The sequence below is a fragment of the Ostrinia nubilalis genome, chromosome 13 (assembly GCF_963855985.1).
Source record: "Ostrinia nubilalis chromosome 13, ilOstNubi1.1, whole genome shotgun sequence".
Lineage (NCBI taxonomy): Eukaryota > Metazoa > Arthropoda > Insecta > Lepidoptera > Crambidae > Ostrinia > Ostrinia nubilalis.
In genome coordinates, this window is record NC_087100.1 from 14,876,154 (window position 1) to 15,020,332 (window position 144,179).

Here is a 144,179-nt window from a genome sequence, read left to right on the forward strand (position 1 = left end):
TAAAGCAATATTATTTTAGGACCTCAGCGCCGCAGTCGTTAATAAAAGACCATAGTGTTGTAGTAAAATCTTCCCATCATTTTAATGAAATGGAAATTAATTATGATGAAAATGTATAAATTCGTTTTAGTTTATGTAGATTTAAATACAGAAAGATAAGTACAACGTTATGAATTAAACAGACGAATTATTTAAATTGTAATACGATATAAATTTTAAGTAAACGATGATAGAAAAACGCAAAGATTTGGAAACTTGCACAACACTAGCAGTGCGGAGTATTCAACGTTTTCTTAACATGCTCCAGCGCCGGAGTCGGGAATACACGACCGCTTATGACGTCATAGACGCACGGAAGTTTTAAATAGTGAGGGTAAGTTGATAATTTTATCGTATGATGAATATTAACTTACAAGTGGGTAGTTCGTGACTAATTGCTAGTGCAAAATAACGCAAAATAACAAACCGATACTTTGTAGAATAACTAATATTATTATCAAAGTACTTAATAAAAAAAATAACTGACTTCAGAAATACTGAATTTTTTTTCTGATAGTTTGCAAATAAATGTCCATCCATGCAAAACTGAAACGGGCTGATAATAAATAAATAAAATCAAAATCTTACTTACCTACTCGGTTACGTTCTACGTATGAGCATACAAAATGCAGGTAGCGAATAAAATCGTAAAGTACTTTTAGCCGCATTTGATTATTTCGTGTCCATGAACTTCTTAAATAGTTATAAAACATTAGTTAAATAATAAAGAAAAAATTACTATTTTAAAGCTAATTCTATTAATTAAATCAATAAATAAATTATGCAGTGGTTGGAATTTATTCGTTAAAATTCATCAATTTATCGACATCCATTTGATCGAGTTACCTCGTCACTAAAACTAATAAAAATAACGCGTCTTACTGCGCCGGGGTCGTCTATACGCGACGTACTGCTTTGTCAAGGTTAAATAGGGATTGAAAATATCGATATTCTGCTGAATTTAAAAAAAAAGTTTCGTTTTTTCTCAACCTGTTTTTTATTGATTAAGCAATGAAATAATTCTCTATTTATTGAAACTATTCTTTTTTTATATTTATTTTACAAATATACAAATAAATACATACATATTACACGTTTTTTTACACCAAAACGCATCTTGAAATAAAACTATCGCAAAGCAGATTCCCCATCACTAACGTCAAAGAGTTGAAAAAGAGTTGCGGCGCCAGTGGCACGTTTTGATAACAGTGGGCCCGGCGGCTAAAAGGTTAAATATAGTCACTTCACTGCTAGTACATATTGCTACTGATGGTAGTTTTTGGTCAGTATACTCCCAATAGAAGTGTTACATTCCTATACATACATTGTGGCAACAGTAACATGTGCAATTCATGTAATAAATATTGATAGAGGTATTATAATGTTGAGTATCATTTGATTTTCGCTCTCCCCTGTGTGTGTTAGATGATTTTATGTGCCTAAACATTCCTGTGATCAGATTAGTGTGTAGATCAAATTCCTATTGGAAAAGATTAAAAGACCCTAAGACCTATTAGGTCAACTTCCATGGTCTTCATATTTGAGACCCACACAATTTTTGAATTTAGATTTTTTAATAGTCATCAGGTTAATAATTTAGATTCTAAAATTTTAGAATAAAACCCTACCTCATGTGCCATTATGTTTTTATTTGGCCCATTTGGTTAGTTACAAACTCCCAACAAGATTTCAGGATGAAAATATTTTAATCGGACATTGGATGGGAGTCATGGAAACTAGAGTAGACATTGAAAAACAAAAATATATTTTAACACTTTACTCCTACATAAATACATGATAAACTGAACTTATTACTGATTCCGACTCCTCGACAAGACACAATTCAACTATCATGCAAATAGCTGGATCACATTGTATTTTAGTAAGTTGTCAAGCCAAGGCGCAAGTTGAAAGTTTAGTGGGACGACGCTGGTTGGTCAGGGTCAACGTAGCCAGGCTGCTCCTCGGGGTTGTGGGGCCAGAAGGTCGGCCTGTTGACCGGGTCCAGAGCTTGTTCGGGGAAGGCATCGTTGTAGTCTTCCATTGTCATCTGGTCGTACGGGAGGAGAGCCTTGGTGGCAGCGATTTCCTTCTCATACCTACACAAAAAGAAATTAAATTTTTATAATAATATTAACTGGATTAATGATTTGATGATATCAATCTCAATTCCAATGATGTTTGTCTTAGCTTTTTTTAGAATTTGACATTTTATTTACATTGTATTTTGCAGTAATAGGAACATGTTACAATGTCATTGGAAAAACATGGGATTAATCTTGAAATAAAGATAAACTTACGAAGCAATGCTAGCGTTGGATTCTTGGACGAAGGCCTGGATGGCTTTCTTGACTTCAGCCCACTGGGCTTCCACTAAGGCGGTCTGTGTGTCCGCTGGGTACGGGATCTTCAGAGCTTCGTATTGCTTCTGGAAAGTGTCTACCATACCAGCAACGGGAATGGTCTGTTTGTACATAGCCCAGTTGATCTTGGGCGGCTCCGGGGGGTTAGCCAATACCCTGTAAATATATTTCAGATAACCACAAACGCACCAACAAAAATTATGTAACATGAACATGAAAAACTAACCTTCGCAGGTATCCATCGGATCTAACTTTGAATGTCGCCAAGTTTCCCCTCTGCTCAGCCGGGACTCTCTCGGCTAAAGCAGCCCAATTTACAGAGCTCTGTGAAATCCTTTTTGCCATTTTTTAAGATTTCCTTCGGAAATTAACTTGACCAAGAACTGTCACTCTGAAATCCGTCGATGGCTAACCCACAGATTAGAGCATAGAGAAAAGTAATACATAGGAAATAGAGAACCCTCTCTGTCAAATTTTTGAGCCTACTAATTGACAGCCTGGTGTTAAATTCTTTGTACTTAACCTACGTACGTAACGCTCACATACATACACAGTACACGCACACATACATACATAAAGTCCACGCACACATACACACAGTTCACGCACACATAGGCCCTCATAACCTTCAAAGAATTATTATTTTTATGATGTACAATGTAGAATATTTTCAAATCCATTATTTTGAAAATATTTATCTTTATGGTGTACGTATTGTATTATTTTCAAAACAATGGATTTGGAAAAATTCTACATTGCACATGGAAATGCAAATAAGTAAACAAAAACTTTTGAATTTAATAATTTTACTTTATTTATGAACACACATAATATTATACACCAAAAGCGTCTTTTCGCAAAGTTTTCAACAACACTAAAAAAGCATTTGCACATTGAGAAAACTCAGATCACTTGTGAACATAACAGAAAGTTTCTTTGCGATTCACGAAGGAACGAACAAAACTCCGATGAACCAGAACAGCAGCAGGTACGAAGGAATGAACTTGAATTTGACTCGACGACTCTTCAATACTTTAATAGGGCCACAGAAAACTTAAATGATGGCTAAGAAAACAAGAATGCATTTAACATAACAAAAACAACACCGGCCATTTTGGAGGAAAAACAAAGTTGCCATATGTTAAATAGTAATTTCTACTACTCTATTATGTAAATTATAACAAAAATGTCAATGTTCAGTTTTAAATTAAAACAAATTAATTTCATTTAAAAAAAGTCTTCACATTGTAATTAACAATATTCTCAAATATATTTTAATTAAGAAAAAAATGAAAATATGAAGGAAACAGGAGCAGCGACATCTAGAGCGTTTTAGGGTAGTTAAAAAGTATTTGAATTTATTCACCGATGTCGCTGTTTGGAAGCAAGTTTCACTTCGATGACCGTTGTATGGAAGTTTCCACACCCTGGATTAGAGAGTAGCTAACCAAAGACAAGTTAGAGTAGAGTCCACAGATTATGCAGATCATTCGCAATTTCAATTCACGCATTATTTATAACTTTTTTATGCGAAGGTTATTATTTATAGCCCGACCAGGAACATAAAAACCCTCGCCATGTTGCGGAAAACTAATGGTACTAATTTCTTTTAATGGCAACAGTAAGAGTATATAACTGAAAACTTCATTGACATGTCACCTTGCATGTCAGTCTATTGCTGTCAAAGTGTAAACAAACTTTATTTTAAATGTGCGCAATTGATTTTGTGGATTAAATTGCCAAAATCTTTTTATAGTCGTGAAAGAAAAGTGGTTCACAATGTGTTAAAGTATTTGTCGAAAAGAAATACTAAGGGTTCGGACAATATTTTCATTGAATAATGTTTCCGACAAAGGTTGTCAAATTGACTGACATGTTTATCGTATTGTACACTACAGTCCACTATGAAAATTAGCTGTGGTTTGTTTCAAATACCTATTTTAAAGTTTTTTGTCACTTTGTAAGTGTTGAATTTTATGGAATTGGGAAAGAAGTAGGTACCGTGTTTGAAGCGTTCATGAGCAGACATTGTAGTTGAATATTCAAGTTCTGAATTTTATTATTGATGAATAATAAAATAAATCCTACTAGCTCGATTGATGGTTTCATTTAATTTATTTAAACCAGGTTACCTATATTATTATAATTTTTCAAATTTTAATCTTTCAAATTCAAATTGTTTATTGTTCATTAATTTATGAAAATATCAAATTAGCCCGTAATCCTGAATCCTGATACATAAAGTTAGCCTATTAATTTAACACAGGTACGACTGTACTCAGTGTTGCACTATCAAATGCAATTCACGCGCCTCTATGCCAGGGTTTTTATGTTCCTGGTCAGGCTATATTAACCGTATTCTTCTCTATTTAATCCGTTTCCGCGTTGTAACTTGGAAATGGCAAAGCACAAGTCGTGTACCAAGCATAAATAAAAAATAGTGAATATCTGCATAGCTTTTATTGGGTAGTTAAATTACATGAGGCGGCTCCTATTCTTGGACAATATCGATTCTTTAGGCTCTGGTGGACACCGTCGGGTTTTAGTGGGTAGGTAGGTCCCGCCTTTAGTGAGCAGGCGGGGTGAGTCCCACTTGTATTGGCCGTCACCATCAACATAGGATTTCCCGACGTAAAAAAAGTCTTGTCTATGCTTACACTATTCACAAAATCTCAAAATATTTGAAAAACTGCGCCCGCGCAAAATATCCAGACTGATTCAATGCGATCGACAGTTTGATTAGGTACCTACTTAGTGTTATTAGTGATTTGTGAATAATTTTACGATTACCTACTGGAGAAAATATTTTAAGGTAAAAAATAATAATTGAATTTTATACATTTATAATGATCCGGTTTGAATACCTACCACCTGAGGTCAATGGATTCGAACTTATTAGAACATTCAATAGTCAATTTTCATTTATTACTACACATAGTGAGTACTATCGTACTATTATTAAGTTTTTGAATAATTTTTAAGCGCGATTTTTTTTCAGGTACACGGTATTTACTTGCGCCTGAGTACCTACCTATGCACTGTGCGTACCTTAACAGAACTGGAGGGACAACTTAATGGAAATTTAAAGTAAGTACTACCTGCTCCTATAAAGTTTAGCTTCTTGAATGTTAGAATTTACCTTCTTAATTTATTTTTAATTTTCGTCATCAGCCATTATTAAAAAAGCAGGAAGGGAGGGTAGGCAGTAAAAAAGTATGAAATAAAACGTTGACTTTCAATTATATTAAAAACGTTTATTTTACCTTTGGTTCTCCATAAAATATTACTTAATTTAAGCCCAAATTAGGTATACATATTATAACAAAACAATTTCTAATTAACTTATAACTAGTAGAAATTGGTAAATATATTAATACACTTATTACACTTTTCTTTATGAAAAATTGGGTTTATACAGGGTGTACTAAAACCAGAGCAGCCCTTGTAACTATGTAGGTAATTCCTTATAATATCAAATTCAAAATTACATGTATGCCGAGTCTTGGTTTGATGAAAATTAAGCGCTAGATAATATTGTGGCAGATATGAGACACAATATTCAAGCTGTAGCCTTCATAAAAAATTTAGCCTTCATCAAAAACTAACTACTCAAACACAACACTGACCCTAAAATCAAAATCTTTTTTTTTCTAATAATTGTTCTTATTTTCATTGATTTTTTTTTTACGAAGGTAAATAACTAATTTGTTTTGCGTGTAGGTAAACAAGACCGACATTTTTGAGAATTGCGTCGTTATTATTATCAATTTCCACTATGATACATTAATCCTAATTGACTTTTTCCAAATCAGTCTTTGTAATAATAAAATAAGAATAAACATTATAAATATGATTGATAGTGGATAGCTTCTATGTATGTTAGCTTAAAAATATTAATATTTTACGCTTTGGTAAAATAGATTTGTGTTCCGGAGATTCAAAACCATCCGATAAATAATTACCTATCTGATTTGTCTAACTCGGTCTTCTCATATTTTTTTATTTAACGTAGGTAGATAACTAAGCTATCCTAAGATTTAAAATGGCCTGCCGAACATTTATTTTGATAGAAAAATCTCAAGTGGGGGCATCTGGGAATACTTAATTCCCATTTACCACACTTATGAAAACAAAAAAATTAAAATGTGCAAAAATAGTTGGAGTTACAATTTTGTCTGATCATCCTTTTATGAATTATTTATATTTTTTAATTGTGATGTCAACAAATGATTAAGGAAAACTTTTTACTCTTTTCTTACAATAATTTGTTTAACACTAAAGTATATTTTTTAGATTATTTTAGCCACTGATAAACACTGACTATCGGTAGGTTTAATTACTAAAGGAATGCAATGCTTATTTATGAATAACATCCGTAATGTTCATGACACTATTATGCTAATGATATTAAATATAAATTATTCTTACTCTTATTATTTATTGATAAAATTATCAACTTTGGTTATTCATATACATATTAATAAGTAGCTTTCATTTACTTACTTAAATATAAAAACTTATTTTGTATGTACAGTATTGACATTATTTACATAAATTTTACATTCTACTACAGGAAGTAGAAATGTTTTGATTTAACTGCACACAACTGGGGGACGGAATAATTCAACAAGAGTAAATGATTAATGTGTTCAAATTAACTTTGCCAAAGTCAAAAAGAAGGAATATTAATCAAATGTTGAAGGTTTAAACCATCTTTTGATCATGTGCAATTAAATTCGTGAGTATCATTAGAACAACATTTTGTTTTGCAACGAATATCTAAAAATAGCCGGCTCAATGAGTAACGTTACATATTAAATTACAACCACTATAGCTAGATTATAATCTTGTTCACACACCAAAGACATTTTTTGTAACTACATCTTAGGCCAAGACGTACAAAAATACTTCTTTTAAAAGCTTCTGAGAATATAATTTGATCTTAAGAGTGATATTTGAGTCAAATCAAATTGACATACTAGCAAAAGATACATTTTCTGGACATTCGTAGAGGTAAATTCATAACTTTGTCGGATTATCTTTCAAGGGATTTCTTTTTTCGACATAATTTGGTGAGTTCGACGATTGCCCCACCGTTCTGCTTCCCCACGTTGTTCTTTTGGCCACAGGATTATTCTTGCAAAACTTAAGGAGATTAGCGTAGGCTGCTCTGTACTGTCTGTTCGTTGCAGCGTAGATGAGTGGATTGATAACGCTGGAGGCCCAAGCTAAAATGGACGCTATTATGTGGAGCCAAGGGTAGGTAATCCCATCGTCGGCAACGTTCATGATCATGAGTGGCAGGAAGCAAGCCAGGAAACAGAGGAAGATGGTGAGCATGAGGGTTGTGAGGCGAGAGTCCTCTTCTTTCTCCTTCGCTGTTTGACCGCTGAGTTTGCTGCGGAAAAAACGTAAGGTTTAAAATAACAGTGAGAGTTGCGACATTTTTTTGTGTGGGACTTAGCAAGGGAGCTGAATTCTCCCTCGTACTTTCACAATTTCTACTTGAATGAAAGTAGAGTCAAACAAAGTTCTTATAGAAATATAAGAAAATGTATTGTCATTTCCAAGAATTAAGTTACCTAATTTTAAGGACGTAAAAATAAGTTTCCCTGTTTAAAAATACATTCACATACGAACCTCATGATTTATTAAAGAGGGAATTAAATAATGAAATCTCACGATGTCAATTATCTTATTTTGTTGCATAGAAAATTACGATTACACAGTGCAAAAATGTTAAGTGCAACCTACACTTAACTAACCAAACCCCCACCAAGTTAGCACTCGAAAATACCAGTCGATTCTCACCCACATACACACCTTCGTCCCTCCAGCTTTCTCTTGCTCTCTCGCACTCTCCAATATATGCAAGAGTAGGACACAATGATGACGAGGCATGGTAGCGCGAATCCGAAGACGAATAGGTACTTCTTTGGTGACATACAGTGTTTGGGCAGGATCGTGCAGCTGAACGTTTTAGGGTTGAAGCCTAATTGGCCCCATATTCCTAAAAGTGGTGGCACCTGAAATAAATAGAAAAAAATATTAAATATTCAAAATTTGAACACAAAGTAAAATAAATAAATAGTTCATGGACACTGGACAGCCATCAATGTTGTGAGTCCTTGTATTTAATAATTCCATTATCTGTATTCAATATGCTATCATTCCTATCAGGTTCTGCAAATATTTTTATTCGGCTACCAATGATATTATTAACACAGGCAAGTAGGTGCAATCAAAACAAAAATTTAATAGCTCGTGCCGCAACGCAATGTGGCAAGAAACGCAGTATAAATACAAAGGATCATAAAACAACACTCCGTTGATGGCACTGCATTTGACGCATCACTGCAATTGGACGAAACTGTTTCCATCATTTGAACTGTAATGGACTAAAATGGCCTATTTACGGTTTCGAGTTGGAAGAAATTAATGGAGCCTATTATTCTTTGGTAGAAGTTAAAAGCTGTAGCGATAGCGGGAAGAAGAAATTTAAAAAATATTTTTTATCTGTGCTCAAAACTAAGTGGGGACAAATGGGAAAAATGTTTTCGTCATTTATGAATAGGCATTGGAATGATTTAGAAAATAAATTCAGCTGGCTTTCACATTTCTTCCCAGCTCTTACGTGTTATCTTTAAGGAAATGCTGCCCTATATCCTAGCTATTTCTCAAGTCAAAGTACCTTACGTGTCTCATCAAAGTTTTATCTTGTTTGCATTTAGTATATTTATAGGTAGGTCCTTTAACATTATCAGCTTCACTTACAACATTCAGGATGCTTTCATTCGTGACAATTAACTGGCTCATGAATAGGTGCAATGAACTAATTCCGACGAATTCCAGCTTCCTCTAAATTATAACCGTTTATTTGTTTAATGGACCCGCCTATGGATACAGTTTTAATTCGTATGAATGGCGTTATGTGTGGTCCCTTCCTAGTAGCGAGATATTATTTATGTGAATAAAGCAACATACATTGTGTAAACAGTAAAATTCAACATCTGTACTGTGTCAGATTAGATATTTTTGTGATATTAAAATACGCTATGACTTACATAAATTTTAACGCGTGTTTGATGAATGTATGTAAAAGGAAGTACCTGGTAGCTGAATGCCCTGATTGGGCTGAATCCAATTAATCGCATTTGCCACATTGAAATATGATTATTTTGTAAGTCACGAGATAAAGGGGGAAAATGGCACTCACCATGAATCCGAAGGAGACCAGCCATATCAGCAGCAGCTGGATCCAGATCTTGGTGGTCGTGTAGATCTGCGAGTACATATCGTAGTACGCTATAAGCGTGTGTCTGAAATAAAAGACGATAACTTAAGTATAATATAATATTAAGATTGCAATAGTAAATTATTATTTATTTCTTAAAACTTTCTTTTTATTGATACACGCAATGCTATAAAATAAGTCTGTACCTGTAGATATAAAATAATGTAGCTATTTCTGCAAGCTTTGATCAGGCACATTAATTGTTCTTTTTTTTAGAAAATCTTGTCAAATTCTATATTGGTACCTAAAGAGCTGTTAATCGTAGGTAGGTAATCATTACTTAGTGCCTAAGCGTGGGAAGTCGAGAAAGCTTCCTAGGTAAAGCTACTGCTTTAATAATCTCTGGGCACAAAAACATGCACTCATCCACTCCACGCGTCGTTTTGATCTCACTTTCATGAAATCTGGAGTGTTTTATGTTTTATCGGCCGTTAAAAGGCACTCAGCGCTATCGGGCGTGGGAACGCGAAGCTAGTGTTTGAGGATGATAAACTTGCATCCGCACCTTGAAGCAACAGTAACTTACTAAGACGTCAAACTGTTCTAGGTAGCAATAAAAATTGAATAATCAAAGTTACCTGTGACATTAATGGCAACTCACATTTATTTTAATACTTAACAAAATATTTTTTTTAATCCACAACGAGGAAGCTCTTGGCCTGTATCTAATACGAGTATTGCAGACGGAACGACATTAGGTACCTAGTAGTCGTCTCTGTTCGTCACTATTCATTAGGCATAGGTAGTTTTTATTTGACGTACCAGACACAAGTTTATCCTAAGGTATCACCAACAGTCATACATGTGGCTGTGGCTAACAACTTAGTCACTGATAAATGCTTTAATATTCGCTTCAAAAACATTCAAAATATCTTACCCATGTTGAAGTGGGGTATAATTTTTTTGATAATTTCGAATAGGTTAAAAGCTATGGTTAAAAGGCAAATAAAAACAACTGTTTCTGAATCATACGACGCATTTCGCTAAAAGGGCATAACGAATCTGTAGGTTGCGGACATAGTAATAAAGTCCTAAATATGGTTATGTTCCTTGAACATTGAGATTAAATTACTAAATTAAGAGAAGGGCAAGGCCTCGGTATAAAATCGTGTGTGTCCACTTTTTTGGCCTACTTTAAAGATATAACATAATATTAGGTTACTGGCTAACAATAGAATTTTATTGACCAAAGTCTAACATTGTTAAAAGTTTCACTTATTACATGGTTGCTACTATGGGAGCATCGAATATGCCATAGCCTGAGAGTTAAAAATTAAATATCCTTTTACATAATTGTATCGCACATAAAGCATTGAATTATCTTACCTCACAATAGAATAGTTGCAAATTAGTCACATTAGTTTACAATATTACATCTGTACCCCCAGTGAAAAGGGATCTAACTCGACTTAGATCAAAATCGACTTTATAACATAATGTGAATCTCTGAAAAATTAGCTATTTTTGTATCTAATCGGTATGTTTCTACGACGTATGGAAAAGAAAATAATTTTGTGCCAAATGATACAAGTAAGGCTTTGTGAACTTTTCTTTCGTGTATATTGATACATGTCTACTTTTAACAAAGTGTACCGGAGGCTTCTTTCACTTTTTTATTGTGTCAAGAGGTATGACTCGTGTTACTACTTTTTACACGATTGAAATTGTTCAGATTGAATTTGTGATTAACAATATAAGATGACGTGTAAAATGTTATAAGTTACTTAGATCAAAAACATTTGAAAATCGCAACTAATAATTTGGTTAATTATTTGGTGTAAAATGATACAATTTAGCCCAAACGTCAGTTTAAAGGAAAAAATAATGTCGTAGTTTATAAATCAAACAACTTTAGTTAATAGTTTTAATAAATCTACTAGTAAAACATATAATTGAATTCATAGTGCCTAACGTTGTCAATAAAAGTACTTAATAAGTGCATTATCGAATTTACAAGAGCTCCAACTACCAGTAATCTTTATAAACAAAACTCATCACCTTTGACAACAAATTGAACTGGGCGAGTCATGTCGAGAACAAAATAAAAATGGCCTGTATAGCATTCCATCAGTGCAAGAGACTCATTGTATGGCCCTCTTACACATATTATTATGGATCACTTGTGTGGTGGCACAGAACACAACTATCCACAGCAAGATTAAAACTCCAAAGCCTGCAACGCCTAGTAAGCATAGCGGGCACTAGTTGTATGAGAACCACTCCATCGACATCACTTGAGTACCTTCTGAATCTTAGATCTTTAAACCTCTTCATTCAGGAGGAAGCGCAAGCAGCCGCCCTAAGACTTAAAGGTAAGAACGGCATATAAAAGCAAAACAAGGAGACAGGACATTCCACGATCCTGCACAAAACCCTAATAAAAGAAATACCTCTCACCGAGGCACCCATCGACAGAATTCCCTGTGTTCACATCTTCGACTGGAGATATAATACCCAGCTTACAACGGAAACGCAAGATTGCTCTGGAATCAATGAAGTTAGGATATACACTGACGGCTCCAAAACCCAAAAAGGTACGGGAGCTGGTGTCTTCTCGAATTGCCTAAATATACTAAGAATATCTACAACACTAGATACACACAATACAATTTTCCAAGCAGAATGCAATCAGAGCAGCACAGGCGATTGCAACCATAGACATCCGAGGTCTAAATATAAAAATAATCTCAGATAGTGCAAGCAATACAAAGCAACTTAATATACTACATTATAATACTTATATTGGAATGCCATGACGCGCTCCTAAGTCATTGCAGACGCAAATGGCGTTACCCTGCACTCCTGAAGTGGATCAAAGGGCACAGTAAATCCTTGAGCAACGACGCAGCAGATGAACTGGCCAGAAGGGGATCGTACACGACGGTATTTGGTCCGGAACAATTATAATGCCGATACCATAAGCACAGATCAAGACCTGGCTGCGCTCCAAAATAGAAAAATAACACCACACAGAATGGAAAGATTGTGAAAGATGCAGGCAAACAAAAGATGCAGTTGTGGATATATCGAAAAAGTTTTCCCGCAGCCTCATAAGACTAAACATGGACAACATCCGCAAGGTCCTAAGTGTAATAACAGGTATGTTAAACAAACACCTACACAATATAGCTGTTACAGGCAGCCTACTGTGCAGAAGATGCATGGAGGCAGAAGAAAAACCGCAGCACGTGCACAAGGAGTGCACAAGCGTAGCAATCAACAGGCTCAAATTCTCCAATCACCAGGGTCGCTGCAGAAGGCCTGTATGTCTTGTTAATTCATGTCTCTATTGATTTAAGAAGATTCCCGCCGTAGGCAGTTCGATATTATCAAGTTATTTGTGATTTAAGAATAGGCTGACAAGGGTGGCTCAATTTCTTGCGCTGCTTCTTCTCAGCACTGGCCCATTTATGTCCCAAAATAATTGTAGGGTTCAAGTAATACTAGGACGTGTTAAAGGGCTTTTTAAAAGCCTCTTTGTTGAAAACAAATGCATTTTATGACTTTACTTTTATATTATCCTTCTGTAGCCAAAAGGCAATCAATATAGCTTGACATCACCATCTCTGGTCCAGGGTTTGATTCTTATTAGGGTAATTGTAGAAAACAAACTTTTCTCTGTCTCCTGTCTAATTAGTTGATGTGAAACCATTGTTGTTTCTGGTCTTTACTACACAATTGCTTCAGCTATACTTACTTTAAAATAGGAGATAATGTATGTGATTTAGGCCGATGTCATTCATGGTATATGGTGTAATAATTAATAAAATAGTAGTTTCAGATCAGAATAAACATTTAAGGAGTAAATAATTAGAATTCAGTCTCCAATTCTAGCCTTATTCCTTTACAGTCGCCACTTATATCACTTTACACAAAATTATTAGGATACTTAGATCGCTATTATGTAAGTTAGATCAGTTTACACATTTTTTTTCTCACCACAAAATTGGTGTATATTGATATAAGTAAATTTTTTTGGACTATTTACCCTAAATGACCTGAAATAATGGTTCCTCATAGTGTAATTACTTATGTTTGTTTTACAACTTTTTCTAAAATTGAAGAAACAAAAAAATATCAACAGAAATGGCGTAAAATGTATCACTTTACACTTGTTAGCGGGTGGTCAATTCAGTGTGGTGTAAAATGATTTATGTCCCATTATATCACTTTACACGAATGTAAAGTTGTCGTGCATGGTGATATAACTAGGTTTTTATTTAATTACGAAAAAACCACATGCTGTATTTCCCAAACTGGCACACTGCCTAATCATATCTAATATTACCTTTCACCTAAAAAATATTTCATCCAGTTATCTCTAATAGCGACGAAGCAGGATTTTTTTTAACTTCAAATGCGATTTCCCAAAAATCACCATTTTCGACTTAGATCCCTTTTCACTGGGGGTACAGACATAACATACGACAGTGTATTATGCAATTTTGTATGGCAAATAAACAAGGAAATCTTTTGCTATGTTTCGATTTCTACATAGCGGCCTATAACACCATTACAGTTTGATTTGGTAAGAACATTAATGTTATTACAACCGAACAGCTGGTCAATTGGATTACAACCGATCTTTGTATCGAGGATACTGACCCAGCAGCGTCAATGGTTTATTTTTATACCCGCTGCAGCATGGGGTTTCGCAATGGTTCAATGATTTGTGCTGAGAGGATTGATGCATCTGACTTATAATAGAATCAATCATTTTGATATCAAAGAACAATAAAGTCACTTACAAGAAGTTGTAGTATACAGGGTGTTAGGTAAATGGGTATATGAGCCGACACTAGCCCATGTTAACATGGTCATATAATGGTATGGTGAAGTCAGAAATTTGATATCATTATTTTATTTTTTTTAATTTTCATACAAAATAAATTTTATAAAATCCGATTTGTATGAAAATTAAAATAATTGCTGTTGATGATGATAAATTTCTATACAGGGTGTTCCCTGTATAGAAATTTATCATCATCAACAGCCCTTTACAGTCCACTGCTGGACTATGAGCCTCCTCCACTATAGTGGAGGGTTTTGCCATAATCTCCACGCTTGGCAGGCGGGTTGGAGATCGCAGTTTAAAAGATTGATGTTTTTCAGAGAGCGCTGCTGCCCATTCTCTGTTTGATGTGTAGTCCCTAAGTCGCCTCTTACGACACCCGCGGGAAGAGTAGGGGTTGGTGACAAATGTATTCTACTCTGCCGTCACCACACGGCTAGAAATTTATACAAAAAAAAATCTTTCCCATTTGCCCCCTTTTACAACTCTAGGGGCCTGATGGGAATTTTAGGAAAATCTTAATTAACTTTTTTGCCCGCGATTACCTAGTGCATCCTAATGTATAATCCTGGGCTTTTAATCAGAGATCCCGCTTGAGTAACTTTCGTTATTGCCAATAGGTGTAGCATGTAATGTGTCCCAAAAAAAAAATTAATGTCTAAGTATAGCTTCTCCCTTCCCCCTGATTGCATTTTGGTTGACCGTTATTACTACTTACCTCTTTGCATTTTGATACAAATCTGCATATTGGTAACAGTAACTCCGTTATCAATCAAGTTTTTAACTGCTTTATCTATTCATTCTGTGACTTGAGCTCGTTAGTATCTGTCAGTTTGTTGTGTATTTCTATTTACTCATACTTTCGAGAGCACTCGCATGACTAATCCAAATAATAAGCGCCCATAACGTGTAACATTCTTGAAACGTTATGTTCTAGCAGGCCTGGCTCACTCCGCGCGGTACATCCGATAATTACCTACAGCGAAGCGCCCCGCCGGCGGGTATTATATCAGTCGAGTGTCACGCGCGTGCCCGTCAGGACGCGCTGGCGTGAGTTGTAGTAACTAATTCTATGATCGAAGTATTATTTAAAAATGGACATAAAGAGAAAGAAATATTGTGCGGCGTTCGGGTGTTTAAATTCGAAAAGAAATCTACCGGATTTATCTTTTTTTTCGCTTCCCAAAGAATGATGATGAAAGGTATGTAATTCTTAGGATAGTATAGGATTCTTCTTTTTTTCTGTAATAGTATGTTTAATTTATTCGTCTTGTGTTAAAATAGGTATCAATGAAGACATTGTAATAAAATAAGTTTTTTTTAATCCTAAGTAGGTATATTTGAAATGTTATTTTTACAAAGGTAAAATAACAGTAATACTTACCTACGTACGTACCTCATTACAAACAAGTAGATTAATTATTTTTTCACTAGACAGCAACCCTAACAGCGTAAGAAAAGTTCAGAGGCACGCGATAGAAAGAGACAAAACTTGTAGGTGAATAAAATTGTAGGTACGTAGTGCTGTGCAAGCTGAATTCCACTGTATCGCGTCGTAGCAAGACTCGCATTTATTTAAATCGTCTTGCGGAGTAATCCTTCTGTACCTGTACTATTACTTATTCTGTGGTTCTAGCCATGATCGTGCTCGGACGAAAGTCGCTGATATGTAATTAACTGTAATAACTTCATTGTTATTAGCAAAATGCTTCAGCAAATAATTGCTTAGCGTTATTTTAAGAATTCAAATAAAAATATTTTGCGGAAAATCTACCTACTTATTTCAGCGAGAAGCGTTTGATTGATATAATGTAGTTTCCATTCTTGACCAACGTTAGCTAAAGTTAAATAATCCTGTTTTCAACAGCAGTTTTGTTGTGTTTAAGTCTTTAAAGTAAACCAAATAAGTTTTCTTGCTGTTTTATTAAGGGTTTAAAATATGAATTATTCAATTTTGAACTTGATTGTCGTGTTTCCCCTGCTACAGCCAGGAAAGTAACAGTTATTATCGCAATCAGAGAACAATAGGCCCCTGTCATCTCAAATTGAATTGTTACTAAAATAAGCTTTGAATAAGTCGACACGTCCCACGCATAGACGGGCCTTTTAATTTATGTTTCACGCATCATCGAGGGTTTCGCTTGGGGAGATGAGTAAAATGCTCTTTTCTGATTTCTTATAACTCCATTTAGCTTTACAATAATCGGTCATAAATATTTAGGTTGCTTGGAAAGAATAACCAGTTTAATCTATGTATTTTTTTATACAACAAGAGTTATGGGTCACTGGGTCAAATCTTTTTTACATAGAATATTTTTCCCATCCCTTGGTTTGGTTTATTTCCTCTCAGACCTCCCGCTTCCTCCATTCCATTCCTTTGGGATTCCTAAACAATATAGTTAATCCTTATTCATATTCTGATTGCGGACTTCCATTAATATTAATGCAGTTGCTTCAACATGCTTCTTCAATGAACGGATAGGCCAATGAACCGCATAACACTAATAAGATTTAGTAATTAAATAACATGAGTAAAAAAAGACAATAGGTTTAATAATTAATTAACTTCATTAACTAATTGAAAACGCAATGGCAGTTAGGCACATTGCGTTTTCTATTTATTTTAAGTAAGTATAATTAATTTATTAGTTATTCTATCGTTTACAAGCTGCCGCTTACATAACTTTCTGAATACACCCTTAATTTATTACTAACTTTCGCGTTGCATTATTTAAATAACTAATTAACGGGAATTATGAACGCAATTCTTTTGATTGATGTACGGTTGCAACTTGCACCGGCCTTGGTCATATTTATGAATTTCGGCTGAGTAAAAGAGTCATGATATTAAAAAATGAATATAGGTAATGTTTTGCAAAATAACACGTGTGTAGCCTTCAATCAAAAATACTCGAGGGCCATTCGAACATTGCACGGTTTGTAAAAAATATTTTTGTTTTACAACTTAATGCGTGAGCGAGCTGACGTAATAAATCAAACAACGCTTTTACAGACGCCGGAGATTTCCCGCCGTTTTATTTTTATGACACGCGCAATGAAGTGGTTAGATTTACTAGTTTTATACGACAGACAGTTTATTAGAAGTAGACCTTAAAAATTCTGCAATTATAAGCGGGGCAAATGGGAACACTAACACTATTTGAAGAACTGAATAATTCATGCAACGCGAAAGTGGGACAAACGGGAAAATTAACACTAACAATTAAAATGACATTAACTTGATAAATTGTTTGATGTAATGTAAGTAATGACTTGATTTTACTCTCCCAATTAGCGCAAAAGAAAATAAGAAATTGAAAACATGAAATTATTTATTGAACATAGATTTTTTTTTGAGTTGCTAAACGGAGATGATGATCTCTGTTAATTTTATTACTGCTCTGATAAAACATGGTTTCTAGCTGTAACAAGTTAACTGTTATTAAATCGTTTTATGGGCGTACTCTACCGTTCCGTGTTGCATTAACTGCACTTAATGCAGGTCACTTTTTAGGGTTCCGTGGGAGGAAATGGAATACATTAAGGATATCTGCACTATTTCGTTTTTTCAACTCTATATTACGTGTTTGTGTAGTGTTAGATTTTGTGTTATGTTTTAAAATAAGTTACTTAATTTTAATTAAGCAGTTTCTTCTTCCAGTGACTTTGATTTAGTTAATTGCCCTGCTGTATAATTTATTAATATTGTCTTTAAGTAAATAACGATTTAATAAGATTAGTTACATGAGCACGTCATTACTTTGTTAAGCAGACAATGCAGTTGGCTGTTTGTTATGTTTAATAGACAGTACGGAACCGTAACACTAATAAAAGCTTCTGTAATGCACTTGGCCTATTTTTATAATCGTTGCGTTAACACTTTACGCCAGCACGCGGCCTTACACGGCTGCGCCCACCTTGACCATCGCCAGATGAATGAGTCATGGGACACTAGGAAAACACATGGTTTTGTTAACTATAATACTATGTTTTTACACATTAAAGTTTTACTTAGTGCTGGATTCGTGGATTTATGTTTTTAAGCTGTCTAGTCTCTGGTCTTTGACCATTAGCTGATAATTGAGTGAGTGAAGTAAACTTTGGAGGGTACCTATGTGAAACAGCTCATCAAAAGCCCCCCCCTCTTTTATAGTTACTTGTGTCTCCAGTAACAATCAAGCATGATGACTCTACTTTTCATAACACTTGCGTGTACCTACGAGTTCGTTCGTTCGTTCGTTTCAGCCGAATGACGGCCACTGCTGGACAAAGGCCTCCTCCAAGGTTTTCCACAATGAACGGTCCTGGAGTGCCCGCATCCAGGCTCTTCCCGCGACCTTCACCTACGAGTACGTTGAAATTAAAATCAAGAAGTAGAACCAATTATACTATTTATCTCACCTATTAATAGTAATAGCGACCATAGACAGCAGCGACACGGCTTCATTCCCATAGAAAACAAACGCGAACATCTGGCACATGGTCTCCCCAAGCGCCCACTCCTCGCGGATGAACCGGTTTGCCGTCAGAGGCAGGTTGATCCCGCAGAACAGGAGGTCTGACACGCAGAGGGAGAGCACGAATTTAGTGGTCACGTGTCCCCGCAGTTTCGGGTGCATGAGGAGGGCAATGGTCGTGATGAGGTTACCTGGAACAAAAAATTATAAGATTATACTTTAACAATAATTTGATCGTCGTTTGGTGAAGTTGAAAGTTCCCTGTACCTTGTGGTCGAATAGGTAACCGTGATTTGTTTTTTAAAAAAAAAACAAGTGCCACAGATGTTTTTTCGTGCTTGGGGCTCTGAGTGCGAAAAATAGATTTGCGATCAAATAAACTTTGCCACTTGTATTGGAAAAAGCTCGTTTAAAATGCTTAATGAACAAACACAAGGTTGAAATAGTTACCTTTATTAATATTTCCTTAATCTTCGAATAATCTAATCTTAATGGTCGAGAATGCTTTAGTGCATTAAGTTCGCCTTATGTACAAATTTATTTTGGCATTAAAGTTTAAATAAATAAATAAATAAAATCTTAATCTAAAATTACCTACATTCAAATTTTTTTTTAATGTAATTCCCATTTCCCTCCGATAAATAATTGTGGTGGCAAATGGGAAAAAGTAATGACGGTTGTACATTTTGGTGTAGATGGACATGCTGCATTTAACCGCATACCATATAACGTCTAATGCAAGTTATTTTTAACACACCATAATAATATTTCCCAATAGTCAAAGAAAGTTCCCGTTAAAAGCTATTAAAGATTTCGTTGACAGATGGACCAAAATCGTTTCTATTTCTCATAGTAAATGCGTAACTTTTATCTTATTCTATTTGGTATCCTTTATTACAAAGTGGTTAAGACCTTACTTCCATGCTGGTACTTTACTTAGAATATAATGACTGGACGTGGACATCGAATCAATTAAATGACTCGTAGTTAACACACGTCTTGTTATAAGGTTGTGTTGTCATCTTTTTGGCCACTTTGAGTGTCACGAACTACCTATTTTATGCTGATTGTACTTTATTTAAATAATATAAATAAATAATAAATCTTTGGACAATTTCACACAGCGCCTGCTAGCCCCAAAGCACAAGTAAACTCATGTATGTACCTTGCTTTGCATACCTCTCTCGCTCGCACGCTCGGCCGTCGCGCTAGGGTTGTCTTGTCATGTGTTGCGTTTATTTCGTTGTGATAGAAAAATGTTACTCTTAATACTATGCAAGAAAGACAATAACAGATATCCACGTATACTTATTTATATACAGTGTGAGTCACGTTAAAGTGTACATATGAAAATATGTGAAACTAGACCTATTTTTATCGACTAAAAAGAGGTCAAAAAAATTTTGAGATTTTTTTTTTATTTTTTATAGAATTTTTTTTCTTCCAATTACTTCTCGTAAAGAAAACGTAATAACTTTTAAACTAAGAGGTATATCCTGATAAAATAAAAACAGTAATAATGCTAAATAACAGGCAATACTAAAAAAATACATAAAATACCCAGAAAATGCCAAAAAATAATAAAAAATTACTCTTTTTGAAAAAAAATTGCTTAAAAATTCATATTTTTTTGGTTATTTGATAATTTTCTCAAAAAAATGCCCCTATGATAGGTGGTTTTTATTACTTTGTATTATTTTCTATCGTATTATCTTTGTAAAACCAAAAATTGCATGTCTCTATCCCTATCACACCATTTGCTATGATCGTTTGAACAAAGGCCTGCCACAACATTATTCTCCGCTACAGGTAGAGACAATTTTAATTTTAACTAAAATGCTTATTTTACTTCGAATTCTTTGGTTTTTATTTGAAATCTAACTTGTCTTTATCAAAATTACAAATCTAGAGCCATTTTCATTTTCGTTGTTAACGAAGCGTTGAATGGCGCGCCCGGAGAGGCTTAGTTCAAACGATCATTGCAAACGTTGTGATAGGGATAGAGACATGCGATTTTTGGTTTTACGAAGGTAATACGATAGAGAATAATACAAAGCAATAAAAACCACCGGTTATGGGGGCATTTTTTTGGAGAAATTTATCAAATAAACAAAAAAACACGAATTTAAAAGCAGATTTTTTTCAAAAAGTATCATTTTTTATTATTTGTTGGCCTTTTTTGTGTAGTTTATGTATTTTTTTAGTATCGCCTGTTATTTAGCATTATTACTGTTTTTATTTTATCAGGATATACCGCTTGGTTTAAAAGTTATTACGTTTTCTTTACAATAAGTAATTTGAAGAAAAAAAATTATATAAAAAAATAAAAAAAAATCTCAAAAAAATTTTGACCTCTTTTTTGTCGATAAAAATAGGTCTTGTTTCATCTATTTTCATATGTACACTTTAACGTGACTCACACTGTATAGTACGTTATTATAGTAATAGTTTGCAAACAAATACACGAGAAGGAAGTAGTATTTAGTTGAGTGGTTGACACTATTATCCAACTAATATTATAAATGCGAAAGTTTGGATGTCTGGATGTTTGTTGCTCTTTCACGCAAAAACTACTGAACGGATTTTGATGTAACTTTACAGTATTATTGTTTATAACCCTGAATAACATATAGGCTATAATTTATGACGATCTGTGACAAACTAAATTTCACGCGGGTGAAGCCGCGGGCAAAAGCTAAAAACTAATTAAAGGGCGCGCTAGTTATCCAATAATTCCTAAAACCTCTCTAAAACAATTCGATATTCCTAATAATTGAGTTGGCTTTCAATTTCAATTGAAATTCAAATAAATAACTTACTTACCTCCCCGAATCAACTGGTAATTTAAAAAATAAAAATTCGGTATTTAATTATGAGTTTAAGCAACCAAATACCGAACAATTATAATACGACTTTTTCTGTTCACTCATTTTCGTCAATTTCGCAAAACAAAATAATATCACAGGCGGTTGACCGGCGCGTGACTCAAGCGAACCACAGCGAACGTGTGGCGAACGTCTGTCGCGCCACGTCGCGCTCGCATTCGTCCAAGACAGTCTTGCTAGAGCGGTGTCTATGTGTGCGTGGCTCGAGCGCGTTTAGTATGGAGTTTGTCTTCTGTTATATTTTGTGCCCAAAGTAAGCAACTCAATGCTTGTGTTATGGGTGCTAGCTTATCGGATATACTACTTATACTTATACTTTTTTTTTTTATAATACATACATATTATACACTAGCTGTGCCCGCGACTTCGTCCGCGTGGAATAATGACTTTGGGTAGGCACTTTTAATAATTTAGTCTAATTATTTTACAAATAGCTTTCGCCCGCGACTTCGTCCGCGGAGAAGTCGAAAACGTTCTCATACGATTTTTAAATGTTTTTAACGTTATTATCTAAATGTTTGAATACTTATAAAATATAAAAATCTTAAAGGTTAAATAAACATGAAAATAAATTTTTCTTATATTTTATGAATATGCAGCTCGGCCTTTGATCGGTGGTATTATCTTTTTACAACGAAATCGAAAACTACACCTACCGCAGTATTATTGGTAAACTTTTTTTTTCCTACGGGTGCTAGAATCACCAAGCTTCTAGCATGCCACTGGCCGTGGGAGAAGGAGCTTTTCCTCAAGACTACTCCCACTACTACTCACTCAAGGGCCTCCGCCAAGCAGGTGCCCGCGGCATGACCGTCATGCATTACTATGCATTGTTAGGCGAGCGCACGCAGCGGGCACCCACTCCGAGGTTAAGTGGAGGCCCCTAGAGTATGGTAGTCTTTAACATGACATGATTGTAAAAAAAATGCACTAATGAGTAATTAATATCAACTTTGAAGCAAATCACCACTAAAATAACTTTCTACCCCTTTTTAACATAGTTAGGGGGTGCATTTCACTAAAATACGAAACACATCTTCCATTAATTCTGTTATAGAATGCTTATGCGAAATTTGAAGTAGATTGAACGAAGGAATCTCGTTATCCCATACAAACTTTGCCCCCCCTTTTTACCTCCTTAGGGGTAGAATTTTGGAAAATCCTTTCTTATCAGATGCTTAAGTCTTACAAAGAACACACCGCCCAAGTTTCAGGTCTCTACGATCAGCGGTTTAGGCTGTGCATTGATCCATCAGTGGCGCGCGCAGTAGGTACTTGATAATTATTTTGCTGCGATGATATTTTAAAACTGCGATATCTCCTAAGATATTTATTGAAATTGAATGGTGTAAAGGCCAAGTATGTTTAAAATTAAATACTTGTGATGAATAACTTATTTATTTAGATAAGGATTAATATCATGTTTATGAAAAAACCTCCGCAAATAATGCATTAATATAAAACAGATTTCTTTTTGCATAAAAAGGGTTACTATGAGCCAACCTTAAAAGATAGACATATACTATCGCGGACTTTTTTTTAGAACTTTTAAAGGGGAACAATCCTGTCATACATGATTTTTGCGAAACTTTAACCGTTTACGCAGCGTCAGCTCTCAAAAGGAAAAAATCACTGATTTGAAACATTCTTCATTGGTGCTCCGCTCCTATTGGTCTTAGCGTGATGATATATAGCCTAAAGCCTTCAAGAACTAACGGGCTATCCAACACAAAAATAATTTTTCAAATCGGTCCAGTAGTTCCTGAGATTAGCGCGTTCAACCAACCAAACAAACAAACAAACTCTTCAGCTTTATAATATTAGTATAGATATTTACACCCAGACCCGTCACAGAAATTATAATTCATCATTTCAATTTCTGCCCGGCCGGGAATCGAACCCGGGACCTCTCGGCATAGTAGTCCGTTCTGAACCACTACACCAAACGGCCGACAAGTTTAAATAAATAAAATATCTTTGGACAATTTCACACAGCGCTATCTAGCCCCAAAGTAAGCAATAAAATGCTTGTGTTATGGGTGCTTGCTTAACGCATATACTACATACTTTTTTTTAAATACATACTTATTATACATAGTAAGACGCGTCACAGTAATTGAAATTCATCATTTCAATTTCTACCCGGCCGGGAATCGAACCCTGGACCTCTCGGCATAGTACCCAGTCCGTTTTAGAACCACTACCTAAACCAAACGGTCGACTATGTAATACATACCTAGTCTAAAACGGACTATGTACCTACGTACTTTTACCTACCTAAACCTTAAAGAATCCGGTTTATATCCGGATCAGGTTAATTACGTCATCGATGGATTGTGGACTCAAAACCATGCAAACAGTAGGTGCTATAAACTACGGTGTTTGCGGGCTATGGGAGTACACACAACTACCTACGGAACTGAGCCTAATCGGTATTGAACTCCATTTTCATTTTTGGCATGCCCTTCCCTACCCAAGGGAAGCCAGTTTTCTTCTTTCTGAAAAATAACTTTCCCTTTTTCCTATTAGAAAGAACAGTTTTTTCAAAAGTATTTCTTGTCTGTGGCAACTGGCAAGCGCGCGCGATTTTATATTTAAAATTCGAACTGTCAAAAAACTAGTGATGCCGATCAGTTACAGATAGTATCGAATATCGATAGTAGTAAATAAAACAATTATGACAAAATCAAAATTGTTATTGTAAAAAAAAGTTCTCACAGAGGAGGATGAGGATTGTAGAAATGTATTACTCCCATAGACAGACATTGATAGCAGTATTTAATTTACTATTAGATAGTTCATAGATTGGCCATCAAAGACACTTAACGTATTAGATTGGCGAGGTGCAATTTTAGCTGATAGGGCGAAGCAATCACTTAGTAAAACAATTAAAAGTAGGTGTACACCGATACTATCGAATGTGCAACAGTGATCAACATAAAAGGGTCTTGTTAGATAAAGGATTATTTTTATCGATAGTAGGTATAATTTAGAGGCGGTTAGAGGAAAATTGATTTCATTTTAATTTGTGGGTTATGTTTTTACTTTTTATTTAGTAAATACATAATTAATATTATTATTATTAACTTCAATGCAATTTTAATTTAGTTATCGTAGTTTGACTGTGACGTAATGATGAGTTATTAATGTAGATTTAAATAAAGTATTAACATTGTCATGCAACAATAATTTCATTAAGTAGTCAAAAGGCTAATGTTTTTACTACCTATTTATTTAACATACTGGCAATAAAGAACCTAGTATTTTCTGAAACTTTTACATTCTAGCATCTTTTTAGCAAAAGAAAACTTTGATGCTGTTTCAGCTAATAACAAACTACCTATAGGACCTCGTTTTTTATAATTATGCAGGTGTAATTTTTACATCTAGCATTCTTATAATAAGAAAACAATAGTAAAATACTTTATTGAATTAAAATATTATACAGGGTGGAAACGATAAGTGATCTCACTGGATTATTTCTAAACTATACAAGATATCAAAAAACTAGTTACTGATCCTGAAAGTGCTTCATGAGCTCTATCAAACGGTACCAATAATAGGTTAAAGAATAAACTGGATCTATCCGAAAATTCAATGTTTCCAGCTTCCATACATTTGGTACAGCCTCATAATATTAAAAACTACAAAAGATATCGTAAAACTGGTTACTGATCCTAAAAGTGCTTCACGAGCTATCCAATGGTATCAATATTAAGTTACAGAATAAACTGTATCTATCTAAAAATTCAATGTTTCCATCTTCCATACATTTAGTACTATCACAGATAATGGTACTCATCTTTTGATAATATTATAGCAAATTTTATAGCAAGTAAAGCCTAAAACTAATGTTTTCCATAAATAATTTTAAATAAGAATGCAATTTACGAGTTTATTTAAAGTTTTAAAAAAATTACACTTCTAATATTGAGTGGTTGGCATACATTTAGTATGGAAGCTGGAAACATTGAATTTTCGGATAGATCCCGATTATTCTGTAACCTGTTATTGGTACCGTTTGAAAGAGCTCGTGAAGCACTTTCAGGATCAGTAATCAGTTTTTCGATATCTTGTATAGTTTAGAAATAATCGAGTGAGATCACTTATCGTTTCCACCCTGTATAGATTAGAAAGAATATTTTCTTAACATTCATCAACAAACTAATGATTAAAATAAATTGTAGTTATTTGGCGTGGCTAGATGGCTGCACGAAATCGATCAACGGAATTTGGAATCCGGATCCATCCGAATAGTTGTAAGTAAAAGAAACTGCAATTTCTAAAGCAAGTAGTTAATAGTTACATTACTCGTTAAAAGGATGTTTTAATCAAAGTGGCTTATTTTTCTCGAGTTCAATCGCCGGAAGCATGAATCATGGTTGTTTTACATATAAAAACTCAATAAGTTCATAAGATTTATGCACTTGTACCACTCCATTTTGTTCGTGTTATGTTTCTGTGATTTACGATGACAGTCTGCTTTCTGTCAACTCGTAAGGTCTTGTATTGACCTTTGCTGGTTTTTATTTTAAACGCCAGTAAAAGTGTTTTGATGTATTCATGGATGTTAGTTTATAATAACATATTTTTTACACAATTTGAAAATACTATCAACTCATTTTATTATATTGACTAACAGGAAATGGAGATGAGAAACAGAAAATACTGATAGGTAGCTTCAGGATTGAAGAAAATGACCTTTCAAAAACCTGAACTAAAAACAGAGTTCGGGAAAAATAGAGTTTCATTACAAAGCCCAACCCAATATTTAAGCGTTCCAAGGTCATATAAAACTGCACATGTTGCACTGCGCATTGAATGTGACATGACACGTCCCATAGGATGCCCCATGCCCCCGATGGACCTTATCCGATAAGCTGACAGTTTGATTGATTTGACCATAAACAGCCCCTAGTGGGGCGATAAAGCTGTAAATGAGTGAGGAGTCACAATTCCCGTGTTAATAACTCATACATTTTGAAAATTCTGAGATAAGGTTGATTTTGCAATCATGAAACTAAAATTTATTTAATTTATTGTGGCAGGCATGCGTTTAATATCTATAGATAGATACAAAGGAAACGGCACCGAATTAAAAAATAAATGGAAAATAACAATTAGTGATGTGAAAACATTTAACATGTAACAAAAAATTATCGATAAAATATGTTATGTAAATTGTGTACTATGAGTATTTACGAATATTAAGTGTAAATTATTATGCCTAATCTGACAGTCATAATAATGACTGTTAATTTGTGAGTAAGAACAATGTTACCTCAATAAAAATTCATAATTGAATCATCACTTTTCATATTGATAAAGCCCGCACGCATGCAAACAAACCACTTAAATTAATGTGTCTACCATCGTCCATCACATTGCAATTTGCATTTATTTTGCAACATAAAAGCGAGTCGTCCATTGCGTTCGCAGAGCTTCCAGACAGTTTTTTAATAAATAAACGAACTTAATTGGTCACTGCGCTAAATGATACGACGATTGGCTGTGTTGTTTACCAAAACACTTTGTTTACACGACTCCCATAGCGCGATTAATTGCTTCGATGGAGGCACACGTGATGCCGTCGTTAGCCGCCATGTTGTATGGGGTTGGTATACTAACATCACAGCAAGAAAAAGTCAGAAATCTCATCATAACCACCAACTTATTGGTTTGTAAGGTCTCTAAATCGGGTTGCCTAGCCCTAGCTACTCGTTCTTCTCAGCGTCACCTTATTCCAATTTCGTTAGCACTTTCTAGGTAAAAAAATACTTCATTTTAATTTAAGACTCAAGATTTAATCAACTTTATCCTAAATCATAATAATATTATGGAGATTCGGGGTCTACCACCTACATAGAGCAATCGTAAATAGGTACTCGCTCTTCTAACTGTGGGATCTAGGATTTTTTAAATTATGTAGGTACCTAACTACTTATCTTGTGATCGTTTATTACTCATCTACGTGACTATTTTTGAAAAGTCATCTTCTTTCAAAGCTTTATTTGTGGTGATTCTTAGAGACTAGCCGAATTTTACAGTTGTGTGTGGGCTTTTATTTTTGGTCTATGGTTACGTTGTTGCAATTAGTGCATCGTTTACGGGGTTTATGCATGTTTGTCTACGAGTTGCTGGCGCGTGCACGAGTATTAGCCTCATGGTTTGTTTATTATGTTACCAAGAACTGAGCTAATAGGGAATCCTGAAACCAATAAAACAGGCGACATAACTATGTTTACAATTGGATTTGGAATGAGAGCAGATGATCAAACAAACTACGTATTTTAAGATTCAGCTAGACGTTTCTTCTAGATAATGAGATTCCTTCCTTTAAGACAATTTTCCTCCTGTTGTAACAGGATTATAAATACCCCAGGTCCATAAAGCCCGAAGAATTGCCCTTAATTCCAAGACACGCAGCATTAATACCCCAAGGGCCAGCCTGAAAGGGCTCTTTATACAAAGGGCATCACCCCCGATTAGCAATAAACACTTTTATATCCCCTCCACATAAGCAATGAAATTAACACACAACAGACATCTTTGATGGCCTCGAAATTAATAGGCCATGCTTGATTCATTTGCTTGCTCGTAAAACTTTGGCACTGTGCTGTGGGGAGCCAATTTATTGCAAAAAGAAATCGAGATAAATACACTTTATAACTCAAAGCTAAAGGTAGTGTAAGGTAATGTAAGTATTACGATTTTTTTTATCTCCAACGAGGAAGCTCTAGGCCTGCATCTCACCTAATGGAAAGTGATGATAACTGAAGGTGGAAGCGAGCTTCCTTCACCCCTTCATCATAATAACAATTTTGAATTCAAACATACCTACTAGGATACTAAGTAGTATTTAAATTTAAAGAAGTCGGTATTATTATGTAAAGTCACAGACAAACACATGTGATCTACATTCGACCTACAACAACAACAGTGCTACCTACATTTTTTTGTTTCTTAAATAGGTATATTTGGCTCAGCAACATCTGTATGTGCTAGATTAATTGCCTCCACTGAAGTTAACAGAAAACGAACGTGTGTGTGCTATTAAAGTATTGTTTTAGTGGGAATATTATAATAAAAAGTTAAAGCCAAAATTATTACAATTACGTGTTTACACGCGGCCATTTTTGTTAATTTATTGTATTAATTAGCTCCTGTATTACGATTCAGATAAAGTCACGCTGTTACTTCATTATCAAAAATACCTAAGATCAACGAACCAAGAACAATAAAATAATTTTAATCGTAAGTTCGTGACATTATATCATCGCCTGTCACTGAGCAGAAGATTAATACATACAACTTTTTCTAGAAAACAAAACTTTTTCGAAGTAAACCGCTGCACATAGTCCATGTCATGGATAATGTTTGTTTACCCAGCTGTTCCTAACGTGTCACTGGAGCGTGTCTATTACTAAAGATTCGATACATCTGCTCTATCCGTCTCTTTTATTTTAGTAACATTCGAAAGGGACAGAGAGAGGAACAAAATACTAGAACAATTTTGAAGAATAGGACCTCAAATTACGATTACAGGTTACGAGGATTACGACATCCACTTAACGAGGCACGCGATAGTGTTAAAAACGATTATTGGATGCTTTCTAAATACATACAACCAAACTCAAATGTTTACATAAGTCAACGTAAACTTAGGGAGTTGGGACGTGACTATAATGTTATGTGATCCTGTTTTGCTGACTAATTCTTCTAACAAGCTAAAGCTCGCGATATAGAAAGATCTAGTAGAGAGAATTTACTTAACCTTAAATATTATGGTGTACAAAGTATTCATAAATGTATTTACTTTGTTAAAGTAGACCAATGTTAAAGTATTGTTGATTGAGTAGTACTAGTACGCTACTTGAGCAGTGTATTTACGCATACTTCTAAAGAGAGCAAAATTCCACCCGATACTGCTGTTATGATGCTTCGTTTCATCGAAACGTCACTAATGTAAACATCGTTTCATCGCTTCCCTCGAATAGTGGCACAGTAAGCCTATCAACGAGCGGCTCGATACGATACAGTAAACATAAACACAATATGCGTAAACAAACGCTTTAGTAAACTAATCTGTATTTGTTGTGGGACGTAACCAGACACCTCCCGGTCTTAGGATTCATATTCATTGGTAAATTGTAAAAAAGAGTAGTTATGATGGTCAATATAGTATAGTAATCATGTTCAAGAAGATTTTGAAATAATAACTTACCAACAACCCCGACCACGCTGAATATGCTGGCACATATCGCTGCCAGCACCGTCGCCTCACGAGGGTAGAACGTCACATTTTGCACAACCTGCACTAAACTCGAATTACACTCATCCATTTTTGATAACTCAAATCAACACTATCGATAAAGTTACCACTTCACTAGTTCTTTTTGAATTTGGAACATTTTCTTGACATTTTTCTTTTTAATTCGCGTTGAGTTAGCTGGCCATTGGGTTGCTTTGTGCTTCTTGTTTCTTGACGATGAAATGACTCGTCGTGGCGGCCTGTAACAAAGTGAAAGGGTAGGGTTACATTTTTGTTGGAGCACGCCCAAGTAACATTTTACTCCATTTAAGAGTTCACATTTAGTTCCAATGTGTACTTAAAGCATTAGTACAGTTCACTCGTGATGTATAAGCTGTATTATTGCAATTAATTACACCTATACCTGTCTAAGGGACTTATAGGAGTGTAGACTAGTGTAGAGTTATACTTTTATACGATTGTTGGTGTTATAATACTCTAACAACTATCCTTTAGTCAGCCGTCTGACTAAGAGCATTATAGGAGGGTAGAGATACGGCAACTGCTGTTTAACGGCCTACTTGTACGATGTTATAGAGCTAGCATTTTAATAGAACACACGTGGTCATTTATAAAGCCAAAGGCTGTTATGTTTACTTGTTTTAGACTGTTATACAGCTAGTAGCTGTAGTAGGACTTGTTTGTGTTAATAAAATAACCTTTTTTTACTATCTGTACAAAAGTGTTTCAATGGTTCGCATGTGCACTGTAGGCTGTTAAAAGGACTATATTATGTGTTGTCCATTAACATCAATAGCAGTTTATTTGTCCACAAGTACTACTCTTATTTGCTTTAAGCTGAAAATGAATGTGAATGTGATATTCTATTACACTTTTCCCCAAGCCTGTTTTTAGTTGTATTTATGGTGGTTCTGTACATGATGCAGAGGAAAATATTATGCCTGAACCTGAAAGTTCCCTTCAAAATATACAGATATCAGAGTGTGATGATTGCAGTTCTAGTGATAGTGAATACAATTTTGATTTAGACAATTATTTAACCTTTAGCAAAAAAATAAGAACATGGGCTATTGAAAATCGTATTCCTCATTCCGCTTTGAATAAATTGTCAGGCATAATAAACGAATTTAAACCGGGAACACTACCGTCTGATGCTTTAGGTATTCATACTTGACTATTAGTACCTGGGCTAGGCGATTTAACGGACATTAATAATTTTTATTGCGGATCTCTAAAATTTCAGTATTTGAAAGAATTAAAGATACACAATTGACCTGAACTAGGTACATCTTAAAGCTGTACATAAGTTCACATTAGAATAAAGGACAATGACCAAAAATGTATGGAGTGTGGTCCAAATGTCCACCACTAACGAGACCTATGTAGTAAAATAGTCTACTAAATACTGATTCATTATAACCAAACCGCAATCAAAAATATGCTGTCAGTAAAAAGTTATGACTGAATGAAAAGTCTGTTTTTTACCTTTTCATCCGAAAAATGTTCTTGATATCATTATATCCATTGCACATTTTGGACTAATCTACGCATGTTATGTCATGTCGCATGTGGCGCGGGGTCATAGATGAATTTTATTAAATATTATACTAGCTGTGCCTACGACTTTGTACGCGTGAAAATAGTTTGAATAATATTTCCCATTTTTACAACATTTGTCTTTACTACTCCGCCCCTATTGGTTGTAGGGTGATGTTATTTATCCTAAAACCATCCTTGATAAATGGGCTATCCATAACAAAAATAATTTTTCAAATCGAACCAGTAGTTCCTGAGATTAGCGCGTAAACTACTACAGTTTTTCAAACAGTCATAACTTTTTACTGACAGCTTATTTTTTTTTCGTCCCATACTGAAAGTTAATCTCTATTTAATGGACTATAAGCCAATATAGGTCTCATTAGTGGTGGACATTTGGACCACTTTTGGTCATTGTCCTTTATAGACATTAGCGCTGTAGTGGTACAAATGTGGAACTTAATATAGATAACAGCATTCTAACAGAACACATGTGAACCTAATATACGCTCACCGCATTAAATTGGAGTTATAACAGTTCACATAGCCGTATTTCATTTCCACCATTTTGTTCTACATAACCTAAAATATTTACCAAATAAATCTCCAAAATTAATGCAGATTTATCACAAAATTCGCAGATAGAGCGATTGAGTTTTGGTTTCATGTTATAATTAATTACCGTAGTATAATTATAATGCCAATACAATATCAAAAACTGAAAATTGTAGATTTCCTCTCAGCCAGTTTTAAATATTTTAAAATGAATATCGCGTTTTTACAGAGGCGCGTAAATATTTTAGCTGTAAATATGTATACATTTCACGATAAAGTTGCATTCCCAATGGCATTAACATTATTAAGTATTTAAAACCCGTGTTATTATTTGCATAAATGATTATAGGTATTATCCGCCCGAGTTGTTTCCTCTTGGCACTCACGTACAAATACCAAACTAATATTAAAATGTGGAAATAATTTAGGACACACGTGAACTTTATGTAGCATTGGAGTACTTTTGTCGGACTTTATAACTTTGAAAGCTGTGCATTTAGCCACTTGTTACTCTTTATTGTCTTCACGTACGTTGTATGGTTCACACTGCGTCCCATATAGTGCCGTAAGTCAGCCTTAAGTACGATGTTACTACTTAAACTGCTATTATAATGCTATTATACTGCTAATGTACAGCCATAGTGAACTTAAAGCTGTCTAATTTGTGCCCAAACTGGTTCTATAAAAGCATTATAGCAAGCTATACAGCTCGTATACAGCTGACATACACAGCTTGTGGAGTACATGTGAACGACTATTGAACTCTTAAATGGAGTAAAATGTTACTTGGGCGTGTTCTTAGTCAGATGATTACAAACAGGCACTTTATTACTCATGTTTGTATTCGATGCAAATGATTCAGAGATTAAAGAAAGTAATAAAAGTGTTGTTTCTAACAGACAGGGGATTTGAATAAGTAGGTACTATTTTTCTCTTCAGAACCGATTTGAGTGGTATTTTTAATCATTAATCCCTGAATCCCTGGAAGTTAAAATGATGAAGTAGGTACGTATTAATTCACGTGAATTTCCATTGGTCTTAATAGGTACTTTAGTATCCCAAAAAAATTAAATGGAAGATGAAAATGAACTCCAAAAGGTTTACGACTCGACGACCGAGCAAATTACCGTATCCTGTTCAAACAAGGCAAAAAGGTTGTTTGTTTTCTCTGATTCAGTTTTTTGCGTCATCTTCTGCGATCTGTCCCCGGAGGTTGAAATAGCGCGTGTCGGGATGCCGGTGGCCGGTGCATTAGCATGGATTTGCATGCACGGTGATGCATGGTGCACGCATGGGCGCGCATGCGGACCATGTGAACAAATGAGCGCGATTATGGACGTTGTAATTATCGGTTCATGAAATGTAGGGCTGGCAGTTTAGTATGATCAAAGCGTAACTAAATAGGTAGTCAGTCGAATCGAGCATCATTTTATTGGATTTTCTGGTATGTAGCTTGCTTTTCGCTTCTTCTATACATATAGCTTATAGCAGCTAAGAATACCAACCTTATCCACACCGAACTACGAAGAACCAAAGTGGGAACAATAATAGGTAAGTACGATATAATCTAAAAAAAAGAGTTCCTTCTTACTTTTTTCTGTATTCGACATAAGAGTTCCACGGAATCTACACTACACTATTATTGTGGTCAAATATCCAAACATCGATTTCCATCCTAAGAGTAAATGCGAGTAAGGATAAGTAACTTTCTAAATTATTATCACTCTAACAGAAACTACAAACATCATCGATATAGTAACCCTAAATACATTTTAACTTACTGCTAACGGATTACCGTTACGCAAGTCAGGTGCCTTGGATTTGTTCAAATTGATCTAACTGGGAACACGTCCGGCCAATGCAAGTATAGCAGTGACGAGCTTTTGGTGCCTTGAATATTATTTATCACAGTAACGTACAGTACCAACTTAGATTTTTTTCCATAATTTTATGCTTTAATTCATTAATCATTTAACACATTAAAATGTTGTTTAAAATTGACGATTAGGTACGATCATTCAATTTCATCAGCTTGAATTTTTTATCTAAATTATTTTTAAACTTGACAATCATTTAAGAACTCTCGAGATTGACGATGAATGTTTGCCCGTACATTATCGTCACAAATATTGACTTTTGTTTTTGGAAGATAAGTAGTATTAAGTGGGCACTTATTGGGTTTTTAACACTTTGCCAAAGCTTCCAACATTGTACCTACAATAAATAAGTTTTTTTTTGAAGAAATGAATAATTTTTAAAACATATTTTTGTTATACATAAAATTCTATCTATATTTTTTGTCTACTTTAACTTCACTATTCCCGTAGTTTGAAGAAGAGTTTCATAGCGTCGCAACTCGTGACGCAAAAATTTAGGAGCTGCAACTCTATTCCGCGCAATGTCAACTTTCGATTTTGCTAACTGCGCCTTTGAAAAGGGAGGTTATCTAACGTGATTGTATCGCGATTCGCTCACCCATCGTCCCTCGCAGCGACCGATATTGAATACAAACAGCGCATAATAAACCGTTAATGAGCTAAACGACTGTACGCATCCTTATTAAATGTGCACATCGCTGAATGAGTTTTCAATTGAGGTTTTTTGTTTTCTTCCTTCCAATTTGTTTAATTGGGGAAGTCGTTAAAACCTCGTGGGATACTTCATTAAAAGGGGTAGGTACTAGGCATGTAGTAGCGACGAGAGGTTAGATGACGGTCAAACAGTAGTCATTAGGGCATAGAGTTAAAAGAAATCATTTTCACCGTAGCAAAAATCTTTCCGATTTGAATCAGCAAGAATATTTGGCCAAAAGAACATTTTCACGATCTTTCTACGATCATAATTACCTACAGTTTAACTTGTCCAATTAGGTACAAGTTTAGTTTTAGAAGGTAAGTAGGCCTTAGCGAGAAAGGTTTTCCATAGAAAAGTGATTTAACAGGTTAACTATTCTTAATGAAATTATCCGTAATAGGAAGTTGTCATATCGTCATTTAAAAGCAATCGCATAGCAAGTTCAATAAATCGCGAGCGGCAATGAATATCAATTTATTGGCGACTTTCTAGAGAAACTGCGATCGGAAAAAATGGCGATTACCATCTAACGAGAGACGTCTTCACATCATGTTAAGTGGTTTTTATGATGTGCTGGTGGAAAATGGAGAAACTTAATTTAATTGTAAATAAATATAAAGTGGTTCCCAAAGTTGTCTGGGCTACGACTCATCTAATACAAGTTCCCAAACTCGGCGGGACCCACCTATAGGAAATTTCGCCCACTGCCCAGTGGTTGGATCGGTAGGGTGGTGTGTCGTTCTACAGGCAGGCAGGGCCCACTCAATATTCGCTCGCGACCCACAGTTTGGGAAACCCTGCGCAATAATATGGTACTAAAAAGATGTAGGTATATCTTATTTATTTATTTAAACTTTAATGCCAAAATAAATTTGTACATAAGGCGAACTTAATGCACTAAAGCATTCTCGACCAGTTTACCTATCTTCGGGGATTAAAAGGTAGGTATACCTCCTCACCATTTATATTAGTACCCACAGCTTTGCTTAGTTTGGGACCAGAGGCGTATTTAGTGTAAAATGTCCAATGCTTATTTATTTATTTCCCCAACCCGTGTTGCCAGCATGGGGAGTGTAGAGCCAAATTCTCTGGTCAATTTTATTAGAGAAGAGGTCTTCCAGGTGTGGAGACTAAATTTTAATGACCTGATGATGTCGATGGTTATGTTTTTCGGGAAGTAGACCACTGAGACATCATCAGTGATCAACAAAATCCAGCTGAATAGCAGTTAAGAAGTTCCTCGAAGTTACATTAGTAAACGTGGAAAGCATATTGCCAAACGGGAGAAGAATAAGATGATTCTGATTAACTTCGTTACGGGTCCAATGACATTTTAACTTTCCCCCGGAACAAACTTGACCTTCACTGGTTGGGTTTTAATTGGCGGTCAAGCTGTAGATCCTGGCTACACAAGAGTTGCAGTGGTGGTAAAGAGAGGTGGAAATACTTATTCCCGATAAAAAAAAGAATAAGAAGTACGTAGCTATTTGCACTCTGATTTAAAGTGAATGCTGAAGAATTAGGTACTGCTAAAACTCAGTCAGTCCATTTTCGTGCAATGCCACTATTTCCACCACCTCGAAACTTGTAGTAAGTAGTACGAATGATTTAATAATAAAGTTGATACGGTGATATTTACGATACAGTGTCAACAGCGGTAAATAACTGCAGCAGCTTTATAAACTACCGGCAATAAAGTACCAGCGATATCTAGATAAGCCACAGTGCAGCGAAATAAGCAGTAGGTTCAAATAATAATCAAAGGATTAATAACTAGTGAGTTCGACTTCGAGCCTTTGAGCACGTCCTTCTAAAACCTATTTAAACCTCTTTTAAAAAAATCCAAGCTAGATAGATTAGTGTAAGTATGTAGATACATGATCGAATTAGAACCTAGATAGGTGTGGTAAAAGCAGCTGGTTATCCTAAAAATGCATTTAACATTGAAGATAAATTAACATTATAACTCAATGCTTCTTTACAACAGCTTACTGAAGAATGTAGTGAGCCTACTTCAAACATTTTTGTTGTGTTAAGTTGGACAATAGAGATAGAAGAGTGCTGATATCCGTAGACAATTCAATTATAGACAAGAAAATTAACTATCTGAAGGTAGATATACAATTTGCTAACAAAGAACGTGAAATGTAACGGATAGGTGACAAGCATCGCTTGATGGGAAAGAAAGTATTGTGTGTAGCAGCTGTAAGTAGGTGATTAGGATGGTAGTGATGGTTTTCCTTGGGAGCAAAAATTAATTTATTTGAGAGTCTACACAAATAAATACTTATCACAATTCTTACAATCGTTTGGAGAGTTACGGAGTCGGTACTCGTATACTTAGGAAGTGAGTGCTGAAAAAGGAAAACCAGAAGCACTTGCGTCTATAAATACTTAACGCATGCAAAATTATTTTTACATGAAAACAAAGCACGTACGTCTATAAATATCGCATGCAAAATTATTTTTACATCAAAACATTCAGTCCATCTTTACAAATTACATTATGGTCAGAGAGTAATAATAGAGTAAATATCTACAGTACTTATTTGGTTCAAAACATCAGATCCTGAATCAGTAGTGTTTGAAAGTTTTTGAGTCACTGAAAAAAGGTTAGCTTGAAACAGGATATTCATTTAATTCATACTCATCATCTTTTGCGTAATAATAATTGACTAGAGTACATACAAGCATTAGGACTGTAAACAATCACTTAATGGCCGTCAATGCCCCACTAGATAAGTAAAAGTAAATGGCCAACATACGTCATCATCTCCAACTGATAGACCATCTACGTCCTCAGGACTTATTCGGGCAGTGACGTCACGGACGTAAGACTCTTAGGCACTTCAATTATATACTTAGTATGGAATGGAGCAACAAACTAAAAAGCGTTGTACTAATTAATGGTTCTGTCCTGAACAGCCACAACACAACCAAGCAGAAGACCTATTTTCTCAATCGCAGGGACTTTTGCCTATTCTTTAGGAGCTGAGACCTAGTGGTGGCTATACTAGTACTAGACTATTGGTTGTCAGAACTAACTGAACAGAAGTTTTGCTGGTCAATGAACGTCATACAGGCGCAAGGATATAGAGCGCAAGATATACATACGAAAAAAGGGGTTAAGATTATTTTTGCATCCACACCGATGAGATAGTAGTTGAACCACAAGTGAAAAGCGATTTATAAAGTAATTTGAACACTTGATAGGACATTTACTTACAATAAAGACTCAAAAATCTTCTGACCAAGCAGAAAATATGGATATCAAAAGCCAAAACCTTACCGACTAACGCCCGATTCCCATAGCTGTCCAATCAGAAAACCATTCCCTCACGAGAAATGAGTGCGACCTAACTGTAGCAAAGGCACATTTCACGTTTGTTATGATATCGAAATTGATCGGTGACGTCAGCTAACGCGTCGATTGTCACTAATTAGCTAATATCAGCTTTATTTGCGGGGCAATCAAGATATTGGGCCGCGGCCGTTGCCGCTGTGTGAACGTTGTCATGATCGGGAGGGCAGATGCGGGTGATCTATGTTTTTTAATCTCTAGTTCATTTTTTCCAGAGTATTCTCTTATGTATTGTGTTTTTTTTCACTTACTGTGATGTAACGTGCTGTGCCTGTAGTTATGACCAGCGACCGCCCGCGACTTCGTACGCGTGGATCTCGTTTTACTCCTTTAGGGGTGGAGTTTCGTAAAATTCTTTCTTAGCGGATGCCTACGTCATAATATCATCTACCTGCATTGGGCTGTGCGTTGACAGATCACTAATCACTATGTCAGTCAGTCACCTTTGAGTTATAATATTTAGATATGTGTGTTTATAACGCCTTTGTGGTCTAGTATTCGTCATCATCAGGTCATATTTAAGTAGGCTCTACTGCAGGAGAACGACCCTCTCAAACTTACCAGAGGCCAATGGAGGATCTATGTTTGCCAGCTCTCTATCTACTATCGTTCACGTTCTAAGGATGTGAAGGGCATTTCTACAGGGACGAGCGATCGACCTACTGGGGCGAAAAAAGTACCTTTAAAATTGAAGTACGGACTTGAAAAAAATCACACGTATTTATAGGACTCTTGACTTGATGGAGAGCATATTTAGAAGACCGCCAGGTTTTACATCTCGCCTTGAAAAAATCCGAAAGTTCAAAAACGGGCGAAATTTGGCCTAAAATGGAGTGTCCGGTTTCCAGAATTAACTCGTTTTTGCTTCATAACTTTTGAAATAATAACTTCCCCATTATGAAACCCACATTCACAGAACAAGGGATAGTTAATAAAGCTGTATAAATGAGTTTCTTTATTGCAAGTCCTTGGGTTTTAATACAGTAACACATTTAAATTTTGTCCGACGTGTGTGCCTCAATTCCGTGATTTTTACTTTTGTGCTCCTATATCACTAACAACGCACAATACGAACAACCACGCCTGATTCCCATAAACTAGCAGTTGCACTCGAGTGGTCGAGCAGTATAAAAGAGGGATCAGTCGCTTTGAGGAGCATTTTTCAGAGGTTTGAAATCACTCAGAATTTTTGGTCACTGGTCATTTCTCAAACCGGTGTGCGACATTAATAATGTTCATGAATTATTTAATGAGATTACTGCTGAATTAATTAAGTATTTAACTGATATCTGCCATTACGTTTGGTAGAAATCGTTGTAATTTATAATATTTTCGAGTAATTTGATGAAATGTGATTTTTCCTCAATTCCGTGGATCTCAATTCCGCGGAATATGGGGCATCGAATTGAGAAAACACGTACACCGAATTGATATTAAATGAAAATAGATACTTTTATTGTGCTATAAATTGTTTGTGTAACTTAAAATAATTAATGAAATCAATAGAGCATAATAATAGGGTGAACTACCAATCATTGGACCGTACCAGTCATTGGACAGAAGACAATAAAACTAATTTTTTGAGGTTTTATTAAAAAAAATACACTGCTATTGCTATCTTATTAAAATAGTTCTTCCAGGTTCTTCGCTCGACCTTCACCAGATCGTCGGTCTACCTAGTGGGGGCCTGCTCACTGGTCCGTGGTTTCCACTCGACAACTTTTCCGCCCACTGCTACTTGATTTATGCAATTTTACGGGCTATGCCGGTCACTTTGGTTCTCTTGCCGATATTCTCATTTCTGATTCTTATTAGGCTCATAGTAAACGACCAAGTTTCACATCTATACACCATCACTGGCAACACACACTGGTAGAAGACTTTTGTCTTAAGACGCTGCGGTATTTCAGACGTAATAGAGAAGCTTCCCGATCGATGCTTAGCTGAGTTGAATTCAGCGATAGACCTCTTTCTCAAAGTTGGACCTAACTATCTGGACTCTTGTCCCAGGTATACACAATTGTCAACAACTTCGAGTGTAGTCTCCAACCTTCAGAGGAGTGGGTGCAACACGGACATTGGACATGATTTTTGTCTTGTCCATGTTCATTTTGAGACCCACTTGTTGAAAGGCTCTACGGAGGCCAAGACTCCGATATCATCCCCGATATCGCGACTCCTTGGTATTCTGTATAATCTGCCGTAGCGTACCTGTGTGTGTACCATAATACTAAAGCCTTTTCGGAAACAAGCTTGTTCGGAAGACTGGAAGTCGTCGAGTCTGCGAGCGAGATGATTCGTAAGGACTCTCGAAAACAGCTTGTAAACACGCCTCATAAGTGAGATGAGTCACATAAACCTAAAATGAACCATCTAACTAATAGACCAGCAATCAGATATCAAAACGTTTTAAGTATTTATTATATTAATTATTGAAATACATTAGGTATTTCTTCATAATGTCATCAATTCTAAGTTTGCGGCGCGATTTTTATATTTGGAGATTCATTTCTCAATTCCGTGATTCATTTTCTCAATTCGGTGCTCTCTCAATTCGATGCTTAACATTTCTCATAAACCACTTCACAATATTTAGTGACAATGCTATTTTTACATTCAGAATGGAGTAAAATTTATTTTTTTGTATTGAAACTACTTAAAAAACGAAATATAAGTTTTAGCACCGAATTGAGAAAAAATACACCGTACAGTAGAAATGCCCTGAAATAATATCGTTGCATAATTTGGCCTTCAAAATGAGCTCATAATGTTTAAAATTGCCGGTAGTAACAGTTAGATCAAAGATATTTCTAGATGTCTGTCCCGATAAACGATTGTTTAATAATTTAAGAATGTTATAAATTCTTCATAGAATGCAGAGATGAGCCATTTGTTCACCAAATACCTACTTACAGACACGCACGAGGCATGTGAATTGACCGGAAATCGAATACAGGACTTGCATTCAGCTTTTCTGTTTTTAGGGCCGAGGGAAACAATCAAATTGTTTGTATTGAATCCGAAACTAATGGACCGATTTGAAAAAATCTTTCACCATTAGAATCTTACATTATTTCTGATGAACATTATTTCTTGTTATGAATTTCACAAACTTAAATATTGCTGAACTCTTCTCTTTTCCAAAATATCCTTTTGTGATGATAATTTCGCCCCAAAGTCATCCCCTCGTGTCTTGCGCAGGCGATCACTAAGCAAACAAGTCCCGTCTATTTTAGGGAGCATTAACGTCTGCGATATTTGACAGTTATTTGGGGTCGCTATTGGTCTTCGAGACGTGACACATTTCAGATGCCCATAGGTTTGAACTTTGAACTGAATATGGTAAAAGAAAGCTAAAAAGAAATGATTGAACCCCATTAGTTTATTTTCACTATTTTGAAAGATAATAATGAAAATTTAAGGGTCTATGGGAAAAAAAAGTTGTCCTGGCGCCGCAGAGCGAAGAAAGCCGAACCCAAATTATGGGAAAAGGCTAGGACAAAGAAGAAGATGGGTAAAAAGTTGTTTGAAATAAAATTAAGTAAACATGCGGGGAAGTATTAAATAGGTAGGTAGGTACTTTTATTTCGTGTTTGGCTATGATGACTATGGTAGAGTTACGTAATTCATCAACCAAAATACTGATAATCTCTTCCTGCTGCCTGAATTTTCAAATGATTCACGTTTTGACGTCGAAATGGTTTATGAATGGACTGATACATTACCATTCGACATTGATTGACTGTGCTGTAATCATTTTATTGGATGGCGATGTAGCCGATCACTTTTTGTAATCCGTTCGAACCCACTCAAATGGATGACTCGTCGCCAAAGATGGATCAACCAATTAACATAACATAAATAAATAATATGGGTTCCAATGCCAATAACAAATAAAAGGATTTCAATTTTGCTAAAAAAATATTGATTATTAAGTTCATTCGTTTCAGCCAAATGACGTCCACAGCTGGAATTGTCAAAAATGTTCCTCCCCCTAAAATTTCTATAACGACCGGTTCTGCGCTGCTCGCATCCAGGTTCTTCCTCTTCAATAATTTTAAAAGTAGATAGGTACAGGTACTTACTTAGATGTTTATAGTATGTCATTGGGTACTTACTATATTCTTTAAACCCAAGCGAATCCTTAAAGTTGACTGTCCTCTTGTCATATCGAGAAGTCATAGATAGTTCGATGTGTCACGATGATGCATTTCGGAAAATCAACGTGCCGTCCGTGCCTTAGCGGTAATTTTTTTTGAGCTGACTCAGAAATTGGAGTAGGTGGAGGTAACGCGAATTTCGACTGACTTTCAAACTGATTCATGTCTGCAGGTGTGTTCTACACAAGTTCGCCGGTTTCTTAGTGAAATAAATGACGTAGAAGGAAATTTTGTTTGTTTACTTCGTAACGTGTAATGCTAAGGTAATACAATGATGCGGTTTTATATGACTCATTCCGATAGCACAACAAAACGTGTGGAGTTTTATGCGTAGGTAACCTACTTTATTTCATTCATGGACATTAAACGGGACTATTATAATATCTCGTTCTCACCGCTTCAACTCCTGTGTAGCCAGGTAGATCCAGCTACTTATCATACTAGAGCTTATCATACTTCATGGAAACCACATACATACTTCATGGAAACCACATACATACTGCATGGAAACCACATACCTACACTTCATGGAAACCGTTCCAAAATGAAATTAAAATTTTTAGACTATTTACAGAGTTAACCATCCATCTGTACCTACCTACTGCATGAAGCAAACGTAAGTTATCAAAATGTGCATTTTTTTGTACAAATTCAATCTGTGTATTCCAGTCCAGGGTGGATCTGTTTTTCGTACAGCAACCAAAATACAACACTTGAGCGCGCGCCGAGCCGTCTGCGTCTTACGTCAGTGTTTTACAAGAATTTCTTTTCGAATGGTTCAGTTATGACTGTGGGGGAATAAGGTCTTCATGGCGATTGAGTTTAAAAGAACTTTGAAAACCATAGCCCTACAGTTAAGCGCTATATCTTGCATTCGACAGTCTCTCTCATCTCTACAAGTTGATGATCGAAGGGTACCTACTAAGCCTATCCAGGAACAAGCTTACTAGTATAATATGTTAGTAGAGTTGCTAAGTTTAAGAAATAAGGTTGAATTGCTATCCAATTGATCGTCCTTTTGATTCCGATTTATGATGAGAATAATAAATTATTCTGACGCAGAATGTTGGTAACTGACTGCAGGTCAAAAACGGGACTTACTAATAGGACTAGTATTAGGACCGGACGTGGGTCCTATTATACTTCGCTGACTCTTGTTCCCTGCAAAAACAAGGACAGCCATTGGACCCCAATAAAAGATTAGAAGAAATTAGGATGATTTCCAAAAAAATTGGGCATTGATTCCCTCCATAAAGTCCTCGTACCTACGTAACAATATTAGGTAACTTGTTATTTAAGATCTTCAATTAGTTTTTTTCAGGACGTCATTTTGACCTTGTTATCTCAAGGTATTCACAGTTCGCTTGACGTGGGTTTGTCGTAAGGAGTCTGAATCTAGAAGCAAATTAACAACGCGTCGATGGAAACTAAAAATGTGCTAAAAAGCTCTCGACAGGCTCGCGTCTGCGAATATCTAATCAGAGGCAAATATTTACTCCCGGGAAGTTTTATTCCCACGTTTATTTACAGAGTGTAGTAGAGGTAAAACATGGATAGCTTTATAGGTATTTAATTTAGCGGTTATTATGTTTAGGAGTATGAGGGTATCATCATGGCGTCATCTTAGGTAGAGTCTGACTAAGTATTTATCTACTGAAAGTGACACTAGAAATGATCGGTAACTTAAAAAAAAAATAAGTAGGTATGCCAACTATCTGGTATGATTTAGTAGTGGTATAAACTAAAGGATCTTCATCATCCATCCGACGGCGAAGTGACAATACCTCATAACTAACATTGCTGAAAAAAACGATTTTCTTAATACAATAGGCTTAAAATTTAATTTCGCGTGGACTTTTTCCATTCGAAATCTTTCTTCAAACTGATATCTAACCTGTGTGAGTGTGTGGAAATAGCTGCTATATGCTCAAGTAATATTTACGTAGGTATATTTCTCTATCTCCTGAAAACCAAAAAGATAAATGCAGTTAGGAGGTATTGTCACTTCACCGTCGCATCATGCATTTATGAAATTCATCCTTCTACTTATGTCACCCACTCTACGTCATTGTATGTTTCACAGCAAAACCCAAGTTAGCGAACTAGGTCAGGTCATTTAATAAGAACTTGCAAACAACATGTTAGGTTGCCAATAGTCTAATTGTTAGGTGTACGTGATAATTTTGTCATTACTATGCTAGCATCTTTGTATAACTGGCCGCACATCAGCGTATACAATTTTAACGCAAAATCGACTCTATTATCACTTCATAAGATCCCACAGTGTTAAGATGGACGTGCTCTACTTACAATCAGAGGTGATACGGGGATTGAAACTTTAACCTTTGTGATAATATAAACAGTAACTTTACATCCAAGGCGAGATTGATAAATACTGGATAATAGAGCATTTGCTTTGCAACCTAGTTTTAAAGCAGTGATTTGACAAAACTATATTTTTAAATGGAAATCCCTAAAAAGGAAAATCATGGTGATTGACTTAAATTAATTAGGCAGCTACTTACCTACTTATCACCTGAATACCCATAGGATTTATAGGGATCTTTTTCACACATTAAGTAGGAAATAAGTAAGTGTAGATGCAGTCTAAGGCTGGGTTACACCATCTTACTTTAACTTTGACAAACGTCAAAAATCTGTCAAAGTCCATACAAAAACACCGGTTAACGTTATAAGTAGTACGGTCAAAGTAAGGTGGTGCAACTCAGCCAAAGAACTTGCCTAGACAACGAACAACAGGCGCATACGTAAATAAGAAACTAGCTGGTAGATAAAACATTATTAAAGGAAGTGTGTAAGTAAATACTGAATTCGTAATAGATGAATGTAACCGGGGACATAGAAAGTAAATTGTTTAATTCCATTCGCCGGCCATAACATATTTGACTTTAAAATGTGAAGAAAGATACAAATCTGTGGTCATTGTATGCTAATGACGTAATAATTTCGGAATTTGAAATAGGAACGGAGAATAATTGAATGCACATCGTAAATCTGACCGTTATTGCTTGGTTTGCGGGTAGGTCACAGTATTAATACTTTATCATGTGCTACATTGATAACCTAACTTTAATTATGAACCTCGTTTACTGTTTACTTGGATTTTGAAACTAATTCAAAGTAGGTAGTCCTAAGTCCTATTTCAATCTTTGAGAAAAAACAAGTCCCGATGGCGTAGTGTCACCGACGCTAAATTGCTTTGAATCGCGGGCCACACGTTTGATTCTTCGTCAGCTTAATTTATGTAAATTGTTTTTGTGGCTTGTGGCTATGCTCTGATCAATAATAAAAATCTTATTTGCTGATAATATTATCTGTAAACTAATTAAACACTTAGTTAATTTAACTTTTAGCACAAGTGTTCGCCTTGCCATTAGGTCTGGCTGACGCGATAACCTATGAACTCTACAGTCGAAAATACTGTGCGAAATATTAAGCATTTCGTGAAGATAACTAAAGATAAAGCGTATTCATAACTACGTATGTAATAGACATAATAAAGTAGATAGACAAAACTAAAAAAGAGCGGCAAATTGAGTAGGTGTACTACGACTAAAAGTTCTTAAAAAGCTTTGAGCATCGCACGGAAGTAGTTTTCAAGGTTTTTTTTTGTCAAAATAACGGTCTTTTTATAGGGGAATTATCTCGAATGAGTGCTCCAAAATTTAGGACAAAAAAAGTTGATGACAGGTGGGCAACACGCTGCCTAGCACGTGCTATGGAACCTTCTGTTTTTGCTTGTTTTTGCGTACAATTAGAACTGTTTGCTTGTTTGACTCTACCTTGTAGGTTAATATAGTTTTGTATTATTGTTTTTTGTGCGCCTCTACATAGAATTTTGCAGATCATGGTATGATGTATCTTGGCAGTAAGTATTTAAAATTTTTCTTCATAATTTTTATTTACAGGATAGTTAAGTATTTACAAATAAATAATATTGTCCTAAATCGCCGCTGTCCAAACAACTTCAAATTATTTTGTTCATATTATTTTAATTATTTTAGGTAGGTAGTCTTTTTTGGGAAAAGTTTGAACTAAGATTCTATGACTATTCTGAAATACTACAAAGTATTTTTCAGAAATTACGAATTTTATGTAAGTTCAGCGTGATTGTAGTTCTAAAATTATCTAAAATAGTAGGGTGTTCATTGGGTTATGGTTGAGCTTGAGCGTGATCATTTATCAATACAGGGTGTTTTAAATGATTAAAAAAGGTCAATATCATAAAACATTCAAATATTTAGTCGAGATAACTAAATCATATTTGTGTAAATATACCATTGCGTCTTTAGTTTATTTAACTCTATTATTGACTATTTACTTTGCTAAGATGATAGCTTCTGTTTTCTAATTTTAATAGCGTTAATGATGTCGGTGTTTGCCGTTCTAATTATTGCAGGATCAGTTATCGCCGGTTTATGTAATGTGGAGGGTATTGTCTGCCAACACAAAGCTATTTTTACCTTATCTATTATTAGAAACTACATACATATTTCCTATCCGTTTCCTAGGACATGTACTAGCCTAGGTAAATATACCTAGATGTATCTTCAAAAATGTGATATAGGGGAAAAGTCTGGAAATACTGTAAATGTTTATCTGCAAACATAGCAGAATAAAGATCGGTATTTTTTATTCCCTTTAAGTAAATAGCAGTGGCTGAAACTTATGGAAGTCTAGATCATCGTCTCTTACAAGAAGTTGTCTATTTTTGATACAACACCCTGTATGATTCTTTCACATAAATAAAATTGTAAGTTCATGTACCTAAGTTACATATTAATAAGACGTTTGTAGCAGTGTTATAAAGTTTTTTTCTGTGGGACCCGCGTCTTGGGCCGGGTTGCTCATGCGGCGTGACGGACTGACGACCTTGGGGTCGAATGAACTTACGATCTCCCCTTTCTTTGACTGATTCCATTCAAACTTTAAAGGTTTATTTAAGTTTCTATTCTATAGTTCCTTAGCGACAGATGATAATCTTGAAGTTGTAACAATAATATAAATGTTATGCTAATTTACCTAATAAAATTTAGTTTTAGTTACGTTAAATTTATTACTATGTACTCATAACAGAATAATTATAACTACAGACTACATAACAGAATATTTACTCATTAAAATATATTTTTTTTTAGCTTTGGAAGGAAAATGCAAACGTTCCATTTTTATCTTAATAAGTATTATTAAGTTATTAGTAGGTACCTAATCATTAAGAAACAAGTTGTCTTGCATCTAGCAGTAATGTAATCATTTCTATCCGCTAACAAAACAAAAGAACTAAATTCTAATTAATAGTTGTCACTAAACAATAAACAACACAATCTACCCTCAAAACATTTATTATGAGAAAGTTATTACTAATCTTAGCAAAGTTATTGGTTTTATTCCATCCGAATATTATAACGAACAATTAAAAATATTAATAAAAAAACTCACCAGTGTACTAAAACCTTTTTTCTAACACACAGTGTAAGCACGTCACGAAAGTTGAACACAGATTAATAATGTTTAACCCACACGCACACTCCGTACGGGGTCGCTCGCGCAACTGGCTGTTTTCATGTTTTGTTTGACTCAATGTTGTTAGACGCAAGTTACTGGTGTAGAAATTCCCGAGTCAAATAAATGGGAATGGAAGGAAGATCGGTGACTATTAATATAGTAGTCTAGTGGCAGTAACTTGTCTTGATTAGAAATTTGGTAATTAATTAGTGTATTACCTACTTAATGGTCAAATATTATGTGTTACGACTGCATTGCCTAATGACAAAAAAAATTGTTACATAATAATTTTTAGGACATAAACTGTGTTTATTTATTTAACTAAGTAGATATAGTTAAATTCTGATGTTGTACAACGATAAATTGGTTAGGATTTCTAAGCGATTTTGAAACTTAGGACTTAGAACTTTGGCATACTACCGTTACGAGAATGACGACGTAAATTGTTGTTTACGCTACGTACTCGTATTGTAAGTTTTGCTACGTGTAAATTTCGTTCTATCGTTATCAAATCTACTAATGAAAATATTCTGTCACAATCCGAAGCGCCAATGGTCGCAATGCCAAGGGTGCGTGCCATACAGAGCAGATGTACGGCCTATTGTTCCTATTAAAACCTTTATTTTCTCCGAACTAAGGAAAGTCAACCTTATTAGCATGCAATAAGAGTCACAACAACAGCAACGTCACGTGGTAGGATCACCACCTTTTAACGCTACGCTATGAATGAGTTCCGATGCATTTGGGGTCCGATTGTGTACAAGAATTAATTCGTGTCACCTGGTCCTATAAATCCGTAATACTTGCTGTATTACGGTAATAATAGCACAATTAGGTTTCCATTTTGATGGATTGCGCGTGGGCTAATTTATAAAGTATAATGTTCTAATGATCGTGGTGGACACTGGAATTTATGACATAGTTACGTGTAATAACTACTGCCGACTTGCTTCGGCTTTAAACTTCGTAAATTATTCTGCTCCTATTAATAGTATATAATAGGAGCAGAATAACTTACGAAGTTTAAAGTTTTAAGTTAGTATCGAAGTTTATTTATAATACGCTTTTATTCTGCATAGCACGAAAATCAACTGAACTTTACAAATAATATAAGGGTTGAATCTTGTTAGCTTCATTTCAGAATCAAAATTACCAGTTATGGCCTAAAAGTCTGCCTGATTTAGCCTTTTCTCTGTGAATATTAATGAGCAGAAAAAAATGCGGCAAAGCTTATGGAAAATAGTTGAATTGACACAACTAATTAACAGACACCCTGTATATTTTTAGTTTCTCTAACTAAATGAATAAAAGCCGGGTACTTTTAAACTACAGAATCCTAATCTTTTGCGTAAAAACAAAAAAAAAACAAATGTCAATAACAGCTGCCTGGCTGTCTGTCACATTTCTGTCACAAATGTCAAATAAATTTTAAAGCATTGTTTTTCAGCAAAATGCCCGAGGCTTTTTCTGAATTTATAGACGATATTGAGGACCTAATATCCTCCCAAGACATCACTCCGAAGGAGCGATATGCTAGCCGAAAGAATGTGAGCGTTCGGTCCAGGAAAAGGGACGCGAAAAGCGAATCGGAACCAGTTGAAAAGGTTATACTGGAGAGTGTTGTCCCAGGTAACCTAAAATATTCTACCTAAAATAATCTCTGTAGTAACTTATTGATATACTAATAGTTACTTGGTTTGTTATCACCGAAGTATGCTGGTTGTGATGTTTGAGAGGAAAAATGGGGGTAACATTTTGTGTGAAGTTAAGTACATTGTTTACACTGTGATAAAAAAATAGGTAAAATCTTAAATTAATAATGCTTCTTTGTAATTTATAGACATTGTAACAGAAATAGATGATTATTTAGTATGTAATTAAAATTAAAACAGTCAAATGAATACTCAAGAAGAACAATCAAAATACATAAATAGCTTAGCTTTTTTTTTCTCTACATTGGACTCTAACTCTAGCGCTTGTTACTCTGTATTAAACTGTACTACAGTTAGTAGATTTCTCTATTTGCATAAAATTACCTGACACTTCTCCAAGAGAAAATACAAATGAGTAACACTGACAAAATTTAGCGTTGATTAGCGGTGAGTTGCCCCGAATTTTGTCAGTGTGTGTGTGTGCGCGCCTCATACGTATTGGCGCGCGCTCACATACTAACCGCGCTCGGGCGTTTCTATGAAGATGACCTACTCATTTGTATTTACTCTGCTTCTCCCTATCTTAAATTAATAAAATATTCTCCTTACCTATTTTCAAATCTGATAACTGATCATAGTACCCAAAAGTTAACTTTATTTACTGATGCTTCATTCCAGGAACCCAAACAATCTACGTCAAAACATGGGGGTGTGCTCACAACAACTCCGACTCAGAGTATATGGCCGGCTTGCTGGCGGCGCATGGCTACAAGCTTACGGAAGACAAGTGGCAAGCGCAGCTGTGGCTGCTCAACTCTTGTACTGTCAAGAGCCCTTCTGAAGACCATTTCAAGTATGTCTCGTTCAGTAAATATGAAGATTTTTAAATGAAACAAATAAAAACAGTCCTGTAACACTATGGCTAGAAAGCCATAACATTAAAATGTCTCAAGACAAAACAGTGTTTAGGTTAAGTGTTTAATTTATAAAGATTGCATGAAGCTGCTAAATCAATAGAACACAGAATAGTGGCTTTATGGACATCCTGTGGCTGAAGTAACTTGATAATCATGTTTTTAAATCACTACAGAAAAACTACCTGGAAACCTGATGGAAAGTGATGATCAACTCTCGATTCAACCACAGAGAAACTGGCTATCTTACCTTTAACTGTCTAACTGATGACGATAAACATGGGTGTAGTCAGCCATGGGCTCTGTGTGGGGCAGCAACAGCATCCTATCTAAAGGTTGCACCCTGTATTTGTCATAATGACTGACCGCTGCGCGCGCGTGCTTTTTTTGTGTTGACCGTCGTGTGTGAACTTTCTTACAGAGTATTGTGGCTGTTATTACCGTTACAGTATAGGGGCGCTTGCCCACCCTGCCGCACCGTGGCTACGCCCATGATAGTAAACATTGTAGCCTGTTCACAGAAACGAAGTGGAACTAGGCCAGAGTCGTGGAGTACACGTAGTGGTGGCGGGTTGCGTGCCGCAGGGAGCGCCGCGTTCCAGTTACTTAGCCCGTCTCAGCGTGGTTGGCGTGCACCAGATCGACCGCATCGTGGAGATCGTCGAGGAGACGTTAAAAGGTAAGTTGATATGTGGGTTCTTAGTTAAGTGTACATTATGGTACTAGGACTACGTGGTCACAGGTTAGGCTGAGACCAGGCCACCATTATTACCATTATACTGTGATTTATGTTTAGAACACACAAAAGCTTTACTTAGGTGCTGCCCATTCAGTGTAGTTTGCAGTTACTCAGATACCAAGTAAGGAATGCGGACCAATGCTTGACTTAAGCCTGGTCCGTGAGCACGTAGAATTTTGTCCAATGACCCCAAGCTACCCATCCTTATCGCTCGCGCGCAATTATGTTGCTGTCGCGCTCGCACACTCACTGCGGGCGCCTGTCGCACAGTCGCGATAGCAATATAATTACGCGCGAGCGATAAGGATGGGTAGCTTGGGGTCATTGGACAAGGCTTTACATGGCATTGATAAATGATGTCCTGCGTTCTTAACTCATATAAAAACGAAGCTACGCCATCGGGATTACTACGAAAAACGTTATCCGAAGTTTCGAATGTTGCCATCCCTCTCACGCAAAGCGAGATGCCAGCAAGAGCGACGGTGACAGGTAGCCCTGCAGAGCCGCGGAGTACACGTAGTGGTGGCGGGTTGCGTGCCGCAGGGGGCGCCGCGTTCCAGTTACTTAGCCCGTCTCAGCGTGGTGGGCGTGCACCAGATTGACCGGATCGTGGAGATCGTCGAAGAGACCTTGAAGGGTGAGTCACTAAGTTCATTGCTTAAATTAAACTACAAGAACAGGTGCCAGGTTGCCAATATTGCAGCTTTGATACAATGCATTCCACCGAGAACACACTTCCATCATGCCTTGGCTAAGTGAGGCTGCTCAGGGAAGGATGCAAGCAAGGAATGCGGAAAAATGTTAAACAACTATAGCAGCCATTATACTCGGTCAGTATCAAGACTCGTGGCAGGCGGCGTCATAATAAAACAGTGCATATCACGTTTTCTTTCGCACTCACACTGGATATGGATGACGTCACACAGAGACAGGAGTTGTTTATACATAATACGTAATAATTAATAAAATATTGGCGAGTGCATCGCTGTTTCAAAAATTACTTATGGCTCCGCCTGCCACGAGTCTTTGCGTCGAGTATAATAGTGGTGTCCCGCGTTCCTGACCTATAAAACTAGTAGAACTGAGCCAGTAGCATAGCAGGGTTACTACGAAAACGTTATCCAAAGTTTCGAATGTTGCCGTCCCTCTCACGCAAAGCGTGATGCCAGCAAGAGCGACGGTGACAGGTAGCCCTGCAAAGCCGCGGAGTACACGTAGTGGTGGCGGGTTGCGTAGATCAGTGGGGTTACTCCGAAAAACGTTATCCGAAGTATCGAATGTTGCCATCCCTCTCACGCAAGCGAGATGCCAGCAAGAGCGACGGTGACAGGTAGCCCTTCAAAGTCGCGGAGTACACGTGGTAGTGGCAGGTTGCGTGCCGCAGGGGGCGCCGCGCTCCAGTTACTTAGCCCGTCTCAGCGTGGTGGGCGTGCACCAGATCGACCGCATCGTGGAGATCGTCGAGGAGACGCTGAAAGGTGAGTTACTTACTATCAGTTAAAGAAAAAGTTTTTTTTAAAGTACTTAGGGCCCTTTTCCAGGGCGCTTATACACATCCCAAATATAGCTTACCCTACGGCCCTTTTCACATGTCCCGGAATTGCCGGATTAATTACGCCTGAACATGTGAAAGCTACGTACCATGCCCATACACTTCATCACCGGGTACCCGGCGCCGGTTAGCCGGCAACCGGGACATGTGAAAAGGGCCTACTAGCAGGATGAAAACAGGAGGAGGAATGGAAGGAGCTGTAGGATTCCTTTAATTATGTGTTTTAAATAAACAACTTGAAAAAATCGAACTGCCTAAGGCGGGACTCGAACCCACGACCTTCCGCTTGCCTGGCGACTCCTCTTCCAACTGTTTTGTCTTATTATGACATGAAATAAATAATATGGGTGGTCAAAATCTTGTTGGCCGTAGGACCGTATTGGACCAGAGAGGCCTACAGATAAAAATTTAAGGTTTTGGAGGACGTTGCTGCTATTTATTTATTTGTAATAGGTATACAAAAAGTTTACAGTCTGGGCTTCATCGTACTTACCATTCATACACTTTCTTTTAGTAAATATGTTACAGTTAAAACTCATAATCGGTCAAAACCACTTTTGACTGCCAAAATCAGTCAAGTCGTTTTGACTGATGCTCTTGGTCAAAATCACTTTTGACTGGAGAAACATTTAAACAAAAAAAATCCTATTTCAGGCCACACAGTCCGCCTCTTCGGCCAAAGGAAAACAGAGGAAGGTCGCAAAGCGGGCGGCGCCTCGCTCCTCCTACCAAAAGTCCGCAAGAATCCGCTCATAGAGATCATTCCCATCAACACGGGCTGTCTCAATCAGTGCACTTACTGCAAGACCAAGCACGCGAGAGGAGAACTCGGGAGCTACCCTCCTGAAGAGATTGTGGAGAGGGCGCGACAGTCGTTTAAAGAGGGCGTGGTGGAGATATGGCTGACTAGCGAGGATACAGGTACTTCATCATTTCAGCCATAGGACGTCCACTGCTGAACATAGGCCTCCCCCAATGCTTTCCATGTTGATCGATTGGTAGCGGCCTGCGTCCAGCGCTTCCCTGCTACCTTTACGATGTCGTCGGTCCACCTCCGTCCGATACAGGTACTTGAAATCTATTATTTCTGGCCACACAGCCTATTTCTTTAGAAAAAGAGATACGGAGTAGGGTCTCCATCCTTTTATAGGTTGCGCAACGAGAGTTGAGCCCATTAACACAAGCAAAGATTTGCTTCTGTATATGCTGACCAAGTGTTTTTTGCCTCGCTTGCGGATATTATAAAAAGAACGCGGTAGCTGGTGTATTCGACATTGAAACTTGAATGTGTAGTGCGTTGTTTGTGATCTGTATTCCAAAGCGAGTGTAACGTATTCGCCTCAATTTTCTTAGAGCGAGCTATACCCAAAGTCCGCAAGAACCCGCTCATAGAGATCATCCCCATCAATACAGGCTGTCTCAACCAGCGGTGTTACTCCGAAAACCGTTATCCGTAGTTTCGAATATTGCCATCCCTCTCACGCAAAACGAGATGGCAGCATGAGCGATAATGACAGGTAAGGTTCGATGGGTTATCCTGATCAACACGGGTTGCCTCAACCAGTGCACCTACTGCAAGACTAAACACGCGAGGGGGGAGCTTGGGAGCTACCCTCCAGAGGAGATTGTAGAGAGGGCGCGACAGTCTTTTAGGGAGGGAGTTGTGGAGATATGGCTGACGAGCGAGGATACAGGTACTTGAAATCTATTATTTTAGGGCACACAGTCCGCTTCTTCGGAAAAAGAAAGACGGAGTAGGGCCTCTACTCGTTTATAGGTCGCCCAACGAGATTTGATGCCATCTTGATGCTCTTGAGACAAGTGCTTTCTGTCTCGCTTGCGGATATTATAAAAAGAACGCGGTAGCTAGTGTATTCGACATTGAAACTTAAATGTGTAGTGCGTTGTTTGTAGTCTGTATTCCAAAGCGAGTGTAACGTATTGCCTCAACTTTCGTTGAGCGAGCTATACCCAAAGTCCACAAGAACCCGCTCATAGACGCCATCCCCATCAATACAGGCTGTCTCAACCAGCGATGTTACTCCGAAAAACGTTATCCGTAGTTTCGAATGCTGCCATCCCTCTCATGCAAAGCGAGATGCCAGCATGAGCGACAATGACAGATAAAGTTCAATGGGTTATCCCGATCAACACGGGCTGCCTCAACCAGTGCACCTACTGCAAGATTAAACACGCGAGGGGGGAGCTTGGGAGCTACCCTCCAGAGGAGATTGTAGAGTGGGCGCGACAGTCTTTTAAAGAGGGAGTTGTGGAGATATGGCTGACTAGTGAAGATACAGGTATTTGAAATTTATTATTTCAGGCTACCCAGTCCGCTTCTTCGGAAAAAGAAAGACGGAGTAGGGCCTACATTATTTTATAGGTTGCGCAACGAGAGTTGAGCCCATTAACACAAGCAAATATTTGCTTCTGTATATGCTGACCAAGTGTTTTTTGTCTCGCTTGCGGATATTATAAAAAGAACGCGGTAGCTAGTGTATTCGACATTAAAACATTAATGTGTAGTGCGTTGTTTGTGGTCTGTATTCCAAAGCGAGTGTAACGTATTCGCCTCAACTTTCGTTGAGCGAGCTATACCCAAAGTCCGTAAGAACCCGCTCATAGACGTCATCCCCATCAATACAGGCTGTCTCAACCAGCGATGTTACTCCGAAAAACGTTATCCGTAGTTTCGAATGCTGCCATCCCTCTCATGCAAAGCGAGATGCCAGCATGAGCGACAATGACAGATAAAGTTCAATGGGTTATCCCGATCAACACGGGCTGCCTCAACCAGTGCACCTACTGCAAGATTAAACACGCGAGGGGGGAGCTTGGGAGCTACCCTCCAGAGGAGATTGTAGAGTGGGCGCGACAGTCTTTTAAAGAGGGAGTTGTGGAGATATGGCTGACTAGTGAAGATACAGGTATTTGAAATTTATTATTTCAGGCTACCCAGTCCGCTTCTTCGGAAAAAGAAAGACGGAGTAGGGCCTACATTATTTTATAGGTTGCGCAACGAGAGTTGAGCCCATTAACACAAGCAAATATTTGCTTCTGTATATGCTGACCAAGTGTTTTTTGTCTCGCTTGCGGATATTATAAAAAGAACGCGGTAGCTAGTGTATTCGACATTAAAACATTAATGTGTAGTGCGTTGTTTGTGGTCTGTATTCCAAAGCGAGTGTAACGTATTCGCCTCAACTTTCGTTGAGCGAGCTATACCCAAAGTCCGTAAGAACCCGCTCATAGACGTCATCCCCATCAATACAGGCTGTCTCAACCAGCGATGTTACTCCGAAAAACGTTATCCGTAGTTTCGAATGCTGCCATCCCTCTCATGCAAAGCGAGATGCCAGCATGAGCGACAATGACAGATAAAGTTCAATGGGTTATCCCGATCAACACGGGCTGCCTCAACCAGTGCACCTACTGCAAGATTAAACACGCGAGGGGGGAGCTTGGGAGCTACCCTCCAGAGGAGATTGTAGAGTGGGCGCGACAGTCTTTTAAAGAGGGAGTTGTGGAGATATGGCTGACTAGTGAAGATACAGGTATTTGAAATTTATTATTTCAGGCTACCCAGTCCGCTTCTTCGGAAAAAGAAAGACGGAGTAGGGCCTACATTATTTTATAGGTTGCGCAACGAGAGTTGAGCCCATTAACACAAGCAAATATTTGCTTCTGTATATGCTGACCAAGTGTTTTTTGTCTCGCTTGCGGATATTATAAAAAGAACGCGGTAGCTAGTGTATTCGACATTAAAACATTAATGTGTAGTGCGTTGTTTGTGGTCTGTATTCCAAAGCGAGTGTAACGTATTCGCCTCAACTTTCGTTGAGCGAGCTATACCCAAAGTCCGTAAGAACCCGCTCATAGACGTCATCCCCATCAATACAGGCTGTCTCAACCAGCGATGTTACTCCGAAAAACGTTATCCGTAGTTTCGAATGCTGCCATCCCTCTCATGCAAAGCGAGATGCCAGCATGAGCGACAATGACAGATAAAGTTCAATGGGTTATCCCGATCAACACGGGCTGCCTCAACCAGTGCACCTACTGCAAGATTAAACACGCGAGGGGGGAGCTTGGGAGCTACCCTCCAGAGGAGATTGTAGAGTGGGCGCGACAGTCTTTTAAAGAGGGAGTTGTGGAGATATGGCTGACTAGTGAAGATACAGGTATTTGAAATTTATTATTTCAGGCTACCCAGTCCGCTTCTTCGGAAAAAGAAAGACGGAGTAGGGCCTACATTATTTTATAGGTTGCGCAACGAGAGTTGAGCCCATTAACACAAGCAAATATTTGCTTCTGTATATGCTGACCAAGTGTTTTTTGTCTCGCTTGCGGATATTATAAAAAGAACGCGGTAGCTAGTGTATTCGACATTAAAACATTAATGTGTAGTGCGTTGTTTGTGGTCTGTATTCCAAAGCGAGTGTAACGTATTCGCCTCAACTTTCGTTGAGCCAGCTATACCCAAAGTCCGCAAGAACCCGCTCATAGAGATCATCCCCATCAACACGCGCTTCCTCAACCAGCGGTGTTACTCCGAAAACGTTATCCGTAGTTTCGAATGCTGCCATCCCTCTCATGCAAAGCGAGATGCCAGCATGAGCGACAATGACAGGTAAGGTTTGATGGGTTATCATGATCAACACGGGCTGCCTCAACCAGTGCACCTACTGCAAGACCAAGCACGTGAGAGGAGAACTCGGGAGCTACCCTCCAGAGGAGATTGTAGAGAGGGCGCGACAGTCTTTTAAAGAGGGAGTTGTGGAGATATGGCTGACGAGCGAGGATTCAGGTACTTGAAATCTATTATTTTAGGGCACACAGTCCGCTTCTTCGGAAAAAGAAAGATGGAGTTAGGCCTCCACTCGTTTATAGGTCGCGCAACGAGAATTGAGGCCATCAAACGTGTCTGGTACACGCTGTCCGCGCTGACGTCTTGCGTTGTCGTCGAACTGACAAGTGTCTCAACTTTCGTTGAGCGAGCTATATCCAAAGTCCGCAAGAACCCGCTCATAGAGATAATGCTGCTGCCTTTTCCGAGCACTATAATCCGAGTTCCTCAAGACGAGAGTGAATAGGCACTTTAAGGGCGGGTATGTACCATCCTAGACTGCATCTCACTTAACGTCAGGTAATTGCAGTCAAATGCCTGCTTTGTTCTGTATAAAAAAAATGTGAGATCATCGTATCAACACTGGCTGCCTCAAGCAGCGGGGTTACTCCGAAAAACGTTATCCGAAGTTTCGAATGTTGTCAAAATCAACCACACCACAAGCCCTTTGACTTTGGTATGTTTAAACATAATGTTGGAATAATATTTAAATTACGTTAAAATAATTGTTTATTGAATATTGACCTCTATTCCCAGGCACATACGGTCGCGACATCGGCACATCACTCCCCGAGTTGCTGTGGAAGCTAGTGGAAGTGATTCCCGAAGGCTGCCGGCTGCGACTTGGCATGACCAACCCGCCCTATATCCTTGAGCACTTGGCTGAAGTCGCCAAGATTATGCACCACCCGCGGGTTTACAAGTGAGTGTATTATGAACCTTATCCGCACTGCTATAAGGTGGTTAGTGTGATAGCAGTTAACTAGCAAGCAACTTGGCATGACAAACCCGCCTTACATACTTGACCACTTGGCTGAAGTGGCCAAAATTATGCACCATCCGCGTGTTTACAAGTAAGTGTATTGAACCTTATCTTCACGGCCATTAGGTCGTTAGTGTGATAGGAGCTAATCAACCCGTCCTACATACTCGAGCACCTGGCAGTAGTCACCAAGATTATGCACCACCCAAGAGTCTACAAGTAAGTGTATTTAACCTTATCTTCACGACCGTAAGGTCGTTAGTGTGATAGCAGCTAATCGCATGACAAACATGCCAAGATTATGCACCACCCTCGGGTTTACAAGTGAGTGTATTATGAACCTTATCCTCACGGCCGTAAGGTTGTTAGCGTGGTAGCAGCTAACCAATTAGCGACTTGGCATGACAAACCCGCCTTACATACTTGAGCACTTGGCAGAAGTGGCCAAGATCATGCACCACCCAAGAGTCTACAAGTGAGTATATTCTAAACCTTTTTCTGATAGTTGTACGGTCGATAGTGCGATGACATTGTATGTCAGGGTACTAGCCCCCCCTGAAAGAAAAATTTTAGACACGCCAATGGGCAGAAGTGGCCAAAATCATGCACCACCTGAGAGTGTACAAGTGAGTCAGCATTGTGAATCTTATCTTTACAGCTATATGGTCGTTAGTGCGATGACAACATCCTTAAGCACTTCTGTATTGGCCAAGATAATGTACCTCCCGCGGGTCTACAACTGAGTCAGTGCGTTATGAACCTTATTATTAAGGCCGTATAGTCGCTATTCGGCGTTATCAACCCGCGTTACATCCTTGAGAACTTGCCCGTGTTCACACGCCACCCGAAGGTCTAAAAGTTAGTGCGCATTATGAACCTTATGTTTACAGTCATACGGTCGCCAATACGATGATAGCGACTTTGCATAACCAACATCTAAAAGCACATGGCCAAACCTTATTCTCTAGCTCATACGGTTCTTAATTCACAAATAAACTCCTTATTTTCAGATTCCTACACGTCCCAGTGCAGTCCGGCAGTGATCAGGTGCTAGCAGACATGAAGAGAGAATATTCTAGAGCCGACTTTGAGCATGTTGTCGAATTTCTAAGAACACAGTGAGTTGAATTTGTATTATCACCCTTATAGTAAATAATCGCGGGTCCCGTGCACCAAAAAACGAAGCCAATGTAAACCCTATGCCACTAGCAATAAAGCTCAGTTTCCCACAGCGTACCTGGCATGACGAACATCATCTTTCCCATGGAGACAGATCGCAACTTTGACGACTCGTTGCTTTTGATAAATATGCAATAAAGACCAGTTTCCTTTAGCAGCCCTAGCATGCCAAACTGCCAATATAAACACTATGTCACTAGCAATAAAGCTCAGTTTCCCACAGCGTGCCCGGCATGACGATCGCGACAGACATCATCTGTGGCTTCCCGACGGAGACGGAACGCGACTTCGAGGACACTTTCCGGTTGTGCGACAAGTACCGGTTCCCTTCGCTGTTTATTAACCAGTTCTTCCCGAGGCCCGGGACTCCGGCCGCTAAGATGACCCGGGTAAGGAAACTCAAGATGATTGTAACCCTAGACTGTATCTTATTTATCAACAGGTGTGATTGCGGTCAAATGTCTTTTCGTTCGTTCGTTCGTTTCAGCCAAATGACGTCCACTGCTGGACAAAGGCCTCCTCCAAGGTTTTCCAACAATGCACGGTCCTGCGCTGCCCGCATGCAGGCTCTTCCCGCGACCTTTACCAGATCGTCGGTCCACCTAGTAGGAGGCCTGCCCAAATGTCTTTTGTTGCATAAAACATGTAAAGTTTTCCCTTTCGGCAAGGTCATCAAAGATAAAGTGATCGGCATATCTTTATATCTCTTAAGGTACGATTCGACCAAACTTTTATCCGAGATTAACTCCTGGTATAACTGGCACATTGACAGTTTCAGTATGGGAGTTCTGAGATTAATGTTTACTCTTGTTTGGTCGAATCCTCCCTTAATGACAAAAATGTCTGTAAATAAGTTTTAAATAGCTTTTCTGCCCTCATGTGTGGTGGGACTTGAACCTTTTTTATAGAGTTATCAATGTTTAAGTACTTTAGTAGAGTATCAATTTAGAAAATCGCACCTGATGAGGCAGTATTATTTTCAATTAATAATATTTTATCATCAGTTTTCTTTTATACTATGGCTATCTTTCCCAAACAGGTGCCAGGCCAAGAGGTGAAGAAACGCACCAAACAGCTCTCCGAACTGTTCCGCTCCTACGAACCGTACGGCCACAAAGTCGGCGAGACGCAAGAAGTCCTCGTGACCGACGTATCCCACGACAAAAACTACTTCGTGGCCCACAACGAGTTCTATGAACAAGTCCTCGTGCCAAAAGAAGACAAATACATGGGAAAAATGGTCACAGTCAAAATAACGGACGCAACGAAATTCTCTATGATGGGCCAGCCCATAGACAAACCCAAGATGGCGGGCTTGACAGCGCCGCTCAAGAAGGGCGAAGTGTCAGGCGTCTGTCAAAAGAGCGAAACCAATACGTCGATACCGATACCGATTGTGGTTTTGATGTTTGCAGTGTTTTTAAGATTGATCTGGATGTTTTTATAGTTGTACAGAAATATAGTTTATATTTTAAGATAATGTTTGTTTTTCATTCATCTCCATCTTTTCGTACATGAAATAAAAAATATAGATAAGAAAATAACTGCACTTAAAGCTTATTTGTAAACTTGACAGTGGTATTATCGTATTTGTAGATTTGACTTGGGAATTTTGATAACTGATTTAAAAGCAATGTACTGCTGTACTACGGTTTTCTAACGTATGTAATTTCTTTAATATATTGTATTACTCTTCGTATCAAAACAAAGGACCAAATTAAAAGAAAAGGATTCTTTATTACACCTCGACTAACCTACATTAGTGGTACCTGTCGCGCATCCAGTTTGCAACAAAGGACGGCACGGTCCGGTGCGCCCTTTCATAACTCGTTATATAACGTTACGCTGCGCTGTTTGTTTGTCAGTCGCTGTGGGCAGGTGAATAAGGGTCATTGTCAGCGATATTATAAAAAATAAATAATTATTTCTCAAATGCAAGTAATTGGGGAGTGAAAGTTATTACTAAAGCGTCGCGCTTTATTTTCTTCGCCATTTAGTTGTGGTTAAATAATCCTGTAAGTTTATTGAATAGAAGATAACTTTCAACCAACAAAACTTTAAACTAACCAGTTAAAAGTAAATAATTAAACTTCTTGTCATGTTCTTAACATACGAGTATTCTAGCTACTGACTGAACCATACAGAGTATTTGTGGTGTACGCCACACTAAAGATAACCTGTAGGTACGATCTGACTAAAGTTAACCTGAAGGTAAGATCATAAGATGTCAGGCTACAATCAGCCTGGAGCCAAGAGGCAGAAGGTGCGAGAGGCAAGACCGGGAGACAATGTTGACTACTTTCAAGGTGAGTTCTTACTCAAGCCCTTTGTATTATTTTTAGTGGCTCTTATTTGCTTCTTATTTTATGTCTACAATATTATGGCTTAACAGTTTAGAGGTTAAATCATTTTAATAAGACGTAGTCGCACATCCTCTCAATTTTTTCATTGTAACTAGGGTTTCTGCTCGAGCTTTCTCGAACTCGAGAAAACTCGAGAAATTTGGCTTCATTCGAGACGAGAAAAAAATTACCGGAGCTCGAGAATTCTCGAGTTTCGATTTTGAAGCTTTAATATTCTTGAAAGCCGATTTTCTTAGACAAAAGTAAGTTTTTTATTATTTAATAGGTCAACGTTGCTTTTAGACTGGCCTTGTCTTTCCTTTTTTAACTGATTTGATTTGCAAGTCATGATCTCAATCGAAACTAATCTAACTAAGAACTAGTAATAATGTTCACCAACGAGTATGCTATATTTATTATGTACTAGCGGCCGCCCGCGACTTCGTACGCGTGGATCCCATTTTACCCCCTTCATCTTACGCGGTTTAGATTTTTCATACAAAAGGATTTTCCCGCTAATTCCCGTTCCCGTGGGAGTTTCGGAAATTCCTTGTTGTAAGTAAGTTTTAAGTTTATTAAGGTATCCACATGACAAATTTCAAGCGTCTAACTTAAGCGGTTTAGATTTTTCATACAAAAGGATTTTCCCGCTAATTCCTGTTCCTTTGGGAACTCCTAAGTATACTACAACCTGCCCAGGAGTATGAAGAATAATTTTACCAAGTTTCGTTAAAATCCGTCGAGTAGTTTTTGTTTCTATAAGGAACATACAGACGGACAGACAGACAGACAGACAGACAGACAAAAATTTTACTGATTGCATTTTTGGCATCAGTATCGATCACTAATCACCCCCTGTTTATAGTGTAGCCTTAATTAAAAGCTGCCACGACATGTGCATAGATGGCTTGGAAGCGTGGTATCGACTAGTCTAAAAAAATGAAAATTTATTTATTTATTTATCGTAATTTTACTATTTGGACTTGTGTTCTTTAGAAAACAAGTGATTCAATTGTAGCTCCAGATTTTATTATTTATCCTTAAAGTGCACGCGACTTTATGACTTTTGTTATGATTATTAGTAAATATTAATTTTTTGATTTTATTTTTTGTTTATTTTCTTAACAAAATAAGTGGTACTAAATTCTAATATTGATTGTTGTGCATAAAAGTAGGTATATTAGAATAAAAAAACCTGTGTTTTATTAAATTTCAACCGATTTCAGCAGTTTTCATTAAAAGACTCGAGACCCGAGAAAACTCGAGACTTTGGCCTCGAGAATTCTCGAAACTCGAGAAAAAAAATAGGTCGAGAAATCAGAAACCCTAATTGTAACGTAATAAATTATCGTATGTTCAGGCATAGACAAGGTAGAGTACAACAACCTAGCGCCGCCGACGGACGGTAGCGGGTACCGGTACTACTGCAGCGAGCGCGTGCACTCCCGCGCTTTGGACGACTGGCTCAAGCTCAGCGTTTGTCTTTCGGATTTTAGGAACGGTGCGTATGTACCTACATTTTGTTCTTCAACTGTCAAGAAATTAAGAAATCATTTTTTAAATAGTAACCGGAATATTAGTCGTATTTATTGGTGAGATATCACAATTTCTGTTTATTTATTTAAACGGTGAAATAATGAGATTTTGAAGAGCAAACGGGAAGAAAGGTAAAATGTTTATTTTATTTAACCTTATTTTAGTTTAGTTTATCCATGCATATAAATACGATTTGATATTTAAAAGTGCTCCTTTTTTAAATAATTTAAACATAAAACTGTTTAAATGTAAAAGTTACCGAATTCAACTTCATGTTTTCGAACTACCCTCACAAACTTAAAAAACTGAATAACCTTACCGACTGTTTCCATAACATTTTCCCACATCAAGTTTCACTTACCTCATCTTCCAGGGTCAGACAGCCACAAGTCCCCCCACCGGCCGTGGGACGACGGATCCCACACCATAGACAACCACAAGCGCTGCATCAAGGCTCTTTTCGACTTCTGCACCAAACTGGGCATCAAATACTGGACTGCTTTCGACTCGGACCTGGTGCCGTATTGCGATAGCTGGGAAGAAAATAAGCAGCATTGGGATGAAGTGGTGGAGTTTGTGCAGGAGTTGGGACAGAGGAGCCATGTTAAGCTGCTGTGGCTGGCGCCTGATTTGCATTCGCATCCGCGGTAAGATTTTTAATATTTCAGCTTTTTTACAATCCACCGCCGACAGAATCGTTATTTGTTATTTTTTATTTAATAATCCCCACGACTAGATATCGGGATTAAGCTGAGATAAATATGCTGCAAGCAAAAACAAAGAAAAGTTATCCTTCTAATTTACCGGCAAGATACTACTTAATGTCCGTTTTCACCATCAATCTCTATTTTTAAGTGACCTCTATGGTAACACTACAGGAATTTTGTTTTCATAGGGGTGATTAAGAATTATTAGGGATTGATGGTGAAAACGGGCTTAAGTATGCTATTGATCTCGTGCGATTCTGACACTGTGTAACTGGATTGGAAGGCACGAGAATTTAATGAACTAATCCAGATTCTCATTTTAATGCAATGAGTGATTTCAGTGATCCACTTTCGACGTCGTGACTCCTATCTTACCTGTGCCTTTGTGTTATTCATAGATATGCCTCCGGTGCCTTCACGAGCAACGAATCCACGACATACGCCCAGGCCGCGACGCAAATCAAGAAATGCCTCGAAGTGAGTCAGCGCCTCAACGCTGAATGTTTTCTGATCTGGCCACACAGAGAAGGCTGCGACAATATCTTTCAAACTGACGTCACCAGGGAAATCAAATTATTCGCCAAACTTCTCAAAATCACCGCCGAATACAAAGACAGGCTGAATTACAGATGCCAGCTCCTAATGATGCCGTATTACAACTGTAATTCGAGATATTACAACTGTAATTTCGGCAGCTGGCAACACCAGAGTTGGAGGGACGATGTTGTTAATAGATACATGTGGGATGTGACGAGTTGCTTGTACTTTTTGAAGAGCTACAATTTGGAGAGATATTACAAAGTGTGCTCGCCGCCCGGACATCACATGTTTATGGCCAATGTGTAAGTTATTTTTAGTTTATTTTTATGGCTATGCCTCTTGCCAGTGTCGAGTTATTCAATTTAATGGTGCAAGGCAGCAAGTTATTAGGTATATTAGGGTGTTTCATTTTAGACTGTAATTTTCTAAGACTATTTGATTTATTAGAGCCTATGTTACTCGTTAGTAATGTAGCTTTCGAATGGTGAAAGAATTTTTAAAAACGGTCCCGTAGTTATTCATTACAACCAACCAAACAAAGTTTTCCTCTTTATAATATTAGTGTAGATGAGCTGTTTTGAAAATTATACATAGTTATGGGTATTATATTTTGATTATAGGTACAACATGTTGGGCGGTGTGGTCATCACCAATGACGTGGACCACTACAACACCAAGCAATTCACGCTCATGATGAAATGCATCATTGATCAGGTAATAAGATACTTATTTTTGTATTATGGCCAAATAAAATTTCCCTTGATAGTATACTAGCTTTCCGCCCGCGTGGAATTTTGTCTGTCACAGAAAAACTTTATCGCGCGCGTCCCTGTTTCAAAAACCGGGATAAAAATTATCCTATGTCCTTTTACGGGACTCAAACTATCTCTATGCCAAATTTCATCAAAATCGGTTCAGTGGTTTAGGCGTGAAAGAGAGAGACAGACAGAGTTACTTTCGCATTTATAATATTAGTATAGATTAAATTACTCACCTCTCAATTACTTTCTGAGGTGCCATAGTTTAACCAGACATATTCTTCTAATAAGTGGTTGGTGGTTGAATCTTCCTCCCGTGGGTCAAATAAATTATTCATGGTGATTCCCCACGAATCGATTTTGAACTTCAAATCTTTATTATAAGTTTCAAAACCAATTGAGAACAGTCACTAGTGAAGTTTTTCCTACATTATGTCACTAGGTAGTTGTTGTAACAGTCGTTTGTTATGTCCATGATTATTATAATAAGTAGATGATACTGAGTGGGTAACCTCTTTGGCAACATTTCTTTTTTCTCTTTTCTCTTCATTGTCTTTGTACTTTTTTTTTATAATTGTGTTTTTATATTGCCCTTTTTTTTTAAAGTTGTCAAATAAATATTTTTTCTTTCTTTCTTTCTTTCTATTTCCAGAGTAACCCCCTCATAGGGGGCGTCAACCTCAAGCTGTCACCACGCAGAGACAGCGACTTGCGAGAGCTGGTGACGCACTGCGTGAAGTATGTGGACGCGCTCGCTAAAGGTCTCAGATTCGCAGCCGGAATGGTAGCGGAGCAGATGTTCGCTAAGCATTTACAGGTTAGTTTTGGATAGTTGGATTTTTTGTGTAAATGTATAAACGCGAAAGTAACTCTGCCTGTCTGTCTGTCTCTCTTTCACGCCTAAACCACTGAACCGATTTTGATGAAATTTGGCATAGAGATAGTTTGAGTCCCGGAAAAGGACATAGGATAGTTTTTATCGCGGTTTTTGAAACAGGGACGCGCGCGATAGTTTTTCTGTGTCAGACAAAATTCCACGCGGACGAAGCCGCGGGCGGAAAGCTATAGTCTGGTCTGCGAGCACGTAGAATTTTGTCCAATGACCCCAAGCTACCCATCCTTATCGCTCGCGCGTAATTATATTGCTGTCGCTACTGTGCGACTGGCACCCGCAGTGAGTGTGCGAGCGCGATAGCAACAAATTACGCGCGAGCGATAAGGATGGGTAGCTTGGGGTCATTGGACAAAATTCTACGTGCTCACGGACCAGACTATAGTAAATAATAAAGGTCACAGCACACTTATCAAACTGGAAAGGATCAGCACCGTATAGGATTTTCGCGGTTTACCGCGAGGCGAGGCGTTTACGTTACGGTGCGGATAAGTATGCGTTGCAGTACGGAGTATCATACAAAGAATGCTGACCGCCTCAAGTTGATATAGTTACGATCTGTTTCCAGGCTGATTAGTGTGCTTCGTCCTTAAATGGCATTAAATTCAAATTTTGTAGTCTGATATATGAATTTTAAATTAAAAATAATAATTAGGACATATTTATTTACTATACATTTTGTATAGTTAAAGAAATCTATGACATCACTTATTTGCCAACTAAATTGACTATTTACCTATTTCAAATCATAAAAAATTCTCATGTGATGGATACTTGATAACTATCAGATTTTCATGGCTAAAATGTTCTTTTTGTTTCTTCACACTAAGATAATATAAATAACTAAAATAAATATCGGAAACATTCGAATCGATGGTTGTTGTTACAGCAAAGATACGCGTCGTACTACAGCGGGTTCGGTTCCCGGCTGGTCAGCAGCGATGTATCTATGGAAGAGTGCGAGGAATACTACAAGTAAGTCAATTTTATCATCATCATCATCTCAGCCATAGGACGTTCACTGCTGAACATAGGCCTCCCCCAATGATTTCCATGCTTCCCAGTTGGTAGCGGCCTGCGTCCAGCGCCTTCCTGCTAAGTCAATTTAGAACAGGTATATTGCTAGGGCTGGATTAAGTAACTACTTAGAGGGTAGATTGGTATAAAAAACAGTTTTACTATCTATCGAAAACAGTTTTACTTCAACCGCCTCTGCGGTCTAGTGGTAGACCACCGGGAATCGAACCCGGGACCTCTGCGTCTGAAGCATCAGACGCAGAGGTCCCGGGTTCGATTCCCAGTGGGGGCAGACTTTCTGTTCGGTTTGGTTGGTGGTAGGGCTTGTTCTAAGTCCGCCTGGCTAGCTACCACCATCTTACCTAAGTATGTCGCCATAACAACAATGTTAATAGCATTGTTGTTCCGGCAGTTAGAGGTAAGATAGTCAGTTCATCCGTGGTTGAGGATTCCGGGTGAAGCTCGCTTCCACCTTCGGCCTGATCGTCACTTACTATCAGGTGAGATACAGGCCAAGAGCTCCCTCGTTGTGGATAAAAAAAATGTGTGTGACAATTTTTTTTTCTTGTGAAGTGTTCAAAAAGAATAAAATCTTTCCAGAAAGAACCACAGTTCCCACAGTGAAGTGCCGTCAGCAAAATACGAGCATTTCGACTTGACGCTGCAACGCTACCTGGATTCCAGTGAACACGTCTGACCAAGCAACATTGGGTTTTAGTTGTAAGTACTTAAAGTTGTTTTTACCTTATAATAAATATCTTATAAGTCTGGTTAATTTAGTCAACTAAAAACTTTATAAAATAATACATAATTTTAGTTAAATTAGTCCTTGATATTAAGCTCTGGTTTAAATAAAAGTCATATTTGAATAATCTTCTTTTATTTGTATCTTTTTCAGTTTGTTTACTTTTTTTGTATTTTTTTAAATATTCACAGCAACTTACAGCTATACAATTTTGCCTACCGTATTAAATATATTGTACATACATATTGTGCAAAGTAAAATATTATAAAACAGTATATTTTCGAAACTGTGCTTCTACTAGACAACGTAAAGTTTGCTGTCGATTTCGATTCGGTAAAGACGCATACGTCTAAGAAAAAGTATGTTTTTAACGAGAGGTTGTAGTGAACCGATTACTATCGCGAATCGAAATCTATTGTCACATTGTCTACAAATACATATTTGTCACTCATCTCATCCTTTTCTATTTCTTTTTATTTTAAAGTTTGTGGCATGAATCGAAAAGGGCAGAATTATTTTTCTGAGTTTTAGATTTTTGCAACACAGTTACTAATTTGTAATACATTTTTGGTTAATTTTCCAATAATAAAAATGCATAGTAAACACATGAAACTATGACAACTATACTGGGACTAACCAGTATATTGTATCGTTCTTTTAAATACAGTTTTCTGGTTTGTATAAATTACAATTTGGTTCAACCTTTGATTACCATTAATAAATAAGTACATATAATATATACAATATTAAGTATATGTGCACTGAAAATAACAATCTAAACTTTAAAGATTCAAAATGCACTAATGATCTAGCAATAGCAAATAAGATGTGCCTTGATCAGTCGACTAAATAAAACAAAACCTGCCAAGAAAGGTATTAATAAAGAGTGAGAGAACAAATATAAGAAAAAGACAGAGATAGTTAATTTTCTTCCTCGTTTCTAATTACATTACTATTTTTTTCTTTATTGTATTAGGAACTATATTGGGTTTGAAATTTAGTTAAACCTGACTATTATTAAGTAGTTACAACATTATACTAAGTATTTTTGAATGTAATTTTAGGTTTGCTCACACTCCGATATAAATTTTCGATCAATTATAGCTAACTTTTTTTCTTATATTGGACATTTTTTTTCCAGTTCAATGTGCATTAATTTCATGGCAGGTTTATAAATATAACAAGTAATGAGAAAAACAACTTATAAAAAACTTATTGAACTAAATAAATAACTAAAAATGAAAAATTAACCTAAATTAATATCATAACGCTACTCTCAGGCGAGTTTACCCTAAATTTAAATTATTCTCGAAGCCAATTAGCTAATATATACAAAGTATAATTAAGTCGTCGCCACGTTTGGCTTTAACCAGAGTAAATACAAATGAGTAGGTCATCTTCATAGAAACGCACGGGCGCGGTTTGTATGTGAGCGCGCCAATACGTATGCGGCGCGCACGCACACACTGACAAAATTTAGCGTGGATTAGCGGTGAGGTGCCCCGAATTTTGTCAGTGTGTCTATGAAGATGTGTTTTGTCTATGAAGATGACCTACTCATTTGTATTTACTCTGCTTTAACCCCGGGTGTTTAAACAAGTACATTGCAGTCGGATAACATTTATTAGTTGCCATTGATTGACAATGAGTAGTGATTGGATCTAATTTTGGTTTTAAAAACCATTTTCCAATCCCACCACTAAAACCTTGGGCATACTGGGGAACAAAATGTTTCTCAACATTACGCGCGATATTGTTTCTCGCATATTCCATTTAGTAAACGCGCGAGCAGTTCTTATAGGCTTCTTCTTATGCTGCTTTTAAATGGCAATAGAGTTGTTACATCATTCGTTCTTTAAAGACATAAAAGGTGTCACTCGTGTCAATCAATGCAACAACTGTTTTACAAACTAATTTTTAACTAAGCTCAAAAACCAGGGGGTAAATTAAGTAAAACCTAATACTGAAAATACAAGAAGAAAGAGTCAAAATGGCAGCATCGCTTCGGAATGAATACATACATACATACAATCGGTTCTTATTAAACAACTATTTTACTGGAACACTTTGTTGAAGTTCATTTCGTAATGTAAAAGCACCATGGTTAATTTTTACTGGATATCAATTGAAAATTGAGCTCACTGGGGTAGTTAAGGGAACTAAACTTATTTGTTTATTATAATTTGAAAGAATTTTTAGACGATAAGTTTTTGACATGATTTAACATTTTGACATGATTTTACATTTTTGACATTATTTAATTTATACACATATTTATTTATATTTATTTTGAAAATTTCTTGACATTTAAGGATTTTTAGGTTATTATTTATTAATGTTGACCTGAATAATAAATTAGTAGGACCTAACTGCTTACCACTTGATATTTAACATGACATTTCAACACTTGACAATAATTAGCATGACATTTTAACAATATTTTTCCATTTTTAATAATTCATTAATTCTAACTTTATTTTATAATTATCGAAACGTTTAATAATGACATTTCCACCAAACTCAATTTGTACATTAATTTCTTTTGACTAGTAAGATCGTCGTTCTGTCTCCTTCCTAAAGTTGCTGTGCCCTAACTGGGTCCACATTGTATAACTGCCTAAATTGTAAGACCTATAAATGTGAATGCTAATGTGGTTATGCAATAAAAGTATTGAGTATTGAGTATTGAAAACTTTTCATAAAACTTTTTTTTTCTGAAAATAAAAAAAAACAATATAATAATGTTGTAACCCAAAATGTGTGTGTTTTTGACATTATTGTCAACATCTGTCGAACAAAAATGTTTTTCATGTTCAAAATGCTGTCACAGCAGTTTTTTTTGCATTGGATTTATTTATTCAATAACTTAATTGTAATATAAAAAAATATATTATTTTGATGACTTTCCAGTGAGCTTAGTTTTTACATAAATGTAGGCAATGCTATATGGGTAACATGGTACAATAAAAATTATACACTGCATATTTTAGATCGTTCCTGTGATTAATATAATTTATCTTGTTTTATTGTACCATGGCATACATAATAAGTGTAAGGGTACAGTCATAAATAATTTTACTAACATTAGGAAAGCGTATTTACGATATTCGACCTACGCCGCTATGGCAAAGACAAATCGCTATGGAAACGAGTATTTATCTACAAATAAACTTGGATATAAAAATAAGTTACATTTTGCACTATCTTTCTTTGTAAACATAACATGGTCAAATGTTGCTATGAGTGGATTTAAAAAAAGAATTGTTGAGAAAATATTTTATGTCCCTTTTTAAAGATTTAGTACGTGTCTTTTTACTTTCATAATAAACAGAAAGACGTATTTTTTTAGATAAAAGTGACGTTTTTGAAAATAGTATTTGGAAAATAGTAGGGTAGAATTTGAGATTGAGAAAATTATTGATTTGAAATTATTATTACTGACCATATACATGTTAGGAACAAGATTTTCTTTGGCTCCATGATAATCTTTGATATTATGGAACACATTTTAAAATAAATAATTTAGCACTTATAAATTATAACCAATTTTGTTTTCTTCAGTCGTTGTTGTCATGTCTACTTACTTTACGTTAGTGTGGACTAGAGTTTTATAAATATAGCCTTTATATCTATCGTTGGTAAATTAAGATTAAAAGGCCTTACCTAATAAATACAAATTAAATAAAAAACATTGGCATAAAAACAGCTTTTTTAGATCTTATACTGAATAATTATGACTATCCAAAAGAAAATCAATATTGTCATTTACTGGAGTTTATAAACATTAATTTCATTTATTGTAAAATTGATAATACATGTTTTGTGTATCAACCATTCATAAATAATATTCACTGGTAAATTTACTAAAAGTTGAATAAAAAATAATTGTAAAATAAAATATAAATTGTACATACCAAAATAGGTCTAAAAATTCATTGAAATCGCCTTGCGGAAGACCTAAAATAGCCGTAACCGCTTCCATAGCAAGTTGTTTTTGCATAAATAAATAAATAATATCAAATAGGAATACATGTTCAGCCCAATGTTATAAATAAGGCGATAGACACTTGGTAGTTGGATAAAAAAATCATTTTGTTTCAAAAATTTTCAAATTGGTTGAAAATGTGAGCGTTTTAGACAAAAAAATCTTATGTATTTCGATATTTTTTTTCCTAATACAAAAAAACTCATTGGACATGTACTTTTTATTTCATCAAAAACTACCAAATGTAATCCTCCAACAGTACAATATAATAATGACACTACAAAATGCGTATGGCATATTCTACGTTTTTTCTCGAATCCAACGGTATTCTACTAGGTTTTATAATACACCGTTGTATACGAGATAAATGTTGATATACGATGCGATCTTACCAAAGATAATAAATATCACGGTCTACCCTCGTGGATAGTTAGTTTACTTTTGGTGGAAATAAAGAGCTTTGACATAAATCACTAATAAGTACAAACTCATGCTGGTAAAGTCAGATTTACGATTCGTGATCAAAAACGTCACTGTCAATTTGACAGCTGGATTTCATTTTGACAAATAAATAATTTATTCATTGTACTTTGTTTTTAAATACAGTTTGTTTGTAGCGTTTTTTAAATATTGCACAACATAAACACTTTTTTTCTATAGTTTAATAATTTTAATTTAGAATCGAAAGATCTGACTTTAGATTTAAAAAAATCTTACGTGATTTGGGTACGTCATCGTGGCATCCACCGCGATTTTGTCAGTTATATGTATATTGCTTCCATCTGACTGAGTGGCATAAACAAGTGTGACATCTCATCAAATGGCAATGCCAGATTTTGTATGGAAGGTGGCGTCTTTTTTTATTCGCGCGGCCATCGACCAAACTTTGTTTTTTGATTAGAAAATAGTGTAATAAACCAAACTTACTATGAGATGTAAATGTAAACCTCTAAACTTAGTCTGAACTGAGTTACGAGCGTTAGAAGTTTGATGATTTACATACTAGATTTGCTTTTTGCGCGCAAGTTTTGTAAGAAATTGCAACAAAATATTTCGCTATTTTTTTATTGCGCTGATTCTGCTCCACACTGATGTCTGGAGCCTTTAATGGATGGTATTGTTTGTTTACACATACATTGTCACTATTTTGTTGCAATTTCTTACAAAACTTGCGCGCAAAAAGCAAATCTAGTATGTAAATCATCAAACTTCTAACGCTCGTAACTCAGTTCAGACTGAGTTTAGAGGTATACATGTCATAGTAAGTTTGGTTAATTACACTATTTTGTAATCAAAAAACAAAGTTTGGTCGATGGCCGCGCGAAAAAAAAAGACGCTAATTTCCGGCATTGTCTTACTCGAATACGTATTTTCCCCGAGTTCTCGAAATGCCAGAATCATGTTTTGCCACTGAGTAAGATGAGTTAGCATCACAATCTTTTGAGGTAAAGTTGTGACGCAAAATATAGGCACACGACGCCATGTGAAAATCGTCACCGCCCACTTATAGTTTTGGAGATAGTGTTCTTTTTGTAAACATCTTGGCTCCCCACACTACGCCTTAATGATGTTTGCGTATATCCTGCATATCGTTTCTTTGTCACCGCCCACTTGTAGCTTCAGAGATAGTATTATTTTTGTGGACAGTTTGGCTCTAAGACTAGCCTCAACGATGCTATGAATATATCTATCGTTTCGCGTTACAACATACCAGCCGGACTAGTTTGCGCGCCGTGATAAAATCTTATCGATATTTTTGCACGACCAACGTCAGGAAATCGATAAAATGGCACAATAAAAGCTTATCACAACGCGCATTCTAGGCCTACTGTATGCCTTAGATGCGCGCCGTGATAACTTTTATCGACGTCAAAATGTATGGGCAAAATCGATAAAATGGCGTGATAAACGCTTATCACGACGCGCATCCTTGGCCTGGACTTGTTTTTGCCTTCCTCATCGTGCGCCTATAGTTCCGCGTCACAACGTACCTGGTTGGTTTGCTACTCATCGTCGGCGGGCTCGGTGCCGAAGTAGCGGTCGCCGAAGTTGCCTATACCGGGTAACACGTAGAACTTCTCGTTGATCTCCGGGTCTAGAGCTGATGTTACGATTTTTACCTGGAAAAAAATTAGGCTTTTAACACTTTTCGATCTTAAAACAATCCGTTCGCTGACCTTAGGGAAAGCGTAGGCTGTTGAGTAGTCTACACTACGTTTTCTATTTTTCTGTAGTGCCCACACTACTTCTATCGATGAGTGATTGCGTTAAGACAATCTATTCATCAACCTTGGGGAAGACGCCCGCTAGCGATGAGTAGGGCTGTAGCTATTTATTATCATTATCCACTTTACTACCGATTAGTGATTGCGTTAAGACAATGCTTTCACTAACCTTGGAGAACGCGTAGGCGATGGAGTGCACGCCGATCTCTGCCATGAGCATGCGTTTATAAACTTTGGGGAAGACAGCTATAGAATGTTTACTACCGATAAGTGACTGCGTTAAGACAATCCATTTACCAACCTTGGGGAAGGCGTAGGCGATGGAGTGCACACCGATCTCTGCCATGAGCAGCGACACGAGAGAGATGTGGTCCTCGGGCACGTCGTGGTCGACCAAGTACTCTAATGGCCATGACGGTGGCGACAATGCCTTGCTAATTCTCTTGGGGAGTGCGTTTATGGCTGGTTTTAGTGTCACGCGGACTGTCAGTGCGGATCGCTCCGCACAGGCCGATCTGTATGAACTGCTAGGGAGCGGAGCGGTTCCTCCGGACCGCATTACTCTAAAGGGAGCGTCCCTAGAAGTTCATACAGATTGGCCGTGCGGAGCGGGTCCGCACCGGACGGTCCGCGTGACACTAAAACCAGCCTATAGACTTTGGGGAAGACGGCTATAGAATGCTTACCACCGATGAGTGACCGCGTTAAGATAATCTATTTACCAACCTTAGGGAAGGCGTAGGCGATGGAATGCACGCCGATCTCTGCCATGAGCAACGACACGAGGGAGATGTGGTCCTCGGGCACGTCGTGGTCGAGCAGTACTCTAATGGCCATCATGGCGGCGACATTGCTGACCTCTTAGCGTTTACTGACTTTGGGGAAGACGTAACTGTAGTGTATTTTTTTTTATGATAAGGCAGGTATTTGACCACAATCGCACCTGATGTTAAGTGGGATGCAGTCTAGGATGGTACATATCTGCCCTGTAAGTGCCTTTTCGCTCTCGTCTTGAAAAGGCCCGGATTATAGTATACCACCGATGAGTGACCGCGTTAAGATAATCTATTTACCAACCTTGGGGAAGGCGTATGCGATGGAGTGCACGCCGATCTCTGCCATGAGCAGCGACACGAGGGAGATGTGGTCCTCGGGCACGTCGTGGTCAATAGGGCTTGAATACCGGAATTCCGGAATTTCGTAACTCCGGAATTTCGGATACATTTTTTCCGATATTTCAACTCCGGAACTGAAGCCAATATCGTATTCCGATATTGAAATTTTTCATAAATTATTTAAGTTTTCAAAACGTTTAAGAATCAAAATAGGTTCTTAAATAAGGAAGTCCTTGAGATATGTATTCGCAACTTTATTAGTAATAATATTAAAGAGGCAATAGGGCGAAATCAAGCTTATGGTTCTTGGTTCGTCAAAGTTGACTGAAAGGATTGTGAACGCTGATCCTGTAGTAAAAATTATGGACACAGTTATTGAGATGGTTAAGGAAACGAGAAATCTGGGCATCGTTTTTGACGCTGGTTTGCGCTTCGAGAGCCATGTGCTGGGTCTCGTCAGAAGCTGTTTCTATCGACTGAAGATTTTATACAAGGTCCGTAATCTTTTGTCCGAAAAGTCGCGTATCGTACTCTGCGAATCGCTGGTATTGTCACGACTTAATTATGGTGACCTCGTGTACGGGCCACGCCTCTTGAGTAAAACGAAACGCATGATACAACGTGTGCAAAACGCATGTGCCCGTTTTTGCTTTAATATACCTCCACGAACACATGTATCACCGTTTCTAAATAGTGCGTCCATGCTGAATATGGAATCCCGCAGAAGGCTACATATGGCCACCCTTATGTTCGATCTCGTTTCGCTAGAAAGTCCCGAGTACCTGCATGCTAAACTGAGGTTTTCTGATTTCCATAGGCGTTACGGGCCTGGTCTGCCCAGATCTGCCCGTGTACCCCTAGCGATGCACAAGCACAGAACTGAAGGTTTCACAGGCAGTTTCCGCTACCAGGCTACTAAGTGTTGGAACAATATACCACCTCCAATAAGAGCGGCCAAATCAAAGCATGCATTTAAGACTCTGCTTAAATCTGCATTATTGGAGTCGCAAAAACCTGTAACCTGATTGCGCCTTGGTAGTGGTTTCTGATCTGGCCCAGTGGTTTCATGCGTGGTTATTTTGTTGAACCCTGGCATAATTTGCATAATTTTTATTTTTATATTATTTTTATCAGTGTATTTTCTCCTTTCCTCTTTATCATAAATATCTTAATCTATTTAGTTATATTTATGTACTTAAACTCACCACACCCCAACCGTCACGTTGACGTGTTACGCGCGTTCTTTCGTCCTTAGGCTATAGCTGAAAATCAGTGGTTTGCTTTTAAGTAAACCAATTACTGAGCTATTGCCGTTTTGCATTGCTGCGACACACATTTCTGTATAAAGTGTGTACCTATATTGTATGTCATAATGATTTTCTTTTCTTTTTATTTCTGTCTTACCATACCATGTCATATTGTCCTGAGGGTACTATTTTGTCCTACTTTTGGTACTTTCTGTTTGTAATGTGTGTTTCTGTTATGCAAATAAACGTTTTATCTATCTATCTATCTATCTATAAATCAAAGCTCCAAAATGTTCGCTAGAGACAACTCTAATGGGCGAAGCCAGCTGAAGAGAGCGGATGATAGAGTAAAACCTGTTAATAGCTCAGCCACAGTACAGTTCCAACAGCTAAGCTAACTCGACACTATACCGAAGATTAGCCGGACATCAGCCCTTACGTGATTAGGGTGGCTCTCAAACAGCTAAAGAACAACAAGGCACCGGGTGATGACGGAATAACCTCGGAGCTTCTGAACGCGGCAGGTGATAAGCCGATACTGAAAGTCCTTCATAGACTGTAACTCCGTCTTACTCCAGGGAATAATGCCAGAGGCACGGAACAAATGCTTGGTGGTGTTTTTCTTTAAGAAAGGGGTAAAAGCCTTATTAAGGAACTAGCTTTCCGCCCGCGGCTTCGCCCGCGTGGAATTTTGATGACACACGGTTCGGAAACGTGGCCTCTTACTATAAGGCCTTATAATAAGCTCAAAGTTGCACACCATGGTATGGATAGTGCTATGCTCGGTGTTTCTTTTCGAGATCGAACCAGAAATGAGGAGATTCTTAAACGAACTAAAGTTACCTGACATATAGCGATCGGATTACCAAGCTAAAGTGGCAATGGGCAGGGCACATAGTACGTAGAACAGACGGCCGATGGGGCAAGGTTCTAAAGTGGAGGCCACATACGTGTACGTGTTTGTCGGGAGGCGCTTTCTTTTTTTAACCAACTCCGGAACTAGAACCGGAATTCCGGAGTTGAGTGCCCAATATCGGAAATCAGTTCCGGAGTTGAAAACTATCCGATATTGCAAGCCCTAGTGGTCAAGTAGTACTCCATGATGGCGGCGACAATGTATTGCTGACCTCTTGGCGTTTACTGACTTTGGGGAAGACGTAGCTGTAGTGTATACCACCGATGAGTGATAGCGTTAAGACAATCCATTTACCAACCTTGGGGAACGCGTAGGCGATGGAGTGCACACCGATCTCTGCCATGAGCAGCGACTCGAGGGAGATGTAGTCCTCGGGCACATCGTGGTCGACCAGTACTCTAATGGCCATGATGGCGGCGACAATGCCTTGCTAATCTCTTGGGGAGTGCGTTTATAGACTTTGGGGAAGACAGCTATAGAATTCTTACAACCGGTGAGTGATTGCGTTAAAAAAAATTCACATGCTAACTTTGGGGAACGCGTAGGCGATGGAGTGCACGCCAATCTCTGCCATAAGCAGGGACAGAGAGATGTGGCCCTCCCTCGGTACGTTAAGACAATGCATTTTTGCTCTTGGGAAAAGTGTAAACGATGAAACGTTTATTACTATGTCTTCTATCGATGTATGTCTTCCCCGATGTCACTTAAAACAGTCTCGGATGGGAAGACATAGCTATAAAATGTTTACTACCGATGAGTGACCGCGTTAAGATAATCTATTTACCAACCTTGGGGAAGGCGTAGGCGATGGAGTGCACACCGATCTCTGCCATAAGCAGCGACACGAGGGAGATGTGGTCCTCGGGCACGTCGTGGTCGAGCAGCACGCGGATGGCCATGATGGCGGCGGCGCCGGTGGCCACGGTGGCGTCCATGAGGATCACGCGGTAGTCCTTTATGTCTTTGGGCAGCCGGAGGTAGTATAGCTGGGAACAAAGAGCTAAAGTGAAAATCTATGAAGCTTAAAGTCACCCACTCCACTCCAGTTTGTATGAGGAATCGGTCGATATTAAATCGGTGTAATGTGCGCACGAAATACATGACGTTTATAATAATACTGATTAGCCCGGTCCAACTATCGGCCGAATAAACTGACTACTGACTTCTGACGAAATAGCGTTTTAGCAGTACATAATTATTTCAATTGTGACACCTTCTCTATTTTATGGAAATCAAAATTTTATGTAAGTAACAGTAGCCTGACATTCTATGTATAATAAGTATCAACTGGTGAGCGCTGAAGCGGTAGCGGCGGTACTATCGCATTTACACGCACCACTGTCTTTACAGTGGCGAAAACTGGTGAGCGCTAAAACGATAGTCCTCATTGGCAGTAGCTAAGTCTGGTTCACTCCATGAGTGCACAAAAAAGGCTGCAGTGCGGGAGGAATGGCGACGGATTGTGAATTTGTGAGGCCACGACCACTCTGGCGCAAGAGAGATGCCAACTAATGCGCTGAGTTCGAAACTCAGTGTCGCATTAGAAATTCAAACACACAAAGTAGGTAATCAAAATAATGTGCTCATTATGCACTGCGGTATCAGGGGGCCTAGTGTGAGTTTACATCAAACGCATTCGATGTTGACCGCGTAAAAAAGTGACATTAAATGTACAGCGCCTCTAGCGGAAACGTTCAAGAACTAAAATTTTCATACATTTTTTAACGCGCTCACTAGTGAGCGTAAACTCACACTCGGCCTCAGTACTCAACGTTCGAATAATCTTTAATACTCAATATGTTTATTGCTTCCTTAAGTACATTTACATAGTACAACGCAAGCAATGTAAACTGTTTACATTATGACGTCGCTGCTGTCATCGTTGCTTTCACGAGCAATGTGTTCTTTATTTGGGCATATTGCTGCGACACCGGCCCCGCCCCCTTGTCACATCTCCCTTGTTTCTGTGATCTGTGGTAGCGACGAAGAAGTCAAAGCCCGGTCTGTGAGCACGTAGAATTTTGTCCAATGACCCCAAGCTACCCATCCTTATCGCTCGCGCGTAATGAGGGCTATCGTTTTAGCGCTCACCAGTTAGCGCCACTGTAGAGTAAGGTCCTGTCACTTGCTAGTAGCGAAGACAGTGGCGCCAACTAGTGAGCGCTAAAGTGGTACGAGGACTATCGCATTTGCACTCATCAAGATGGCGCCACTGTAGAGTAAGGTCCTGTCAATCGCCAGGGGTGCCAACTGTTAAGTACAAAAATGATAGCCCTCAATGGCAGTCACCAAGTTTGAAAAATTCTATTTCGTTTTTGTTTAAATTTCGTTCCGAGCGAAAACGATATTCATTTCGCTCTTTAACCGAAAAAAAAAACCGGTTAAAGCTCGCGCGGCCGGCGTCTTGCATAAAACGGCTGTGCCCCGATATAACGGTTAATTGTGGTAAAGAACGAAAACGTAACCTAAAACTTGGTTCTGAAAAATAACGTTATGAATACCGGTTTCGTGGAACGTAAACGAAATTATTTCGTTCTCGTGTACTTAAGGCTATAACAGTTTGAAAAATGAACCGGTATCCGAGTCTTGGCAGTATAACCAGGCCTGTTCATCCCCGCGAGTTTACATCGAAAACAAAACACGCACGATGGCCCACCTACAGGATACTATTTGTCAAGGCCTCACATACGAGCGAACATTGACTCACGCACGCGTATTCTTGTGTATGATGGAAGAAAATAAAGAAAATGGTGTACTAAATACTGTGCAGTATTTAACTGCCTAAATAATAATAAAAACATAGAATGTACTTTTTTAAGTTGCCTCAAGACACTGAGAGGCAAATAAGTAGTTAATATTATTCGTGATTATTCATGCTAAATCATGTATTTCCTCCGCCATTTTCCGCAGTTTGGCACCTCACGTCACATCATTTTACCGAAGTCAGCCCTATAGCTTCGGCGCAGTGCCGATCACTGACGTTTGTCAACAAAATGGTGCTTGACTCTTGAGACAGGCTAAATTACACCATATTGTTATTGACATTGAGCATACATTTTTTTAAATACCTTCGCGAACTAAAACTTCTGTACGTAGTATTTATTATTATTCTGTGGTCTTATGCACAGATTAAATACCGCCTTAGTGCCAAAGTCGCCCACTAGATGGCGTTAAGTGTGTAAGAAAAAGTCCATTTTTTTCTATGGAGTCGCCGTTCTTCTCGTCAGAGTAAATATATTCTTTGGTGCCCATAGACAATATTAGTAAGGAGTTTCTCTTATGCGTCCATAAATCCAACATTCTCTTGTACTTAAGGCTAATAACGGTTTGAAAAATGAACCGGTATCCGAGTCTTGGCAGTATAACCACAGAATAATAATAAGTACTACGTACAGAAGTTTTACTTCGCGAAGGTATTTAAAAAAATGTATGCTTAATGTCATTAACAATATGGTGTAATTTAGCTTGTCTCAAGAGTCAAGCAAGTTTGTCAGAAGTTTTGTTGACAAACGTCAGTGATCGGTACTGCGCCGAAGCTATAGGGCTGACTTCGGTAAAATGATGTGACGTGAGGTGCCAATCTGCAGAAAATGGCGGAGGAAATACATGATTTAGCATGAATTATCATGAATAATATTAACTACTTATTTACCTCTCAGTGTCTTCAGGCAACTTAAAAAAGTACATTCTGTGTTTTTATTATTATTTAGGCACTTAAATACTGCACAGTATTTAGTACACCATTTTCTTTATTTTTTTCCATCATACACAAGAATACGCGTGCGCGAGTCAATGTTCGCTCGTATGTGAGGCCTTGTCGAATGGTATCCTGTAGGTGGGCCATCGTGCGTGTTTTGTTTTCGATGTAAACTCGCGGAGATGAACAGGCCTGGTATAACTAAGTGTAGCCTACACTGACCTCCGGCTCGTCAGTCTGCTGGTTGGTCTGTATGAGGATCTTGCCGATGCGGATGTCCTTGCACACGTCGCACACGGCCTGCTCCATAGTCTCGCCGGCACGCAGGATCGACACGCCGCAGATTTTCTCCACGTCGCATTTGCGGCCTTGGGGAGGGAAGATAAGGTTTAGATTAGCTTTCGAACGATATTGGTAATGATTTTTAAGGTTAAGGAGGCTAGCGTTAATTCGCTCGCATCAATTTCAAATTCAGGGTTTAATGAAACGACGTTTTTTATGTTAGCCTTTAAAATTGTTACTAAAAGCATACTCGTAGACTTTATATTCGTTTAATTAACGTTTTACATAAATATATTGACTTGGCCATCGCATGAAAACACGTGTAAATTAAATTATTTAGTGCGATGGCCAAGTCAATAATTTATGTAAAACGTTAAAGATTTCCTGGCCTGGACTTGGTATTACATGGATCTCACAACTTTTTACCGTAGAACAACTGAGTTGCGAGACTTGGTTTTTTTGACAAGTATTGTTTTTGATGGGATCATCATTTCAGAACTGCCACTGCTGAACTTAGACCTCCCCCAATGATTACTAAAAAAGACATTGCTACTGGTCGTGTACGTTAGCTGTTTTGTACTCGATCACTGGTGATGATGAGGCGCATGAGCCGTTTTTTTTATTTTTTTATGTGACGTTTGGAGTTGATGATGATGATGAGCTCACCGCTATAGCTGAAACCCTGCGGCGTGTCCACACTGTGGTCGGAATAAGGCAGCAGGGATAGCGCGAACTCTTCCATAAGGGCTACCTTTTTTTTGTTATTATTTACTATATTTCGTTTTGACGTTCATAACTGCCACTTGTGGTCTAAACTGAATAAATATTATTTTGATTCTATGCGAGCGCATGATGATGGTGGTGATGATGATGATGATGAGCCTTATGGCGCATTTTCATTAGTCGATAACTCGTTCGGTATACATGCGGGGACTCCCCAGATGCGTGATAACGACCAATGAAAGTTGCAAGTCGATACGCGTTAAGTACAACGCCTGCAGGGATTATACCGACCGTGCTATCGACCAATGAAATTCATCAGTCGATATACAGCTTGCTTGCGGGTCTTGAGTCAAATATTTCATATGTGTGCTTGTTGGATTAGAAGGACACTGTTCAAAATGGCTGAACGCATGCGGAACATATCGACTGATGAAAACGGTTCCCCGATTGCGGGCCCTGTGGCTTGCGTTCCAGAAATCTCCCGCACGCCGCATGCGGACCCTATCGATTAACGGGACTATTCCCACCACTGCAACTCCTGTGTAGCCAGGATCTACAGCTTGACCGCCACAAAAACCCAACCAATGAAGGTCAAGTTTGTCCCGGGGGAAAGTTAAACTGTCATTGGACCCGGAACGAAATTAATCAGAAGAACATAGGAGTTCGAAATTAAGGTTCGACTTCCCTCCATTGCAAAGCGGATGACAGGTGACAAACAAAGGTTTAAAACCTTTACCCTATCGACTAGTGAAATTGTGCCATTACCGCTGTAGCTGAAGCCCTGCGGCGTGTCCACACTGTGGTCGGAATAAGGCAGAAGGGACAGCGCGAACTCTATGACGAGCGCATGATGATGATGATGATGATAATGATGATGATGATGATGAAGAGCCTCACCGCTATAACTGAAGCCTTGCGGTGTGTCCACACTGTGGTCGGAATAAGGCAGCAGGGACAGCGCAAACTCTATGACGAGGCGCATGAGCCGTTTGGAGTAGAAGATGAACTCGTCGCGAGGCGTGTCCTTGTTTCTGATGAACGTGTGAAGACCTTGCACCTGGGAACAGGGAACTGGTTAAACGGCTGTTAATTGTGATGTAAAAAGGAACATATTTCGTGTGATTCCGATTGTAAAAAATAGAGATTCTAATGCCCGTTTTCACCATCAATTCCTAATTTTTAAGTGACCCCTATGAAAACAAAATGCCTGTTATGTGTTACCATAGTAGGGCTCACTTCAAAAATTAAGGATTGATGGTGAAAACGGTCATAAGTTCATTATAATAACTACACTGAGCGGCTGATAAAAAACAAAATTCTTTTATTTCCTACAAGTAATTACTTTGTATGTTATGTTGCTGGTATGCTTCAATAAATAAATAAATACAAGAGTGGAAACAAGATAAAGGCACTACCACTTTAGAATATTCAGTCTTAACTTACTTGTCAACGTTTCAAGCACTATTTCTCCATCCCCGATCAATATCCTCGAATTGGTGATGGAGAAAATTATATCTTTAATTGGATAGCAACAATATTCCTGTTACTTACTTGGGGCGTATCTTTCAAGACGAAGAGTGAGTCTGGCACGGGTTGGCCAATGTGGGCGATGGCAAGCTTCTCCCTCACTTTGAATCCGCGCTGGAAAACAGTAATTATTTTTATGATCCAAAATTTTTATTTTATTTTTTTATTTATTTAAAGGCACAACCACAGAATACAATTCAATAAAATTACAATGATAACTTAACTAGGTTTCACATTTAAATTATATTCCTATGAATGTTGCACACAACATTTATATAAGAATAATTAAGATATGGAGCTTGAACAGGTTAAATATCAGTGGCTACGTTTACTTACTTAATGCATAATTCAATTGATTTTTTAAATGAGTAAAAATTTTGAAAATATGTATCTAAATTGGTGGCATTATCATTATAGGTATAATCTGCACATTCGAAATAAAAATAATAATCGTCGTAGTATAATGTTAATGGGCGATTATTTACCTCAGGGGATGATGCATTACGTGCACACATCATGAGGTTATTTAGATTTCAATGCAGGAGCACGATCCTTTTTAATTTACGGTGAATAAGTTAAATAAACACTTTATGCAGTATGTTTACGTTAATACACCTATTTTCTTTTTTTGAGTAACGTATCTTTTAACGTTTTAGTAAAATACGTTACTTTCAGTTAAATTATGTATCCACACTGAACGTTAAAACACGACTGCCAGAGGATATAAACACATGGAACAAAGGAAGTAATCAATCAAGGGAATCCCCCATTTTTCAATCAGAATGGATAGAGAAAACGGGACACCCCCCGCGACCAAAGATAAGTTAATAGTTAATGGAAGTTGTAGCTCTTGGCACGATGATATTTGCGTGCGCCATGCTCGCTAGTGCTCGCTGCGAACGTTCGCGAGAATACTCATTAACTATAACTGTTTATGCACAGTGCACAATGAGCCTGTATGGCGACTTTGTTCTCCTCCCCTCGCGGTACAATGATGACTGCGTGCGCCATGCTCGCTGCGAACGTTCGCGCGAATACTCACCAGCTGCAACTGCTTGTGCACGTGTTGCACGATGAGTTGTATAGCGACTTTATTCTCTCCTCCTCGTGGTACTATAATGTCCGCGTGTGCCATACAGGGAGCGATGTAACTCTGGTAGGCAGGTTTGACATGTACGTCATGTACAATAATGACTTGCGTGCGACATGCTCGCTGCGAACGTTCGCGCGAATACACACCAGCTGTAACTGCTTGTGTACGTGTTGCACGATGAGTTGTATGGCGACCTTGTTCTATCCTCCTCGTCGTAGAATAATGACTTTTTTTTATCCACAACGAGGAAGCTCAAGAGCCTGTATGACCTGTATCTCACCCGATGGGAAGTGACGATCAGGCCGAGCGTGGAAGCGACCTTCACCCGGAATCCTCAACCACAGTGGAACTGACTTACCTCTAACTGCCGGAACACAACAATGCTGTTAACATTGTTGTACGTAACTTGCATGCGCCATGCTCGCTGCGAACGTTCGCGCCAATACTCACCAGCTGTAACTGCTTGTGCACGTGTTGCACGATGAGTTGTATGGCGACTTTGTTCTCTCCTCCTCTTGGTACTATAATGTCCGCGTGCGCCATACAAGGAGCGATGTAACTCTGGTAGGCAGGCTTGACATACGTCATGTACTGCTTCAACACGCCTTCCAATTCGCGCCCGCGCTGCACTATGTCTCTGGAATAGAGAGCTTTCTATATGATATGCACTTAACGCAAACATTTCTAAGTAAAAAGAGAAACACGGGTCTCAACGCCACACTTTTTATACGAGTCACATAATATGTACTCACTGCTTGACGTTTCGGCTATATTTATGTTAAAATCTTATAAATTTTCTTAGTAACAATGGACAAGCTGTCCGGAGCTAAAATAATGCTCACTGTTTTGTGATTGCTATCGTCTATCAGGCGAGGTGTGAGAAGACTAGATGTGCTGCAAGGAATCTCTTATATTCTTGCTATTTTCGCCCGTGTAACGTCGATATTTAGCCTATCAGTCTTTAGGCCCGGTTTCCACCGAGGCGGAGCGGATAAGTGTTTTGAATAACCAATCACATTTTCATTATTTCCACTTCTCTTCTCCGCTCCGCGCCGCGGCTGTTAAATTCTATAGACAAATTTGACGGACCGACACTTCTCCGCTCCGTTTTGGTGAAAACCGGGCCTTAATGAGCAACAGAACTCTTGAATAACTTGGGCCAAAAATAATTTGTATAGTCTGGTCCGGGAGCACGTAGAATTTTGTCCAATGACCCCAAGCTACCCATCCTTATCGCTCGCGCGTAATTATATTGCTGTCGCGACTGTGGGACGTGCTCTCGAACCAGACTATAGTAATATTTGCAAATGGTCTCCGTCACTTGTGTATCTTTGAAATCATTTTGATAATAATTATGACTGTTATGCTAGTCATAATTGTCATTATAAGTGAACATGGAAATGAATGGTATTAGATAGTATGGTTGTTTACCTCCTCAATCTCCTTGCGAGGCGAATATCTGCGTCGGTGTCGACAAACACCTTCATATCCAGCATGCTGTTGACTTCAGCGTTATAGAATGCTAAAATACCCTCGAAGATGATCACGTTCGCGCCATACATGGTTTTCTGAAACAAATCGTTAATTAATAGGTTAGTTAGGCTTTTTTCAGAGCACTAGTACATACAGTTAGCTCGATAATAGCTAAACGATGTCAGTGTCGGATTGTCGATTCGTGTTTCGAAATTATAAATATTCTTCTAACGCCACCATAGTGGTGGGAAGAAACTCAGTCGATCAGTAAAGATGCTTTTTTTATGCTTCTTTCTTGTTACCAGAAACTGGAGATATGTTATGTAAATCATTTACCATCTATACAAAAATGCTATAGTGACTCTGACATATTTTTACTTCTGAAACAAGGACAGGGTATCATTTTATCATATCTGTTACGGAATTTGGTGAAATGAAAATGAACCAGAACAACAATGTCAGTACTGGAACTAGTGGTCATTTATTTTGGGACTAGATAGTGTGTAAAATACCCGAGGATTTTTTTATTTACGGAAAGATCACAGACAGAAGATAATTCGCACCATACCAACTCACTGTGCGGTTTTCCCTGGAGGGACCTCTACCTTCTTCCTTTCCCGCAGTCTCTGTACCACGCCGTTCAGGATCTTAGTTGAGGGGGATAAGGTTCAAATTTGCACCATACCAACTCACCGTGCGGTTTTCCCTGGAGTGTGTGACGTAGTTGTAGATGGGCACCTCCACCTTCTTCCCTTCCCGTAGTCTCAGTAGCACGCTGATTAACAGTTCCATGTGGAACGATGGTGCTGCTTCTTGTTTAGGACCTTAGTTGAAGGGGATAAGGTTCAAATTCGCACCATACCAACTCACCGTTCGGTTCTCCTTAGAGTGCGTGACATAGTTATAGATGGAGACCTCTGTCCGGGTAGAAGCTGCTTCTTGTTTATGACTTTACGTGGTGGGGATAAGATTCAAATTCGCAGCATACCAACTTGCCTTACGGTTTCTCCTGGAGTGCGTGACGTAGTTATACATGGGGACCTCCACCTTCTTCCCTTCCCGCAGTCTCTGTTGTACACTGATCAGGAGCTCCCGTGTAAAGCCCAGTCTCCGAGCACGTAGAATTTTGTCCAATGACCCCAAGCTACCCATCCTTATCGCTCGCGTGTAATTATGTTGCTGTTTTGCTCGCACACTCACTGCGGGCGCCCGTCGCACAGTCGCGACAGCAATATAATTACGCGCGAGCGATAAGGATGGGTAGCTTGGGGTCATTGTACGAAATTCTACGTGCTCGGCGACCAGACTATAGAACGCTGGTGCTGATTTTCGTTGAGGACCTTGGTTGGAGGGGATAAGATTCAAATTCGCAGCATACCAACTCACCGTGCGGTTTTCCTTCTTGCCTTCGCGCAGTTTCTGTAGTACACTGATGAGGAGTTCCGTGTCGAACGCTGGTGTTGCTTCTCGTTAAGGACCTTGGGTGGTGGGGATAAGATTCAAATTCGCACCATACCAACTCACCGTGCGGTTCTCCCTGGAGTGTGTGACGTAGTTATAGATGGGCACCTCCACTTTCTTCCCTTCTCGAAGTCTCTGTAGCACACTGATAAGGAGTTCCATGTCGAACGCGTCCGGGTGGTCGAAGTTGTATTCATTGCGGGTCGCTTGCTGATGCTGCTTCTCGTTGAGGACCTTGGGTGAGGGGAATAAGGTTGAATTTGAAATTGTTGTAAAATTGTAGGTCCTTTTTCAGGGTAAATATTGCTTTCCATACCAACACTTCAAGAGAACATAGCAGCTATGCCGAGTGGGGGACGAAACTATCAGCCTTTTGTTTAATATAATTACAGGAACACTTATATCGACGGTGAAGTGACAATACTTCCTAACTGCATTAATTTTTTGGGTTTTCAGGAGATAGAAAAAAAAACGTAAATATTACTTGCGCATATAGCAGCTATTGCCACACAGTTTTATTGCTATCTAAAAAGAAATATCAGTTAGGGGAAAAATTTCGAATGGAAAAAGTCCACGCGAAATTACATTTTAAGCCTATTGTATTAAGAAAATAGATTTCTTAAAAATAATAGGAGGTATTGTCACTTCACCGCCGATATGTATGTAATAAGTGCGAGCTAGGCAGATAAGTAAAGCCCATGCACTTGTCATTAAAATGATCGAAACAAGAGTTGTAACAGGGGTAAAAATCACCCTTGCATTAAAATTCGTAATAACGATATTGGCATTAGGCATTTCACATTCATGCAAATTCTAGCTAAGTACACAACAGTTGGGGTGAGGCTTAACGTATGTACAGGGTATCCCAAATTCAGCACGTCACACTGACACCGGAGGTAGACGGACCTGAGATGCATCGAACATACCAAAAGTGTCCATAATAAAGTTTCACGACTTGAGCTTAGGTTCATCTATTCTACCTGCGGTGTCAATGTGACGTGCTTATTTAGGGACACCCTTTAAAGGCTTACATTACTTTTTACTACACTTACCTTATAAAAAGAGTCCATACTGACGATAGTGACCCAGGGTATGTTGAGAGATTCTATGATCTTGGCAGCGACCGTGGTCTTGCCCGACGCGCTCGCGCCGCAAATACCTTCGAACAAAAACAACCTGAAAATCAACGCTCTGTTATTGGTGATAGGTACGTTTATTCCATAAACCTTGGTTTCTTAATCTGATAGTATGTTTTTGATGGCTGATTAGTAAGGAGAGTAGTTGGCACAACACAATGTAGAGTTTCTGGGATTCAGAAAGGTTTGTTTTTAAGATAAGATCGTTCGTTCGTTTCAGCCATATGACGTCTACTGCTGGACAAGGTTTGTTTTTAAGATAAGATCGTTCGTTCGTTTCAGCCATATGACGTCTACTGCTGGACAAGGTTTGTTTTTAAGATAAGATCGTTCGTTCGTTTCAGCCATATGACGTCTACTGCTGGACAAGGTTTGTTTTTAAGATAAGATCGTTCGTTCGTTTCAGCCATATGACGTCTACTGCTGGACAAGGTTTGTTTTTAAGATAAGATCGTTCGTTCGTTTCAGCCATATGACGTCTACTGCTGGACAAGGTTTGTTTTTAAGATAAGATCGTTCGTTCGTTTCAGCCATATGACGTCTACTGCTGGACAAGGTTTGTTTTTAAGATAAGATCGTTCGTTCGTTTCAGCCATATGACGTCTACTGCTGGACAAGGTTTGTTTTTAAGATAAGATCGTTCGTTCGTTTCAGCCATATGACGTCTACTGCTGGACAAGGTTTGTTTTTAAGATAAGATCGTTCGTTCGTTTCAGCCATATGACGTCTACTGCTGGACAAGGTTTGTTTTTAAGATAAGATCGTTCGTTCGTTTCAGCCATATGACGTCTACTGCTGGACAAGGTTTGTTTTTAAGATAAGATCGTTCGTTCGTTTCAGCCATATGACGTCTACTGCTGGACAAGGTTTGTTTTTAAGATAAGATCGTTCGTTCGTTTCAGCCATATGACGTCTACTGCTGGACAAGGTTTGTTTTTAAGATAAGATCGTTCGTTCGTTTCAGCCATATGACGTCTACTGCTGGACAAGGTTTGTTTTTAAGATAAGATCGTTCGTTCGTTTCAGCCATATGACGTCTACTGCTGGACAAGGTTTGTTTTTAAGATAAGATCGTTCGTTCGTTTCAGCCATATGACGTCGACTGCTAGACAAAGGCCTCCCCCAAGGACTTCCATAACGACCGGTCCTGCGCTGCTCGCATCCAGGTTCTCCTCACGACCTTCACCAGATCTTCGGTCGGGAGGCTTGCCTACACTACGTTTTTCAGCCCGTGGTCGTCACTCAAGAACTTTTCTGCCTCAGCGGCCATCAGCTCTACGAGCTATGTGCCCCGCCCACTGCCACTTGATTTTAGCAATTTTTAAGGCAGCGTGTGTCTCAGATCAATTTGTACCTTACAGGCAGGATGCAAAAAGTTAATGTCAATCGAGCCGATTCTTCTGGAGTCCCATTACGTACGCGTGTGCCCTAGGGCTGTTTATTAGGACCTCCTTTATTTTTAATCTATGTAAATGACCTGCCTTACTTTATCGAACATCTTTGTGATGTAGTTACTTTGCTGATAAAACTTTAAAAATAGACAGAGCTAAATCTGTTTTCGATGATGTAAATAGTGGTCTCACCGATGAGGAAGGGTTCAACCTCCTGCCCGCCGGTGCAGTTTTACCAGGGCGGGCGGGCGACGGTGTAGATGGTGCGGCGGAGGACATCCACTGCTGAACATAGGCCTCCCCCAATGATTTCCATAATGACCGGTTGGTCGCCACCTTGGGTGGACGTCCTACGCTGCGCTTTCCAGCATGTGGCCTCCACTCCAGAACCTTGTTGCCCCATCGGCTGTCAGATCTGCGAGCTCTATGTGCTCTGCCAATTGCCACTTTAGATTGCTAATCCATCGGGTTATGACAGCGCCTTTAGTTCGTTTACGAATCTCCTCGTTTCTGATTTGATCTCGTAAAGAAACACCGAGCATAGCCTTTCTTCATGAGGCTTATAGTGAGAGGCCACGTTTCGGAGCCAACTGACTATAGACTTTCGCCTAAAAGGCACTGAGGTATTTTGGACGAAAAGATGTTGTAGTTTTTCAAGCGCTGCCCAGCAGAGTTGGATTCGACGATTGACCTCTTTCTTGAAATGGGTTACTAAGTATGACTCACCGATGAGGAAGGGCTCGACCTCCTGCCCGCCGGTGCAGTTATACCAGGGCGGGCGGCCGGCGGTGTAGATGGTACGGCGGTCGGCGTGAAGAATGCTCTCCGCTGTGGTGCGCTTGTTGGGCTGCGACATTGACGTGGTGCGCACGCGCCGCGCTCGAGGCGACTTTAGGATGTTCGAGCCTGGAACCAACGAATTAGCCATCAGTTTTTTAATATCCGATTCAATTAATTTCGATTTTTTCCAGTTATTTATAATTTTTAATATCCCCTTCAGCTTAATCACTAAAAAGAATCAACGTAAAATGTAATGCATCTCAAATGTAGGTGAAATCTATACTAATATTATAAATGCGAAAGTAACTGTCTGTCTGTCTCTCTTTCACGCCTAAACCACTGAACCGATTTTGATGAAATTTGGCATAGAGATAGTTTGAGTCCCAAGAAAGGACATAGGATAGTTTTTATCCCAGTTTTTGAAACAGGGACGCGCCCGATAAAGTTTTTCTGTGACAGACAAAATTCCACGCGGGCGAAGCCGCGGGCGGGAAGCTATTTTTTATAAATAAATTTAAGTGTTGAAAAGAAGATACGCGTACTATCAAATTTTAGATTAACTAAAATTTTAAAATTTCTTACTCGTATATTAAATGGTCTAAAAATTAATAACTCCGAGCACGAGTTCATTCCGTGTCTAACTACACTCGACATCAAATAAATCGCACCTCCCGCGACAAGCATTTTCAAACGTATGCATCCCCACTTCCCACCAATATTGGCACCATTTAAAAGCCTAGTTCTAACCTTCTTTTCATTAAATGAAAGCTTTTTACCCCAAAAATGTGTCTAGGGAAGGATCCAGAGTCACTTCTTCAAAAAATAGGTAGTTACGCTAAAGCCAACTTTTATAGCTAATAAACTGTTAAGTTGGGATTAATCGCTATCAATCTGTTAAAGAGGACACGTGAGATCATTATTTGGTTTTATAACCATAAAAATTGGTCTAATTGATCCCATAGGTGGGCCCAAAGTGAGGTATTTTTTCAAGTCACATTTATGGTATATGTTAATCATTTATAAAGAAATTAAATGTGTTTTTCTTTAAGGATATTTATTGGGCTTTCAAATAACACCAATATTGTTGGGGCACCATGATTGTGTCAGAAGAAAATCGTTAAAGTTCGCGTCGCGGAAGGTGCGGTTTATTTGATGATCAAATTGTTGAGTGGCCAAAATTAATAACATTGAGTAAGTAAGTACGAGTATTTGCTATTTGCGATCGTCAGTCACGGTGTCTGGGTATGATCTAGGAAAAATTGATAGGGTTGGCAACATTACTAGATAATTATAATTATTATTTCATACTAAAGGTAACTATCATTTCATTGTATATCAAATTGTAAAAGCCAATGCACTTCAAAGGTCACTCTGGTCCGTATTAAATTCTAGCATAAGCTCTATGAATGGTGTAAGCTATGTGTGTGTATGTATTAGTACGAGTTATGTATTGCAAATTGCAATCTACCATGCCCTTACGAATCTCTAATCTACTCGTACGAATATGAAAACAATGTATTTAGTCCTCTTTGAACCAGCCTCATTTGAGCATAACTGCTTATTCCTCCTCAAATTATTTTTATAATATAAAATGACCGTTTGGCAGCCCTGTCATCACTCGTTCAATGTCACCCGATTGTTAGAACGAGATCAATTAACGGCTCCGGCTATGTTTGCTGACGTGACAGAACGTAATGACTGCGCAATGTCATATCTTACATGCTGGCCACAAAATAGTTCTTTGCCTAATAAAAAAATATAAAAGGTTTCAGCGTATAACATTTGTCTTTAAAAGTATTGGGACCACAAGTTCACTATCATCATTTCAGTCATAATAGGACGTCCACTGCTGAACATAGGCCTCCCCCAATATTTTCACAATGAACGGTTGGTGGCGGCCTGTATCCAGCGCCTTCCTACTACTTTTATGAGGTCGTCGGTGCACCTTGTGGGTGGACGTCCTACACTGCGCTTTCCGGTACGTGGTCTCCACTCCAGAACTAGCCTTTATTATCTATTGTATTAAATCCTTTTACATGCACGTGACGTAAGAATTCTTGTATTCGAACTAATTGGGAGTGTTGCCCTTAGAACAAAAAAATACTAAAGTAGCGAATTCATCTAATTGCCAACTCAGACTGTTTACAATGGCTGAAATAGCAAGCATAAGTGTTGTTTCAGTGTCGATGATTTCCTATAACTTCCTATTTAAAAATACTGTGTAGGTTTTTATTTTTATTACAATTAAAAATTATCGAGATATTTCATAAGTTTTTTGTTTTTTATGTTTCAGTCCGTAACTAGGTAAAATAGTTCTTTGTTTATCTTTTTAATACTCAATAATTAATGGCATCTTCATAAATATTATGTTAATAAACATTTAACTTGAACTTTTTTATCTTCAGTCTTTACTATCGTTGATAAGCGTGGTTTCATCGATAGAACTATAAAAATAAGTCAACACTACAAGTACAGGATGAATGGACTCATAATACGACTCGTACGCAGATATTTTTGTACGGATGACGGCACATACGGTTTTACACAGTACAATCTTATGTCAGTTCTAATAGGTGTGATTTTGGAACAAAAATGTATAGTCTGATTAGCTGATGATTGTATTAAAACTGCTTTTAAGCAGAACTAATTAGATAAAGAATTTAACTGACTACGTAGCTTTTTTTCTTTGGAAAATTTTCGGCCATGGATCTGCTTATGTAATGTGACTTCTTTTTACATAATTTTATCTTCTAGAAAATACGCTAAAAGTTTTTATATGATGTAGGTATGCCAGTAAGACTAAGCATCAGTTTTCCTCAACATGAAAATTAGGTATTTTCCTGTTTACAAATCAAACCAATTGCCATTACTATTTATTATTATTGGTTTTTGGGCCTTTATTTGCGCCAACTCGACCAGGTTTGATCTATTGTGGCAGCCCTTGTCTTTAAAGTTCACTGCTTAGTCCCGTTGAGTCTATAAATTTCCAGATTCTTTGGAGCGTGATATCTGCTATCTCATCCGGGTGCATAATGTGTCGCCCGAGATGGATACTTCTTTTGCTCATAAGCGGGAAGCATGAGCAAAGAACATGCATGGCCGTTTCTTCTTCTGTATGGCAGAATCTGCACAGAGTTTCCTCGGTCATGTTCATGTTCGATTTATGTTTGTTTAGTTTGCAGTGGCCGGTCAGTATTCTAGTCACTGCACAGGCTTTGTATCTTTTGAACTTTAGCAGTTCCTTAGTTACTTTATTGCTATATCCCTGAATGAGTGCTTTTGAGTGTTTTTGTCCCGATGTAGACTTCCACCACTCAATAGCCTCTTGTTTGCAGAGGGCGGTTAGTAGCGTGGTGGCTCGTTGTTTGGTGATGCCACAGAACGGTTCTACGCCGATTTGAGGGTTATCGGCTCCATCTCTGGCGAGTTCATCTGCTACTTCGTTTCCTTCTATATTCGAATGTCCTGGTACCCATGTAAGCGTTACTTTGTTGGTATTTCCCAGTGCATTCAGTGTCTCGGTGCATGTTTGCACCAATTTTGACGTATATTCGAAGGATGTTAAGGCCAGCAGTGCTGCTTGGCTGTCTGAGTTGATGTAGATGTGTTGATCCTGGAGCTTCCTTTCCAAGTTTATCTCTGCACATTTGTTTATGGCAAAGACCTCGGCTTGGAAGATTGAGGCTTCAGTCCCCATGTTTAGGCTAACTTTGAGCTTAGGCCTGTGGCGTTATACCACATCTTAATTTATTGTATTTATTTTTATATTTTATGGTTATGATTTTATTTATGTAGTCTATATTACTGATGTCTTCTCCCTTGGGAGGATGCTCTAAGTGAGTATAGACCGCATGCGGTGTCATAGACAAAAATCAATAACTATTGCCGAGAATATCAACCAAGATTTATAATTCATTAATTGTTACCGAGAATACCAATCTTTTTGACAGTTCTACAACTAGTCGTTAAAATAACTCGGAATTTTTCAGTTGATGAATCACCATCAAAAATTTGTATCATATTGTAACTGAGTTTTGTTCAACACGGATTTCAAATCGAATACCTGCGTTTCACTAAAAATCCCTCTGCAAAATTTAGTTGTGGACGAAGCTACACTGGTGACCCCGCGATAAGCAGCACGCTCATCAAGGTACATATTTTTACTACCTAATAACATCATGCCGCCTACGCCGCCAACAACCGGTAACAAAGCCGAAGATGGCTCAAAGAAAATGGTACAGCCAGATCTTTATCGTGTCGGAGTACGATTACCACCATTCTGGCCGGAAGAACCGGCGGTGTGGTTCGCGCAAATAGAGGGTAGCTTTGCGCTCTCGGGGATAAAAGACGATGATACCAAATACTATTACGTCAGCGCCCAGTTAGAGCATCGATACGCAGCAGAAGTTAAAGACATTCTCGTCAATCCACCGGCGAAGAATAAATACGACACGCTGAAATCCGAATTGATAAAGCGCCTGTCAGCTTCACGTGAAAAGGAGTTGACTCAGCTACTAATGCATGAAGAGCTCGGAGATAGGCGGCCTTCGCAATTTTTGAGGCACTTACGCCACCTGGCAGGGAGAGATATACCGGATGATTTTATACGCACGGTGTGGACCAGCCGCTTGCCCACAAGCCTACAGACCGTAATAGCATCGCAACCTGAATCTACTCTGCAGGCACTCGCTGATCTGGCGGACAAGGTACACGATCTGGTACCACCATCACCCCAAGTCGCTTCGGCTGATGCCGTACCAGGATCCCTTCTGGAGAAGCTCACCAAAGAAGTCTCTGAACTCAGCCGGCAAGTAAAAGCCCTATCCACCAGAGACAGAGGTAGGTCTCCATCAAGAAACTCGAGCAAACAACGCAGGGAGCGCACTAGGTCACAATCAAGCTATCGGAAGTTTCCCAACTGCTTCTATCATCATAAATATGGTGATAACGCAAGAACTTGCGTCAAACCTTGCGACTTCTCTTCATCGGAAAACGGTCGGGGCGGTCGGTAATGGCGACAGGCGACAGCCCCATCACAAGCTCTGGTCGCTTATTTATTACGGACCGAAGAACCAAGATGCAGTTTCTCGTGGATACAGGCAGCGATCTCTGTGTTTTTCCTCGTTCCGCCTTACGTAAACGCCGACCACAGACCAACTACCAGCTTTATGCAGCTAACGGTTCCGTAATAAACACCTACGGCTATGCTCATCTTCAACTCAACTTCGGTCTTCGACGAGAGTTCAGCTGGCAGTTCGTGGTTGCTGACGTGACCAAAGCCATCATTGGAGCGGACTTCCTATCGCACTACAACTTGGTAGTAGACTGCCGCAACAAACGATTGCTGGATTGTACGACGTCGTTGTCTACATCTGCGGCGACGACAAGACCGTCTGACGCCATTTCGTCGATCAAGGTACTTCACGGTGACTCGAAGTATAATGACATTCTTCGAGAATTCCCAGAAATAACTCGCCCTCCTGGCATTCATCGTGAAATTCGCCACAACACCGTCCATCACATCAAGACCACGGCCGGCCCGCCCATTCATTGCACTCCACGAAGGCTGGCGCCGGACAAGCTGAAAATAGCTAAAGAAGAATTCGAGTCCATGTCGAAGAATGGAACAGCTAGGCCATCAGATAGCCCTTGGTCGTCGCCTCTTCATCTGGCACCTAAAAAGGATAACAGTTGGCGGCCTTGTGGCGATTACCGCATGCTCAACGCTCGAACTGTTCCGGACCGCTATCCTATACGACACATCCACGACTTCAGCCACAGCCTATCTGGATGCCGCATATTCTCTACCTTGGACCTGGTCAAAGCATACAATCAGATACCAGTAAATAAAGAAGATATACCCAAGACCGCAATATCTACACCCTTCGGATTGTATGAATTTCCGTATATGACATTTGGTCTTAGGAATGCCGCACAAACATTTCAACGTTTTGTTGATGAAATGACGCGTGGATTGGATTTTGTCTACGCCTACTTAGATGACTTCCTGATCTTTTCAAAAGATAGTAGTTCCCACCAAGATCACCTCCGTCAGGTATTTTCACGGCTGAAGGAGTATGGAATGGTTGTGAACCCTTCGAAATGTATTTTCGGCGTTGAGGAAATCAAATTTCTGGGATACCACATATCTGAGCAAGGTACGAAGCCTTTGGATGCAAGAATCGACGCAATTAAATCATTCCCAGCTCCCAAGACGGTTAAAGAGCTCAGAAGATTTTTAGGAATGATTAATTTCTACAGACGTTTCATACCTCGGGCAGCAGAAATACAAGCTCCACTGCACAAACTTCTGAACGGCTCTGTTAAAGGCTCTCATCCAGTTGACCTTCAAGCTGACAACCTGACAGCCTTCGAGCAGTGCAAGAAAAGCCTCAGCGAAGCAGCCTTACTTGCTCACCCGGAGTGCGACGCCTACTTAGGCCTGGTCACTGATGCGTCTGATACTGCAATCGGTGCAGTCCTCCAGCAGAAGAAGGGTACACAATGGCAGCCTCTCGCGTTTTTCTCCAAAAAGCTCAACTCAGCGCAGAGTAAATACTCACCATATGATCGCGAGTTGCTAGCCATATACGAGGCCATAAGATACTTTCGGCACATGCTGGAGGCTCGAGTATTCACCATCTACACTGACCACAAGCCTCTTTGTTTCGCCTTCGCTACCAGGAGAGACAGCAGCTCTCCAAGACAATACCGTCATCTGGACTTCATTTCCCAGTTCTCAACGGACATCAGGCACATATCAGGGAAAAACAACGTCGTTGCCGATACGTTGTCGCGAGTGGACGAATTGCAGACGCCAATCGATCTAGACGTCCTTGCTTCGTCACAATCCTCAGATCCTGAGCTGACTCACTATTTAAACGGCGAAACTTCGCTCCGCCTCAGAAAGCTTAAGATCTTTGAGGGCAGCCCTGAAGTCTACTGTGACGTCAGTACATCCTCACCCAGACCTTTCGTTACGAAGCACCTGCGTAAACAGCTCTTTGACAGCCTGCATAGTTTAAGTCACGCAGGCGCGAACGCTACTACTAAATTGATCGCACAGCGTTTTGTTTGGCCGGGTATGCGCAAAGACTGTCGAGAGTGGTCCAGAGGATGCCTCGCATGTCAACGCTCCAAGATCACAAGACACGTGCAAGCACCATTGGGAACCTACAGATTGCCCAGAACCAGATTTCGACAGGTTCACATAGATATCGTTGGTCCATTACCGCCATCTCACGGATACCGCTACTGTCTCACAGCCATCGACCGATTTACCCGCTGGCCTGAGGCGGTACCAATGATAGATATCACGGCTGAAACTGTGGCTAACGCATTATTGTCTGGATGGATCGCTCGTTTCGGTTGTCCGGAAGATATCGTTACTGATCGTGGACGCCAATTTGAGTCTGCTCTCTTTGGATATTTATCTAAAATAGCCGGCTTCAAACACAGAAGAACGACGGCGTACCACCCAGCATGTAACGGCCTTATCGAGCGACTTCACAGACAGTTAAAAGCTGCTATCATCTGCCACGGATTAAATTGGACTGAGTCGCTCCCGCTAGTTCTACTTGGGATAAGGAGTGCCTTCAAAGAAGACCTGCAAACTTCGTCCGCCGAGCTAGTCTACGGAGAAACGCTCAGATTGCCCGGGGAATTTTTTGAACCAACTACTGACACCACTACTGACTTGACGGACTTCACAGCAAGACTCCGAAGCATGGTCCAAGATCTGCAACCTGTTCCGACATCCAGGCATGGCTTGAAGAAGGTATTCATTTTCAAGGACTTGCCCACAACCAGTCACGTCTTTCTGAGGGAAGACGCTGTACGTGGTGCGCTACAGCCTGCCTACACAGGACCTCACGCAGTCTTAAAGAGAGCAGACAAGTTCTTCACTATCCTGGTGAAAGGAAAGCAACTGACGGTATCTATAGACCGACTTAAACCGGCCTATCTACTGAAGGACACCACAACCACCATCACCAATAAAGACAGCAGAAAGTCCGAAAGTCCAGAAACCGCCAAGAAAATCGCTGAGAGAAAGTCAGAAGATAAAGTAGCAGAACAGACAGATAAAAAGAACTATACAACTAGATCGGGACGCCAGGTTCGCTTCCCCGACCACTACCGGCCTTGACGGCCTCTGGGGGGGAGTGATGTGGCGTTATACCACATCTTAATTTATTGTATTTATTTTTATATTTTATGGTTATGATTTTATTTATGTAGTCTATATTACTGATGTCTTCTCCCTTGGGAGGATGCTCTAAGTGAGTATAGACCGCATGCGGTGTCATAGACAAAAATCAATAACTATTGCCGAGAATATCAACCAAGATTTATAATTCATTAATTGTTACCGAGAATACCAATCTTTTTGACAGTTCTACAACTAGTCGTTAAAATAACTCGGAATTTTTCAGTTGATGAATCACCATCAAAAATTTGTATCATATTGTAACTGAGTTTTGTTCAACACGGATTTCAAATCGAATACCTGCGTTTCACTAAAAATCCCTCTGCAAAATTTAGTTGTGGACGAAGCTACAGGCCTCTCTCCGTAGATCCCGCAACCTACATTATTTTCTTTTTTGGATCCGTCCGTGTACCAGACGTGACTACCTTCCTTAAATGACATTTGGCCTTCTAGCCATTTGTCTCTAGGAGGTATGTTTACGGAATATAGTTTGGTGAAGTTACATTCCGTATGCATGTCGTCACTGGGCATGCACAGAAGTTTGTTTTCAAGTACTGATTCCTTGAGTCTTATCAGATTTTGAGAAGCCCTGACTTTCGTGCGGGTGCAGATTCTATATGTGCTCTGCTTGGTTTCTTTTTGCACATGCATATGCAGTGGTATAAGATCAAGCAGAGCATTTAATGCAGCCCCTGGTGTCGTTGATAGTGCTCCGGTTGCTGTGATGCAGGCTAGCCGTTGTAGGCTGCTCAATTTCTGTATTGTTGTCATTTGGTTGACCTTGCCGCACCAGACGGCAGAGGCATAGGTTATTATCGGTCTCACGACCGCTGTGTACAGCCATAGGGCGATTGCGGGTTTTAGTCCCCATCTTGACCCTGCCATTCGACAACAACTCCACAGAGCCATTTTGGCTTTTTGAATGATGCCATTACTAGGCGTTTATTTAGTTTTTATTATAATGTCTTTAGTAGTTTTTTTTATTCGTTCTTTTGTCCTTCAAATAATTTTACTATAGATTTACCGTTCAAAGAAACACAAGAGTTAGGTAGGCATATCATAGAGTTTGTTAATAGGTGGGTTTTATATTCCCAACAGAGCATCGTGCGTTCCCAGACGGTCATAAGCCATGTTTACACTACAGTGACCTCCGTGGCACAGTCTGGAGAACACATGGGAGCAAACGACGAACTACAACCACATGCAAATTAAACTTAAAAAAAAAAACATGTTGTTGCAAATAATAAGAAAGGTTTTTTAAGAATGGTAGAGGACGCCCACTGGCGACCTGGCGGTCCACGGTGGCCAAGGACTTAGAGCGTGCTCAGAAAAATATTTCAACAACCCAGGACACTGTCCTGGCTCCTCAGAACATGCGAGAGCCGACCCCAAATAATGGGAAAAAGAGCTAAGGGAAAAGAAGAACGTGTCAAGATGCCACAATATTTACCTTGATTTGCTTCGTCTGTACCTTATTTAGAGACAAAATGGCTCAAGACATCGAATAAACACGAATATTACATCCAAGAGAGCCGATCAGTTTTAGTGTGGAAAATTGAATCCCATCAAAAACAATACTTGTCAAAAAAACCAAGTCTCGCAACTCAGTTGTTCTACGGTAAAAAGTTGTGAGATCCATGTAATACCAAGTCCAGGCCAGGAAATCTTTAACGTTTTACATAAATATATTGACTTGGCCATCGCACTAAATAATTTAATTTACACGTGTTTTCATGCGATGGCCAAGTCAATATATTTATGTAAAACGTTAAAGATTTCCTGGCCTGGACTTGGTATTACATGGATCTCACAACTTTTTACCGTAGAACAACTGAGTTGCGAGACTTGGTTTTTTTGACAAGTATTGTTTTTGATGGGATCTCATTTCTTTTTGTATTTTGTAGACAGCAGTTATGTATCTAGAAAACTGGACCGAAATTGAAAAATTTTACTCGACTTGGCGGTTGCACTACCGTGCCCCCAAATATCATTTCTTTTTGTATTTTGTAGACAGCAGTTATGTATCTAGAAAACTGGACCGAAATTGAAAAATTTTACTCGACTTGGCGGTTGCACTACCGTGCCCCCAAATATTTTAGTTTTTCCTTGATTCATACACCAAACACTACTTATATTCCAAATTTGAAGCTTCTAGGTCTGCTAGAAGTGCCTTAGAGTTTTGATGATCGGTGAGTCAGTGAGTCAGTGAGTCAGTGAGTCAGTCAGTGAGTGACAAAATTAAGTAACTTTGACCCGTTATAATTCTTAAACTACTGGTTCAAATTGAATGAAATTTTAAATATACCGTGTCTTTACAATGCCTGCATAGCTAATGAAAATTCAGCCTTCTAGTTTTATCCACAACGAAGTTACAGGCGGTCGAAAATGGCCTGAATTGCTTCGAGAAAAGGATGGTACGGCCGTGCCGCTTTTTTGCTCGACTTGGTGGGGGCACTGCCGTGCCCCCAGATTGTGTTTTTAAAGTTTTCACCATCATCATCATTTCAGCCACAGGACGTCTACTGCTGAACATCGGCCTCCCCCAAGGATTTTCATATTGCCCGGTTGGTAGCGGTCATTATTCGTATTTTTGTTTTGATGTTGGTTTAATTTTATAGTATTTTAGCAACAAAATATTATTTTTAGTTATTACACTTTATCTAGGATCAACTAGCTAGCGTATTTAAAGTATAATTTGGAGGTCTTTGGACAAAAAATACATTGTATAGTCACAGCTTTATCGACTAACTGCCAATCCGTCTAGTGTCGCCTCAGCTTTACTCAGATAAACAATGGCTCGTACGGAGTCGGCTTGCAAGTGGGTCGCTTGGGTGGTCGAAATATAAATGAGTCAGTGCCGGTGTTCAGGAATGTTACGTCTAGAGGGGTCAAGAGGTTAAAGTATTGAAAGAAATGGCCATTGGTGAAACAAACTAGAATGTAAATCTCCATGATACTTGGAAGTTTCTTCATCAAACTAGCCGGAAAATTAATTTGTTGAAACTGGGAACTAACATCAAATAATGATAATGAGTTCAAGGAAATCTTTGGAACCGTAATAAAAGAACGGTGTGTAGATATTTGATTCAGTTTCTACGTTAGGCACATGAATGGAAAAAGTTGAGTCTTTCACAGAATAATTAACCTACTTTTTTGAACTCCACAAAATCATTTTGATATGGGTAAATACAAATAATCATTCCCTATCTAAGTAAAGAAGAAAGAAAGAAAGCAAATTAAAAGTATACTCTAATTAAATCAGTTGCTGAGAAGATTTTTTGTGGCAAACATAAGGCCTTGATTATGATTAAAACCATACTCATCTTCGTTATTTCTATTAAAACAAACACTGAGCCCTAAATGAATGTTGTCATTAGGAAGGCATGCGTCCCCAATTGGCGTCGAACAATGCCTCTTATCGACCGAGTGGGATTCGGCATTGTTTCTCGCCGTGATGTTATTTTCACGCCTTTTGTTATAAATATAATTACTGAAATAAAAGCATTGATGGACAAATTCTCATTCACAGGTACTTGCTAAGTTCATCATCATCATTTCAGCCACAGGACGTCCACTGCTGAACATAGGCCTCCCCCAATAATTGCCAGACTGACCGGTTGGTATCGGCCAGCATCCAGCAAGCAGGACTACTCTGAAACGCTGTTTACATATTTTCGGGTCTATCTGTCACTATTACTCATGCTGGCATCTCGCTTTGCGTGAGACGGATGGCAACTTCGAAACTTCGGATAACGTTTTTCGGAGTAACCCCCCAGCGCCTTTCTGCTACCTTTATAAAGTCCTTACATGGACAGTTGCTTGCAAACTTAATTCAAACACTGGTAAGTATTTTATTATGTTGTTTTGCAACAAAAATAAATATAGTATGATCTGCTGTCGAGTGTTAAAACATGGATTAATAAAAATAGAAAACCTGTTCGTAAACTAAGATGGCAATCCAAATATAAATAAATGCACGATGCACGTTCTCATCACTGATACATTTGGCTCAAGCAGGATTCGAAGCCGCAACGCGACTGATTTCGCGATATGTGAATCACTGGGTCACGGATCCAGAGTAGGTAATATCAATTGGCTTACTATCCTAGCAGTATTAATGATTGATTTATTATGGACTGATAAGTACGATGCAACTTGATAAAAGATAATAATAATCATTATCATTATATCAATGAAGGGTCAGATAGCAGCTTAATCACTATCACCTTATATCACATGATATCATTACATGTTTTCTTTGTTATTTTATATAAGAACTTGATTTCCGCCCGCGTGGAATTTTTCGGTTTTTTATACATATTATAACCTATAACACTCAGCAATGTGGCTTTCTATTGGTGAAAGAATTTTTAAAATCGGTTCAGTAGATCCCGAGATTACCCCTTACAATTTAACAAATATACAAACACACAAACTTTACCTCTTTATAATGTTTAATTTAAGTGTAGATTTCATTTGATTATTTTCGATGCACATGGCGCCATTTTCGACAATTACTATTTTCACCTAAAGGCAGTTTTGTATATTTTTTTGAAACTGTATATATTTTCACCTGAATATTTGCGTAGGTATGTCTAGATTTTGTTTCTGCACACTGCCGTTTTCTATGCGCATATATTTTGCTTGCCTGAAAAACATCTGCCTATTTCAATATTTTTTCTTACCGCGATTCCCTCATAGAGTTGGATCTATGAAATGACGATGTTATGCTAACATACAAGAAGTTTGATGCGCATGATATTATTATCATCGCAATACCTAATGATAACGTATCTATGAATACAAACAAACACAACGTGCCTTCCTCCACGCCCAACTAGGTAGACACATAACACATAATTCATAAAAATTACATAGAATTGGCACTAGGTGTTGTCCCTATTTGTTTAAAAATAAAATTTTGAAAAGAAGAGGGGGGGAAATTATGATGATCCTAATGCTGCTTCTTCTCAACTTATTGTCAAGTGTAAGAGAATTTTGTAAAGGCTTATTGCAAAAAAACATAATTATGATAACTAAAGATTTCAAATCCCACAAATAATAAACAAGATTCTTGTGACATTACTCCATTATTGCAGGAAGTAATCGAGTCACATGACGGTTATTATAAACATTTAGTTTCACAAAACGAAGCTTATTGTCCGATAAGAAACGCGATTGTGCGATTCGAAGGGCAATGAAAACATTACGTGGTACTGATTTTCTTTTTATTGCACGCAAAAATAGACTTAGTGCATTATCTCAAGGCTTCCTAGAATGATCTAAATTTGCTTGGTCGTTTCGGCTAAACGACTCACTTTTGGCACACTGGGTGCAATGCACGTCCGACCGTATATCTCGTCTCATAGCCTGAGTCATACGCGAATGTTGGTTTTCTAAGAATGTTCTAAGAATTTGATGTGTTTTGCGGAAAAAATCCAAGAAAACGATAAATTTAACTTCACAGCTATTTTGTTGTTGATAAATTGGACATCTTAGTAATAATTGGAGTGCTTGATAAATGGAAAGATCACCTGTCAGCCAACGATGCGCAATGGGGGTAATTAATTTAGAGGCATATGCCTAATAAAATAACTTTTGCAAGCACTAGCAGTTCCTCATTTCAACCGATTGCAGTCCATAGTGCCAAAGAGTAAGGCTTTTCCGCTTATATCACGCAGTTACTGCCAGAGTGCCAGCTATAACCAGAAGCCGGTTCATCGACCTAGCAGTCCTCGTAACTAAACTACGATTTCTGAGAAGTGATCTCCACTTGAAAACCTGTTTTCGTATTTCCGCGCTTTTAAGTCACACGCCTATTGATTATCTTTTTACTGTGTTTAATTAATTATCGTAGAAAAGGTTACATTATTTTGCTTAGTTCTCTAATATTGGCCATTTCAAATTGCTTCAACTGTTACCTTCAGAGAGCTGGGCAAGGTTTAAAAACAGCGCAGCCCGGGACTTGCTCTCGAGGCAGCTTGAGCTGAACCTCATGGCCTTTTGTTTCCTGTAGTTACTCTACTTTTAATTTTAATTGTAACATAAATTTTGGATGAGACAATAAATAATTTTTATTTTTAATATGATATGTTGCAACCTTGCAACTCAATTAAAAAAGAAAGAACTAAAATACTTATACTCGTAGGATGTGGTAGGTCAATAGAGTCACACATTTGTACTTCACGGATTTACTAGATAACAACACAAAACATAAATTGAACGTAACATTTGCATGCGACTGATAAGAACAACTTTATTGACATTCGTCTTTACTGCCGCAATGACTCATTGCGATGTTTTTGATAAGTACCCAAATATAGTCATGATGATTCGATATTGATAAAAGATTGTCTGAAGATATCGATAAACTATTGCAGACATCACGAAAGGCATCAAGTTGATTGATCTGAAATAACTAATCATTATAGGACTGCATTCATAGTTCTCATTTGAAACTGAGTTTGTTCCGGCGTTTCTTCTCAGCACTTGCCATATACCTATGTTTGTCTCGAAGCGCTGGTAGGGCCCAAAAGATAAGGAGACATGTAAAGCGCCCCATAAGGGCTACCTTTTCTTTTTTATTATTTACTATATTTTGACGTTCATATGTGCCACTTGTGGTCTAAACTGAATAAATATTTTTGATTTTGATTTTATTTTGAAAGATGCAGCTCGGAATTCTCATTTGTGGGAAGCATAAATCGATAGGTCGATATTTGTTTTGTCTACAACACAGATTTTGTCGAAATTCTTATAAAGCAAAATCTTTGCCAATGTCGTAGTCATTTTATTGTCGGCCTTCGCGACGGAAAGTTTACAAGTCACACGGAAGTTCATCTAATCTTGGCAGAATTATAATAAGTAACCAAACCAGATAGACACAATGTGATAGTGACATTATTTTAGTATATTATCATGCATTCATACATGTATTTCCTGAATTCTATTCTTTTGTGGTTCCGACAGTTAAACTCCCACCGATAATTTTATCTGTAAAATGAACATGATTTCTTAAGTTAGTTAATAGTACTTTTCACGTATTATCGTACTCTTAAAATAACTTGTCAACTCTGACAACCTTGACACTGGCAACGGTAAATCGAGTCATTCACTTATTCCAACGAAAATAAGTGATACAAGGCCAGAAATAAAGTTACTGTGTAAGATCGGAAACAGGTCAGGGCAATATAGGAGCCAACTGTGAATGAGCCGATGTGGGTCATGGTCACCGAGATATGAATGACGAATGACGTAGATAGTGGGCACACTGAAAATGGAGCATGTAGCAATTATTTGATCAATCACTAGCTTTCTTAGACTTTTAATCGGCCGATAGTTGGAGCCGATTCTAATTTGTATGAAGAATCGGCCGATACCAATGAGCGCACTTTCATACATGTCCATTTGTCCATATTGATTAAGCCCGACCCAACTATCGGCCAACTAAATGTCAGTGGTCTGCGCCTAGGCTTTTAATGTTTTCTTCCACGTTCGATAAAAGTAACCTAAATAATCACAGCTTATATGCTATTCTGATCATTTCAAGGAAACGGTTCATTGATATCCGCCCGGTACTCCATTGGATTGACTGACTTATTCGCATACTGAATGTGGACCATCGGGGATTCGATTTCCATGGACCTTTTCCTTGTTATGGACCCCTTACAGATTGCAATCGGTTTGGAATCGATAGAGACCGATTTTGCTGATGATTCATTACCATAATTTTAGCTACAGGAACTTCAGATAAACATAGAGGCCACCCACAATAACTTCCAGCTTGGCCGGTTGGTAACGGCTTGCATTCATTAGTTTCAGCTGATGCAAGCGGTATAAGGTCACCAATTCGTTTGTTCGATCCCTGCGCCGCTCGACTATTGTGGTGAACTCACTCGTCGTGACACAAGCATATTTACGTAGCTTAGTACGAGGGGCTAACGGGACCTTTTTTTTGATAAATTAATAAATAAGGGGACACCTTGTTGGTGGCAATTGCTGACTTTTGGGCTTGGGTGATGATAGACTATTCCCACTCGTTCCCACCACTGAAACTCCTGTGTAGCCAGGATCTACAGCTTGGCCGCCAATAAAAACCCAGTGAAGGTTAAATTTGTCCCAGGGGAAAGTTAAACTGTCATTGGACCCGCAACGAAATTAATCAGAAGAACATAGGAGTTCGAAGTTAAGGTTCGACTTCCCTCCGTTGCAAAGCGGATGACAGGTGACAAACAAAGGTTTAGTAACCTTTATGAAAAGAATGCACTACGGACAATAAACATCAATTAAGGGGTGATGATGATGAAGTTATTCTTACCTGTGGAGGGGGGTCTGTAGGGCCGCACATTGGGCACGGTGGTGGCCTGCTCGCATACTCGTCATCGTCCAGGAACACTTGCTCGCTCAACTCCAGCATGCTGCAGCCTGATGATGAAGGTGTCTCACCTGTGGAGGGGGGTCTATAAGGCCGCACATTGGGCACGGTGGTGGGCGAGGCCGGCGCCCTGCTCGCATACTCGTCATCGTCCAGGAACACTTGCTCGCTCAACTCCAGCGCCAGTTCCGTGTCGCTGCGAGGAAAATGATGATCAGCGACTGTCGTTATATAAACATATTGACTACGAAACATTTAGGCTGAGTTGCACCACCTAACTTTGACCGTAACTATAACGTTAACCGGTGCTTTTTGTATGTAGTTTGACAGATTTTTGACGTTGGCAAAGTTAAAGTAAGATGGTGCAGCCCAGCTTTAGTTTTACTTGGCACAAAGACTACGGGCAGACGGTGCAATAAAACGTGCAACGGAGATCACATATCATGCATATTCTTCAAAACTTTTACCTACAGCCATATTAGCGATGACTCACATCACACACACCTTTTATCGATATTCCAGTAATTGTGCGTGTGCTTCTCTATCACAAAAGTTATTTACGACCCCGTCTGCCGCGAGTCCTTACGTCGAGCACCTGTCATACTTTAACCCCTGGTTAGTAACATCACAACATTTAATCGTCCGTTTCAGCCAAATGACGTCATGTCTACTACTAGACAAAGGCCTCGATTTCTACGACGGTATTGCGCTACCATCATCTAGAATTCTAGATTTTAGGCGCTTCTCGCGACGATTATTAAACCCTACTAGACCATTGAATACTCCATATTAGTGTTCCGATTGTTAAAATTAGTCATTCGTGTGCAATGCTAACAATTTATTGTGCAGACAATGTAACCTTCGTTCTTGAGTTCGAATCTAGAAAGTCGCAGACATTGCTTTTTCTTCCTACGTCTCTTTAACGAGAGGCCTTTTAGCAGTTAGTTATACCATAATATATTATCCTAATTCACAGCACAGTGAAATTATAGTTACCTACTCAACAGGATTTGATCCTATTTTTCCTATAGATAAAGAAGAGGTCCAGCAATGAGCCCTTGCAGAAGACTAAATTAGAAACTTTTGCCACGTCTTTTAAACCAGAAAAAAACTAAAAGAACATTGTTGACTTGTGACTATTGAAAGTTGTTTGACGACCTTATGTTCGGGTGGTCTGCGCCTGGGCTTATTCATCTTGATTGTATAAAATAGCAGGAACACAGAGTTCCTGGCCCTTTGGGTGGACAGAGCCAGTGTTGACAGAAATGTGATTTCTATAATGGCTGCTTTTTATTTTACAGCATTTTGGTGTAGAATAGAATCTACACTGTAGATGCAAAAGAAGAAAGAGGAGTAAAAGACTTTTAAATAGAGACATACATCTCAGCAGCACACATGACATAGACGTCTCAGCAGAATTTCCGTGCCATTCTTAAATAAAGAAACTGATAAGTGACTAACACCCACATGCACTATAAATACTACAAATGTACGCTGCATTGATAATAATGATAGTATTAATACTATCAAGATAACCGTTATGAATTCTTGATAACGTAAAGATGAGCCAGACTGGAATGATGAAAGTAAGACAACAAATTGCGCGACCATTTTAGAAACATTGCATCATGCAATTTAATTTAGAATCTAATCACTCATCAGACAAAATATTTGCTTCGAATCGGACACAAACCTACAAACAAATCTACAACACTTGACATGAGAGATCCGCAAGGAAATACCAAACAAAAACATTTCTACACAATTACCTCTTGTTAAGTGCAGTATTTTTATTTGACATAAACATTGCTAAAAATAATTAAAGATAGCGTTTTGGTTATTGATTTTACTGTAAATTTATCCTTATCTTAAGCATATGGAATGTTGATACAGCGGTAGCATGGTGAATTAATTACGTAGAACAAACAATCGTTAAATAATGTTCAGTGTTAATCAATACTTTATGTTCTCCCACCTGTTAAACACAATGGCTATTTATGTAACGGAATGAATGGTGCTTATAGAAATTCATTTAAAAGAAAGGATGTAAGACATTATGTCACTGTTATAAAGGTACCACAATAAAAATAACGTTTTTTTTTCAGGTAGCCTTGGGGTTTCGTGATCGAAGAAAAGTAAACTTAAGATACTTGTATAGGAGCATTGCATAGAAGAAAAGCTATTTATTTGACATCATTACTATGCTTGCCAAATTCTCAATGAAACATTTTTGCCAATTTATTGTCTTGAAACTGTCTGAAAATGTCCTTTTAAAGGTCTTACAAAATGCTTGAGGTTACATTTTTTGGCCCATCAATTAAAATTTAAATTAATAATTAACCCAATAATTTAAATTAATGGATCAATTAAAATTATTTTGAGACATAAATGTCTCAAAATAATGCCTATTCAAAAGTACACAGAAACTGTGAAATTTGACTTATCTTAACCTCGTAAGCCCGGATGTGCATCAGAAGGAACTAAAACTTTGTAGTCAGTAACGCCGAGACATTTTCGGAGGTGATTTCGAAGTATCGCCGGATGTGCCTTCAGAGGAACTAAAACTTTAGCGATAAATTTAAGTTTAAAAATTCGCGCCTATCGAAAAAAAAGAGTGATAGTCTATGGCTTAAAGTATTCAAAATCAGGTATCCAAACTTATTAATATAAAAAAAACAAAACGTCACTGTCAAATTATGATTTTCCTTTGACAAGGTGGTTCGTCCGAGAAGACGTGATGTGCGATTAATTTTTTTTCTTCGCGTTAACGTAGTTTAATTGCAAAACTGATCAGTATAATTTAAGTTAAAATACTGCTAAACAAGCAAAAAAATTATTTTTCCCAATTTGAAGTAGTTTTGTAAGATTTTTTTTCGTTTGAAAATAATAGTTCTTTGCAAGGAACATTCGGTCTTGATGGTGAAAGTTTTATTTTTGTATATTTTTTCTATTGAGATGAAATTGAGTATTGGACTTTAAAAATTATGACATGATTGAGAAAATTTACCATGAGAACGTTCTGATTTTTAGTTTAGTAAATATTATAATTAACATGAATTTTCACTTTACTTCTTATACATTCTGACCTATCATTAGTGTATGTTATAAAACCGATAGTACTTTTAAAAGTACTAATTATGAAACATTAAATAAAATAAAAACCGTTGTACCTTTTCAGTTACATTTATTAATATCATTATTATATCTTTATGTAGTATTAATTTATTAAGAAGGTTACATTTATGTTTTACTTTAAAGTATAAAATACAATTTATTTACTTTTCCTTTTTAAAGTCTGTAATACCGAATGTTCTTTTAAGAGAAATCATTTTTTTATTATTTTTCACCTAAAATAAGCTCTATGCACTATTATATAGGGCCCCTGAAAATATGAATGCAAAAGAAAATCTCTAACATAGAAATTTTTTTACTCGAAGTGCTCGGCGTTTACTACTTCAAATTATTCGTTCTTCTGAAAGCACATTCGGCGATACTTAGAAGTCGACAAAATTTACTCTTCGGTCTTACGAGGTTAATACATGTAGCATACTTATTATGTTGTTGAGAGTAAATCTGAAATCTGTTTACATTTATGACGAATAGTAAAAACCCATCTTCATTCATCTAATAAAGCATGATTGTGACTTTACTGCGTAAACATGTGTGTCTGTGTTAGCAAACTAAATTGACATGCAGATAGTGCTCTCTTCCAATAACGTTTATTACCTTTAATTGGTTTATTAGTGCGTCTTGTTGGTAAACATTAAATTGATAAGGTATTATTAGATGGTGTATCTCAGAAATGATGTCATTGTTACGTTTGTTTTAAGATTCTAATCACATTTTTATAATCATTGATAAAGAAATACATAATAACAACATAACTTGCTTGTTTATTTATTTAATTTTAAACAACATAACTGATTGAAGTTGTTCTACTAAGACTTTATCAGTAAAGGTCACTTTTACTCTGTGAATGCTGTTTGTTTTTGTTATTCTGTGTGAAATTTAGGTGCTAAGAAAACAAAAACCTAATAAGAGTGAATGGATATTAGGCAAAATAAATTAGGAAGCACAAATAAAGCGCCCGCTAGTCACAAGACGTTCTACAACAATTGGTGGGATAGCTTACGGGTTTACGATGACCAGAGACCCTGGCTCCATAGTAGCGACAATCGCGACCTCTCATACGAGCCAACGTGTCCACGACCGCATCAAAACACGTGCTCTACTCACGCCGCGACCATTCAGCACCAAGCGACTTGCCAATGGACTAAATAAAAGTCTAAAAATAAATCACAATGCGTGCACGAAGAGGTTATTTCACAGGTAGCGTTATACACCGCAAACACCTCCAGCACTCAAGCACCGCGCGCGACAGACCCAACAACTCTCTGATGACTAACTCAGCACTGAAAAATTTAACTTATGCACCGTAATTTATATTGACACTAGCCAGCTGGTCACACAAACATTTCGTTAGGTTACAAACACACGTATTACCTATCAGAGCTAGCCGAGCTGGGCGTTTCAAATTTGTTCAGCTTTCCAGCCATCATTTGTGGTCACAAAACACTATGTTTCTCAAAGAAATTGCTAGATAACAATAGTTTAAAATAAAAAATCAGTTTTCATCAAAGCACACGCAAGTAGCACGTTTGACGTTTTGCGAATTATTGCGGGTCGTTCCAAAACTTGAATACGATGACAGCTTATTTGACGTTTAGATTTTCACGTAAAACAACGTTTTTTTGTATTAAAAACTAAGATTTCTATTTAACATAGTTACTGTTCATAAATTAATTTTATTTTAATAGGTACTACATAGACACCTGTTTTTTTAGGAAGTTGAAACTTCTATGTCTAAACAGATTGTCGTATAAGTTTCAGAACGTATCTTACGTGGGCGTTCCTTTTCAAGTAGAATGACCGAGTTAGTTTTAAAATCAATAAATTACCATAATAGGCATCATTGTGTTTAGCTTTGGCTGTAAATTAACACAAACATATTTATTACGCTTTATTAATTTGCAATTTTACTAATCGGGTTTACATACAAAGCATTTACGGACAGAAAATTAGTTGCCATATCACCGTAAAACTATTTTGCTAATAACCGTTAAATAGGCGTTACTATTCAGTTAGCAGTTGACGATTGCAGATGATGCCTTACAAACACAGCGAATTTACTTTAGTAAACTGCTTAGGGTGGAACTTGAATTACTTTTGTTCATCAAGTGTAGGTTTACGCTGGAGCCATGATTGGAGCATTAATAAAAAAGTAAAACTTAGGGTTCAAAATTTTTTCTTCATGTAGTAGCCGTATTTCTTGCCATCACAGCCATTTAAGTTTTGTTGCAGCTTATTTTTCTGAGCTAAAATAATGATTAAAAAAGTACTCGCATAGGTAGGATGTTTGTGTTTTGCTGTGGGCACGTACTACTATATTATTGTGGGCTGCTTTGGTTCCATGGCGTAGTACTTATTTACTTGTTTTTTTTTATAATAAGCAATAATATTTGAGTACTCATCAAATAAAGCTATTAAAAAGCATAAAATTATTTGTGTTTCACGAAAATCACATGTAACGCCCGGTTATAAGTTTCAATTCTCACACGGCAGTGTATTTGCGGATAACAATTTGTCAGGCGTCAGGCCCTTGCAGTGCGACAGGGGAATCTCCAATTTGGCCACAGGCTTAGGGTAATCTCCGGTGATGGACTGGCGATGTACGAGTGCAGGTGCCTTCGACTGATATGGGGAAAGTAATGGGGATATATTAATTCTTCTTAGTTAGTGTATGTTTGTAAGGTTTAACTTAGATAGTTAAGTATTACGATTTTACCCTTTTCTCTAACTAAATTTAGGTAAGTTATATTTATTCTTAGCTACAAAGGAAATTAAATATAAATCATTCAATCTTTTCCGTAAAATACATTTTTTAAATTGCAGTCTCAAGTTTTGTTGGGCCGGTGATTTAAAATCGACGTTGATTCAATTTCCTTATAGCGGAGATTTCTTAGCGATAAGGTCCTGCCGAAGAAACCACTAAAAGTTACATAAGATTGGCTCGTATTTAGGTATGATTGGATCCTATTAACTACAGAAAATACAAAAAATATAGGTAAGTACTCGTAATAAATAAAACAGTCTTAGCACTGTTTAATCTTTAGACCCTTTTACTTCACTTACTTCTTTCATAAAATAAGGTTTGGAACTGTCGTTGATTAAAAACAGATATTAAAAAACTTACGCTTCATTTGTTTTCGCCGGATTTTGCAGGATAAAACTTTTACTTACTGGCCAATTACAAAGAAATAAGAATTAAATTCAAATTTGGAATATCCAAAGAGGATGCATTGAAGTTCAAACTCAAAATTAAAAATGAATTCAGATTTGGCATCGCAGACTGGCTGGCAAAAAGTTTTCCTATTACATGCAAATAGGTGCGTTGGTTACAAGTCCAACCAAAGATTATAAAAAATTAATTAATTACATAAACGGAAACTCTATTTTTCCTAAAATATAAGTTGGTATTTTAACTTTGATGTCGACAGTCAGTCTGTATCGCTGTTTTGAACACTTAAATTTTCATGAAATTTTTCCTTACTCTACCTTTCATAGAAATTGACAGAAATATAATAGAAACGAATAAGATTGAAAGAGTTATGGTTTTTAAAGTTTAGTTTTGACAGTCGTCCTTTTCATACCAAGAAAGTAAAATTAAAACTGACCAATAGCTTATTTTAGACGGTCTTACTGTTAGGATGCGATTTTTGTTGTTACAAGAAATGGAAAATAAATGAACGAGACATTTAATAAAATGTAAAATATTTTTACACTGAAACTCGCGAATTTAAACGAGTAATTTATCGATTGTTCATAATCTTGCAGCGAAGGGTGCCCCGAAGTTTTCCCATAACATGCAAATGGCCGAAGTTGTCTAATTAAGGCTGTCGCCGGTTCATTACTTAAACTTCAGACAATCTGCCGATTTATTATCAACGAAGATTCATTTCACATCTCTTCGCGCCGATTTAACTTGAAATTCATATAGTACGTATATAAGTACCTACATAGGTAATTAGCTACATGGTACCTAACTACTATGTTATGATTTTCTTCGTGAAGAGTTAATAGGATAACGTTGTAGCCTTGGTTTTAACTACTAATTAATACTTTGAAACCTTGTTATTTTTTTAGGGTTTAATACTTGTATGTATTTTGTGATCCTGAACATTAGATACTTACTTAGGTATGTACATGAAACCCTTTTTCGTAAAGTAAAGGTCTGCTTTATATTTAAGATCTTAATATTGAATAAGGTCTACAAAAGATTTCAGTAATTGATTGAAATTTTGAAAATACGATTTTATTAAATTACCGCAGTCTGGAACAGCCAGCACACTAGTCATTTACAGCAGTCAGGCACTCTATGGCAGCTAGTCAGCTTCTTTTCAAATGTATCACGAAGGTAGACGCTCTAGCAAGAACCTACACTTATTTATTTTCACGTAGACAGACACAATAAAACGCAAAAGTTTTGATTTCACTCCACACTTTCGTCATTTAAATCCATTTCAATCCTCAGCTCGAGCTGGATCGTAAATTGGATGAAATCCACGGTTCGAGTTGAGATTGAAAGTGAATCCGCGAGTATTTATGCGTCGGAAAAGTTTGCGAGTGTGATCCTTGAGGCACGTTACTACCTCCCCTTGAGACATTTTGCTTTCCAATCTATAGGTGAGTGAGTACAAATAAAAAAGAATTAATAACCCTACCTACGTCACCCCACTACTCTGTGCCTACGTGTTTATATTTAAAAAGCTTTTATAGAAATTGGTAACTATGGTACCCAATAAAAAAAACAGAGACATGTCTGAAACGGCTGGACCGATTTTGACGAGAAATCTCTCCGGAGGTTCAGTATTCCTATCATTCTATCACTCCAGTTCGATTTTCAGGATGTGATTAACAAAATAATGTAGATACTACTTGGTGGCTATTTTGTTTCATTTTTGTAAGGACATTGCAGGTTTAAAACTTTGGATAAAAAACTAAAGACTTACTTTAGAAATAAATGTATATTTTGTCTGACTTAAGATAGATGTTTGTAATAAAAGATAATAAAATGCTGTAGTGTAGGGGAAGCAGAAGTGGAAATAGATGATTCTCATCTCCTAGATTTGCAAGAAAAAGTTCAACAATCTCGAACAATCTCATCCAAATTAACTCAGTCCATTTGTCAGCGAAAATCCCGGCTATTCGAACGTAATCAAGCGTTTATTCTAAAACAAAGCGATAAATGCTAATGTCATCAGCCGGAGTGGGTTCGGCAATTAGGCGAAAACTGCATACTGCGATCGCGGGGACTATTCCTGAGTCGATCGATAACTTTGAGATAAAATTCATTACATAATTTTATTTTCAGTAAGTTAGATTTTAGCTTTGTCAGGATTTTGTAATTTACCTATCTCTGCCAGTCATTATTACTGTTGTTTGAAAATCTAGTCTGCATTTCACTTAACATCAGGTGTGATTGCGGTCAAATTGCCTTGCATAAAAATAATGCTAATTTGTGTAAAATTGCCGAGTTGAAGACGAAAAAGAACAAAAATAAAAGAAGTACTCTTTTACAGTAAATATAAGAAGATGCTATCCTTATCTCGCATTACTTAATCTTTATTCAAAGATCAAGTTCTTACAAAGAATCAATAAACAGAACGTTTTTCAGTTTAAAGAAGTTAGCGACTCTACCATCGCCACTGTCCTAGTCAAGAACTTCACGATGCAGCATATTAATAACTCACTTATTGCCTGTGATCCGATATGATGAAATAGGAAGAACCAATGAAAAAGTTAACATGTATAAGAAGCGAGCGATTCCACCATCGCGTCCGTTCTAGCAACGGTGGCGTAATTACTTAACGCTCGTGATTCGACACTATGCGTTAGCTCCAATTAATTACGCGAATAAGGAAGCTACGAATACCCTCTCCTTTACTTACTGGCACTACTAGTTGTGGTTAGTGCTCTATTTGCGTTAAGATCTCAACATCGTGATTGTAAGTGTAATCTGTATGAGACAACTGAAAGGTCCGAGTCTCATGTCCGTGGTTTTTAAAGATATCGCACTAGGAAAATTTAGACGAAGGATATTAAAAGTTAAACTGCAATATTCAGATGGAGCCAAAATATTTTTGTAACCACTGCACCTCACTAGATAGAAAGTGATGATCGGACCGAAGGTAGAAGCGAGCCACAATCCTCAACCACAGAGGACAGGCTATCTTAGGTACTTTCAACTGCCAGAATACAACAATTCTTAAAATTGTTGTTACGGCGACAGACTAGGTAAGGTGGTGGTAGCTAGCCAGGCGGAATTAGATCAAGTCCTACCACCAACCAAATCGAGCAGGTTTCAGTAACTGAAATCTTATTTCCTTAATATTAATTATATCTGCCGCCTGTTTGCACATATCTATCAGTTTTAAAATCACATTTTCTGTCAACGAAGGCTCTGATCGGAAAGCTATTCCATCGTCCATCTTCTAATCGCGCCATCGCTTTAATCGGTAAAAATCTCGGCGGATCCCGTGGAATCCGATTATCGGATTGCACCTTACTCAAGGCGTTTATTTTGAACTATGTCGACACCTTCAGGTTCAATTGTCGTATAAACCATTTTGGCCAAATTGAGTTATATATACCATTTTAATCAGAATTTTTTTCTCTATCGAGCTGTATATTCGATATATTGAAATTCGCTAAAAAAATGTTTATACGCCCCAAAAAACTATAGCCTAAAAGATAAATAAATACCTTATAAACGATGTAAAAACCGAACGCTTGTTTTTGGTATTTTTGCTAAGATGTATCAACCATACATTTTTTTAAGCCAGGATGTAAAACTCTCTCGTAATTGAAAATGGTTTTTACGCCCAAAGACATATGGCCAGATATTTGGATCCTACGTCGTAAGTCCACGTATTCAATATGGTAATTATCTGTTTCATATTCATATTCATTTATTTATTGCATCACATAGTATGTATGGACAGTAAGTAAGTTTTTCTTAATTATAAAGTTAAAGAAAGTTGATTGTTTCTACTTTTAAAGATAATAACTAGATAGGTAGGTATACATATAAGCTTGCTTTCCAGGTCCAGTACATTCGTGAATTGATCTCGACTAAATGTGATGAATTCAAGACTTTTAAACAAAGAAAACAAGCCATAGTGTGCTCATGAAGGCTATTTATATCCTTTTGATATGCTCTGTAATAATTTATTACTTTACAAGTACTATTAGGGATGATGACTAGGTAATGAAATCGAAATTCTGTTTAGTCCGTCAGACAGATAATTAGAAAATATTAGACTCATATTTTTTCCATAATCGAATAATTACAGTGTTATATTGAGTTGAAATGTCGCGTGACGTCACTTTTGAATAAAAATTCTACTCAAACGTGACGTATCGCGCCATTTCAATTCTATGTAGCACTGTTATTATTTAATTATAAAAGAAAATAAAAAATATGAGTCTAATATTTTCTAATTATCTGTCTGACGGACAAATAATGGAAATTTTGTCATCTAGCCTTTACTTTTAGCTGTAATTTAAATTTGGGTTTCTTGTAAAGATATAAATTCCTTAGAGAAATTCTCAAAAAATTACAAATCCTTCTCTTGAGCATACTGGGGCTCTTCTCTTTATGCAAAATTTAACCAAACGAATTCAATATGCGTCAGCAGAGAACCAGGAAAGCTGTCTTAATGTTTTGCTGTAATTGTATTTTTTTGTTCAAAATTTATGGTGATTAGTTTTGTTTAAAATTATTAGTTTTGCCATAATTTTCCTGCAAAATTGTAAAAAAAAAAACAATAAACTTGTTATTTTTCGTATGCAAGCAAATTTATTATTTCTACCTCAACCAAATATAGTTTTTACACTGTTAAATATCTTTGTGCAAATTCTCTAAACAACAAAAGCCTGGAAATAGTAAACAATACATTATTTACATGTATAGTTTTAATAATACATTTGAATAAATCACTTTATCAATGGGTGTATAAACCAAAAAAATTACATCTAATGGTCTTTAAGCCATCAATTTCAGTCTCGTGTTTACTAAAAAATCAAATACGACGTAAAGAGTTATTTTTAGGTCCAATATAATGGGTCGTATAAACCACCGAGTGCCTTTTTTAAGGACGTAACTCCAAGCTAACTTTAAAACTATTGAAGATGCCCATTTTTTAAATATCTAGACTTTTTCATCGCAAGAATTGAAAAATGTTTTCTCTTGGTCATTTTTTTATAACTTCTCAAATAAAAAAGTTACGATTTTTTTATTAAAAAAAAAAAACGTTTTTTGGCTCTCCTGAAAAGTAGGGTTTTGGTTTATACGACAATTGAACCTGAAGGTATCGATGTATTTGTAGACAATACGTTAGCGAGACACGGTTATTTATCTGTCTCAGTGTACAGTTTATGTGTGTATTTAATTTCACTTTATTGAAGCGGCGAGAGAAAGAATAGATCTTTGGACAAAATAAGATACGAGTAGGTACAATGTAGGTACATTTAGATTTTAAAAAGAAACTATAGCAGCTAGATGGAAGTGAATAAATATGTAGGTAGGTATTATGTAAAATGATTATTGTGCATAATTTAAGATGTTTTTTGAAGTAGGAACTAACTTAGGTAAGTACGTACAGGGTGTCCCAAAAGTAGCATCAAGCCTAAGCCCAGAGGTAGAGCATCACTAGGGCTATCCAAATCACCCCCATGTAAGTATGTTCCGCGATTTTTGATAATTTTCGAGTTATGATAATATAATAAATAAATAAATGATTGTTTTAAATTTCTGTGCTTAGGCACTTTTTTGGTAACTGTGGCGCGAATAGGTAGTCAAGTTACATGCCTGATTTTTAAATTATTATTATTAGATGAATACTAGGCCTAGCTGATTTAGAAGAATTTACATCCATAACACAAATGTAAACGAAATCCCAATGTTGTAAATAAATCATAACTCGAAAACTATCAAAAGGGGCCGTGATTCGGCTAGCCCTAATGATGCTCTACCACTGGGCTTCGGCTTGACACTATTTTTGGGACACCCTGTATAATACTTCGCATACATTAAACAAAGTAAATTGTTTTTTATTGCAAATAAGCATCTATTTACAACAGCATAATTAATTAGCTAATTAAGATACTAAAATATTTAGCTTGTTGAACTGTTGTCGCCCAAACCCTATTTATTAAATCTTCAAGTATTAACGATATATTTAATCAAAATATCTGCTTGAAATCGTTTTCAGGTAGGTATACTTACCTACTGCTTGTAACTTCTAACGCTATGTTATCGTATATTCTCGAAAATAACGAAACATCAACTAAACTTTTTCAGCAAACATGTACGAGTAAGTTTATTTTGTGTTCATTTTTCCGCCGTTCGCCATCTTTGTAGCTTTGCCGAAACGCGGGAAAATTCATGGCAATAGACAAATAGAACGAATCCGTTCGAAGGAGTTCGGGAGTAAGTAAGGATGTTTATTTCACTTTTTGAACAAACCTTGTTTGTGGATTTATGTGTTCTGAGGAAACTTCTTTGTTCGATTGCTCACTGTTTACCTGAACTTTGGTAATAGAAGTGACGATTGAATGAAACAAAGAAATAACTTGAAGTTAGTTGCCTTATGACTTTTTGAGAAAAATGACTTAGGCCCAGAACAGAAGGTGAAACGCAACTGCAACGAAACTGCAACTTTCTGATGATTTTGATGAATGAAACTGAAAGTTTCAAACTGGTCGCGTCATGTGTGGTCTCTCAATGGACGCTATGGCAGAAACTTAGATGCAACTCAAAAGTAACTAGCAGTTGCAGTTTCGTTGCAGTTTCACCGTCTGTTCTGGGCCTTAGTGATGTAATAAGTGGAAAGCAGTTTCACTCTTGAATAAATAACAATAGCTCCTAAAATAGAATGGCAATGATTCTCTTAAAAGACGCGTTCAACAAGTCACCATTTCTAGCAAAAATAAGAGTTCAAATTGACTTCCAGAGATAATAAAATTCGCGTCAAAAACTCCATCTATCGCGAAAAAATCATATCACTCGATTTATCACGGCATGACGTATCGCCTTCCGGGTCCCGCGCGTTGAGCATAGAATGATGCATTTACTTTTAAAACTTTGGCTTTTACACCTTCCGATTTGGGATTTTATATTTTGAGCATGTGTGCCGTCTTCTTTACAGCTTGATATGGAAAACTCTAGGTATAATTGGGACGTGTAATCAAATATATTTAATAATTTGAATTCAGGATTCAAATCATCAAAATAGGTAGGAAACGTAAGGATCCCCATAGCATAGCGCGGAAAAATGACAAAAACAAGCTAAACAAGAAAAACATCTGGATTGTGAGAGCCCTTGTATTATGCGCCATCAGATGGCTTACTAAACTACTTAGTTTACTTAATACAAAATCTAGTTGTTGTCTCCACGAAAGTTTTATATGATCTAAAAAACGATTCCACGACGCTCCGAAGATCTGGTGAAGGTCGAAAGCACATGCATGCGGAAAAGGCAGCCCAAGATCAACTGTTGTGGAAATCATTGGGGGAGGCATTTGTCGAGCAGTGAACGTCATGTGGGTGAATATCAACAAACTCGTTTTTTGCCTAATTCCGGTGGCGAATTTTAATTTCCACTTTCCAATACTTTTTTGTGGCAGAAATAATAGTAAATAACTTGTATTATTCAATGATATGGTAGAGATCAAAATATTATTAATACTTCTCGAGATATGTCAATTTGAAATTATCAAGAGCCACCGAAATTGTATTTGAGCCACCGGAATTAAGAACCAATCCACCGAAATTTATTTATACAGCGGACTTCGGAATGTTACGGATGATTGTCTCAAATTACTTATTTATTTGTAATCAATTAAGTATTATTATCCAGTAAAGATGTTTATAATTAAAAACAATATTCAGGCCTGTGTTGTGACCCTAAAAAAGCATCAAATCTTCCCACGTGAGTCGTAATAGCCGACTAAGGAATCAAAATACTGGAGGGTGGGCTGCAGCATCTTTCCGGGTATTATACTACCATACTGGAACTACCAACCAGCCTGTTAAGCATGGTGATAACGGCAAAATCCCTCCATAGAGAACAAATCCAAAACTTTCTGGCTCTAGCCGCCAACAGCCCCGTTATTCTAGAGTCATCACAAAGACATCATACATGACCCTCAAACCCAGAAACCAACTCTAGTCCCGGGAGGGCGACCAACTGCCCCAGGTTGGTGTTAGGTTTATCTTCCATAAGTAAAAATATTGGTCCAGGCTAGCCAAGTTTTCATGATGGTATCATACCTATCCTATACTCAGAATTACGCAACTAATTATTCGCTAAAGACCATGCGAACTGGAGATTAAGTATGAAGATATTTCTAGATCTATACCAGCTACTGAACTAACACATTACATATTTGTGACAGGGTAATTTAACGGAAAACTATGCAAACCTAGCGACAATGAGCTAGATGAAAGTAGTACAATTAAGAAACGGAGGACTAAATCCAGCCAGCCTCATGGAGAGAGAAGGCCTAGCAAAAGATGCCAGAACTGTAAAAGCGTACTGAGCTGCACCCTAATAGTACTGCAAAAATCAAAATGTAGTAATCATTTTTAGACGAACAGGCAATTTAATCACATTTGCATTCTCCGATCACCACACAGCTTATGACCGCAGTCTATGAAGGAACACTATCTGCGGTTGCGATCCTCATCAGTGAGGGACCGAGGAAGAAGAAGAAGTCATCACCGAAATAGAAGAATGCCGAATAAAAGATGCTCAAAAGCTGTCGACTGATGAAGCCTAAGCCACGACCAGTGCCAATCCAGCTCCAAAGCCCCACGAATTTTCATTTCGAGAGGCAGAATAGATTGCAACCTACGAGACTAGGGAAATTTTAGCTGTTTCAGGACTATTCTCATCTGTTTTTAAGATTCTGCTTAGTATCGATGTATAAATAGCTATCCAAGTCCTCACGCTGATACAAAGTGTATTATAGAGACGCTTTTTTGTAATAAATCGAAAGTATGTATTTGCGAGGACCAAATTGAATATACCAACATGAATAACGAGGATAGCAGAACCATTTTGGTAAATGCCTAAGCTGCTAGGAGAGATTAAGAAGCACTACTAGTAATTAGGCTGAAGATCGAGATTATTCCGACACTTTAGCGAAGATATCCTAGACTTTAGCTTGAGTGAGATTAGAATGCCCTATTAAAAAACAACAAGGTATGTACCAGGAGATAATGAAATCACAACTGAGCTTATGAAATCAGATGGAATGCTAGTACTAAAGTTCTCTTAAATACCACCATGTTTATTGGTCGATAAACCAAAAAATAAGACATGGTGGTGGTGCTAGAGACTGGAATGGAATGGACGTTGGCGATGGTCCAGAGTCAGATGAGGCAGCTTTTTCCTGAAACATGACACTCTCGCTATCCAACATCCAGTCTCCCAGACAAGCTCATTTTCGAAAAGACGTTCGTAATACTACGTATACATATTTAATGCTGCGTCAAATTATGCAGAAGACTGAGGACTATAATCAGTCATTATTATTGGCCTTTTTGTACCTTCTTCGATTCGGTCAAGACCTGGGCTGTGCTACAGTCTCTTTAATGGCGTCAAATTGACTGTCGATACATGCAACTTCTGAAGTATTTGTATGAAAACTTCATCATATCAGCCCTCCCCCAAGATCACAACTCGAAACTTATCTGATTGCTGCGAGGGTTCAGAGTTGGAGACACCATAATCTCTTAAAGTCTTCACTACCTCCCACTTAGAGGTTTTCAAGCTTCTGAGCTAGACCGAGCTCAGTATCAAGATACGGCGAGTACATCACACAACTTCGATTCACTGACGATATTGTAGTTATGACTGAGACCTTAGTAGACCTAGGTACAATGCTCCAGAGCCAATAAGACCAATTCCGGCAATAGATTCGCCACCGGAACCACCGAAATTGCGCCACCGGAATTGAAAAACTGTTACAAAATTCAAATTATAAAGAAAACTATAATTCTGATCAATAATTTCTGAATGCAGATACAACAAAACACCAAACTTTAATCATGTTAAAGAATCGTTTAGCATCTAAGTAAGTAGCTTTCACTCATACACTTGCCAGCGAAATTGAAAAATTTTGTATTCCTGTGCCGCTGATACAAATATTTACGGGTCTGCTGGAAAAACAATACCACAAGTCGCAAGTCTTTATAGCCCGATCAGGAGGACACAGTTGAGTGATGCAGGGAAGAAGAACTCTACGTCTCTCAAAGCTTCTTTGGAGAAGTAAGAGAGTGTCGAAATTGAGCCACTGTAATTGCTTTTTTTCGTGGGACAGTTTTGAAAGGCTATTGTAGGCGATGTAGGTCGATGGGTGAACGTAGGTGATAAATGAAATGAAAGTCCAGGTAGGTACGTTGAAAATGAAGGCGCGTCCGGGTGTGCGCACTAGTACGTTCGCAGATCACGAGAGTTCGACGACGACTGGCGGCTCTCGGCCGCGTGTGCGGCGCGGTGAGCCGCTAGAAGCTTCTCACCATAAAAGGCGAGAGGCCTCCGGCCAATCAGCGGGCCGCATTGCTAACGGCTAGCTCGGAATGTTCTAGGCGCGCGATAATATTATTACCTACGCGCGCACCCAGATTCGCTTACTTATTTAATGTTCCAAAATCACATACAGTGTAAGTTATGTGGTCGGCTTACAGTTTACATATTATTATTACGATGTAAATATACTCATAAGTGAAACATTTGATACATATATTTAGTTAATAGATCCCAGGCTATGTAAACAAAATGCAAGGTAAGTCACAAGACTTCGGTAAGTTTAGTAGGTTAATAATAATAAGTAGATTAGTTTGTAATTAGCAGGTATACAAAATACGAAGTTATAGCTTAAGTACCTACTTCTGGTGGCCATCGTCAACATCCTCCCCCCTAGTGTCGCTTTGCGACACTCATAACCAAGGTTAAAACTACGCGCGTCACTCACTGGTCACTTCATCACACCCGTTGTTGGTCCCAGACCATAGTGCCAGTTGCCTCAAGCGCGGCTTAGCCAAGCGTCGCGCGGTTCTAACAAAGTTTCCATAAGTAGGTAGGTATTAGGATAGGACGATGTCTTATAAACGCGGTAACATGTAAACAAATACAATAACATCTAAATTAGCACGCAGTAAACGTGACACAATCATTTTTTCATTAAATTAAAACTTATAAAAAATAATCAAAATAACCTAGTCAATAAGATAGATAGATAGAACAAAATATTTGGCCTTTATTAAGAGTCCGGCAAATTAGTGACGTCATGAGTCCACGGCAAGCCCTCGGTCCAAAGACCGTCTACAAGTTTACCTAAACTTTCTAAAATATTAATTACAAGTAAATCATCTTTATATTTACACTGTTCATTCATCATTCCTAACGATTCTAAAGACAAATAATTTTGCACTAACTCTACAAACTGCAAATCATATTCATATGGATCGTGTTGCAAGCAAGTTAAACTGTCACTATCATCATAAGTAGATTCGACAGAAGGTTCATCTACTTTGCGCGGCAACGACTTTCCATTTGTATCGGTAAATAAACAAGTTGATGAGATCGCTAAATTACCTAAACATTCGTTGCTAGACTCGGTAGTGGAATCGAGCGCACGCGCCGCCGTAGGTATGCAAGCGGCGTCGGCAGACGCGTGGGGCCCGAGTGGGGGCGGCTCGCACGCACCGAGTGCGAGTGAGACCGCGGTATCGGCCAGCGCGTCGCTATGCGCGCGGGGCCCAAGTGGGGCCTGTTCGCACGCAACGAGTGCGAGCGGGACCGCGCTACCGGCCAGCGCGTCGGTATTATTACAACAGGCAGCAGCGACGTTTTGAGTTGGTTCACGGGATTCATAACACAAGTTTGTGGTAAAGCAAACAGATGACTTATTTACCTTTTTCGTTGTCCCGTGCACGCACCATCCTAGGCTCGTTTTCGTCATGTATGGCTCACCTGGTTTTCCCCTTATGCACTCTATAGGAGCGATTAGGTCGCAATTATCTTGCCCGATTAATAACATTGGCTGGGCATTACACTTACACAAATCACTATTTACACATTTATATTTACAAAAATCAATATTATGTACACTTTGCAATGGCAAATTAAGCTCAGATATCTTTCTGGCTTCCAAACTAAAACGCTTATTGTCTCTATTCGCGATTTCAAAGTTCACTATCTCGGTCTCACACGATAGTTCATTGTCCCATGCACCACGAGCGCGCATCGTATGAGGCGCTCCGTGCAGTCCAACCTCATCCGCGAGTCGCGACGCGATTAACGAAACGGTCGAACCGTCGTCTAGCAAGGCGTGCGTGTGCATACTGCCTTTCGGACCGTACACTGTAACCGGCACTATTTTCAGTAGTACTTGGGACTCGTCGTTGCACTGAAGCGCGGTGGTATGGTTAACGGTTTCGCAGTCACTCTCACTGAGACGCTGTCCGTCGCGTTCTGATGCCGTCTGCTGCTGGGGTCGCGGGTTCGACCAATGTAGAAGGCGATGGTGGCCGAGTCCGCAACCGTCGACGTCACAGTCGGGGGCTGTGCACGTAGTATCGGCGTGTCGTGGTAGTAGGCATTGAAAACACAGTTTTTCTGTACGTGCGAAGCGCCAGCGATCCTTGCGTAGGGCTCGCTTGAACTTTAGGCATTGTTCAAGTGAGTGTGTTTGTGTTTTACAAAAGTTACACTTGTCGTTGTGGTCGTAGTTGGTAGACACGAGTACATTTTTGTGTGAGCTTCTGATGTACTCTGGCTTACGTCTGGGCTCCGAATGGTTGTTGTGTACGAAGCTAACACCGGCCGCGGCTACTTTCTGTGCTTCTAGGTATAGAAAGTCTGATAAGCACTCTAACTTAGGTTTCTCGTGTAACTCGCGGTTGGTGTATGCGTAGTCAGCCCACTTGGTCACGAGTAGTGTAGGTAACTTTGACACGATGATGTTTACGAGTTCGGGGCTCTGTAGGTACTCGCGTTGCTTTATCGCTCGGGCGGCTGCTACGTGGTTTTTGATGGTTATTGCGAACTGCACCAATTCAGTGTGGTAACTTTCAGCTAGTGGTTTTACTTTCTTCAACTGTGACACAATTTTGTTTATTATAATTTCGGGTCGGCCAAACCGAATCTCTAACATGTCGATTATCTCGTTAGGTGACGTGCAATCGATGAGTAGCGAAGATACTGCGTCTTTAGCTTCGCCTCGCAGGCATTTACGAAGGCGCCACATGTTCTCGGTGTCGGTGTATTTACAGATGTCGGTGGACTCGAAGTATGCGTTCCGGAACTGTAACCAGTCGAGGGGGTCACCGTAGTAGATTGGCAAGTCTTTGGAGGTGGCCAATCTCGACAAAAGTTGGTCGTTTTGGTTCATTGCAGCGGCGTTGGAGATCGCAACTGTGAGTGCAGCCGCCAGCTCTTGAATTTCAGTACGCTGCTGGGGCGCGGTGTAAGTGACTTTCTCCTCCCGATGTGTCGTTGCAATGTGTGATGTGTCAAGCCAAGCTTCCACTTTCTCAGACGATGACCTCGCACTCCTCCCCTCTGAGCCCAGCTCGGAAAGGTCGGCGTCCAATTCTATGTCAATCAGAGACTTACGAATCGCCGCTTTCTTCGCGGCGGCTTCCGCGGCGGCTTTCGCGGCTGCTTCTGCGGCTTCGATCGCTTCGATCTCAATTTCCGCCCTCTTACGTGCAGCTTCAATAGTGAGTCGCCGTGCTGCAGACGATGTGCGCGTGGACTGGCTGCCCTCACTCTTCAACACTTCACTAGCGACTTTCACTTTGTTTGTCTTGTCTTCGTCCATCATTTGTCGGCGTGTTTTAACAGCGGCGCCGCGGGGGGAGCGAAGCAAAGACATGTTGGCGGATCACTGTGTTCACAATTCACAATCGATGATTCGGCTCGTAGGACCACTTTGTAGGCGATGTAGGTCGATGGGTGAACGTAGGTGATAAATGAAATGAAAGTCCAGGTAGGTACGTTGAAAATGAAGGCGCGTCCGGGTGTGCGCACTAGTACGTTCGCAGAGGGTGAGAGTTCGACGACGACTGGCGGCTCTCGGCCGCGTGTGCGGCGCGGTGAGCCGCTAGAAGCTTCTCACCATAAAAGGCGAGAGGCCTCCGGCCAATCAGCGGGCCGCATTGCTAACGGCTAGCTCGGAATGTTCTAGGCGCGCGATAATATTATTACCTACGCGCGCACCCAGATTCGCTTACTTATTTAATGTTCCAAAATCACATACAGTGTAAGTTATGTGGTCGGCTTACAGTTTACATATTATTATTACGATGTAAATATACTCATAAGTGAAACATTTGATACATATATTTAGTTAATAGATCCCAGGCTATGTAAACAAAATGCAAGGTAAGTCACAAGACTTCGGTAAGTTTAGTAGGTTAATAATAATAAGTAGATTAGTTTGTAATTAGCAGGTATACAAAATACGAAGTTATAGCTTAAGTACCTACTTCTGGTGGCCATCGTCAACAGCTATTTAAAACACTTAAAATATGAAATATCACATTTCTTTCATATCATTTGGAAGTCTTATTTTATGTATTTTATGGCTATACTATTTTTAAATTACTAGAATCCCCGAGAAAGAAGGAATAACACAATTTATGAGTAGAAATAGAGTTAGGACGCGCCACCGCTATTAGATTTTGGGTCTTTGAAAATTTTTTTAGTACATAAAATAACTACCTATTGTCCTGAAGACTTTGCTATCGTGTAAAACGCTGTATAAACTATATACAGAAAAAAAATCATCGCTCTAGTTACATTTCTCCCATCGATTCTCAGCTCCGCCGCGTAAAAAACGTGTTTGGGATATTCACCCATGTGCTTGAAATGACTAAGAAACGTTAATATTTGCATCGTATCGAAAGGTCTAAGCAGTTCACATTACAAGTAAGAATCGTCCCGATTCAGTATTCACTGTTACTATTATCCGCGCCGGTGACCCGCGAACGCATTCTTATGTAAATCCGTTTTCGAACGGAGGCGTTCGAATCTCGAACATTCGGAGCACGCGCGCCATCTCACGTTGATTTGGTGAAGCACCACGTCAAAATGGCGACTTGGCGGGAAATTGTTTTGCATTTAGGTTAGTTAGTTATTTTACAGTTCGTAAGGTTTTAGTGTGATAAGATTTCTGTGTAGGCGAGTGTGAAGGAGCCACGATTAATTCGTTGGTAATTAAAAAATATTGAAGTGAGAGATGCCTTAACAACAGCAGGTGTTTCGTAATCTGTGAAAGTGAGTCAAAACTTTAGAAAAAGTAGCACGCAAAAAAAACGTTATCTAAAGTTATCTAATTCAGGAAAAACTTGTTATCCAGAACTTTGAAAAAAAAAAATTGCTAATCGCAATTTGATCTAAGTACATAATTATTTCCTCTTACCTACTTTTAATAAGAAAATCGTTACAGTGCGTATTTTACTTTTAAAGTAATTTCCACGAAGATGGAAAGCCATGACAATTTTTAAACAAAGTGACTTTAACTCATGGAAAGAGTATTTGCAATATTTTTCTGCTAATTCGTGAAATTTTGTGAACGTGAAACTTTAAAATTGGTAAAAATGTAATAACGATATCTGGCAACCCAGAAGCGTTGTATGCTCTATGGCCCCTCTCTATGGCCTCTTTTTCCTACCATTCAAGTGTGTGCACATGGTTGTAAATTATCTTCTCAATAAATAGAATATCACTGAAGTTAAGTGTCTTTTGTACCTGCCGCATCACTCTGTTCATGGTCCTTCAGAGCTGGATGCAGGAGTCTGTACTGAGAATCTGTACTTGGAGCAGTTTTTTTTTCGTGTTGTGTGCGGCCGGCCCGGGCTGACGCTAGCGCATTGCATACCACTTATTGCGTGCTTTCAAAATGCCCCTAACCGGCGAGGATACCAGCAGTGATTGTGCACATGGTTGTAAATTATCTTCGCAATAAATAGAATATCACTGAAGTTAAGTGTCTTTTGTACCTGCCGTATCACTCTGTTCAAAAATGTTTTATGTTAGTGTATTTCCCTGGGCGGGCGGCCTAGGGCGGGTGTCACATACAGTGCTTTGGGACTAGCTAATTAAGTAATTAGTGTATTTGTTCGATTAATTACTTTATACTAAATTAATAATTGGTCTAACAAAGTAAGGGCTTTGTCAGTATTATATACTATCAGTTGATTTAGCAAAAAACAGACTGCTGATCCATAGTCCCGGTTGGTGTGCATTCGGCAAGCGAGGCGAAGGCAATTATTTTAGCTGGACAAATAGCCCTCTGCAACCTCAGATCCGATGGAGAATTAATTATTAGCCACTACTAAGGATACAGGACTAAAGCTTTGTTAGGAAAGAGCTATGTATTTAGATGTACAGGGGGCTTAGTGTGAGTTTAAATCAAACGTATTCGATATCCACTTACTTTCGATACAGCGCTCCAAGTTGATACTTTCAAGAACGAAATCTTCATAGATTTTTTTAACGCACTCGTTAGTAAATACGTTTGTAAACTCACACTACGCCCACAGTAGTATCTAGATAGCTTTATGTACAAAAAATACATAGCAAAGGGTTTACGAAAATGAATCTGCCACGGATTTTTTTTGGTCTGATGACACTTCAACGAAACTGATTGGTGTGATTTAATTATTTTTGCAATTTCTCAAAATCTTCAAAATCTTCCAAAATATCTACTTTGTTTCGATTTTCCTACAGTACGAGAGGTGTTGTTTTGAAGGCAGAGTCTGATTACATAAGATCTGGTCGGGCCCAACAAATCCTGAGTTTCCTTGGTAAATCTAACGCACACCGAAATGTGGGTAGTCGGTTGGCGCACGTACCGCTGGCTCGACGATACGTGTGCCAAATTAAGACACAGCCCGAAAATAACAGCCTGCCACAACCCTCAAGAACAGAACGGTACTTCTCTATTGCGAGCTTACTAGGATTATCCCCCTCGTAAGGCAATGCACTTAGCGTTGGTTTGCTTTTAAAGATAAAGATAAATTTATTTGGTCAAACATGTGTACATAAATAAGGTGTTAGTCAACATTTCTGTCTTTATAAGTTTTTTTTTGGACTATCCCGCGGATTTATTGCCGCGGTGATTCTGCCAATGTCAAGTGTTCAAGGAGACACACACTTTAGTCCGCTTCAGTAGTATCTTAGATAATGCTGCAGTCTTTTCCCCTTTTTTATATTTTTTTTAATACCCAAAACCACCACCTAAAATAAAAGTTCCTGGCATTCAATGTTTTTAAAAATCAGAAGCGTGCTTTTCGATGGATATATTTTTAAGTTTTTACTGCGGAAGAACTATACAAATTAGAATATACTGCTGTGGCTGTACTATTTGTCCTTTTCTGAGGCCGGAGCTGGGGTCTTCTCACCTCGCTAGTACTAGTACGTGAACACAACTGATGATGTGTACCTACTGATGATACACAGTGTGCGTGTCGAGTCAATGTGTCAGGAATTACGTAGCTTTGATTACTAGGTATAGTATAGCTAGATATCTAACAAACATAAGTACATTTCTATACCTACTTGTTATATTCGCGTAGATGGCGGTAGATGCCCAAGTTTTCACTGATTAACAATTTCAAAGACGCTAAAATTGATTTTTCAATCGTCAAAATTCTTATTGTAACTTGTCATTTTGCCATAATAATAATTGTCATACTGAACTGTCAATGTGCCAAATACGATCCTCAGTTAAAAGTTAGCCGACAATTGAAAAATCAGACCTAAGTTTCGGATTTGATTTGTTAATAACACTTCACTTTAAAAGAAAACTTTAATAATCACTGAAAACAACTTTTTGAATATAATGAGAATTTTCGCCAAACCGTTTTCCACGTTCCAAAACCTATAACTTTTACTCTATTGTACACAAAGGGAATACTAATCCAAGGATATGAAATTTACTCGAAAATTAACTTGACCCAAATATGAGGGTATCAAATAAGCGAGATAACAACTTTTGCAATAAGCCACCGAATGAAAGGGCCACAGTAAGGGCCTTTGTGCCACTATGTGCCATAACAGGGACGTTTAGGGTGTGAAGTGGGACAGGGCATAATTTGGGACTGCTCGCTTGAAATAATGGAAACGATAACCTTTTGTATATTGTGTTAATAAGGACGTGTGCGGTTTGGGACGGGGACGCTACCTTTGCTGAATAATATGAAAAAGGCTACTATAAAGTTGATGATTATATAAAAGATAAAAATGTTTGGAATGTTTAACTACCTAGCTCGTATCAATACTTATGGCTATAATTTGTATATTTTAAAGACTGTAAATCCTTGAAAAGGAGGCTGACAATAGTGACTGAGTTTCTTGCGCTGCTTCTTCTCAGCACTGGCCCATTTATTGTCCCGAAGCAGTGGTAGGGTTAATATTGGGACATGTAAAAGTGCTTTTTAAAAGCCTATTTGCAAAAATTTTATAAAAAAAATAAAACCGACTCCAAAAAACCTACACTAAAAAGTAGAATAATAATTACTAATTACCTACTTATTTATTAGGACGAATTATTAATATTTATGTAGGTATACCATGATTGATACTTCTGGAGTCGGTGCCAAGATTATGAAACATGTAAAGTTTGCCTGCACCGACTCCAAAAGTATCAATCATGGTATACCTACATAAATATTAATAATTCGTCCTAATAAATAAGTAGGTAATTAGTAATTATTATTCTACTTTTTAGTGTAGGTTTTTTGGAGTCGGTTTTATTTTTTTTATAAAATTTAACTTATTTCTTGCTTTTTAGTTAACTAATTATTACCTTGATGTTACCACTGAAGGTAGGCAGTACATTGAGACCATATTCTTAATGTATATTATAAAAAAGTTCATCCCCAATTTTCCACCCTTGGGGGTGAAATATTTTCTTCAAATTCGCATGAAACCACCCTTTTGATAATACCTATTCAACAAAAAAATAATCGTTCAAATTGGTTCATAATCGGCGGAGATATTGCGTATAAAAAAGTTCATCCCCAATTTTCCACCCTTGGGGGTTGTTTTTTTTATTATTAAATTTAAATGGGACCACCCTTGAGGTATTACCTATACGCTGAAAAAAGATTTGTTCAAATCGGTTCATAATTGGCGGAGTTATCGCGTAACAAACATAGAAAAAAAAAAAAAAAAGAAAAAACATACGGGTCGAATTGAGAACCTCCTCCTTTTTTGAAGTCGGTTGAAAATAAATGAGTTTTATGAGTAAATATCTGTTTAGGTACCGTTATAATAGAGTGTTTGTTGCAAAATCTCGTAACAGTGAATTTATTTTAGCAGAATTCAGTGACAAGGGATGTGTGCACTTTAATAAAATTGATTTGCAAAACGTCTATTAAACTATCAACAAGTTAAGAACGCAAAGAACTGATACTGGGGCTGTAAGTTTTTGAAAGGACTATTTGCCAAGGGACACTTAATCACATAGTGTACTCACCGATGACTATGATGGTGACTGCTTGAAACCAGCTACTCCGAAAGTTAAGAGAAAGGCCTTAATACCTACAGCCATGGGCTTTCTATCTGTCTTACAATGATGATGGTGATGAACTTGTGACATTAAAAGCTAATATTAAATCTTAGATAAATCTTTGCACAATTTTACACAGCACCATCAACAGCCCTTTACAGTCCACTACTGGACTATGAGTCTCCTCCACTATAGTGGAGGGTTTTGCCATAATCCCCACGCTTGGCAGGCGGGTTGGAGATCGCAGTTTAAAAGATTGATGTTTTTCAGAGAGCGCTGCTGCCCGTTCTCTGTTTAATGTGTAGTCCCTAAGTCTCTATATTGTCCCATAATCGTTTCTAAAAGCGGGACACAGTCACCTATCCCACCACTAGCCATAACCTACACGTGTGCATACATTGTACAAAGACAACGCTTTCCAGTGCTGCATTAATAGCTCCGCAACTGTTGCTTGAGAATGCCAAAGCAGTGTTCCGAAATAGTTTCCGAAACTGGGACACTTAGTGTCCCCACACTCCCCACTGGCCATAAGACCCACGTGTGTATGTGGATCTGAGACAATTGGAGCTGTTTCAGTACTTCTAGGTTAATAACTTCGTAACTGCTTGAAGAAGGGACTACTATTATGTATTCTGTGCTGCAATGGACTGTTAGAAAAAGCGAGTATTAAAAATACAGGGTGGTTTTGATAATTTCAAAGTACAAGCGATTATCTGGACCTAACACCATTCTATTGCTTAAAACTGGCGGCTGTTTTATAGTTTTAAGCTTGGATTAATTTAGATCATCTTTTGTTAATTTAGATTAGCTAACTTAGACGAAAATTTGGCTTAGGAAAGTTTTTGATTAACTGTATTTTGCTTTTATCAACATTCTAACGTTTTCTACGAGATTTTTGACGCAAAAATAGAAAGATAAACGATCTTTTAAATAATTCTTTATTATAAAAACAGCTCATCCATCGGAATCCGCTATAATCTCGCTCGGCACTCCAACTATTCCGCTTAATAAAAATTATATTTAACAAAGACTAGGAATTTATTGGAAATATCTCGAGTTTTCTCGCAAACGCTGCCTACAGCCCTTGACTTAGAGGGCGCTCCAGTAGATGGAGGGAGGACCAGTATATCTTGACCTCCCCTGCCTCTATGCTCAGTTCATTATTAAAACTAAACTTGGCTAAGGAATGACAAGCGGGGGCACAGTTATGTTGGGCTGGTCGAATGACAAAAGACGCGGGAAAACAATGGCCCGTTGCACTAAACATAGTTCTTTTTTTGAAAAATCTTTTTTTAGTCGTTTACGGGGTTAGCTGCGATTATAAGGTTTTGTTTTAACAGACGGTTTCCTTTGCGGCGTTTATATTGTTCTAGGGAAAAGAAGGTTAGATTTAATTTAAAATAATATTAAAATAAATGAAAATGTAGACAACTCTACTTTTGATTTCAGGGGAAATGCTTTATGATAATAATATAAGCTTTTTAAGATAACTTTGATGGAACTAACTAATCAAGTACACGAAAACTTTCATGTAGAAAATTATGACTACAATTTTACGACAGCGGAACGATACATTAAACGTTACCTATAACATAGCCACCCTGTATTAGATATAGGGCGTCTTACAGACACATTAGCGCTTATCAATCAAGCGCCGCGTGCGCCTGAAGTCTGATGGGACGCCCCGACACTTATTACGCACCCTGTATGTTTGGATGCTATCTATCCCTGTAATTATGTAGCAATTTAACATAAAAGATTACGAATATATTGGCATATTTTAAGTACTGCTTAACTTAGTACTTGAACGTATCCTACTAATATTATAAATGCGAAAGTTTGTGTGGATGTCTGGATGTTTGTTACTCTTTCACGCAAAAATTACTGGACGGATGTTGATGAAACTTTACAGTATTATTGTTTATAACCCAGAATAGCCTATAAATGGGCTATAATTTATGACGACATGTGACAAACTAAATTTCACGCGGGTGAAGAAGTTTATTATAATGTAAATAATTTGTAACAAAACATAATCTAGGATACGCATTACATATTAAAACAACCAAATAATGCCACTTAACTGCTTTATTACTCCAACAGTTGCGTCTTCAAAGCTGTAAAAGGCAAAACGTAACGTAACATGTTAATAGTGACGATTGTATAACACCGCAAAGGTTGTAACCCTGTACCCTCACAAAATTATCGTGAATATACGGAATTAACGACTGTGAAATCAGGGTAGCAAATTGCTCACTTGCCCCGCCATTTTGTGCGAGACGCGCCATTCGGGGCCATTACTTTTAAGGTTATGTTTGTTTATGTTAGGGATTGTCTGTGGGTTACAGGGTTTTGAATTTTTAACTGCACTCTTGTTCCTTTTTTTTAAGTCTTTTACCTCCATGGAGAGTGTCATAATTTGAGAAGATTTTATTAAAGTTTGTCACAGCTTTACACCCTGTATATCTGTAAATTTCATATTATTACAGTACAGAGATCCATTAAATTGAAAAATAATTAAATTGAAAATAAGAAGACTACAGCTTTTTATTAGCAACTAATTTAAATTGTCTGTCAGTTTGTTGTTTAATTTTCCGAAACTGCTGGATCGAAACCTAATCCTACCGAAATCAAAGTGTTCGAAATTGTGGGCAGAAGCTAGTATTTAAAAAACTAAATTCTATTTCCTGAAAATAGCTGTTCTAAACATTTTATATTATTCATGTTTTTGATTACAAATCAACTCTATGAAATAATGAATAGGCAGCAATTCATTAAAAAATAATCCGAACAGCCCCACAAATCACTTACGTATTGCGTCAAACACAAACATTTCATTCGATTCAACGTCAATGGAATAGAATCGACAAATAAGTAAATAAGTCGAAACCTTTTTACTTTTAAGTAAATAAACGTATTGGGCCGGAGTGTGGGGTAACCCGATTATTGCGGCGTGTGAGCGCTTCATAATATTGTAAACATACAGACTGAAAGTCTGAAATTAACGCCGCGGTTTATCGGACACTCCTACCCGTTAGTGCGCTGAGAAATTCAAAGGTAAACTTTGAAGAGGTTTTCAAAATGCCTGTAATACAGGAATTTATTCATTCGATGCAAATCGACTGTGTAGTGTGATAGTGCTATGCAAACAAGCTAGTAGTACAAGTGGGCTAGACTGGGGTCAGTCTAGCCCACTTGTACTACTAGCTTGTAGCCCACTACAAAGACGTGATTCAAGCTTGAGGCTCACGTTAAACCGTCTCGTCTACCCAATTAAACTTTTATACGCCAGGAAGGGTGAATAGAGCACCTGTTGTTCTTGTTACTCCTACAGAGTTTAAGGTAAAATTATCAACTACGAAAAGCAACATTGACAAAAAGGAAAAGGAATGTAGAACCCATAAAAAGCTGGTTAGGGTCAGGCCATGTCAGAAGAAAACCGACCGACCGAGGACCTCCTCCTTTTTGAAGTCGGTTAAAAAGACTGACTGTCCGGTTCAGAGTTTGTAGCCGTAAGTCTACTCGGGGGTTTATTCGAGTCCGTGAAAAATGTGTCGCTCGTTATTCAGAGTCGCTCGTCCGCCGTCAGCGGGTGTTTTGACGCGATTCCATTACGCCCGACGTGTTTATTTCATAATTTATCGAGTAGGTTTGATTTGGTCAGGTCTTGTAAAATGAATCGGGCAAAAAATACACGTACAATATTTTTTTACAAAGTTTTGTTCTTAGGTATATCTAACTAGGCTGTACCTTTACCTTAAATGGTTGGATTATATTGGAGGCCAAACGTGTGAGTTTACATCAAATGTCTTCACGTAATATGCGTAAAAAAATGACATCAAATGTATGACGGATTGTACAGCGACCCTAGCGGCTACTTTCAAGAACTAAATACAAATACAAATATTTTATTTATAAAAATACTGTAAGATAAAATCTTCATATATTTTTTGACGCGCTCTCTATTGACGACGTTTGATGTAAATTCACACTAAGCCCTCTGTTGATCTAGCTACCGTCCCGTAAACCACGATCTCCCGATTTATACGATCTCACGATTCACAAAGCCGTATATTTCCAAATTACCTACATCACATTAAGTATTCACACAATAAGGAATCCTATTCTCAATGAAACAGATTATCTGTAAGATCCGATTTTCCCTGAAATTGTTCCTTCATAAGATAATCTGTATTCCTGGAATTACTTCCACGTAAACGTGGAATTTATTAAAATAAATCCCACATAAATTGTCGTTTTCTGAGAGAATTTCTATTGAATTTTATTTCAGCGTTGCTGTCAATGTTTACGTACGATGTGTTCTATTTTTACACGGCAAAGGCTTCACCGTAAAAGACAACATGGGCACTTTTATTGTCCCGGGACAAACAACGGGCCAATATTGGCGGCCATATTGCAGACCTTATTTGTAGTATATGTCTAGACGCCGGACAAACGGACTAACACAAGGGCTGGAATGTTTTATTAGGACACAGCCTTTGCCCGCGGATTCGCTTGATTTAGGGTTATTGAAAGAGCGATTCTTTTTCGTGAGAATAATCTGCAAAGGGTTATTGGGCTGGGCATCCCTTTTAGCTATTTTGCGGTGTAACAATAGAGTGTTTAGTTTATGTTTAGGTAAAATGAATAAATTAAATTCCACTATAATACGTAGCTAACTGAGTATATTTTCCTATGGTGACATAATTTTGATATCGTTAACTATATTTTTTTACAAAAAATACCTCTAGCGAGCGAGAATACAAAAAATACAAACAATATTTTCGCCTCTTTTGCTTAAACCTGACAAGATTTCGTTTCATAATATTCATTTTTGCCAGTCATGCGCGAGTAGGAAAATAAAGTAGCCTACTTTTATAACAAGTATTCTACGCGTACGGTTTACCTACACTACACTAAAAAGGCTTTAGCAGAAGAAACACGGCTTAGCTACCTTAGTCTCTAAGATTAAATTGTTACTAACCAAAAATGGACTGCATTGTCTGAAAATAAATTAATTTTATTTATTTACTAGCGTTCCTGCTTCTCACAGGTACAATGTATTATCCTAAAAACCATCCTCTTGAATTACTCTACGAGTATTTAAAAAAAAACGCATCTAAATCCGTTGCGTAGTTTTAAAGATCTAAGCATACATAGGGACAGACAGACAGGAAAGCGGCTTTGTTTTATAATATGTAGTGATGATAGTGATTTTATCCCTAGAATACCCAATTAACTTTACTTCATTATCATTATTATCGTCATCATTTTGCTATCACTGCTGGAGCTTGCTGCACGACCCGCTCTACCAGAGGCAAATGGAGGATTTGACCTACTCACTCCTCCCTCTCCAGACGAGTTTAGGAAGCCTGATAATTAAGTATTATTACTGACGGGATTGCTACCATGTACCTTAATTTTGAGTTTCCGATATTTCGGCACTGTTGCATGGTACATGGAGCACATGGTAGCAATGTTCGTACTAAGGCTTCAGTCGCCTTTTACAACGTCCATGGGTGGTCTTTTCTACTCTGAACCACGTGGCTTTACTTCACTATTATGCTATTTAGCACAAACTCCATAATGTCTCTACAACACATAAGAGATGTCCTCACAGCATCCTGGATGATAAATCGTTATTACCCACCTAATTACGGTTAATTTCGTAATTACGACCCATCTGACCGGCCGCAGCGGGTTTTGACGAGGCGCGCGAAACGTTTAACTCTTCCGTTAGCAAAACTTGGGAATTTTAATCGGATGGTAATTATTTTTGGATTGCACAACCAATGAATGGTATTTCCATTGCGTTCCCTGTTTCTTCCCGAATTGTATCGAACTCATATACTATCGAATGTGTGTGTGAATGACATCTCAAATCGAAATTATATTATGTACCTGTATCTCAAATCGAAATTATATTATGTAAACTACTCCACCTGTATCTAACTGTAATTTTGGTACTCTACATAGATTTCAATTGTTAATATCGTATGATGAGAAGAACTTTTTCCCTTGATCCATTTTACACGACTGCGTCAGAAGGAGGGTTATGTTTTTGTAGTACATGCCTCATTGTAAGGTTTCTTGAAAATCATTAATTAATTAGCAACCTTTATGCTCCAGAGAATAAATTCGCTTGAAAACCCATTTAGATTATTCGAAAAATACATTTATTTGTTTCTAAAAACTATAACTAGAGTGTATCAAACGTGAACCGGGAAGCGGCCGGTGGAGAGCAGGCACAATGCGCCCGCGCAGATTTACTGCGTGCGGCCACTCGCCCGACCGCGTAAAGTAGCTGGAAGTGACCGACCATAGAGATATAGAGAGATGCCAACTAATAGACTAAGAGCTAGTGAACGCCAGACCTACGTCATTTTATAAGAGTAGGCGCACACCGTTGATTTTTCGTCGGCCGATAGTTTAGTCGGGCAGTTGATCAGTATGGGCATGTATGGGTGTGCGCACACTACGCCGATTCGATTTGGCCGATTCTTCATACAATTTAAATCGGGCATCGGGCACAACTATCGGCCAACTAAAAATCAACGGTGTGCGCCTACTCCAAAAGCTGAAAGTTTGTCAGCTATGCTCCCAATATTATAGGATACCATAAAATCTGATTTTTATGTATAATATTTGGGCAATGATTAGAAGTTGTTTCCACATCAGCCAGACAGTTTTAAGTTCCAACTCCTTGCCAGAAAGTTTTTTTTAGGATAGCTGCCAAAGCCACGATGACCCAAACTTCATGATTCACCAACATTCTATTCTAATATTGGGAGCATACGCTGACAAACTTTCAGCTTTTATAAAATGACGTAGGTCTGGCTTTCACCGGCTCTTAGTCTATAATGCGCTGAGTTCGAAACTCAATGTCGCATTAGAAATTCACACACACAGAGTAATCAAAATATGTGCCCATTATCCACTGCGGTATCAGTACTCAACGTTCGAATTTTCCAAAATTCACCCCTAAACAGGGAATGAAACGGGGGTTCAAAAATTTACGCGAGCGAAGTCACGGGGAAAGGTATTGCAATAATAGATACTTTAAAAGAAATATGATGGGCTCTTCACATATTTATTATCCTTGTGAATAGCAGAATATCATTTACAACGTCAGAGCGCACAATGGGACATGGCGACCGCCGCGGACGCCATGAAAGAATCGCTATCTAGTGGATATCATCTGCATTCTACGCTAACATTATAAAGAGGTATAAACGTTTGTTTATTTGTTCAAGTATGATGATAAATTGCTCATACTTTGATCAGTGTGGTCAGTTGGATTATTTCTTACACCACTCTTGGAGTACTTTTTATTCAATATTTATTGAACTACGAACAATGACTCTGTGTTTTAGTGGTTATAGAAAGGACTCTCCCAATTTAAAAGTTCAAGGGTCGATTTATTTTTACAGGCACTCAAAAAACACATTATGTTTTCAACTAAAATAGAGAAACACGGCTCTCAAAATGACCTTACTTATACACCCACGAAGTTTGCCTAACCTTCCACCAAACACCCTGTACGTACTCAGGGCTTGACGTTTCGGCTGCGATGCTGCAGTGCAGCTGTGGTCACAAGTAGACTGGCTATTTTAGTTGAAATGGAACGCGAAAGATTAAAATCTTACATTGTTTTCGTTTTTAAGCGGATAGGCCATTGGTTTTGAATCAACTTTATTGTCCCAATACAAAATTTTAAATACAATACTCCATTATTTTATTGAAAATACACACCGTATAATATTAAAGAAATCATTAAAGAACACTGTAGATATTGATAGAATAAAAATAGTCATTTATAGATCAGAATCAAAAGCAAAATGCAGTCATGAAGGTCCATAATTATACTTATACTTATGTATACTTATACATATTATATTCATATTCATTTATAATAGCACAAAATAGCTCAATAGCACAAAATAGCTCAATAGCACAAAATTGCACAATAGCAGAAAATAATGTACCTACTTATTTTCTTTTCTTCTCTTTTCTTTATATATTATGTTGTGAGTTGTAACGTTCGCTGTGGGCCACGTGCCCCTCATGGTGTCTGCAGAATACCAGTGGCCGTAACGTGCTCCCGAGTACGTTATGGCCTCATACTGAGCAGAGACCAATTTGGTACAAATAATTCTTTTTTTGCTCTTTTGTTGATCTGTATTGTAATATCTTTGATACCAAATAAATATTTTCCTTTCTTTCTTTCTTTCAAAAATATTAAAGAGCAGGAAAAGAGTTGAAAATTCGATTACTAAAAAGGAAATGCCTGTATATACTACGTATATTCCCTAATTGCGGCGAACTAACATTAGCAGTCGATAAATAACGATGGGTTCCCCTGACGTCGGCTAACACCGTGCACCGTGATTTATATCTTGCTGATCAGCCCCTCCCATGGGGAGCTGATTAACCCAGTTGTTTGGATAACGCTTAAGAAATTGTTAACGATCGAAATTGCTCCCGTAAACTTTTAGGTAGAGCTACCTAACACAGTGGACAGCACACCACACTGTACATTTTTCTGGTACCCATAGTACAATCTCTGTTTAGTTTGGGAATGTGCGAGGTTTACATATAAACAGCAACTTTTACATCGTCGAAGTATTGTCTTCTGCATTTTTCCGTTAATCGTTATATTCTTCGATTTTCATTCATTTTTCAATTCTGCAGGAGAAATTGAAAATACTGAACAACTCAATGTAAAAAGGATTTTACCATTGATTCCCAGTGAATTTGACTTTTGATTCAACTAACGGCTATGTTACCTATCTTTTTACCCGATTGCGCCAGAAGGAGGGTTATTGTATTATTTGTTTATGTAGGTATTCGTCGTAAGAAAATCCTTCACACTTACCTAATTGACCCTCGTAAAATCCTCGAATCCAATAATAAGATTGTTATTTAAACTCCTATTGGGAATCGATCCGGATCCGGATATAAATCACCCGGGCATTAGCCGATAATGTCCGGATTACGGACCGGGCGGTCGATTAGACCGGTTACGGGAATTTCACGCTCATTATTTATGGACCAATGTGCGTTTTATTTAGTTAAGTGGCTTACTGTAAAAATAATGGTGTCTTCAGAAGAACAGTACCTGTACTAGGTATTATTATAAATAACTTCTAGGCACCTTCGGCTAGGCTAAGTTAGGTAATAATCTAACTAATTTTAGTGGTTTTCAACCGACTTCAAAAAAAGGAGGAGGTTCTCAATTCGACCCGTATGTTTTTTTTTTTTTTTTTTTTTTTTTTCTATGTTTGTTACGCGATAACTCCGCCAATTATGAACCGATTTGAATAAAAAAAAACTATAAAACTCATTTATTTCTGTAAATAGGCTTAAAAAAAGCACTTTTACACGTCCCAGTATTAACCCTACCACTGCTTCAGGACAATAAATGGGCCAGTGCTGAGAAGAAGCAGCGCATGAAACTCAGTCACTATTGTCAGCCTCTTTTTCAAAGGTTTACATGCTTTAAAATGTACAAAGTTATAAATATTTATGCGAGCTAGGCAGTAAAGTATCCCAAACATTTTTATCTTTTAAATAATCATCGACTTTATAGTAGCCCTTTTTCATTAAGGTACTTTTAATATGTGCTTTGAATTTATGAATGGGTAGTTCTACAACAGTTTGTGGTAATTTATTAAAGAATTTAATACATTTTCCCATAAATGAATTACCAATCTTATGCAATCTGAAATTTGGAACGGCAAGTTTATTTTTGTTTCTTGTATTAAAGTTATGCAAATCGCTCTTTTTCGTGAATTGCTCTATATTTTTGCGGACATATAAAAGGTTTTCATAAATGAACTGTGAAGCTACTGTCAGTATGTTAATTTCCTTAAAAAAATCTTTCAAGGAAAATCGGGGTCCAAGGTTATAAATGGCCCGCACTGCTCTCTTCTGCACAAATCTTTTTTCGACATATAGGTAATACCTCAAGGGTGGTCCCATTTAAATTTAATAATAAAAAAAACAACCCCCAAGGGTGGAAAATTGGGGATGAACTTTTTTATACGCAATATCTCCGCCGATTATAAACCAATTTGAACGATTATTTTTTTGTTGAATAGGTATTATCAAAAGGGTGGTTTCATGCGAATTTGAAGAAAATATTTCACCCCCAAGGGTGGAAAATTGGGGATGAACTTTTTTATACGCAATATCTCCGCCGATTATGAACCAATTTTTTTTGGTCTCAGTGTACTGCCTACCTTCAGTGGTAACATCAAGGTAATAATTAGTTAACTAAAAAGCAAGAAATAAGTAAAATTTTATAAAAAAAAATAAAACCGACTCCAAAAAACCTACACTAAAACGTAGAAAAATAATTACTAATTACCTACTTATTTATTAGGACGAATTATTATATTTATGTAGGTATACCATGATTCGATCACGCAGGGAAACTCCGAGCATAGCCCGCTCCATCGCCCTTTGGGTGACCTTGAGCCTTCTTATGAGGCCCATAGTAAGCGACCACGTCTCAGATCCGTATACCATCACTGGCAACACGCATTGGTCAAATACTTTCGACTTAAGACACTGCGGTATTTCGGACGTGAGTATATGGCGAAGCTTCCCGAACGCTGCCCATCCGAGTTGGATTCGACGATTGACCTCTTTCTCGAAGTTGGACCTACCTAACTGGACTGTTTGTCCCAGGTATACATAATTGTCAACAACTTCGAGTGTAGAGTCTCCAACCTTCAGAGGAGTGGGTGCAACACGGACATTAGACATGATTTTTGTCTTGTCCATGTTCATTCTGAGGCCCACTTGTTGAGAGGCTCTACTGAGGCCATCGAGCATTGTGCCTAGATCCTCCAAGGTCTCAGCCATGACTACGATATCGTCCGCGAATCGAAATCCGAA

General features: G+C 38.2%; 5 protein-coding genes and 1 long non-coding RNA gene across 7 annotated transcripts; 3 read left to right on the forward strand and 3 right to left on the reverse strand.

Annotated features, from left to right (window-relative positions):
* Window positions 1-1,783: 1,783 nt before the first annotated feature.
* Window positions 1,784-2,817, reverse strand: LOC135077232 (ATP synthase subunit d, mitochondrial). The gene is made up of 3 exons (XM_063971773.1): window positions 2,629-2,817; window positions 2,340-2,558; window positions 1,784-2,138 (listed from the first exon to the last, which is right to left on the reverse strand). The coding sequence occupies exons 1-3, from the start codon at window positions 2,745-2,747 to the stop codon at window positions 1,955-1,957; spliced, it is 522 nt and encodes a 173-aa protein (XP_063827843.1). The 5' UTR covers window positions 2,748-2,817; the 3' UTR covers window positions 1,784-1,954.
* A 4,432-nt stretch (window positions 2,818-7,249) lies between these two features.
* Window positions 7,250-47,849, reverse strand: LOC135077713 (protein trapped in endoderm-1). 2 transcript variants are annotated; one of them, XM_063972282.1, is made up of 6 exons: window positions 47,749-47,849; window positions 30,055-30,341; window positions 18,890-19,136; window positions 9,619-9,721; window positions 8,226-8,428; window positions 7,250-7,800 (listed from the first exon to the last, which is right to left on the reverse strand). In XM_063972282.1, the coding sequence occupies exons 2-6, from the start codon at window positions 30,170-30,172 to the stop codon at window positions 7,422-7,424; spliced, it is 1,050 nt and encodes a 349-aa protein (XP_063828352.1). In that variant the 5' UTR covers window positions 30,173-30,341; window positions 47,749-47,849; the 3' UTR covers window positions 7,250-7,421. The 2 variants fall into 2 exon arrangements, with proteins under 2 accessions (XP_063828352.1, XP_063828351.1); XM_063972281.1 differs by having other exon boundaries at window positions 8,214-8,428.
* A 1,375-nt stretch (window positions 47,850-49,224) lies between these two features.
* On the forward strand, window positions 49,225-60,939 carry LOC135077233 (threonylcarbamoyladenosine tRNA methylthiotransferase). The gene is made up of 8 exons (XM_063971774.1): window positions 49,225-49,443; window positions 50,145-50,319; window positions 50,902-51,059; window positions 53,326-53,592; window positions 58,055-58,220; window positions 59,291-59,398; window positions 59,683-59,848; window positions 60,499-60,939. Exons 1-8 carry the CDS (start codon window positions 49,266-49,268, stop codon window positions 60,904-60,906), a joined length of 1,626 nt encoding a protein of 541 aa, XP_063827844.1. The 5' UTR covers window positions 49,225-49,265; the 3' UTR covers window positions 60,907-60,939.
* Window positions 60,940-61,656: 717 nt separating this feature from the next.
* Window positions 61,657-65,606, forward strand: LOC135077353 (uncharacterized). Its single transcript, XM_063971877.1, has 6 exons — window positions 61,657-61,765; window positions 63,162-63,302; window positions 63,711-63,984; window positions 64,443-64,886; window positions 65,205-65,298; window positions 65,598-65,606. The coding sequence occupies exons 1-6, from the start codon at window positions 61,684-61,686 to the stop codon at window positions 65,604-65,606; spliced, it is 1,044 nt and encodes a 347-aa protein (XP_063827947.1). The 5' UTR covers window positions 61,657-61,683.
* A 391-nt stretch (window positions 65,607-65,997) lies between these two features.
* Window positions 65,998-68,006, forward strand: LOC135077234 (uncharacterized). Its single transcript, XR_010258433.1, has 3 exons — window positions 65,998-66,159; window positions 67,124-67,209; window positions 67,852-68,006. It is a non-coding gene; the product is annotated as an uncharacterized LOC135077234 (long non-coding RNA).
* A 5,917-nt stretch (window positions 68,007-73,923) lies between these two features.
* Window positions 73,924-112,285, reverse strand: LOC135077740 (uridine-cytidine kinase-like 1). The gene is made up of 12 exons (XM_063972316.1): window positions 112,131-112,285; window positions 107,699-107,823; window positions 90,994-91,173; window positions 88,793-88,899; window positions 87,804-87,974; window positions 86,238-86,374; window positions 85,257-85,443; window positions 83,738-83,827; window positions 83,084-83,243; window positions 81,404-81,549; window positions 78,273-78,470; window positions 73,924-74,101 (listed from the first exon to the last, which is right to left on the reverse strand). Exons 1-12 carry the CDS (start codon window positions 112,184-112,186, stop codon window positions 73,985-73,987), a joined length of 1,674 nt encoding a protein of 557 aa, XP_063828386.1. The 5' UTR covers window positions 112,187-112,285; the 3' UTR covers window positions 73,924-73,984.
* Window positions 112,286-144,179: the final 31,894 nt, after the last annotated feature.

What these genes read in the sequence shown, in the direction of transcription:
- LOC135077232 (XM_063971773.1), bottom strand. Translation starts at nt 2,747, where the DNA reads ATGGCAAAAAGGATTTCACAGAGCTCTGTAAATTGGGCTGCTTTAGCC. An exon ending in TCCGATGGATACCTGCGAAG is followed by an intron (nt 2,559 to 2,628) that starts GTTAGTTTTTCA and finishes ATATATTTACAG; the next exon opens with GGTATTGGCTAACCCCCCGG. An exon ending in TCCAACGCTAGCATTGCTTC is followed by an intron (nt 2,139 to 2,339) that starts GTAAGTTTATCT and finishes CTTTTTGTGTAG; the next exon opens with GTATGAGAAGGAAATCGCTG.
- LOC135077713 (XM_063972281.1), bottom strand. Translation starts at nt 30,172, where the DNA reads ATGGATGAGTGTAATTCGAGTTTAGTGCAGGTTGTGCAAAATGTGACG. An exon ending in GTCGCTATTACTATTAATAG is followed by an intron (nt 9,722 to 18,889) that starts GTGAGATAAATA and finishes CTTTTATTTCAG; the next exon opens with ACACACGCTTATAGCGTACT. An exon ending in GGACGAAGGTGTGTATGTGG is followed by an intron (nt 7,801 to 8,213) that starts GTGAGAATCGAC and finishes TTTTTTCCGCAG; the next exon opens with CAAACTCAGCGGTCAAACAG.
- LOC135077233 (XM_063971774.1), top strand. Translation starts at nt 49,266, where the DNA reads ATGCCCGAGGCTTTTTCTGAATTTATAGACGATATTGAGGACCTAATA. An exon ending in CCTTCTGAAGACCATTTCAA is followed by an intron (nt 50,320 to 50,901) that starts GTATGTCTCGTT and finishes GCCTGTTCACAG; the next exon opens with AAACGAAGTGGAACTAGGCC. An exon ending in CGGCCGCTAAGATGACCCGG is followed by an intron (nt 59,849 to 60,498) that starts GTAAGGAAACTC and finishes TTTCCCAAACAG; the next exon opens with GTGCCAGGCCAAGAGGTGAA.
- LOC135077353 (XM_063971877.1), top strand. Translation starts at nt 61,684, where the DNA reads ATGTCAGGCTACAATCAGCCTGGAGCCAAGAGGCAGAAGGTGCGAGAG. An exon ending in TCTTTCGGATTTTAGGAACG is followed by an intron (nt 63,303 to 63,710) that starts GTGCGTATGTAC and finishes CTCATCTTCCAG; the next exon opens with GGTCAGACAGCCACAAGTCC. An exon ending in CACATGTTTATGGCCAATGT is followed by an intron (nt 64,887 to 65,204) that starts GTAAGTTATTTT and finishes TTTTGATTATAG; the next exon opens with GTACAACATGTTGGGCGGTG.
- LOC135077740 (XM_063972316.1), bottom strand. Translation starts at nt 112,186, where the DNA reads ATGATGGCTGGAAAGCTGAACAAATTTGAAACGCCCAGCTCGGCTAGC. An exon ending in ACTCCAGGGAGAACCGCACG is followed by an intron (nt 86,375 to 87,803) that starts GTGAGTTGGTAT and finishes GATTTGTTTCAG; the next exon opens with AAAACCATGTATGGCGCGAA. An exon ending in GCAAGGCTTCAGTTATAGCG is followed by an intron (nt 81,550 to 83,083) that starts GTGAGGCTCTTC and finishes TCCCTCCCCAAG; the next exon opens with GCCGCAAATGCGACGTGGAG.